General features: G+C 40.7%; 1 protein-coding gene across 1 annotated transcript; it reads right to left on the bottom strand.

Moving 5' to 3' along the window:
- Positions 1–29,465: 29,465 nt before the first annotated feature.
- ube2h (ubiquitin-conjugating enzyme E2H (UBC8 homolog, yeast)) lies at positions 29,466–141,311 on the bottom strand. The gene is made up of 7 exons (XM_072562868.1): positions 141,123–141,311; positions 87,662–87,738; positions 75,438–75,512; positions 47,708–47,747; positions 45,067–45,119; positions 31,142–31,270; positions 29,466–30,465 (listed from the first exon to the last, which is right to left on the bottom strand). Exons 1-7 carry the CDS (start codon positions 141,173–141,175, stop codon positions 30,341–30,343), a joined length of 552 nt encoding a protein of 183 aa, XP_072418969.1. The 5' UTR covers positions 141,176–141,311; the 3' UTR covers positions 29,466–30,340.
- Positions 141,312–144,179: the final 2,868 nt, after the last annotated feature.

Genomic DNA, 144,179 nt, shown 5'->3' with positions numbered 1-144,179 from the left:
TACTCAACCCTGCAGAACCCCATGCTCATCTACTCAACTCTGCAACACCCCCTGCCCATCTCCCCAACCCTGAAACACCCCCTGCCCATCCACTCAATGCTGCAACACCCCCTGCCCATCTCCCCAACCCTGCAATACCCTCGGCCCATCTACCCAACGCTGCAAACCCCCACCCAACATGTGGCAGAGCCTCCAGAATGCACATTAGATTTATTAACTATCTCCAAACTCGATAACTCAGAATGTACCAAGTCATACTCAATCCTGAGAGACAGTCTAAAAGGATAGGAGATACTGTATAACCAACACTCCCGACGGCCCAGCAATTCCGATATACTGGTGCTTTACTGCCATCTTCTGGCACAGTGACAGGACTGCAGTGATTCTTCAAATTTGCAGATTATCCTCACACGTTTTATTTATTACGTTCTCGTATAATATATTTAACTTCTATGACTTCACTAGGAAAATATAACTTCTTTCCTCCTGACTCTTTCCTGGTCAGTGACATGTTGACATGGTGCAATTAATCGTTAATATTCATCAATGGGCAAAATTAAATTTCCAAAGTTCGCATTGCACACTTGGGTAAACATTATTTTTCACACAATGAGCGATGGAAATTTGGAGTTCTCTCTGCCAAAAGGCTGGAGATGTTGGGCATCAAGAGAAATTGTCAAGGCTGTGATTCATTTATTCTAATTTAGAAAAGTTTTGAGGAATATGGAATGAGAACAGGTAAATGAGGCTCAAATACAGTTCAGCTGTGATCTAATTGAATGTTAGAACAAAGTGCTGAAATGACTCTGTCCCATCCCATATATCTTTCTACAGCCTACTCCGTGGCATCACTCCCTCCATGTTGCTCCTTCCATCTCCCCTTCCACCTCTTCCTCCATCACTCCCTCTACCTTTCCACTCTATCATTTCTGCCTCATCACACTCTCCATCTCTGTCCCATCCCGTACTTCTTTCTACTGCCTACTCTTTGGCATCACTCCCTTTTCCGAGAGCCTCCATCACACCTTCCATCTTTCCCTCTGGTTTACCCCTCCATCGAGATACAGAGAGAGACAGCGAGAGAGACTAACGCCACACTTCCACCTTTATTAGTGTGTAGAATCCCAGGGCCTCTCTCTCTCTCTCTCTCTCCCTCTCCCTCTCCACCCCCCCCATCTTTGATGGACAGCTCTGCGCTAATCTGACATTTAATCCCTCACAGGGATCCCCAAACTGGGACCACAAACCAGGACCCTGGCTGATTTCCCCCTTTTCTAACACCGAGGCGGTTAGCCTTGCTGAAGCTGGAATCATTTAACTGAAGCCAGACTGGGATCAGCTCCAGCACACTGTCCTGCACATTGCCCCACCCCACAATGACATAATTACAAACAACCTGATTCAGCCAAGTCTCGAGTTGAAGCCTAGTCTCTTTTGATGAAGGACTTAGCCATGTACATTTATCGTATCCATGCCACGGCCGAGTGACACAACAACAAACACTTATATTTACATAACATCTGTAACGTTATGATGCGTGCCAAAGCACATCACAAGAACATTATCAAACAAGGAACTACACTGAGTTACATTAGGAGATATTGTGTCAGATGACTAAATGCTTTGTCGAAAAGGAAGATTTTGAGGTGTGTCTTAAAGCAAGAAAGCGAGGAAGAGGGGCAGAGGCTTGAAGGGAGGAAAGTTCAGGGTTTGGGGCACGGTCATCAATGTTGGAACAATTCAGATTTGGAATGCTGGAATGACCAGAAATGGAGGAGCACTAATCTCTCCAAAAGCAGCTTGGTGGCTCAGTGGTTAGTGCTGCTGCATCAAAGTGCCAGAAACCTGGGTTCAATTCCAGCTTTGGGTGACTGTCTCTGTGGAGTTTGCACGCATTCCTCATATCTGCATGGGTTTCTTCCAGGTGCTCTATTTCTTTGCATATTAGTGCAGGTTAGCTGGGATTGGTCATGGCATAGTGTCCAGGGATGTGCAGGTTTTGGGGGTTAGCCATGGGAAGAACTCCATGTGGAGTTTTGGAAGTGGGTGAGATGTGCTTTGAGGGGTCGATGCCAACTCAATGGCCCAATTACCGCTTTCTATACTGTAGGCATTCAATAGTTGTGGGGACAGAGCAAAAAGGGAGGGAGTGAAGTCATGGAGGAATTTGAAATCAGAATGAACATCTTAAATGTAAAACACTGTTTGAGCAGGTGGTAATGTGGACCAGTGAGCACAGACGTGATAGGGGAATGAGACATTAGCCATGGGAAATGCAGGGCTACAGGGATTGGGTAGGGGTGTGGGTGTGCATCTAGGGGGATGCTCTTCCAAGAATGGGTTTGGACTTGATGGGCTAGCATCCACACTTTTGTAGGAATTCTGTGAGACTTTCTGTGAGTTAAGATATGTTGAGCTGAGGTTTGGATGACCTCGTGTGTACAGTTAGATAGAGTGTAGGAGAGCATCCATGAGTGCATTGAAATAGTTGAGATGGGAGAATAATGAAGCCATGAATGAGGATGAGATGTTGAGTGTATTTACATGTATTTGGGTGTTAGGCTTGATGCAGACCCCTGAAAATTGACCTTTGATCTTCAGGAGACAGGACAACAGTCCTTACAGTAAGAAAGTGGGGCTCCTATAGGTGCTGTGTAATCAAAGCTTAAGAAAGTTTACATATCAATGGAAGTTCCAAAGAATACAATTCATTTTTAAAATCCTTACTTCAAAAATAGAGGAGTCAGATCATAATTTTAAACTAAGCCATGAGAGTAGAACATAGGTGCAGGTGGCCATTCAACCCAGCCCCACCATTCTAGAGCAGGGCTGATTGAGTACCGCAACTTTAAGTGGTATAAAATCACTCAGATTCAATCTAGTGCTGGTATCAGGTAGAGTGCAGCGATAACATTCTCACTGTAGTCAGGCAGTGAGTTCAATTCCTATTCCAATATGTAAACCTATAATCCAGGCCACGAATTCATTGCATCAAGGAGTGAGTGCTGAACTGTCAGAGGCATGGTCTTTTAGAGGAGATATTCAAATGGGGACCTGTCTTCCCTCAGATTTAAAACATTCCAAGGCTCTGTTTGAAGAGGAGCAAGGTCACAGCACCTCACATTTATCTAAGATAAACTCCATCTGCCACTTCTCAGCCCATTGGCCCATCTGGTCCAGATCTTGTTGTAATCTGAGGTAACCCTCTTCGCTGTCCACTACACCTCCAATTTTGGTATCATCTGCAAATTTACTAACTGTACCTCTTATGCTCGCATCCAAATCATTTATGTAAATGACAAAAAGTAGAGGACCCAGCACCGATCTTTGTGGCACTCCACTGGTCACAGGCCTCCAGTCTGAAAAACAACCCTCCATCACCACCCTCTGTCTTCTACCTTTGAGCCAGTTCTGTATCCAAATGGCTAGTTCTCCCTGTATTCCATGAGATCTAAGCTTGCTAATCAGTCTCCCATGGGGAACCTTGTCAAACGCCTTACTGAAGTCCATATAGATCACATCTACCACTCTGCCCTCATCAATCTTCTTTGTTACTTCTTCAAAAAACTCAATCAAGTTTGAGAGACATGATTTCCCACACAAAAAGCCATGTTGACTACCCCTAATCAGTCCTTGCCTTTCCAAACACATATACATCCTGTCCCTCGGGATTCCCTCCAACAACATGCCCACCACTGAGGTCAGGCTCACTGGTCTATAGTTCCCTGGCTTGTCTTTACTGCCCTTCTTAAACAGTGGCACCACGTTAGCCAACCTCCAGTCTTCCGGCACCTCACCTGTGACAAATCTCTCAGCAAGAGGCCCAGCAATCACTTCTCTAGCTTCCCACAGAGTTCTAGGGTACACCTGATCAGGTCCTGGGGATTTATCCACCTTTACCCGTTTCAAGACATCCAGCACTTCCTCCTCTGTAATCTGGACATTTTGCAAGATGTCACCATCTATTTCCCTACAGTCGATATCTTGCATATCCTTTTCCACAGTAAATACTGATGCAAAATATTCATTTAGTATCTCCCCCATTTTCTGTGGCTCCACACAAAGGCCGCCTTGCTGATCTTTGAGGGGCCCTATTCTCTCCCTAGTTACCCTTTTGTCCTTAATATATTTGTAAAACCCCTTTGGATTCTCCTTAATTCTATTTGTCAAAGCTATCTCATGTCCCCGTTTTGCCCTCCTGATTTCCCTCTTAAGTATACTCCTACTGCCTTTATACTCTTCTAAGGATTCACTCGATCTATCCTGTCTGCACCTGACATATGCTTCCTTCTTTATCTTAACCAAACCCTCAATTTCTTTAGTCATCCAGCATTCCCTATACCTACCAGCCTTCCCTTTCACCCTGACAGGAATATACTTTCTTTGGATTCTTGTTATCTCATTTCTGAAGGCTTCCCATTTTCCAGCTGTCCCTTTACCTGCAAACATCTGCCTCCAATCAGCTTTCAAAGGTTCTTGCTTAATACCGTCAAAATTGGCCTTTCTCCAATTTAGAACTTCAACTTTTAGATCTGGTCTATCCTTTTCCATCACTATTTTGAAACGAATAGAATTATGTTCGCTGGCCCCAAAATGCTCCCCCACTGACACCTCAGTCACCTGCCCTGCCTTATTTCCCAAGAGTAGGTCACGTTTTGCACCTTCTCAAGTAGGTACATCCACATACTGAATCAGAACATTGTCAAGTACATACTTAAGAAATTCCTCTCCATCTAAACCTTTAACACTATGGCAGTCCCAGTCAATGTTTGGAAAGTTAAAATCCCCTACCATAACGATCCTATTATTCTTACAGATAGCTGAGATCTCCTTACAAGTTTGTTTCCCAATTTCCCTCTGACTATTAGGGGGTCAATAATACAATCCCAATAATGTGATCATCCCTTTCTTATTTCTCAATTCCACCCAAATAACTTCCCTGGATGTATTTCCAGGAATATCCTCCCTCAGCACAGCTGTAATGCTATCCCTTATCAAAAATGCCACTTCCCCTCCTCTCTTGCCTCCCTTTCTATCCTTCCTGTAGCATTTGTATCCTGGAACATTAAGCTGCCAGTCCTGCCCATCCCTGAGCCATGTTTCCGTAATTGCTATGATATCCCAGTCCCACGTTCCTAACCATGCCCTGAGTTCATCTGCCTTCCCTGTTAGGACCCTTGCATTGAAATAAATGCAGTTTAACTTATTAGTCCTACCTTGTCCCTGCCTGCCCTGACTGTTTGACTCACTTCTGTTCTCAGCTGTACCCGTCTCAGACCGATCTCTTTCCTCACTATCTCCCTGGGTCTATGGCTTATATTTTAAGTTTAATCAAGAGACTTATCTCCAAAAACATATAATCAAGAAAGAACCCACTGTACTCACTACTGCAGCCTCTCTCTTGGACAGACTTAAAACAACAATACACTTATCTGATTCTGTGCTGTGAACTTCGCCCAAACCGGTTCCTCCAAGATTAGTTGTGAATTTCGCTGTTTGTTAATTTTCCCAGATGCACTCCGATGTCCAGCGATACACAAATTCAAAACAGCAAAGGTAGCAACTGTGCAGGTTCTCACTTTCTCTCTCTGTCTCTCTGCCAAATACTTCCTTCTTATTCTTGACCAAAACCTCAATTTCTCTATTCATCCAGCACTGACTCCACCTTCCAGCCTTGCCCTTCACCTTAACAGGAACATACTATGTCTGGACTCTCGTTATCTCATTTTTGAAGGCTTCCAATTTTCCAGCCATCCCTTTGCCTGCAAACATCCTTCTCCTATTGACTTTTGAAAGTTTTTGCCTAATACCATCAAAATTGGCCTTCCTCCAATTTAGAACTTTAACTTATAGATTCCATCTATCCTTTTCCATCACTATTTTAAAACTAATAGAATTATGATCACCAGCCTCAAAGTGCTCCCCACTGACACCTTAGTCACCTGCCCTGCCTTATTTCCCAAGAATAGGTCAAGGTTTGCTCCTTTTCTCGTAGGTATATCCACAAACTTAATCAGAAACATTTTTTCATACATACTTAACAAATTCCTCCACATCTAAACCCTTACATGATGGCAGTCCGAGTCCGCGTTTGGAAAGTGAAAATCCCCTACTATTATCACCCTATTATTCTTACAGATAACTGAGATCTTCTTACAAACTTGTTTTTCAATTTCCTACTGACTAATGGGGAGTCTAATGTACAATCCCAATAAGGAGATCATCTCCTTTTTATTTCACAGTTCCACCCAAATAATTTCCCTCGATGTATTTCTGGGAATATCCTCCCTAAGTACAGCTGTAATGTTATCCCTTAACAAAAACACCACTCCGTACACACCCCCCACCCAGCCCTTTCTGTCCTTCCTATAACAGCTGTTTCTTGTAACATTAAGCTGCCTGTCCTGCCCATCCTGAGTCACATCTCTGTAATTGTTATGATATCTCAGCCCCATGTTCCTCACCATGCCCTGAGTTCATCTGCCTTCCCTTTTAGACCTATTGCATTGAAATAAATGTAGTTTAATTGATCAGTCCAATCTTGTTCCTGCCTGCCCTGACTGTTTTACCTTTACCCAACTGTAGCAGTCTCAGACTGATCCCCTTCCTCACTATCTCCTGTAATTTCCTCATTGCCGCTAACCGCCACTACAAAGAATCCATGCGACATGACAGAATTTGCAACCAAGAACGCTTCCTGCCGACATAATTATCAGTAACATGGAAACTGTCCTCAATTGCCCACATCCGACAGGAAGAGTGCATCACTCTACTAAAGGCCATCTTTGTGCCTTAACAACCTACAGGCTCGGAAAATAGCAGAGTCTTGCTGCTCAAAAAACGCATTGCTCCAAGCTAACTTTAAACTTTTAAAGGTACGAAAGAAGGTACTATCAAGAGACAGACCTCAACAAACACATATAATCAAAAAAAAACTCACTCAACTCACTATTGTAAGTTTACAAATAAAAACAGTAAGGTTACATTTTAAAACTAGCCATGTAGCTGCCCCACACTGTGAGCTTCCCCACACAGGTTTCTCCAAGGTCTCTAAGGTGAATATCTCTGCTTATTTTTCTGAGACAAACTCCGATGTGCAGAGAGACTTGAAATCAAACAGCAGAGGCAGTCAGCTGTGCAGGTTCCTTGCTGGGTCAGACAGCAGTACGGGTTTATTTCTCCATTTGATTTACTTCACGTGTGGTCATTGCTTTTGACTCTCGTCCTCCTTTTTAAAGTGCCTTTGTTTTGATTTTTCTTTTCCCCAAATTTCCAAAACAATGTAACAGTTTAGAAAACAGAAATTGCTGCTCCTAGAATTCGAGCAAATCAGTTCCAATACTGAAAATACCTCAAAAAAAGGAACAGCACTTTTTACAGCCACACTTTCTTTCCATCCTCCATCTTGGATTACCCAGGTGACACCAGAATTGACAGACTGGGTCTTGTTTCTCTTAAAAAAAATTAAAGAAGTCTCTCAATATAGACCATGCAAATTTTGTTAAGATGGATATCGCGAGAAGGCCGAGATTGAGAAGAAAGGGTAAGGACGCAGAGGAAGGAAAGTGGTGTTCCACTAAGATTTGTGCTGAAAGGTACACTGCTGTTCACAATTTACATCATAATCTAGACTTTGCAATCAAAAACCGAAGATAACAGATGACAGAAAATTGGAACGCTTGAGATAGTCAATCCTGAGGAGCACGTCAATAAGCCACAGAAGGGTGTGAATAAACTTGCACAGGGAAGTCACTTATTACCTGGAAGATGGCAGTCTGAGTGGGGGAAAGGATCTCAGAATGCCATTACACCAACCAGTAAAAGTTGCACAATTGACACAAGATCCTTAAGAAAGAAAACCAAGCACTAGGTCATCATTCCAGAGGGACTGAATTGAAAAAGAGAGAAGTTATGCTAACACCTTCTTGTTTAAGGATGCATAAAACCAACTCTTTAACCCCCACGTATCCTAACATCTTCTAGGGTTCAATGATATTTTTGTCTTATTGTATTCCCATGAAGTACCCCTTAGTACTTTTTACTGCATTAAAGGTGCTATATAAATGCAAGTTTGCAGGAATGCTAGATCTTAGTTACAATAGTTAGGACTCAGCAGAATAGTCCAGCCAATTCAGGGCTCCTCATTTTAGGAAGGCTCTAAGGGCCAGATGAAATTTATTAGATTGAGGTGCTGGAGATGAGAGACTTCAGTTATTTGGAGAGACTGAGAAGCTGGGGGTGGGGCAAATAAGGGACTGAATAGATGTTTTCAAAATCATGAAGAGTTTTTGGTCAAGTAAATCAGGAGAACTTATTCTAATGACAGAAGGATCAGTAATCAAAGGAGACAGACTGGCAAAGGGAGCAGAGGCAACATGAGGAAACAATTTTCTTTTACCTAGTAAGGTGTTGTAATCTGGAATGCACTGCCTCAAGGGATAACACAGCAAATTAAGTTGTGACTTTCAAAAGAGAATTGGGTAAATACTCTTTACCCACATTTTTCCCATTTAAGTAAGTTTAATTAAGTCTATCTACTAAAATGTTTGCACCAATTGGCATTCTACAACTGAGTCTTTGGTGCAGTTAGTGAGTTTAACTGGCTGTGATCTCATTACAAGATTGTGACAAGTGCTATATAACTGTAAGGTTGTTTTGATGGCTGCATTAATAGGCAACAACACTGCTAGATTAAACTTTGCTGCCTGTTAATCACACAGTGAGTGAATTGTATCTAGTATAATAACTCCCCCACATCTTTGTACGCTGACCCATCATTTTCTTATCTTCCTTTGCCACGTGCTGAAAGTTATCATTCTGTTAATTCACAGCCCCAAAACGTATGCATTAGAAACTGTCTTTACTGGGAACAGTCCGATCTCCCAGTTCCTGAAATGTTAATTGATGCATCATTTTATAGTCAGTATTCTCTACAAGTGGGATTATTGAAGAGTGGAATAAGGACAGTTCAGAACATGACCCCACTTTCAGTAAAGGGCACTGTTTAATCTTCAAACAGAGCTCAGAGGGTTTGCCTTTGGGGAGACTGAGGAGGGACTGGCTTCCCCACAACTGGAGCAAGTGCAAACGCACAGATGGATCATTTTGCATTAGGAGCATTGATTTTTGATGACCATTAAGCGATTTCATAAACTTCTTTAAACAACTTATGGCCAGTGACCAGGAGATGGAGACAACACGTTACTGCTCTTTCTCATCACTCAGTGCTGACAGCCAGTGCCAAGAAATTTAATCTGTAAAAATAATTACTATCAGAATGCACATTCTTTTATTTGTTTCTGTTTTTCCACTTCTGTAGATTTCACAGATAGTGACCTCTTAAACCCCGTTAGTGAGGGAATTAAATCGGTTCAGGGTCCTTGTTGAACAGTTAGTAGGATTTACCGAGTGTCACAGAGAAAGAGCTAAATGAATTTTTCTTTATTGAATGTTAGCCAATCAAGTGCTATGCCTGCAACCTCAAATTCCTACAATTAACTTTTCCAAGGCCAGTCATCGGCCAGGGGAAGAAGAATATGTTCAGTAGTCTGAGAATATTAAGGATGTGTTGTAGAACGTGGGGTTTTGAACACCGTGACAGAATTATGCAATTAGTCCCAGACTGGTGCACTTTGTCCTGTGTCCTTCACATTTTCCATTCAAAAGTTTCTCTTCAGTTGCCTTTTGAAAATATATTTAACTTATTTTCACTATGCTTCTATGCATTGCATTCCAAGGCACTGCAACTTGCCCTGTTTTTAAAAAAAAGTCTTAACACCAAAGTGCTTCAAAGCCAAATGATAAAACAAGAAATGACACTGAACCACTTCAGAAGATTCAGGTCGGAAAGTTTGTTCAAAGGGGAAGTGGAGAGGAATAGGGAGAATTTTCCAAAGCTGGGTATATAATTAACCAGAGGGACAGCCCTCAGAGATGGGGCAGTTTAAGACTGGTGATGCTCAAGGAGCCAGGTTGCTAATGGTTGTGAGACTGGAGGAAGTTTTAAAGATGGACAGGTGAGGCCAAGGAATAATTTGAATACAAGGATTAGAATTTTAAAATCAGGGTCATTCAGCTGGAGTGAAAGTCACAGCTTAATCTATAACCACAGAAAGTCTCCATAAGGCACGGTGGCACAGTGGTTAGCACTGCTGCCTCACAGCACCAGAGACCCGGGTTCAACTCCCACCTCAGGCGACTGACTGTGTGGAGTTTGCATGTTCTCCCCGTGTCTGCGTGGGTTTCCTCCGGGTGCTCCAGTTTCCTCCCACCGTCCAAAGATGTGCAGGTCAGGTGAATTGGCCATGTTAAATTGCCCGTAGTGTTAGGTAAGGGGTAAATGTATGGGTGGGTTGCGGGTCGGTGTGGACTTGTTGGGCTGAAGGGCCTGTTTCCACACTGTAATGTAATCTAAAGGCTGAACAGACTTAACGATGGTGGGAAAAGCTCCAAGTATTTTTCTGGATCTGGTGATCAGAGCAATGGCTGAACAAAACTCAGCACCAGATGTTTAAGTAATACTACAAGCAGTGGACAAAATTCGTAAAGGATATGGATTATTCAAAAGGTTTGAGTATGTCTTCTTTAATTAGGGTTTGGGAATAGATCTGGGATTTATTAAGTTAATACAGACAGCTCATACAGAAGCTGAGGCTGAAGGAGTTCCACAGCATTGTTACACTAAAATTGGAGTTTTGACGAGGAACTAGAGACTTCCATACTGACTTCTGGAGGAGGAATGTCAACAGATAATGGTACAAGCCAAGTATCATAAGGAGAAATTGAGTAGGAGATGGCAATCCTTCAGGCAGGACATAGCATCATGCAGCACAGAAAATAGGAATACAAAAAACACAGCATCAATAAACAGGTATGTTGCTTGATTAAGGTTGTAATGTGGTTTTGTAAAACATGCCAGCCATGTGATGTAGTAGTAACATCTCAACATGTCAGCAAATCATCACCCTTAATACCCATTCCAGTTTTGTCAAGCACCATTGAGTAGAATTAGTAGATTGCATGGGACCGTTGCGGAAAACAAGAGTGGGATATCAGTCTAGCCATACTATTACGGATAAGAGAATCCAATTTCCAGAAGCAATTCCTTGGAGGACAATTCCAGCTACATTTGTGGCTGAAAAATTAACTCAGTTTTATTACTTATTATAGATTTCCAAGAAATAAAGTTGCAATTTTGGTCTAACTATGTCTAAAGATGTAAGATATAGGAAGCAATTTGGATATAAAACAATTAATGTTCACCATCTATCATGTGCAAACACAAGGGACTTTGGACATTTAACAAAAACATTCATTAAAATGATGATTAAAACATACTGTTATGAATACTTGCTAGATTGGGTTAAAGGATTGGACTTTTTTTTTGTTATTTGCTACCAGAGATTCCCAGAATGAATCTACTGGATTTAGATATTTGGAGGGATCGATGGTCATGATATAAGAAATCCATTAGAATTGATGAAAGGAACATTAAGACAAAAAGACATTCTCAACATTGGATTACATGTCCAAACAAAGATGCTATAACTAGAACGTCACACAGGAGAGGATGTGAAGTGTCAGAGCACTGAGTATAGGAGTTGGGAGGTCATGTTGCAGCTGAACAGGACATTACGATGGCACAGTGGTTAGCACTGCTACCTCACAGCGCCAGAGACCTGGGTTCAATTCCCACCTCAGGTGACTGACTGTGTGGAGTTTGCACATTCTCCCAGTGTCTGCGTGGGTTTCCTCTGGGTGCTCCGGTTTCCTCCCACAGTCTAAAGATGTGCAGGTCAGGTGAACTGGCCACACTAAATTGCCTGTAGTGTTAGGTTAGGGGTATGGGTGGGTTGCGCTTCGGCGGATCGGTGTGGACTTGATGGGCCGAAGGGCCTGTTTCCACACTGTAAGTAATCTAATCTAATCTTAATACCATTAGTTAGGCCACTTTTGGAACAGTGCACGCAAATCCGGTCTCCCTGCTATAGAAAGGATGTTTGGAAACTTGAAAGGGTTCAGAAAAGATTTACAAGGATATGCCAGAATTGGAGAGGCTGAATAAGCTTGGGCTGTTTTCCCTGGAGCATTAGAGGCAGACGGTGACCTTGTACAGGTTTATAAAATCATGAGGGGCATGGACAGCGTAAATAGACAAGATTATTTTCCCTAGGGTTGGGGGAGCCCAGAAGTAGAGGTCATATGATTTAGGTGAAGGGGCAAAATTTAAAAGGGACGTAAGGGGCCACTTTTTCATGTAGAGGGTGGTGCATGTATGAAAAAGAGCTACAAGAGAAAGTGATGGAGGCTGGTACAATTACAGCATTCAAAAGAGCATCTGGATAGGTACATGAATAGGAAGGGTTTAAGAGGGATATTGGCCAAGTGCTGGCAAATGGGACTAGATTAATTTAGGGTATCCGGTCAGCATGGATGAGTTGGACCGAATGCTCTGTTTCTGTGCTGTACATCTCTATGACTCTGTCTTTAATTATCTTTACAATGTGAAACTCTGAAAGCAAGATTCAGTGGGCAATACGAGGTAGTTAGAAATGTTAGGGAAGTGTAGATAGACCTGATCTGTAGATAGACCTGATCAGAGAAAGAAGAATTGGTTACATCACAAATATCTTAATGCTATATCATCATAGAGAAGAAAATAAAGGATATGTCTGTCAGATGATGATCCTTAGGCAGTACTCTCCAAATCCATGCCCACTTCCATCTCGGACAAAGGCAGCAGATAAATGGGAACACAATCATCTGCAAGTTCCAGTCCAAGATATTCACCATCCTGCTTTGGAAATATGTTGCTGTTCATTCACTGCCACTCAGTCAAAATCCTGGAATTCCCTCCCTAAGGGCATTGTGGGTCAACAAATAGCACATGAACTGCAGCGGTTCAAGAAGGTAGCTCACCACTACTTTCTCAAGGGCAACTAGGGATGGACAATAAAGGTTGGTCAGCCAATGATGCCCACATCCCACGTGAACAAACGAAAAAGAGTGGAGCATGATAGAAGCACTAAGCGTGAAATAAGAGAGGTAAACAGCTCACAAAGTGAGCCTTCTACAATCCAACTAGTGAGTACTGAAGTACTGACAGTTGGACACTGGGTATTCTCATACGTCGAGAAAGGACAATGGGAAGATCTATTTTCTTAGGAAATTCAAGAAAATCTGTAGAGATACAGCCACATCATGCCGAGCTAAGATAGTGTAATAGAATTAATACTAATGAAACAACATCCTTATTGGTTAAGCCAGACAGACAAGCTTGTGTCCAAATCATAGAATCCATCCAGCTTCGAAGCCGTCCATTCAGTCCATCAAGTCTACACCAACCCTCCAAACAGCATCCCACCGGACCCACCACATCTCTGTAACCCCACATTTCCCATGGCTAATCCACCTAGTCTGCACATCCCTGGACATTATGAGCAATTTAGCATGACCAACCCACCTAACCTGCACATCTTTGGACTGGAAATTCAATAAGTGCTAGAATATCAATTGATTGAACCTAGCCATTGTAACTGGAGCTCACAATTGGTGTTAGTTTCTAAACCAGATGATTCAACTATATTGTGCTTTTGTTTTAAAATTAAAACTCAAAATGTGAGATTATTTTGATGGAATTTATTAAGTCAACTTTCTAAAATGGAATTGATTAGATCACTGGAAAGGGTAATGTAATTACAGGTGCATTATAAAGTATGTAAAGATACTGGAATAGGTTGAAAATTTAAGGGTACAAATCATGTATAAAGAATGAGTGAGGGTGAATTAATATATTTTTGCATTTATTTGAATACAAATCTTTACTTGATGGAACACATTTGAAAGTGGTGCTTTATATCTCTAAGAGTGGAGGTACATAAGGACTGCTGTTTTTCTATTTGGAAACAAACTTGGAAGATGGAGTTTAGATTAGTTTTTTCATAACTGAGGAAAGGTGGTACTGTGTGACATTCTTTGGCCAAAAAAAATAATAGTCACTTCCCAGTAACAATGTTTGGATTGGTTTAAAGTACGCTTGACAGAACTGAGAGGAGAGAGAACAGTTGGTATTCAAAGGGTTACACCTGCTGGCAAGTAAAATTGCTTTCTCTCAAAGTTGAAAAATAACAACATTCAAAGATTGTGCAAAAAAAATCCTCAGCCAAGACCTGGGTCTAACTGCCCAACTACCAAATTGAGGATCACCACAGTCAACAATAATGTGATATCAGCACAGAAATTAAAATGGCAAGAAAGTTATCTTATTCCACCCCTTTTGGCTTGGACTATAGACTTCTGGGCATTTCTGCCAACAATTTTCACTCATGCTATTCCTAATAAGATGCCTCATCTCTCTGCTGTGAACAAATGTGTGTTTAGATTTCTTTTTTTAAAAAAAGTACAAGCTTGCATAATAGTAATGAATAATTTGTTTTTGCCACATGCTTGAGGATAGATTTATTATAATAAATAGGCGAAACCTGGTGAATTTGTCTCAGTGGTCACAATCAGGCATTAGCCATTCTCGAGACTAACAATCATATTTCACACTTGAGCTGACCGATGGAATAGTTGGTATTATTGTATACTATCTTATTGCCATTAATGTCATGATAGGTTACAGGAGTAAAAATTGGCAGTCTTAGCAACCGCATTAAAATTAGATTAGAAGCTCATCTCTGGGGCATTTGTGACATTAATATTGCAAACAGACTGACTTAGTCTCAGACTGTTGCCAAGGAGAGGGATGATGTTGGTACTTAGGGAATGGTGTTTAAAAGTGGGTACTGGAAACTATGGCTTCAATCTTCACAACATTTAGTTGGAAGAACCCTTTAATCCTCCAGTAATGGATGTGGAGTAAGCAATTTGATAACTTAGCAACAGTGAAAGATTCAGGAAAAGTGGTGCTGAGTTAAAGTGTAGTGTTGGAAAGGTACAAGTGAAACTACATTGCTGTCCCCAAGACTTGAAGCCCTCTTACTTTTCATCTACATGTTGCCCCTTGGTAATATTACCCCAAAAACAGAGTTACAATGCTGGAGATGATATTCTGGAGCTGATTGGATAGATAAGAATGGAACTTATAGCAGTCCTACCCAGCTCGAGGATACTGGTGAGGCTTTGGGCAAGAATAGTATGGCTGACCTTATCAAAGGCTACAGAGAAGTAGTCAAGATGTTGCAGTCATATAGGCTCTCATTGTTTCTGATATGGAGCTCCAAGAAAAATAGGAACAGATTTGAGAAGCAACACCACATTAAAGGGCTTTGGAAAGGAGGAAGTTAGAGATGGCACAGCAACATGCAGGAAAACATTCTTTGACAGGGTGACAATTGCAAATTTAAAAGGAGAAAGGAAGGGACATCACCAGACAATAAAATGAACAATATTAGCTAGCCTGAGTGAGCAGGTTGAGGTAAAGATGGTGGGTGACGGACATGAACTCAAAGAGGGCATGAGGGGAGATGAGATACAAACGGAGAAAGATGCATGTTCAGAGTCAGAATCAGAGTCAGAGTATGATAGGAGCATGATGAGGGGCTTGGCTCGATAGGTTTGGGGGTGGGTGAGGCATATTAGAGGCAGCTGAACAGTTGGCCTCGATCTTCGTAGCAAAGATGTTCACAAGTTCTTATTGTTGCTAGTGAGGCGGATTTAAGCTTTTCAAGTGAGCAAGAGGCGGCCATTTGGCCCTTCAAGCCTGCTTAGCCCTTCCATAAAATCATGGCTAATCTGATTTTAACCTCAAATCTACCGTCATGCATATCCCCTGACAATTGAGAATCTACCTACCCCTGTCTTAAAAGATTCTGCATCCATGCATTATAGGGGGAGAACTAGCCATTTGGATACAAAACTGGCTTAAAGGTAGAAGACAGAGGGTGGTGCTGGAGGAGTGCTTTTCAGACTGGAGGCATGTAACCAGTGATGTGCTACAAGGATCAGTGTTTCATCCTTTCTGTAAACGATTTGGTTGTGAACATAGGTGGTACGCTTAGTATGTTTGCAGAGAACACCAAAATTGGATGTGTACTGGATAGCGAAGGTTACCTCAGATTACAACAGGGGCCAAGGAGTGGCAGATGGAGCTTAATTTAGGTAAAAGTGAGGTGCTGCATTTTGAAAAGTAAATCAGCGCAAGGGTCATATACTTAATGGTAAGGTCCTGGGGAATGTTGCTGAATAAAGAGACCTTGGTGTGCAGGTTCATGGTTTCTCGAAAATGGAATTGCAGGTAGACAGGACAGAGGTAGTGGTATTTTGTATGCTTGCCTTTATTAGTCAGTACATTAAGTATAGGAGTTGGGAGGTCATGTTGTGGCTGTACAGGACATTGGCTAGGCCACTTTTGAAATGCTGCTTGTAATTCTGGTCTCCCTGCTATAGGATGGATGTTGTGACACTTGAAAGGGTTCAGAAAGATTTACAAGGATGGTGCCAGGGTTGGTTGGTTTGAGCAAAGCAGAGACCGAATAGGTTTGAGTGTCGGAGGCTGAAGGGTGACCTTGTCAAAGTTTAGAAAATCATGAGGGCACGAATAGGGTAAATAGGCAAAGTCTTTTCCCTGGGGTGGGTGAGTCCAAAACTAGAAGGCATAGGTTTAAGTTGAGAGTCGAAGCATTTAAAAGGGACCAAAGGGATAACCATTTCATGCAAAGGGTGGTACGTGCATGGAACGAACTGCCAGAGGAAGTGGTGGAAGCTAGTACAATTATAACATTTGAAAAGCATCTTGATGGGTGTACGAGTAGAGTTGAGGGATATGGGGCAAATGGGACCAGATTTATTTAGGCTATGTAGTTGGCATGATCAAGTTGGACCAAAGGCTCGGTTTCCGTGCTGTACTTCTCTATTATATTGCCTTTTGAGCAAGGCAATCCCAAAGACTCCCAATCCTCAGATAAAATGCTTTGTCATCGGTTTTATCTTTCCCTTCCCATGGCTTGCCACTTCAACACCCAATCCTGCTCCCATGCCCACATGTCTGTCCTTGGCCTACTACAATGTTCCAGTGAAGCTCAACACAAACTGGAGTAACAGCATCTCATCTTCCGCCTCGGCACGTTACAGCCTGCCGGTCTCAACATTGAATTCAACAACTTCAGCTGATTATCCCATCTCAATCCCTCTGTTGTCATTCTGCTCTGTAATTTTATTTCATTTATTTTTTAAAACTTTTTTTCCCACTGTTCTGTACTACTAATTTCTTGATTGTCTCTCTTTCTCTCGCTCCACACTCTCTCATCACCTTTTTCCTCTCCTCTTCCCCCTTTACTACCCTTCTCCTCTGTTTTCCATTTTGCCTCTGCTTCACCATCCCCCTCATATTTTGTCACGTAGCACTGGCTTCAGCTTTGGTCATTCACAGCTCCTACTCTCCCTATAATCTCTCCATGCACTGTCCTCTTTATTGCTACCTTTGCTTCTAGAGCCATGACTCACTTTCTCTCAGCCTTGTATAAATACCTCCCTATTTCTCCCTTTTTTTTTGCTTTGACAAAGGGTCAGTTGGACTCGAGACTTCAGCTCTTTTCTCTCCTTACAGATACTGCCAGACCTGCTGAGATGTTCCAGCATTTTTCTCTTTTGGTTTCAGATTCCAGCATCTGCAGTAATTTGCTTTTACCCCTTTCCCTTTAAAACTATGACCCATGTTCGAGAACACAAAAAAATGCTGAAATCACGTAAGGCTAGGCAGCATCCATGGATAAAACAAACTAACATTTTGAGTCTAGATGACCCTTCAATTCTGATGAAGATTCATCTAGATTCAAAATGCTAATTTGCTGCCTCTCTCTCTCCGCAGATGTTACTTGACTCGCTGTGATTTCTAGCATTTTTTGTTTTCAGTACAGATTCCAACATCTGCTGCAATTTGCTCCTGCCCCCAATTCTAGATACACCCACAAGAGGGCGCATCCACCCAGTTAAATTTTCAATTAGTGCAGGAGAAAGTGGGAACTGCAGATGCTAGAGATTAGGGTCAGCAAGTGTGGTACTGGAAAAGCACAGCCAGTCAGGAGTGTTGACATTTCGAGCATAATCTGTTCACCCATGTATTAGTCGAGGAAATCTCTCTGAACTATAATTTCCAATTATTTTAAATGTGCATCTTCAAACTATGAATTCTCCCACCTCTGGAAACAGTTTGGACTGATGGACTATATTTTAAATCAATAGTATGCATTCTCACCTCTTGAGTGAAGATATGAGCACATGTCCCACTCCAAGCATGAGCAAGAATTCTATGTTAGAGAAGAACTGAAAGTGTTAGTGCAATGTAAGATACTGTACCATCTTTTGGGTGAGGCATTGAACTAAGAATGCAAGCAGGTCAATGTGAAAGATCTCAAGGTACTATTGAAAACACGGGAATGCTCTGCAGTCTCCCAACCCCTATGCAAGTGCATTTGTCTTTCGGTATTTAAAAAAAGGTTTTAGAATTTCCAAAATCTGAGAGATTTCTTTGGGTTGTATGCTGTATTTCAGAATCACAGAAGTTATTTTTTAAAAAACCCAAATTCAAACCCCAGGTAATCCCCAACCACAATCCACACATTCACACCAAAGTTTACAGCACAGCCAGCTGGAGACAGAACAAACTATCTCCCCTAATCTAGCAAGATTTAGAAAAATGACACGTCTATTGCTATGCTCCTTCTCATCTGTACAAATTCCATCACTGCCCTGCAGAAATTAAGGCTGAGTATTTAATGAAGCAGAGTTTAGCTTTTTGTTAAAAGTATCTGAAGAGAATCAGCATCAGAATACATCACCCCCTGGTGGTTTTCCACAGGAATGTCAAACACCATATCTTCTAACATTCTCCTCCAAATATTATCTTTACTACCACTCCATTTTTTCACTAACCTCAATTAGCCACTCTCTTCTCTCCCCCCCCCCCCCCCCCATTCACTACAACCTCTACCCATCTTCAAAAATCTTCTCCAAACATATCTCTTCAATTTCCCCTCCACCCACCTTAAACGTGGCTAGGTGCCAGAAACTTGGTTTATGTTATCAAAATAGTGAATGCTTGTTCTCTGATGTTAAGGCTCATTGAAAAGGAGTGTCATTTTGCATCTCTGAAGCTAGACTAATGCAAGAGATGGAAAAAAGGTGCAATTTTGAAGGAACATTAGTAGTTCTTTCAGGACCCTTAAGCAATCAATTATAATTGATTTGACTCCAGCTCTTTTGTCTGCATTTGTTTGATATCCTTTACTCAACAATATTGACCCGAGTTTTGAAAGTTTCAAGAGATTTACAACATTCCACATCTTTAGCGGTAAAAGGTCAAAATTTCTACTGCCCCTTATATAGGAAAAGTACTTCCAGATTTCCTTCAATCGCCTACCTCTAATTTTACAGTTACATCCTCATACTTGTGTGACTTGACATTGGAAAAAAGTTATCAGAATCCATACAATGTGGAAGCAGGCCATTCGGCCCACTGACTGCATACTGACCCTCCAAAGAACATCCCATCCAGACCTGCCCCCCTACCCTATCAATGTAACCTTGTATTTCCCGCCATGGTGGCTCAGTGGTTAACATTGCTGCCTCAACGCCAGAGGCCCAGGTTCAACTCCTGCCTCGGGCGACTGTGGGGAGTTTGCACATTCTCCCAGTATCTGTGTGGGTTTCCTCCGGGTGCTCTGGTTTCTTCCAACATTCCAAAAGATGTGCAGGTCAGGTGAATTGGCCATGCTAAACTGCCCATAGTGTTAGGAGCATTAGTCAGAGAGAAATGGGTCTGTTGGGCCAAAGGGCCTGTTTCCAAACTGTAGGGAATCTAATGTAATCTAATCTAATCCACCTAACCTACATATCCCTGGGCAATTTAGCACCTAACCTGCACATCTCTGGACTGTGGGAGGAAACCTATGCAGGCATGGGGAGAATATGCAAACTCTACACAGTCACCCAAGGGTGGAATTGAACTTGGGTCCCTGACGCTATGAGGCAACAGTGCTAACCACTGAGCCACAGGTTGCCCTGTTTCAGTTAGCTTCTCTAACTATCCAATAAAACAATTTTAACAATAAATGCCTTGATCAAACCACGCACAGCCTTCATCATGCCAACAATTTAAGTTTGCCTCCAATCATCCCAACTTAGAACTGCATTAATATCCTTTCACTACCACTGAATCTAAATCCTGGAACTACTTCCAACACAATTTTTACCCCGACATCCAAAGGACCATAGCAGATAAGGCTGCATCTCGATACTAGCTTAACAGCTTTTAAAAATGGATAATAAATGTTGATCTAATCAGTGACAATAATATTCCATAAACAAAAACATTTTGAGCTTCACTCAGTGCTGTATTCCATCGAAAAGACTGCATATACTTTTCTTTTGATGAAGTGTTTAAAACTGAAAGGAGTACTACAAAATGCAATCTGATTTCTCAAAACTGAAGCTTTTTTTCTAACTGCTCACAGTCTCTATCGCGAAAGATTTGGAGTAACAATCCATTTTTTACATCCATCCAATAGTTCTTAATGATTTGAAAAATGTGTTGCTGGAAAAGCGCAGGTGGTCAGGCAGCATCTTAGGAGCAGGAGAATCGACGTTTCGGGCATAAGCCCTTCTTCTCGCCATTTAGAGAAATATTTGTTTAATAGGTAATGGGCAAGAGCAACAGCCAAAATTTCAATGAGAGATTATCAGAATTTAGAATATTTGCTCTGTATCAATACTTTTGCCATTCGCAGGCTGGGTAATTACAGATGAAGGCAACTTTGTGCATAATTAGTACACAAACTTTAAATCATTCCTCAGCAATTTTCTATCTTTTTTTATTGAAAGTCATTAGCATTTCCTCCTGAGGATTTTTCTATCATAGCCACCACTCAAGTGTGGAAAGGCCACTGTATAAATCAAAATAAGATCAGTGAGTTGGTTAACATTACAACAATCACTGCCAAGCCTGATCCCATTTTACCGTCATTTTTTTTATACATGACTTAATAGGAGAAAAATACTCTCCACCCTATACATTCACCCCAAAAAAATCACTTGGCACAGCTGAAAGATGGAGTGAAATTTGATTTGTACACATTTTCAAAATCTAATGTCAAATTGTAGTTCACAGGTCAAATGCTTGTGAAACCTCAACTATTTGAAAGAGGAAATTTGGTGAATTTGCAGAAATCTAATGATCTAACTTGATCAGTAAGCAGAGCGGATAGCAAGTTGGCAAGAACAAGGAAACAGATTCCATAGCAGGACAGTCAGTGACCAAACACAGATTTGTAGGTTCTGGCAAAAGGGGACAATACTAGAGAGCTTTGAACCAGAATGCATACCTGAAAGGATAGTGGAAGCTGATCCGATAGTAATGTTCAAAAAGGAATTGCATGTATTTTTGTGAAGGGCTATGGAAAAAGGACAAGGAAGTGGTATAACTGAATAAGTTAAATCAATCAGGAATATTTGTTCCTATGGAAACGCTCACATCATACTTGTTGTGCTGTATATGAATGATTTTGAAGAATCCAACACATTAAATGCTAGTTTTTTTGTTTTTCAGTATGGCAGGTAGTGAATGGACACACCTGGAGTATATAAAGGAACATTGTACAGGTAGTTCTCTTTTAATGCCATAGTTTGGTTCCCATGTGATCTCACTTTAAGAAAATCTGTAATACCAGCATCATTTAAACTAATGGGGCCAGAATCATGTTATAGCCAACACAGGTAAGGAAAGTTTGTGTTCTACAAATATCGGTCGAAGTTTGGCAATGGTACTATGAGAACCACCTCTATAGTAAGATAAACCACAATCACAAGTGCAGATAGAAACTACAGAAGAATGAAGGTCAGTAATTTCTCCTCAAACAAATGAGTATATGGAGTAGACTGCCGATTAGGGAAATGTATGGATAAGTTCTGATGGATGATGCAATGAAAGGTTTCTTTCATTGAAAGGATTGTAGTTAGGGGTGTTAGGGGAGAGAAGAACAGAACTTGCATGTATATGGAATTTCATTCCATCCAAAACTCTTCACAATGCAAAGTTACACAAGTAAATGCAGACAGTTTATGAAGAGCAATACTTGTTTTGCTAGTGTCACTGCAGAACATTAACTACAAGATATTCTCTTCCTGAGCCATTCAAACAGTGACCATGGGATATTTTCTATGACATAACAGCTGAGCCAAGAATCTCATCGGTCATCTGCAAGGGTAGCCTGATCAATTTTGCTCTCCATGTTGCAGAGACATTTAGACTGCCTTGGAATTATTCTTGCGAAATATAGCACAATAATTCCCACAATATAGCACTAGTGTCAGATGGACTGGATGGCCTTACTCTTTTGTATTTATCTTTGGATTTTAAATATTAACTCTATTATTGCAGTCAGACTTGCAACCATATTTACTAAATTAGGTTTCTTTCTCAAATTTAGGAACGAACTCCAGGGATTCTGATTACATTTGTGAAGAATGGCACTGGCAGTTTTACAGTCAAACAATACACAAAACAAATGAGTCTCTTAGAAAAGGAGCTGCATATGCCAGGAAATAATTAGGACTGATTCTTAGTTGATGCCAAGTTGACTGAGCATATTCAAGCTGACATTGGAGCCACAAAGGAAGTGGTCTCATCAATGTCTTTGCAAAATGGGACAGGTTTTCCACTCAGAATAGCTACCCTGCACGTGCAAATCACAGATGAGTCTCCAGCATTAGCAGCCATGACACTTTGCCTTCAAGGGCTAACTAATAGCTTGCTCTCACACACTGCCTCAGCACACAAGACAAATACTACCTTGGGCAAAGTTTTGCAGGGTTTTTGAAGAGGCTGATGTAGAATTAAAGCGCAAGGTCTACCCCTCAATCATACTGAGCACAATAAACTGTTAATGGTTCTGAAGTCTGCAGGGCTCCATTAGAGTGTGCCGTAGACACAGCACTGCATAAGGCAATACAGATGACCAAAGGTTTAATGAAAATGCAAGTTCTAAAAGGCTTAATTGGAAGCACACTAGCTTTGGGAGCGCCTGATGAAGGACTGCCGCTCTGAAAGCTAGTGTGCTTCCAATTAAACCTGTTGGACTATAACCTGGTGCTGTGCGATTTTTAACTTTGTACACCCCAGTCCAACACCGGCATCTCCAAATCATAAGTTCTAAAAGAAGTATCCAAAAGGAGACTAGAGGAGGAAAGGAATTCCAGACAATATGCAAATTTTACTGCCCACCCCTCACCCCATAATAATTTATAAACATATTTTTATTTACATCAAAAAGTAAGGACCCAACTAACAGCAAAAGACAATTTAGGGCTATGCAGTAATTTAACACAAATGCACCAGGGATGAAACAAGTGCACTTCATTAAGTATGTTTTTACACCAGATTGGTGACAGTTGTCCTTCAGGCTTACCAATATTCAATGCATTAACAGTTTTTGATTAAATCTGTTTGTGGCTGAAGTGCTGAGAACATTATATAAAACCAGAGTGCAAAAACAAGAGACTCAGAAAAAATTGCAATAATTGGATAGCTGTGACAGAGTCAGCACAGGTATGGCAGAGCAAATAACTCCTCCTATACTGTAAGATTCTAAATAGTATTTTTTAAAATTCAATCAGGGGATATGGCTTTACTGGCTAGGCCAGCATTTATTGCTGTGTAATAAGTTACATTAATACATGGATTGCCAAGTACTCTTATTTATACATTGACTTTTTTTAAAAAATAGTTTACACCCTGCATATATATATATGCAATAATTCATTCAAGCTTTTTATATTTGAACTTCAAGCATATTCACACTTACTTTCCATGTGACATTACTTGTACAGCCATATGGCAGTAAATATATCACAACAGGACATCAAGGCACCCTAAAAGCCAATCACTTTCACATCTTAAGTAAAAACAACAATGCTGGAATCAATGGTCAGCCAGCATCTATAAAAAGAGGGAAAGTAAGGTTGAAGTTTCAGGTTGACTATTTTTTCGTTGAGTAGTTCATCAGCAATTGGCAAGAGAAAATGAAATGTTTGTGATTAAGGAAAATCTAAGTCAGAAATAATAACACTGTAAAAGCGGGAATCAATATGGAGAGAAATTAGAGAAACAATAAGTGTATTCAGCAGTGTGACGAGTTACCAACAGGTGTCCCCTATCCCAAGTATGAGTAACCATCGTGTACTGGAGGTGCCAAGTGGACAAGGCAATTTGGCCTCCAAGGTCCTCACTAGCACAGATACCAATCTTCAACTAAATCAATTTAATTCGCATGATACTGTGAAACAGCTGCACAGATTGGAGCGCGCGCGCGCACCCTGGTAACTTCCCAGCTTCTCTAAAGGTTTCAGCTTCAGAATGAGACAATTAATAATCAACGATTTTATTTTCATTTATCAGCAAAAAAAAAATGGAAAGAGTGCAAAGTGCTATCAAGTAGCTTAGTTATTCTGAATTTGGGTTCTGATAGGAACACTTGGCTCCTAATCTCATTCCAGCCTGTTCAAATCTGAACAACAGTGCTGAATTCCACAAGTGAAGGGACAGTGACTGCTCTTGACATCAAGATGGCTAGGATTCCTTGATCAATGCTAAATTGAAGTCAATGGAAATCAGGATTAAATCTTTCTCTGGTTTAAGTAATTCCTAGCACAAGGGTGATTGTGGTCACTGGAGGTCAATTGTCTCAGCTATTGGACCACTGCAAGAATTCCTCAGGGGATGTCCCATTTAATTCATAAATAACTTTCTCCAAATCATAAAGATTAGACGGAGGGATAGTCACTGATTGTTGTGCTCAGTTCCATTCACAATTCCTAAGGATAGTATAACAGCCCAAAGCCATAAAAGATCTGGGCAGCACTCAAGATTCAGCCGTTAGGAGTAAGTAACACTTGTGTCATTCAAGTGTTGGACAATCACTCCCTGACATGTAGGAATGTTCACCCCAGCATGACAATGGTAAAAACCAGAAATTTAACTGGATAAGCTACAAAGTCAGTGAGAAATTGGGCATTCTTAGACACCTGCCCAAGACAATTAGGAGTGTGACAGAATACCTCCCAGAAGTCTTAATGCATACAGTTCCAGGAATACTCAATGATGTAGCCCATTTGACTGGGAGGACCTTATCTACAACCTTCAAGGCTCTCTCCTTCAGGGATATAACGCGGCCGCAGTTTATACCAAGTAACGCAGTAACTCACCAGTTTAACAGCAATTTTTTAAGCAACCTCTGCCACCTAGAAAGACAGCATTATCAGGCACCTGGAAACATCAACTGTTTTGTAATTTTGTTTTATTCTTTTGACAGGATGCAAGTGTTGTTGCACTGAATCACTTATGAGGTCATTTCAGAGGAAAGAGTTGAAAAATGTGGTGCTGAAAAAGTACAGGTCAGGGAGCACCGGAAGAGCAGCATAGTCAACATTGTGGGCATAAGCCCTTCAAAAAAAGTAAATTTGCAATGAAGGGCTTATGCCCGAAACATAGACTCTCCTGCTCTTCTGATGTTGACTTACCTGCTGTGCTTTTCCAGCGCCACACTTTTCAGCTGACTCTCCAGCATCTGCAGTCCTCAATTCTTTCATTTCAGAGGATAGTTAAGAGTCAGCCACATTGTTGTGGGTTCTGGATTAGTGGTGCTGGAAGAGCACAGCAGTTCAGGCAGCATCCAAGGAGCTTCGAAATCGACATTTTGGTCAAAAGCCCTTCATCAGGAATAAAGGCAGTGAGCCTGATGCGTGGAGAGATAAGCTAGAGGAGGGTGGGGGTGGGGAGAAAGTAGCTTAGAGTACAATGGGTGAGTGGGGGAGGCCACCAGACGCCTGGAGGAATAACGCATCTTCTGCCTCAGAACACTTCAACCCCAGGGCATCAATGTGGACTTCAACAGTTCCCTCATTTCCCCTTCCCCCACCTCACCCTAGTTATAAACTTCCAGCTCAGCACTGTCCCCGTGACTTGTCCTACCTGCCTATCTCCTTTCCCTGCTATCCACTCTACCTTCTCCTCCCATACCTATCACCTTCATCCCCTCCCCCACTCACCCATTGTACTCTATGCTACTTCCCCCCCACCCCCAGCTTATCTCTCCACGCTTCAGGCTCACTGTCTTTATTCCTGATGAAGGGCTTTTGCCCGAAACGATCGCGAAGCTCCTTGGATGCTGCCTGAACTGCTGTGCTCTTCCAGCACCACTAATCCAGAATCTGGTTTCCAGCATCTGCAGTCATTGTTTTTACCACATTGTTGTGGGTGTAGTGTCATGACCAGGTCACAAATGACATGTGATCTAGAGGCTTTTGAGAACAATGACAGCTGTCATGGTCGCCAGCATTGACTAGTTCTAGTGTGGTGACATTTCCAAGTCAGGATGTTCTGCAAGGGCAAATAGTGAAGTCGCAGTAGTGTGCACTTCACCCACCTTTGGGCCAAAGAACTTCAACCCAACTTCACCACATTGATTCAGTGGTTCAAGATCACTCAGATCACCATCCCAAAGTCAATTAGAGATGGGCAATAAATACTTGTGTCAGTGACAACCACATCCTGTGAATGAGCACAACAGCAAGAAAAAGCATTTTTTGAAACTATTTTTTCATAGGATGAGGATAATGCTATCAGCATTTGTGCCCATCTCTCATTGCCCTCAAACTGAAATGGCCCAGCAAGTAGCTCAAAGGGCTATTAGAAGTCAGCCATAATGCTTTGGGTCTGGAATCATTAGACTAGACTAGAAAGGCAGATCTTCCACACTAAAGGATATTAGTGAACCAAATGGTTTTTTTATTTAAACTACAATTAATATCATTATCACCATAACTGAGACTAATTTCATGGTCCAGTTTTTATTTATTTAAATCCACCAGCTTCCATGGTAGGATTTGGACTCATGACTTCAGAGCACTTAACTCTATGGATTGCTAATCCATTGATGTTACTTCTGTGACCACATTCCCAGTGGTTCGGGGATAGGAATTCTCCAAAACAGTGAGCAGGATGTCTTGACATATTTCTCCTTTGTACTCCTGGGAGACAACTGTCCACTACTTGATCAGGCTTCCTTTTTCCACTGCTAACCTTCTGCAACCATTCACACATTCTCCAGGTCTCAAATATATATTGTGTTAATCCAAGTTGTCTTGCGTGCTGAGTGTGTCCAGCATGTGTTTTAATGCCAAGGTATTGAAATTAATTCCTATTTTGCCAGCGATACATACCTTACTTTTACACAACCACTGTCCCAAACACCTTTTCACCTAAGTGCATGCAGTTCAGAATTGCACTGAGGGTCGCATTTCAAATGTTAAAACTCTTTACCTTCAATAAGTTACTTTGAAATTCAATAAATACTAGGAAGCCATGGCAACCATTATTCACAAGATCTCATTGCAGTAGTTAGTTAAATACTCAGTTGTGTGTATATGGCATTGAAGGAGGAATGTTGGCAGGTACTGAAGAACACTGTATACAGCAGCTTTGAAAATCTTTAATGGGCACATGAACCACAAATGCCACAACATTTTGGATGCTATGGCAGGAATAGGCCGAGTTGTACAGAAAGGCTGTGCATACACCAATCTCTGGACGTTAATGTGGTCATTGTAACTGGTCACCAAACAGACAGACGTGTTTGATATTAATAAAACTGAACTGCTGGTAGTGGGTTAGTGGAAGAAGACCAAACATCCTTCTGCAGAAACCAGAATCACCAGGCTGCCATGTCAGTTTATTGGGCAAGAAACAAATGCATTCACAGATTATACTTTACCTCCAAATCACTCTTACTCCATGAACTTCAGCATCAATACCAGTCGTGATTACAGATGGAAAGAAAGCTTGCAACATTTACCATAACCCAGGAGCAATAGTGAATTCAGTCAACATAACTAACTACTCAAATAGGAAAGTCCTTTAATACTCCCAATCCAGGTTCTCTCAGAATCAAAAGCAAAGTACTGCAAATGCTGGAAATGTAAACAAAAAAAATTTAATACTGGAAGTTCTCAGCCAGCCAGGTAGAACCAGCTGAAGTTCTGAGGGTTGATGACATTTCGTCAGAACTTGCAGCATTAATGTGAAACATTAGGTCTTTTTCTCTCACCACATCAGCACTGTTTATTTCTCTCATTGACTAATTTAAATGATGTATCCAAATCTCTGTCACAAATGGAATGGTACATATAACCGGGATGGCTATTTCCAAATATTAACATCAAGACTGTTGAATGACAGAACACAAAAGAGAACTGAAATGCAGACAAACAGTACTGCACAGATTCTTTAACTGTTAAGAACTGCAAAAGACTTTGTTTGGAAATCAGATTCGGACATTAAAACTGCTTAGCAGCTGTGCTTGCTAAAGCTTTATATAAAAATGGATGATCCAGAGAAAGTGGGCATTGTTGTGAGCAAGATACAAGCCCTTCACCTGCACATAAACTGATATCAGGTTGATTAAATCTCCTCTGGTTGATACCCAAAATAATTGGTGCAGTTTCAATGTCAGTACAGCACAAAACTCTCGGAAATTAGTATGTGGGAAATATTCTGCTGATACAGTTTCTTAATGCTATGATCCCTCAATTTGGGTAACATGAAACACTCAAAACTAAACGGTGTAGCAGGTTTACTCTGAACATGGTTGGGTTGCAATGAAAGGGAAAAAGTGAGGACTGTAGTACTGGAGATCAGAGCTGAAAATGTGTTGCTGGAAAAGCGCAGCAGGTCAGGCAGCATCCAAGGAGCAAGAGAATCAACGTTTCGGGCAGGAGCCCTTCTTCAGGAATGAGGAAAGTGTGCCAAGCAGGCCAAGGTAGGGAGGAGGGACTTGGGGGAGGGGCGTTGGAAATGCAACAGGTTATTTGAGAACATGGCTGAAGAGCGTTCCACCTATCGCATTTCCAACGCCCCTCCCCCAAGTCCGTCCTCCCTACCTTTTACCTTAGCCTGCTTGGCACACTTTCCTCATTCCTGAAGAAGGGCTTATGCCCAAAACGTCAATTCTCCTGCTCCTTGGATGCTGCCTGACCTGCTGTGCTTTTCCAGCAACACATTTTCAGCTCTTGCAATGAAAGGGTAGATGGGCGAGAAATAAAACAAGATGAAACTTGTAAAATCCTTCAAAAGAGGCAGCCCAGACATGGTGAGTGTATCAGCCACCCTATACGCTCTATCTTCTGAATTTGGGTGAAGGTGTCTCTCTTTTAGAAGGAGCACAGCAGCTGGCTTTGCATCTGAATATAGTTTGTGCATTCGGTGAGTATATGAAATGTGAAGTGCTCTATTCCCAAGTATTCCACATCTTGTCTTGATGAGTGCAAAGTTCATACAAATGGGAGGGGATAGATGAAAAATCAATACATGCTGCGAGGAGGAAGATCCAATGTCCCTTTGTTGTACAGCTGTATTTACAATTGCTGGCACAGAATCCTACGCAGGAAAAAAATTTCAATCAATGTCAAATCAACTATTGTAACAATGAAAATATACATTTTTTATTTGAAATCACCAGCGAGCATACTAACTAACCCTAAATAAGTCAAACAGGTATAAGTCAGCACATAGCAATAGGCCATTTAAAAAAAAATCTATATAGCAAGATAGGGTGCCAGCAAGTATTTCCCCAATAATAATACAACGTGCTAATTAGAGTAATCAAGTTCACCACTACCTAGTAATTACTTAATACTATCCTTCAGGTTAAAGCCACAAACACTAGGTTTTTTTTTAAATAATTAAATCTGCTTTACGAACCAAAGTCCTAAACAAGTTGTATTCTTCCATATCATGCCACAATAAAAAAAAGATGGATAATCTGTACGTCCATTTTTATTCACGAGGAAAAAAATAGAAACCAAAAATAACATGCAGAGCAAATAATGTGTTAGTTTTTCTTCTGCTAATAAACCTTCCATTGTGCTTCGATTTTACTGAAACTTTCTGTTCTCTCTAGCGCTGTTTTTTCTGATCGAGAAGCAGACAGCATAAATAGTCACTCTTGCTTGGTTGATATCCCGCTCTGCACCAATCCATTGTTCGTTTTTTCTTGCTCTCTTCCATTTTTGGGTCAAAACATGTTACAAGTTAGGTATACCAAAGTTATGAGATAGCATGCATTTGGGCCTCACAGCTAGTGGAATGTGCGGTAAGATGCACTTCAAGTTGGAGAAATGACCAAGGAGAGAAAAAAACTAGGGTGATAATATACCAATGCTATCCATAAAAACCTGGTTTTAGTAATAAAAAAAACTTGCTTTTTTGTTTTTAAATATGAATATTATAGTCTGCTTTTCAATGGTTAGGAAATTATATAGTCTGTCTCTTTGAAAGAGGGTGGTGACACTACTACAATTCCATATCCTGGGCCTCATCCTCGGAGAAGTCAGACATGGAGCTCTCTGATGAACTTTCACCTGCACCCTCCTCTTGTTCCTTTAATGCCTCTTCTGTTGCGTATTTTTGGATATATTCTGTGAAAAGTGTTTGGGTTTGAAGGAGGGAGGGAAGGAATAAAAAGAGACTTGCATTTAGTATAGCAACTGCAACTTTACAAAATCTCAAATGCAATAATATACTTAAGGAAAATGCCACACAGCATGACAGCACAAAACAGCAGTGAAGTGAATGCCTAGTTAATTTGCTCATTATTGACACACGCTCTTTCTAATATAATGTCGTAATCTCTCCTCATTACAGTTGAATGTCAGCGAAGACACCACTTCAAAGCTGGAAATCCTCAATCTCAGTGAGTACTGCAGTAAAAACAAAATGTTGCAAACATGTATCAGTCAGCCACAAAGAGACTGAAAAGGTAACACTTTGGGTGGATCTACCGGTAGAATGTGGGATCAGATAACACTGCTTCACTGGGTAAAATCAGCTGAACCAAAACAACACCTTAGGCCAGTCTGATTTACACACACACCCAATCCACAGTCAAGTTGCCCACAAAGGCAGGTGCAAATACAACAGTCTTCCTCAGGGAGGTTAGACTCCACCACTAGTCATGATACTGCTCATTTAGGAGAACTCTATGCCAGCACTGGATTCCAAATATGCCAGACTAGCACCAAATCTCTCATTCCACAACCATATAACCTTGTATCATATTCACAGTTTTAATATAAATCTAAAGGTAACCCTTACCTTTTATTTTCTGTTTGTACTCTTCTGGTCGATGGAGGTACATTGCGGCAGCATCACCATTTAAAGGGTCAATTGGATTGGGATAGGCCAGCAGCTGAGGCAGGAACGACTCAAATATGTTGGTGAGGTCTAGTAGGAAAATACAGAAGCCAAATTACTCCCTTGCGTAACAGCAAATTTGTAGTGGGACGATCAAAAACTATCCCACAGACACTACAGTCTGCTCTTAAGACAACTGCTTATGTTAGGTCAAGTATGAAATGCCCTCATTACATGACAAGGAATCTGAACAAAAAGATTGATGTTTGATCAGCAGGGTATCAGATATACATGGGTGATCACCACCATACCTGAACAGCCCTGAATTTAAACACAAATACCCAATCAGGTCTCTTTCCTTGACTGTGATTGCATACACTCTCCATTTACTTAATTCTGGAAGTTCAGACATAGATTGCCAAAATTTAGGAATCTTCAACTATACACACAGGCACATAACTAGTTAAACTCCAAAATTTACCTTAATGCAGTTATTTGAACAGCTAGAGTCATCCGAACAATTAGAGATGTCCAAATTTCTCAGCTCAACTTGTTAAAACCAGTGATTGAACACAACTATGCAAGTGAAATTACCCAATAATGACATACCTAAAACAAAATATTTCCAAACTACCTTGCAGCCCTTGTCACTAACAACTTCATGCCTCAGCTTACTTAAATTGCTGAACCTGAAAGATGGGTAAAAGCACATTTCTAAACCTTCAAAATCCAGAGAACACCATTTTTAAGACGTCCAAACCTCTCAAAAGCTCATCCAGAATTGGCTTTGTACAAAGTGCATAAATGAAGGTTTAAGAATGGGTTTCAAGGGTTAAATCATAGGAGCTCACAGAATGCATTGGTTCAAACTTCTCACCAACTCACTTGAGGGGGAAGGATAGAATTGCAAAAAGTCCAAAAACAAATCTAATCTGCAGATCCCATTAAATCTGGCAAGCTATCAACAGGAGCAACATAGGGTGATCGATACTACATTACTGAGGTAAAGACTGCTTTAGATTGAAGTTTAGGGAATCTTGCACCGATACAACACATGACTTTGTTTTGCTTTCCTTTTCAATAACTTTCTTGCCATAAATGGGCATGCTGAACTCAGCTTTTGAAATCAGCTTTAAACTAACTTGGGTGATAAATGGTGAAAGTCACAACGGACGATTAAGGAACTGGGTGAAACTACTCCAGAGGCACTGTGCTCAGTACTTAAGAAGTCAGAAATGACAGCATACATAACAAACATGTTACCAGGCCTAAGGCTCATTTTCACCTCCAATTAACATGCATTGATTTTATAGAAATTGGTGTCACTTGTTTTCTTCTCTTGAAAATACTGACATCTTATTTGGTGTAGTTTCAGGAGTGTCTCAGCTATCTTACCCACCCAGCTTCTATTGGTGTGCAAGGACTGTCAGCAGGCTGTGGCATATTGCTTGCGCTCAATCTAATACTCAGATGTCTATATTGATCAGTGTAGACTTCTAAGTGCCTTCAGGTTGAATTTAACACTCCAACGATTTCCAACTTAAACCATAACTTTTCACAGAATATAGATTACACTCAGCAGTTTCCTCAATCTAAATAGATCTATTGAGAGCAATATTTTCTCAATCTTATTCAGTTAGATTGGCATTGGGTTTTGGTCTCAGAACACTGATGGATAAGGCAATATTTGTCATGAAGCACTTCGTAACATTGTGAACCGTTAATGAATGTCCTTTTTCACAATGCTATTTGAAGCTAGATGGAATTCAAGTCTAGAATCCAACTCAAGATCGACTGAATGTTGCTCAAGAATTACATTTGAAAATTCAAACCAAGAAAAAAAATCTCAAAGTAATTGGACTCACCTTATTTCAAAAAACAACTTTTAAAAGAGATCAAAAGTTTTTGATTCTGAAGGAAACTGATTAACCAATCAAGAATATTTATTCAGCATTGCAAAGAATTTTGAGTATCAGAAACATGACTTCAGACAGATGTGGTGAAACAAGACTTCAGCAAATTCTTGCTAAAACAAATCATGCAAACATGAGACAGGTTTCTGGTAGGAGGACAGATCACAGAATCTCTGCAGTATGGACGCAGGCCATTTGGCCCCTCTGAAGAGCATCCCACCTAGACCCACCCCCCTTCCATACCCCTGTAACCCTACATTTACCATGGCTAACCCACCCAGCCTGTACAATCCTAGGCACTGGGGGCAATTTAGAGTAGCTAATCCAGCTAATGTGCACATTTTTGGATTGTGGGAAGAAACCCATGCTGATATGGGGAGAATGTGCAAACTTCAGTCATCTGAGGGTGGAATTAAACCTGGGTCCCTGGTGCTGTGAGGCAACATACTAAGAACTGAGCCACCTGTCATTGGTGAACAACTTTACTGAGATGGAAAGAATGACATTAACTGTAACTACCAGAGTTCAGCAGTTATGCAAATGCCTGGACTCAGTACAAATTGTTTAAATCTGATACATCAATGTCCAATGAAATCAGAGGCAACTGAGAAATTATGGGACCATTTGAGCAAAAAATAAATAAATATGGGCTAATGTCAACTACAACAGCACATAGAAAAGGAAAACAGATCAAAAATGAAATTCATGAACAATAAAGCTGAATAAGACGGAGGTGTGCAATAGACTCAATGTTGAACCAAAGTGATCAATAAAGTCGACTGATGTTGAAGTATACAGCAAAAACTGCAGCTCCACTGGGTACAAGTCAGAAGAAATCAAAAAATGTACAGCATGCTGATCCAAACTACACTGCAGTTTTCACCAGGTTCAGGCTGCTCAGAAACACTGGAGACATTCAAACACTTTTAAAAAAAGCAATGAAACTGATGTTTAGTATCAGATGGTTTGATGATGGACAATGGTTCTTTCAACTTTCAAAGCTGGTAGCAAAGAAGTAACTTCAGAGGTGTGCAAGATAATAGTTGAATGATGAAGACATGAATTAAAACTCATCAAGGATGGCAGATTAGGAGATGTGTTAAGATAGCAACATGTGAAAGTTCATGGATACCACTGCAATCCAGGGCCAACATCTACAGTGAACGGTTGAAGCTCAAATCTTTGCTCAGAGTTTAAGCTAAAGGCTGAACTATAGGTGGAATGGAATGGGAACAAAGTTACTTGGATTCTTTGTACCAGATTGCAATCACATCACTTGGGAAATGGACTTTTGATTTGGTCAATATCAAGGGCAGGAGGGTTTGACTGCAACTGAGGCAGATGAGAGGACCTAAAGGCAAGGAACAATGTTCCCTTTAAACTATGCAGCTGCGCAGACTTCAGAAATTCTGGTAGGCCAACTAATGTGCTAAACTACTGACTTCTAGTTCCAGAAACCACAATATGTATGGAGCGTGAAGGTCCATACAGAGGCAGTAATCATAAGGGGGGAGAAGTATGAGTGTTAGCTTCTGGAAATGCCCTACAGGTTTAATGTGTTCTCAGCATGCTCAGATTAGAGCAGGGGCTGCAAGGCAGCTGAACAACCAACTGTGGCATAGTGGTGCAGGAAGCCGCAGTGGGAGGAGCACCAAAGAATTTAGTAACAGTAGTAGGTGATAGTATAGTGAGGGGTTTTGACTCCATTCTGTGCAAAGAGAGTATTTAAATGGCTGAGTTGGCAGCCTGGTACCAGGACTGAGGACAACTGCTCAAGGCTAGTCAGGAACTTGCAGTAGGAATGGAGGATCCAGTGGTTGTGATGCATGTAAGTACCAAAATAAAGAACTAGGGAAGATGTTCTGCACACAATACGAGGAGCGAGACAGGAAATTAAGAAGCAGAACCTTAAAGTTTATAACTGCAGGATTATCACCCAAGCTTTATGCAAATTGTCATTACATAAATTAGCAAAATGAAGATATGGCTCAAAGACCGACATTAAAGAAGTGAGCCACTTGTACAAGTTTAGAGTCATAGAGATGTACAGCACAGAAACAGGTCCTTTGGTCCATCGGCCATGCCGACCAAACATCCTGAATTGATCTAGTCCCATTTGCCAGTACTTGGCTCATATCCTTCTAAACCCTTCCTATTCATATACCCATCCATATGCCTTTTCAATGCTGTAATTGAACCAGCCTCTACCACTTCCTCAGACAGCTCATTCCATACATACACTACCTTTTGCATGAAAACAGTGCCCCTTAGGTCCCTTTTAAATCTTTCCCCTCACCCTAAACCTATGCCCTATAGTTCTAGACTCCTCCACCCAAGGGATAAGACCTTGTCTATTTACCCTATGCATGCCCCTCATGATTTTATAAACTCCTGTAAGGTCACTCCTTAGCCAGGGGAAAAAGCCCCAGCACGATTCAGCCTCTCCCTATAGTTCAAACTTACTGAAGAAAGCAGGCCATTGAGTTGGTCTAAACTTGACTTGTGCTGGGGTCAATATTCTTGCAAACTGCACAACAAGCAAAGTAAAGAGGGGTTTACCAAAACAGAATAGGGAGAAAAGATTCAAATAAAGAAAGATGTGTTATATCAAACAGACAAAGTGGTACAGGAGAAAGAAAACACAGGAATACACCAAGATTAGATGCTACAAATGTAACTGGAAAAAACTAAAAGCTCTGTCCCTGAATCAATGCAGTATGCACCAGGTAAATGAATTGACAGAGCACACTGAGGTGAATCAATATGACCTGGCAGACATTACAGTGCCATGGGCTCAGGAAAATATGAATTGGGTAGTGTGTGTGATTTGTGGTGTTTTTGTGCGTGCATGCGTGGGGAGGGGGGAGGGGGTTGACATTCAATAAAAATAGGAAGCTACATAAAGGTAAAGGGATAGCTCTGTAAGTTTACTTGACAGAGATGACTTTGGTTCAGGAAATCAGAATGTGGAACTGCTTTAGGTTTCAGTGAGAAATAGTAGAGGGGAAAGACGTTGTTAGAGAGCATAGTCTATGGGGGGCCTGAACATCAACCATAATGAGACAAAAAATATACAACAAGAAATAGTGAGAGATAATGGGAAGAATATAATCATGGATGACTTTAATCCACATATAAACAGGACAAAAGATGGCCTGGATGAGTTTTTAAGAATGTTTTAAAAATTGTTTCTTAGAGCAGCACATGTTTGAACCAATCAGACAGCAGAACATATTTAGGTTTGTAGTTGCATATGATCTCAGACTTCAAGAATTCCTTGGTAGCACTGACCACAACTATACTGAATTTTGCATCCAGCTTGAGAGAGAGAGAGAAGACTGGGGCTAAGACAAGCATTTTAAACAAATATGGGCAACTATTTGGACATGAAAGCTGAACAGACTGAGGTGAATTGGCAAACTACAGGATAATCGAGACAGTGCACAGACATTCAAGGGATTTTTAGAATGCTCAGTATATTCCTATTGTAAAGTACAATTCCAAAAGGAACAACCACATCCATAGTTAAATAAAGTAGTTAGGAAAAGCAGAAAATTTAAAGAAAAAGCATATTACTGCACAAAGATGAGACGCCAATAAGAGCTGTAAATCAGGAGATCAAAAGGGAATGGGGAACCTGGTGAACTTACAATCACAAGTTAAGTGGAACTAACCAAACTGATAAAGCTGCAGGCTGAAAAATCTCTCAAGAACCAGATGGACCTCATTCTAGGGTTTTAAAAGAAGTTACTCATGAGGTAACAGATACAAGGAGGTCAATTATCCAGTTTTTCCTATAATCAGGTAAAGGTTCCAACAGACTAGAAAGTAGCAAATATGACTGCGCTATTCAAGGGAGGCCAGTCAGCCCTATATTTATACTAGGCAAGGAATGAATCAGTCCAAAAAATTATGGCTGCCCACATGGAAAAACTCAACATAACTAGGAACAGTCAGAATGGGTTTGGCAGAGGAAAATAATGTTTAGCCATTTTATTGGAGTTCCCCGAAGGAAGCAAATCTGCAGTCAAGTTTGCAGATGATGAAAAAAAAAGGTGGAAAGGCAAGTTGCGAGAGGGATACAAAGAATTTATAGATAAATACTGAAAGTGCTGTTACTCAGGATAAAAAGGAAGCCTGTGGACACACTTGGACTTTCCCAAGTAATTTGATAAGGTGCCACATCAAAAGCTACTGCAAAAAATAAAAGCCCTGGTATTGGGGTAACATTAATTTGATAGAAGATTGGCTGGTTAGCAGAAAAAAAGTATACAAACTGTCTTTTTCCAATTCCCTGGATGTGACAAGTGGAGTCCTGCAATGATTGGTACTGGGACCTCAGCATTTTACAATTTACATCCGCCAAATTTGATGAGAAATCAAAGGCATGGCAGTTAAATCCACATTCGACACGAAGATAGGTAGGAAAGAATATTAAGACAAGCAAGTTATAGATGGATATAAATAGGTTGAGTAAGTGGGCAAAAATCTGGCAGACGGAGGTATGGGCAACGTGAAGATATTTTATTTTGATAAGAATAAAATATACAGAATCAGTTAAATAGAACAGAGTGGAATAGAAATTCTATTCTATTCAAATAATATTCTGCACTTCTTTATTCTTATCTGGGTGGAGAATAAATGCAGAATTCGGAGCTGCAGAAGGATTTAGATGCTCTGATGAATCACAAAAAGTTAATATACAGGTACAGCACATATCAAAATGGCTAATGGGATGCTATATTTTATTACAAAATTATTTGAGCCTATAAGGATGGATAATATGTTCCAGTTAAAGAGCGCACCGGTGAGACCTCATCTCTAATCCTGCATGTGCAACTTTGGTTTCCTTATTTCAGGCTGGATGTAAACGCATTGGAGGCTGTTCAATAGAGATTTACTGAGTTAATAACTGGAATAAGTGGATTATCTTAGAAGCATTGGCTGGACATGGATTTGTTTTCACAGGAGCTGGAAGAGTGAGGGCGATATGATTGAAGTGCATAAGTTCCTAAATGGTCTTCATAAACTGCACATGCAAAGAGTGTCTCCAGAAATAGAGGACATAGCATTAAAATTATGGGTCACCATTTTAGGATTGGTTATTTTTCGGCTTGGCAATCTGCAACCAGTGGGGTTCCACAGGGATCAGTGCTGGCACTGCAACTGCTTAAAATACATTGCTTCCTTTCTTGAAATCATTAAATCTGCAGCCAAATTTACAATGATGAAAAAAAAAAGGTGGAAAGGCAAGTTGAGAGAGGGTTACAACAGTTTATAGATAAATACTGATAGGTTAAATAAATGGACAAAAAGTTGGCAAATGGAGTTTAATATGTTAAATTATGAAGTTGCTCATTTTGGAAAGTGGAACAAAAGAACAATTTAAATAGAGAAATACTGCAGAAAGCTGCAATCCAAAGGGACTTGGGATACTTACTGACAAAACACAAAGCTAGCACACAGGTGCAGCAATTAATCAGGAAGGCTAATGAAAAACTGGCCCTATTTCAAAGGAGTATGAGTGTGGGACAATCTTCTGCAACTATGTAAGATGCTGGTGAGAATACATCTGGAGTACTGAGAGCAGTTTTAGGCCCTTTAAGGAAAGGTACCATTTAATTGGAGCCAGATCAGAGAAGGGTCACTAGGATGGTCCCAAGTATGGAAGAACTGTCTTATAAGCAAAGACTAAACAAACTGAGCTGCTACTCACCGGAGTTTAGAACAGAGGCGATTTCACTGAAACACACAGGATTGTTAAGAGGTTGACAGGGTAAATGCGGAGATGGTGGTTCCACTTTTAGAGTGTCCAGGCCTCAGAATTAAATGGTGGCAATTTAAGACAGAGGCTAGGAGAAATTTGTTTTGAGGGTTGAGTGTTTTTGGAACTTCTTACCACAAAGGTCTGCAGGCAGACCTTGTGTATATTTAAGGCTGAGCTAGATAAACTCTGAAATCAGGAGGAGAATCAATGGCTATGGACAAAACACCAGAAGGCTGACGCGAGGAATGTCAAATCAGCCATGATTCGAGAGAATGGCAGAGCAGGCTGGAGGGGTCAAATGGCCTACTCTTTTTCCAATTCCTCATGATCGTATTACCAGAGACAAGGAGAAATGTTTCCAAAATAGAGGAAGACGAAGCAATGACCTCATTCGACGTTACAGCACTGTTCACCTCCATCAACATTGATCTAGCAAAGGAAACACTCGCCACACTTTTAGAACAGACCATCACACACACATCAACCACCAATCACATTACCAACTAAAACATCATGAAGCTAGTGGATCTGTGCCTCACCACCCACTGCACATTCAACAACATAGTCTACAAACAAACCAACGGCACACCCATGGGATCTCCGCTATCAGGATTCATAGCAGAAGCGGTAATGCAAAGGCTAGGACAAATAGCCCTACCAATCATCAAACCAAAAATCTGGGTTTGCTACATAGATGACACCTTTGTCATCACAAAGCGAAACAAAAGAGAACAGACATTTATCATCATCAACAATACCCTCACAGGCATAAAGTTCACCAAGGAGGAAGAAGCTGACAACAAACTCGCATTTCTGGACGTCACAGTAGAAAGAAAGGACAAGGGAGAATTACAAACCTGCGTATACAGAAAACCAACAAACACTGACCAAATACTCAACTTCACTAGCAACCATCCCAACACACACAAACAAAGCTGTATCAGAACACTATTCCAACGAGCCACCACACTGCAGCACAGACAAACTTCGAAAAACAAAACCACCTATACGACGTATTCAAGAAGAATGGATACTCAAAAAACTCAGTGCGCAGATTCCTCAAGAACAAACCACGACAAGCAGACAAAACACAGGCCAGAAACCCTACCTACCTTACCATATATCAAAGAAGTTTCAGAAATGACAGCCAGACTACTGAGACCCCTCGGAATCCTTGTAGCACACAAACCCACCAACACACAAACAAAAACTAAAACTTAAAAGACCCAGTACAACCCATGGACAAAACCAACGGCATCTATAAAATTCCATGCAAGGACTACCACAAACACTACGTAGGACAAACAGGAAGAAAGTTAGCCACCAGGATACATGAACACCAGCTGGCCATAAGATGACACGACTCCCTCTCCCTCGTAGCCCTACAGATGAAAAAAACCACTATTTCGACTGGGACAACACATCTATCCTGGGACAGGCTAAGCAAAGATATGTCAGAGAATTCCAAGAGGCCTGGAACTCCAACCACAACGCCATAAACAAACACATAGATCTAGATGCCATCTATCAACCCCTCAGAAAACGAATAGGAAATGACATCACCACAAACTCCAGGAACCCCATCCAGGAGAAAGATATAAATAGAAAGCAGGAAACAACAGCTTTGCTTCACTTGGAGGTCACCACTGATGTTACCTAGCCAGGTAATGAAACATCTGGATATCAAACCTATAGCTCAGCGAGCAAACTTACACCCTAAACCTCAACCTGAACTTCAAACCTTCACAAACCTTGTGTTTCCTCTCTGAAGGCTGTACAACTTTGGAACACAATGCCTCAGAAAGTAGTGAAAGTGGGGTCGTTGAATTTTTTTTCAAACACAGGTGGACAGATTCTTATTATGCAGGGAAACTTGAAGTCATCGGGATAGATGGAACTTTTGAAACAATCCAATCTGCCGGTGGAACAGACTCAAGAAGATGAAGGAGCAAGTGACGAGTGCAGATGCTGGAGATCAGAGTCGAGAGCATAGTGCTGGAAAAGCACAGCCGGTCAGGCAGCATTCAAGGAGCAGGCGAATCAACGTTTCAGGCATAAGCCTGAAAGAAGGGCTTATACCCTAAACGTCGATTCTGCTGCTCCTCCGGTGTGGTCTGACAGTCTGTACTTTTCCAGCTCACAGTATCAACTCAAGAGCTGAAGGGACTAACATCTACTCCTAATTTGTATATTCATAGAACCACACAAGAAGTGCAGAGAGATGCAAATGTAATTACTCACTTCTATTCTTGTGTGGGAGAGATGGAAGGAAATCATACCAATACCGTATGGAGTGCTGAGTGTTAATTTGGTTAAGGCACATTATTGGGCTAGGATAAAGGAACCATTATGCACCTGTGAAACCCAAGCTTTAGCTATGTGTCTTGGGGTTGAGGTAGACAGTCAGGAGGGAGACGAAAATACTTGCTTTGCTACAGCATCTTTCCATCTCAGAAGTCAAAGAGTTTGACAGCCACTGAAGTACTTTCAAAAATCAAGAAAGGCAAAAGTGATTATTACATAGCAAAGTCTCAAACAACAATGTGACAACAACTTGTTCAAGTGATGAAAGAAGAATACATATTATTGGAAATGGAGAATTCTACTGCTCTTCGTCAAAATGAAGCCATTAAATCTTTTGAATTATCCTGAAAGCAGACCTGGCCATAGGATGAAGTCAGCACTGCATCAGTAGTCAACCTGGATTTTGCAAACAAGTTCCCAAAGTGATTTGAACCCACAATCAGACCTGACCATAATAACAAGTAGCAAATAATGAAGAAAGAAATTAGTGCATCTCATCTTGCAAGGTGTGAAATACTTTCATGCATTAAGTTAGAGTGTACCACAATGCAACAAGTTCAATTTTCTGGATTCTGGCACAGTTTGAAAGGAGGTAGACACAAATCAAATAGTAATATTTTAAGAAGAATTGAAAAAACATGTGATGGGGTAAAAAAATGTTACAGGATTATATGGAATGAGTAGGAATGGGAGAAACTGGATCATTCAACTAAGAGCCAGAACAGTAACAAGGGGCCAAATGGTCACCTCGTTTGCTACATTAATCGATTGTGGGAAATAAGGCATTTCTCATAGATCTAAAAACATCCGAGTAGACTCATTCATTTTTGTATTAATTGTTTGACATCACCAGTAAAATTGCAACTAGTCAAACATAATACTTGAGTCAAATGGCTTTTTTTGAAAAAACAACTTCACAGTTGCACAAGCTGTTTAGTGCTGTTCAATCTCTTTTGAGCATAATAGTTCAAAAAACGCAAACATCACAGCCATTTAAACCTGCGAAATGGCAATTAAAAGGTCTCCAAAGCAGTCAAACAACCAGGTGGCAAACTCTGGATATGCAAGTATTAGGTTGGGGCTCTTCTCCCTGGGGCTGAAGAGTGACTTTACAGAGGTTTACAAAATTATGAGGGGCACAGACAGTCAAGCTCTTTTGCCCAGGGTAGGTGAGTCCAAAACTAGAAGGCGCAGGTTTAAAGTGAGATAGAAGATTTAAAAAAGGGACCCAAGGGGAAACATTTGCATACAAAAGGTGTGTGTGTGTATAATGAGTTGCAAGAGGAAGTGGTGGAGGCTGGTACAATTACAACACGTAAAAGGCATCTGGATGGGTACATGAATAGGAAGGGTTTAGAGGGATACGGACCAAATGCTGGCAAATGGGACAAAATTTGGATAAGTAGGACCAAAAGGTCTGTTTCTGTGCTCTACAATTATGACTCTAATCAGCAGAAATTTACTCTTCAGGTTAAAGCAAATTAGCTGTTGGCAAAACTTGTCTAAGCACGATAAATATTTAACTACACTGCTGCGTATTAACTATCTGAACTAGCAAATCAAAACTTGTAAGAGGAAAGGTATAAATGTCATACAAGTTAGATATTGCTTTGCAGCAAATAGTGAGACAGCAATTTTCCATTAGCAATCTATGAGCAGACCAGTTTTGGCAGAAGTGACTCTCCACTTCCGTTAATTTACTGCACAGCACACAAAGATGCCTCTCTTGAAATCGAACAGCATTAAGCAGAAGCTTGATTAAAATACATTTCAGACGAAAGTGAGTACTTGCTGGAGATTAGAGTCAAGAATGTGGTGCTGGAAAAGTACAACAGGTCAGGCAGCATTAGAGGAAGGGCTTTTGTCCGAAACAAGGATTTTCCTGCTCCTCGGATGCTGCCTGACCTGCTGTGCTTTTCCAGCACCACACTCTACTAAAATCAATTTCAGCCAAATTAATTCAGAAAATTATTTTATGCCATTTTGGATTGTATAACACTAAATTTTGAGACCTAGCAAATGCAGAAACAAACATTTTAAAGATAATGTAGATTAAAGATGGAATGATTTCAATTAATAACTAATGTCATTTGACAGAGTACCCCTAAAGTGAGAATTCTGAAAGCCTTTGGCAGGCCCATGCACACCACTTAGCAACACAGGAGGTGGTGCACAAGGAGCTTTTCTTTCTGACTGCAGCAGTTTTATTCCACAGGTGGCATCTCTTAAAACTGCACCAACCTTCTATGGCATATTTGTCTATATTTATCCTATGTTTTCAAATGCTTTCAAAACCAGCTGCCAAGATACACTGGCTCCTTTCTCTCAGAAATAAAGACTATTTTGATGGTTGCTTATTCTAAATAGCTACTGCAGGTTATACGGAATCACTTCATAGCCACATGATCACGTCTCCTCAGCATTTTACAAATCTTGATTGTGCTTTGTTCTCACTTCTCCAAAGATTATTTTTTTATCTGACTGATCCAAGGTCAAACCCGACAATATTCATTCCTCATCTGAAACTACACAACTGCATTTTTTTTTAAACCCTAAAGCATAACGTTTTAAAAAAATGCCTTGCCAATTAATTAGGAAACATACTTTTGCCTACTACTCCTCATCAAATGCCCATGAAACTTATCCCAGCATCTCACCTTTGTGAGCCTGTTTAAAGTTAAGATATTTTAAGAAACAATAAATGACTGAATCCAAAACACTTGGCTTTGCAATTAACTCTCACTTATTAACATTTCATTACCAACTTGTGCGACCATCCAGTTGTAGTTCACATACTCCTCTATTCCATCTTGGAATAGACAAGAATGTGAAAGAGATTAATTCACTTCTGCTCTGCAGAATTCTGGACAATATCTAGGCTTAGGCTGATAAGGGGAGAGTAACATTCACATTACTCAAGCGCCAATGACCATCACCAAAAAGAGATTTTAACCATCAGCCCGTGATATTCAATGGCATTCCCAGTGCTGAATCCCCCATTATCAACATCCTGGAAGTTACCATTGGCCAGAAACTGAACTGATGTAGCCATATAAATACTGTAGAACACAAGAGCAGGTCAGAAGCTACAAATCCTGCATGGAGAAGTTCTTTTCCCAACTACCATTTACAAGGCACAAATCAAGAATGTAATAGAACACTCCTCACTTTCCTCAACAGATGCAGTTCCAACAACAATTAAAAGGCTTAACATGATGAAGGACAAAGCAGCTACTAGATTGGAATCACTCTCATTAGGCATTTACTGCCTTCATCATGAATGCACAGTTGCATTGATGCACTGCAAGGATTTCCAAGGGTTCTTAGATTACACCTTTCTAACTTATGATGTGACCATTTGAAAAACAAGGGCATCAGATACATGGAAGCACTACCATTCAAAGCCCCCTCTAAACAACACACCATCCTGACTTAGAAATATATCACCACTCTCTCACTGTTGGGTAAAAATCCTGGAACTCCAGTCCTAATAGCATTGTGGGTGTACCTGCACCAAGCAGACTGAAGCACTTCAAGAAGCAAGTTCACCACCACCTTGCAGGGCAATTAGGGATAGGCATTAAATGCTGGCCCAGCCTGTGAAGCATATAATCCATGAAATGAGTAAATAAATGGTACAAAACCGAAAACTATTAAGTTAATGCTTCAATTTTGGCTTCTATCATTTTGCTAAGCCTATCATAGATTGTGGTTTATTAGGCTTGGGAAAAGCACAAGAGCAGAATCAGTTAGAGACAGAAATATATTTAAAATACAGTCACACTTTGCTCCCATCTCAACAGTCAAGACAGGAACCCTAGCTCCACCTAATGCAGGATTACAGCTGACATCCAATTTAAATAAAGATGCATTTAAAATTCCTATTTGTTTTTACTACTCACCATAAAGAGCTGTCCACGTCTGGTTAATTACATCTAGACATACTGTTCCTGATCTAGAAATAAAAGTGAAAGAAAGATGCCTGAAACAAGTTAGACAAATAAAATCTTGTAACCCACAACCTTTCAAGGACCATATCAGAACCAGATTCAGCAACATTTCAAATAGGCTGACTTCTGTGCAAGAACATTTTCCCTAACCGAAATCAAAAGACTAAAATATATTTGTTGTAACTTGCAGTGCTGGATTTTAGTTAAATGGTCCACGACAACGGAAGAAATAAAAGGAGTTACTGTGATGATAAAGGAATACAGTTTTCAGGAGGATGATTAATTTGGCATGGAAGAACATTTGCATCAGATAGAGACAACTTCATCTTAGCTACAGGATCTCTCCACTTTATCGGAGTAAAAGGCGGAGGAGGAAAAAGCAAATAAAAATTAAGTCCAAATTCAATGGCAATGGTTGTTAGATTTCTAAAGTGAATACTACAAAGGTATTTTGTCAAAGTTAAAAAGAAATGGAGAGATTTGAGTGGTTAACCGGAAGTCACCTTGAAGTAAAATCAGACCATCTATTGTCCAGGGGAAGCAATGCACTTTTTAAAAAATATTTCACTGCATCCCAAGTTCAGGTTCAGCTGATTCGGTTTGAGATGCAGAATGATGCCAACAGTGTAAATTCAATTTCCACACTGGCTGAGGTGATTGTGAAGGACTCTCTCCAACTTCTCCCCCTATCTTGAGGCATGGTGACCCTCCGATTAAACCACCACCAGTTGTCTCGATTGATACAGCAGCTCTCCGATCTGCGACTTCACTTTTACTTTTTACATTGTAAATTGCATTGTTCAACTGCAGCCAACTGCTGATCAGTACATTCAATCTATGCGAAATAAGGCATCTTATCAACTCACATCTGGACTTGTTTTAATCAAGATGTTTCACTCTACAATGGCATGCCCCAGATGAGAAAACTGGAATCTCTCGTTTAGCTCTTAAAGATGGATAACTGATGCACCTCTGGGTCATGCTATCATACATACAGACATAAAGCAATATATCTCTATTCCCAGAAAAGAAGCCAGCTTGAAGGAGTGACTAATGGCAATGAACTGGAAGTAACATTGAACAGAATAAACTTAATAGAAGAAAGACTGAATAATTCACCCCATCCTCAGTTGCATTATGTTGTAATTTTGGTGGTAAGTACTTAACTAATAGATTCAGAACACTAAACAAACCACATTTGTAGGGAAGCAGCAAAAAGGGATAGAAAATATTTATGGGTGTGGTCTACAGCCTCCAAATAGCAGTGATAAAGTAAGGGATGGCATTAACAGGAGATTAGGAAAGTAAGCAACAACCGTGCTATAGTTATCATGAATGACATCTACATAGACTAGGTTAACCACATCAGCAGTTAGACAGTGGTGGATGAATTCCCTGAGTGTGAACAGCATCTTTTTAGACAAGAACATTGAAGAACCATTTAGGGAACTGAATATCCATTTGGTTTTGTGTAATTAGAAGGTTTTTTTAAAAAAAAATAATCTTGTTAAGAGAGATCCTTTAGAAAACAAAAAGGTGACCACAATAAATTGATAGAATTCTATTTGGATCTAAAAGAAAAGTAACCCAATCTGAAACTAGAGTCTGAGACCTAAATAAAGGAAACTATGACATTAGAGGATGAGTCAGCAGTGACAGACTGGGTAACTCCATTAATAAAACAATGGCTAATACTGAAGGAACAATAAATTGGAACAGTAATATATTCCTTTTGGGCAAAAGAACAAACAGAAAAAGTGGCCCAATCATGAATAACAAAATAAATCAAGGGTAGTATTGGATCCAAAGGAGTCATAGGAAATTCTTATACAAAATAGCAAGCCTACTGCAGTCAGATTGTAGACAGTTTAGAATTCTTCTGAGATACAAGGACTCCAAAACAAGGGGTCAGTTTCAGTACAATGCAGGCCATTTTGGACTGAGACAAGCAGAAATTCCTTCACTCAAAGTTGTGAATCTGTAGAATTTTCTACCACACAAGTCTATGGAGGCCAAGTTATTGCGTATGCCTAAGAAAGAAATAGATTGATTTCAAGAGGCTAAATGTATTAAGGAAGTAAGGGGAGATTGCCAAAGCATGGCATTGAGATAGCAAATCCAACACAAACATATTGAACGGCCGAACAGGCTTGATGGGTCAAATAGTCTGCTCCTTACTTTTGTTTAATCCAAAATACAAACAGTTATTTTAAGCTTCCAAACTTGAGAAATAAAATAGTCCTCCCTTCTTTCCAATATACTGTCTAGATTCCTCTTGCCTAAATATATTTTTTCCAAAGGCAGCATCACCATGGTAGTGCATGGCTCCGAGGATATCACAGTCTTGTAATTTCACTCAGCACTCACAACTAGTTTATGCAGAATGGAGGTTACTTTAGCTAACATGACAGATAAGTAGTAACTTGATGTGCATTTAGATTTCAGACAGTGGAAACACTGGGACTGTAACATCCTCTAAACCCACCCTCGAATAATATCTTGAGATGGAAGTCATGGCCAACTCAATCACCCAATTTGTTCTCTCCTAATACTAAAACATTCTCTTACATGCTGCATGAAAAAAATTACTTACGCTTCATCGATGTTCGGATGGAAAATTTTATTCATAAACCCTGTAAACAAACAAACAAATGGTCACCAACACAAACAGAAAATAAGTGGCAACATTTGAAAGAAGTGAGGATAGAAACAATTTCTGCTGTTCAAGAATGGGGTGAGACAAACTTAATCATCTTAAGACTTGGCAAAAAGGTCTCCAACTAGCATATGCCAAATCTGCAGCACTCCTCAAAGTGGTTCGCAGTACAGTTGCATACCACCAAGGAATGAGAAATCATGCTAATAAACTGGTCTGAATTAAGTTTTGTTTCGCTTTTGTAGCTATGGTATTAGATTAGATTAGATTAGATTACTTACAGTGTGGAAACAGGCCCTTCGGCCCAACAAGTCCACACCGCCCCGCCGAAGCGTAACCCACCCATACCCCTACATCTACCCCTTACCTAACACTACGGGCAATTTAGCATGGCCAATTCACCTTGCCTGCACATCTTTGGAGTGTGGGAGGAAACCGGAGCACCCGGAGGAAACCCACGCAGACACGGGGAGAACGTGCAAACTCCACACAGTCAGTCGCCTGAGGCGGGAATTGAACCCGGATCTCTGGCGCTGTGAGGCAGCAGTGCTAACCACTGTGCCACCGTGCCACGATTATATGTGGTGTCTTTGTACAACAGAGTTACCATGATTGATTCGATCTAATGATTATTGACATACAGCATCCCATCCATCAGCATTCATCATTTTATGGTTACCAACTAAAAGACAATCTTGATCATATACTTGATTGTGCAAACATCTCTTGTCCCAAAATCCTTTTTTTAAAAATGGCTAATAAAACTTTCTACAGCATAGACCAACGCATGAAACTTGGCTCAAATGTTAAATCCAGCAATGTTTAAACTGAAAATCAGAGTGGTTTAAGCAAGTTAGTTATGCTCCAAATGCTGAGCTATATAAGGACAGACAAGGGAAAGTTTTTTTCACCAACCAAACACCCGAACATGATTGCAGAGGCTTTTGCCAGCTTTCAAGCCTTAGGAAAGAGGAAAGGTAACATCAGCATGGCAAACACTAAGTTTTCATACTACATGATGACTGCGGCACTCTTAGGAATTCTCCTGTCTCCAGTCCAGCCTCGATGCTGGAGGGCAAGAACAATCTCATTACCCAAGTTAATGCAATTTTCAAAATCATTTCTTGCCCTATCTTTCAAGATTGGTTCATGACTGGTATTTGAATAGAAATTCTGATGAAATAGTTCAGCTAACCAACAGTAGGTTATTTCCTATGGGGGAACACTACTATATAGCCTGATCACATCCTTAACTGGCACAATGGGAATTTCCCTTTCTAGGTGTGAAGTGAGCAGATAGAAACCGGAACCCAAATCTGAGTGACTAGCATCCAAAATGATGCCTGGGGTGCGATCAGCAAACACAACAGAATTACAGAACAAGTTCAAAATCTTGCCAATTACACAGTTCACTTCTATAATCAGGTCTATAAAACCTACATTTATAAAGCACATTATCAGGTGTTTCAGGTAGGCAGATTTGAGAACCAGTGTATGCACAAGTTCCCATTAATTATGGATGAACTGTCAGCATACAGTCCTCCCAGATCTACAAATTTCATACATCTCAACTGCTACCACCATAGACTGGCAAATTACCAGTAAACAGTCAGTACTTCAAAAGGAATATTCCAAAATGTTTTGAATATTATATAAAACCTTCCTCTCTCTTTGATACTTCTGATTAGGACTCATGACCATATGAATTATATACACATTCTCCATACAGTGTGTCTTGATGTTTGCCATATCTATATTCATCCCAGGAATAGAGAATCTAATGACAGCTGTTGCAAAAGATTCACGACTAAGTGCACCGTGCAGACTGAACTGAAAACAACAATATGACCTATTTGATTCCTACTCTGAAGAGATGAACTTGACCTCAACCAGTGGTTTCACCAAAGGTGTCGGCAAAGAAAGGTTAAGTGCAGGGGGACAAAAGAAAACAGCCACTGTTGCAGAGTAATATCTGAGAACACGTATAGAGAAGTTTGTAGGGACAAGATGGGAGTAGAATCATGGTTTGGGCATGGTTCCTTCCCTGCCCAAACCTATGTTAACAGTATTTTCAGGACAGAACAAAGAATTGGGCTGAAGAATAAAAGGGATTATTATGTATGCTGCATACTGCAGAAAAGTCTTTTTTTCAGGAATTATCCATGGTAACATACTTAGCTTGAGGGAAGTTTTATTTTGAGAGAGAGTGCAAACACAAGCCAATGTTTCAAAATGCTAAGTACAATTTCCCACCACCTTAGTTCACTTCTGCTAATGCAGAATATCAATTTCACAAATTGAACTACCTGACAGATGCCTCTGATCTCATGCCTCACATATTTACTTGAGATTTTGAAAAGTAATCAAATTACAGGCCATGACAATGGGTGAAACACAATTCAACTGCTTAAAAACTACAGTTAGAGAATTCACTAGTCACTAGATAGATTTTCTGTAATTACAAGAAACACTTATGAACGTCAATATATTTTAGTGTGATACTTTTTTTATGAAGAAGTTGCTAAAATTGTACTTTATATTTTCTCTGTACCATTTCCACTGGAGCAGAGCTTCTCTACCGGACCAGCAGGAAACTGTTCAAGCTGCATCACTTCCAGTTCACAACCAAGGCCACCCCAACTTCCACTGAGCTACAGTGTGCTTATAGACATTCATGAGTGCAAAGAGGCAGAGTTTCTAGTGTGCCAGAGCAACATTTGGCAATCTCAAAATTGACATCAAGCTGGTCTACAGGACAGCAATGTTACCAATCCTCCCCACATGCAGAGGTGATCAATGTACAGCAGATACCTGAAATTAAATATATCCTCCACAAAATTTTCAGGATAGCCATTCCAACAGTGTCTTCTCTCAGGCCGACATCACCAGTACACTGGTCATAACCAGAATCTGTGTTGGGCAAGCCTGATGTAACATTTGTAACCTGATTTGAGCTTTGTCACCGCAAACACTTTAAGAACTTTCTCAAAACTTTCCTCAAAAGAAAAAAAGCAACCACACTGGTTTGAAAGAATCTCTAGCCAAAGACTGTCTAATTTGAAAAAGCATCCATGAAAGAGCGAACCATTTAAGCATCCTTGCCAGGCTTAGTTGGAGAACAAGTGCAAACAGAAGGAGCATGGGAAACAGCAACATTTCCACTTACTCAGGCAAACATTATCAGCTATATTGATCACAGGACTTGCAGATCCAAAATTGGACTACTAAGTCACCTCAGCACCAAAAACATTCGAGTGAAAGAAAGTCATATTCACAGAATCATAGATGAATAGCACAGAAACAGACTCTTTGGTCCAACCCGTCCATGCCGACCAGATATCCCAACCCAATCTGGTCCCACCTACCAGCACCTGGCCCATATCCCTCCAAACTCTTCCTATTCATATACCCATTCAAATGCCTTTTAAATGTTGCAATTGTACCAGCCTCCACCATGTCCTCCACCCCAGGCAAAAGACCTTGTCTATTTAGCCTACCCATGCCCCTCATGATTTTTATAAACTTCTATAAGGTCACCCCTCAGCCTCTGACGCTCCAGGGAAAACAGCCCGAGCCTATTCAACCCCTCCCTATAGCTCAAATCCTTGTGAATCTTTTCTGAACCCTTTCAAGTTTCACAACATCATTGCATGAAATATTCCATAAGTGACCTAATCAATGTCTTGTACAGCCACAACATGACCTTCCAACTCCTGTAATCAATACGCTGACCAATATAGGAAAGCATACCAAGTGCCACCTTCGCTATCCTATCAACCTGCAACTCTACTTTCAAGGAGATATGAACCTGCACTCCAAGGTCTCAAGTGATTGAGTTAAATGGCAGCAGTACTGAAACTTAACTTGAAGCCATGGCGGTTCATTGGGGGCAACACACTAGATTAGCCTGTTGGACATCCAGGAACTATCCTATTTGTGCTTCCACTGTACAATGCAGCCATGAGCATTTACAGTCCAAGTCATTCAGCATGGAAACAGGCACTTTGGCCCGACTTGTCCATGCTGACCAGGTTTTCAAAACTGAACTAGCCCCATTTTCCCGTGTTTGACCCCATATCCCTCTAAACCTTGCTTATCCATGAACTCATCCAGATCATTTTTATGTACTGTAATTGCACCCACCTTGACAATTTCCTCTGGCAGCTCATTCCACATGCACACCGCCATCTGTGTGGAAAAAGTTGCCTGTCAGGTCCCTTTTAAATCTAATCACTCTCACCTTAAACCTATGCCCTCTACTTTTGGGCTCCCTTGGGAAAACACTTTGGCTATTCACCTTACCTACACGTTATTTTATAAACCTCTAAGGTCACCCAATAACTTCAAACATTCCAGGGAACAAAGTCTCAGACAATCCAGTCTCTCCTCATAACTCAAATCCTTCAGTCTCACTAACTTGCCTGTAAATCTTTTTTTTGCACCCTTGCAAGTTTAATAACTCTTCCTATAGCAGGATGACCAGAATTATATGCTGTCCTCCAAATGTCACCATATCAATGTCTTGTATAGCCATAACACGACAATCCAACTTCTGTACTCAATGCACTAACCAATGAAGAGAAATGTGCCAAACGCATTGTTTGCCACCCTGTCTACCTGCAACCCTAGGTGTCTATTTGACAATACTCCCCAGTGGCCTACTATTATCTGTTTAAGTATGGCCCTGGTTAGTTTTACCAAATGACAACACCTCATATTTATCTAAAATTAAACTCCATCTGCCATTCCTTGGCCCACTTGATCAAGATCCTGTTGTACTTTTAGATAACCCTCACTGTCCACGACAACTTTGTATCATCCACAAACTTATCAACTATGGTTCCTATTTTCTCATCCAAATCACTTACATAAATGTCAAACAACAGTGGACCTGGCACCGATCCTTGCAGCACATTACTGGTCACAGGCCTCCAGTTTGAACAACCCTCTACCACCCTCTGTCACCTACCGTCAAGCCAATTTTGTATCAATGTAATCAATATAAAATTGGATGAGCCACAAAATAGTATTATACTAGACTTTTACTGCATCACTAATGCCAAATCTTTCTTGAGAAAGGGATGTTTTTTGTATTTCGGCCAAACTTAAACACCAAGGATTGCTGCTCAATATTCAAGACAGACTCTTGCAAAAAGTCAATTTAGAAAGGGTGCCAATCCATAAATCAAAACAGATGCAGGAGTTGGTAAATCTAATGTTAGGAGCAGGTTTCAAGTTCTGAGTTATCTCTGAAGAAAAAGACAAGGTACTTTTTGAGTTAAAGTATTACAATAGCTTTCTCCTGAGATCATGCAGTAAAAACTATGAAGCGTCTTATGGAAATATGAACGTGGTGCCTCACAGACAAATATGTGGTTCCTCCCTAACTAGTTCACTGATGCTGGTTGTGGGATATGACTGTATGAATCAGACTACTGAGATGGAAGTCAGCAAATAGGACTTTATTTGGTCAGTTCCCACCCAATGTGTCTTGAGAGAAAAGAGATACCAGCCAAATCCTGAAGGAGCCAATAATGCAGCTTTGCAAAATTAGCTGCTCGAGGTTGGTTCTCTGGCTAGACGTGACATGTGGCTTCCATTAAAATAAATACTTTAATTTGCATGCAAAACATGCCCATTAGCAAAATGACACTGGAATTGCCGTGAAGGAAAGCTGGGTATGAAGAGTCAGTGCATACAAAAGGTGCAAAACTGAGTATATTTGCACCAGAATTGGCTATTTAGGGACCCCCCCACACCCCAGCTCCATCACCACCATCCACCTCAAGTACTTTTCTTGTCCCCCAATCTCTCCCCCACCTCAATAGTACAGATTGATCACTTTACTGCTATGTCCCAATTCAACTTCCTATTTCAACACTGACAAAAATAGAAATTCCTGGAAAAGCTCAGGTCTGGCAGCACGTGGAGAGAATCAGAGTTAACGTTTTGGGTCAAGTGACTCTTCCTCAAAACACAATTTTGACAAAGGGTCACAACTCATTTCCAGTTTTCCCTGGTGCCGAGAAAGTTGGATTCCCCAAATAATTAAACCAATCATTAACTGTACAAAAAGCCAAGTGAACACAGACATCTTAGAAACCTATTGAGCCATACACGGTCAAATCTGACTTGGCTATATAAAACGCTGTCAGGTTCTGCTGTCACCTGTCAAAACTGTTCAGAATTTCAGGTTAATTCTGGATCTTTCTTAACCTACATGCTGAATTTGATTGTCAGCCACATCCTCCTCCTCGAATGCTTTTCATCACTATCTAGATGGGTAAGGTTAAACTTACCTGGTTCCGTGCTCAGCTATCCAGACACAGCCAAAGAACCACCTGTAATGCTTCCCTTCCTATGCTGTTCCCCAATAAACAATCCTAGTCTCTCATCTCCCCCTTGACTCCTATTTGCAGGTTTCCCATTGGCAACCTCATCAGCCAACTTACATTAATAACACCCAGCTTTGGTCGCGAACTCCAATTATAGCATCAGAAATTCTGTACATTTAATTGAGTGCAGTTAAGACAGATAGATAAGTTCTTGATTAGCAAGGGGTTCAAAAGTTATAGGGAGAAGGTAAATGAATGGAGTTCATTCATGATTGAATGGCAGAGCAGTCTTGATGGGGTGAATGGCACGATTGGGTTTCTATATCTTATGGTTTTATGATCCAAGTTTAAATCACTAAGAATTGATAGATACATGATGGCATGCTGAAGGGTCAGACCTTGAGAACTACTAGAGAAATTGCAAAAACTTATCTTACTCTTGGGAAATAAGGCAGGGTAGTTGACTGAGGCGTCAGTGGGGGAGCACTTTGGGGCCAGCGACCATAATTCTATTAGCTTTAAAAAGCAATGGAAAAGGATAGACCAAAAATTGAAGGAAGGACAATTTTGACAGTATTAGGCAAGAACTTTCAAAAGCTGTGTGGGGGCAGATGTTTGCAGGACGGCTGGAAAATGAGAAGCCTTCAGAAATGAGATAACAAGAGTATGGAGAACAGTATATTCCTGTCAGGGTGAAAGGGAAGGCTGGTAGGTATAGGGAATGCTGGATGACTAAAGAAATTGAAGGAAAAGAAGGAACATATGTCAGGTATAGACAGGATAGATGGAGTGTAACCTTAGAGGAGTATAAAGGAAGTAGGAGTATACTCAAGAGGGAAATCAGGAGAGTAAAAAGGGGACAGGAGATAGCTTTCGCAAATAGAGTTCAGGAGAATCCAAAGGGTTTTTATAAATACATTAAGGACAAAAGGGTAATTGGGGACAGAATAGGGCCCCTCAAAGATCAGAGCGGTGCTGGAAAAGCACAGCAGGAAAATAGAAGTTTCAGGCAAAAGCCCTCAATCAGGAACAGAGGCAGGAAGCTTCTACACCTTGGAGGCTTCCTGCCTCTATTCCTGATGAAGGGTTTTTGCCTGAAACATTGATTTTCCTGCTCCTCGGATGCTGCCTGATCTGCTGTGCTTTTCCAGCACCAGTCTGATCTAAACTCTGGTTTCCAGCATCTGCAGTCCTCACTTCTGCCCCTCAAAAGATCAGCAAGGTGACCTTTATGTGGTGCCGCGGGCAGGGGGAGGGGGAGAAGAGATACTAAACAAGTATACTGCAGTGTTTACTGTGGAAAAGGACATAGAAGATATAGAATGGTGACATCTTGAAAAATGGCCATGTCACAGAGAAGGAAGTGCTGGATGTCTTAAATTGCAAAGTGGATAAATCCCCAGGACCTGATCAGGTGTACCCGAGAGCTCTCTGGGAGGCAGGGAAGTCATTGCTGGGCCTCTTGTGGATGTATTTGTATCATCGATAGTCACAGGTGAGGTGCTGGAAGACTGGAAGTTGGCTAATGTGGTGCCACTGTTTAAGAAAGATAGTAAGGACAAGCCAGATCAGCGAGCCTGACATCGGTGGTGGGCATGTTGTTGAAGGGAATCCTGAGAGACATGATGTACATGTATTTGGAAAGGCAAGGACTCATTAGGGACAGTCCAATATGGCTTTGTGCGTGGGAAATCATGCCTCACAAACTTGCTTAAGTTTTTTGAAGAAGTAACAAAGAGGATTGATGAGGGCAGAGCAGTAGACGTGATTTATATGGACTTCAGTAAGGCGTTCGACAAGCTTCCCCATGTTAGACTGGTTAGCAAGGTTAGATCTCATGGAATACAGGGAGAACTAGCCATTTGATACAGAACTGGCTCAAAGGCAGAAGATAGAGCGTAATGGTGGAGGTTGTTTTTCAGATCGGAGGCCTGTGATCAGTGGAGTGCCACAAGGATCGGTACTGGGTCCATGATTTTTTGTCATTTATATAAATGATTTGGATGGGAGCATAAGAGGTATAGTTAGTAAGTTTGCAGGTGACATCAAAATTGGAGGTGTTGTGAACAGCAAAGGTTAACTCAGATTACAACGGAATCTTGATCAGATGGGCCAATGGGCTGAGACACGGAAGTTTAATTTAGATAAATGCGAGGTGCTGCATTTTGGGAAATCAAATCTGAGCAGGACTCTCACACTTAATGGCAAGATCCTAGGGAGTGTTGCTGAACAAAGAGAGCTTGGACTGCAGGTTCATAGCACCTTGAAATGGATTCGCAGGTAGACAGGATAGTGAAGGCGGCATTTGGTATGCTTTCCTTTATTGGTCAGAATATTGGGTACAGGAATTGGGAGGTCATCTTGCAGTTGTACAGGACATTGGTTAGACCATTGTTGGAATATTGCGTGCAATTCTCGCCTCCTTCCTATCGGAAAGATGTTGTGAAACTTGAAAGGGTTCAGAAAAGATTTACAAGGGTGTTGCCAGGGTTGGAGGATTTGAGCTATAGGGAGAGGTTGAATAGGCTAGGGTTAGTTTCCCTGGAGTGGAGGCTGAGGGGTGACCTTATAGAGGTTCATAAAATCATGAGGGGCATGGATAGGGTAAATAGACCAAGTCTTTTCCCTGGGATGGGGGAGTCCAGAACTAGAGGGCATAGGTTTATGGTGAGAGGGGAAAGATATAAAAGAGACCTAAGGGGCAACGTTTTCATGCAGAGGGTGGTATGTGCTGGATGAGGTGCCAGAGGGAGGGGGGAGGCCAATACAATTGCAACATTTAAAAAGTATCTAGATGGGTATATGAATAGGAAGGGTTTGGAGGGATAGGGGCCGGGTGCTAGCAGGTGGGACTAGATTGGGTTGGGATATCTGGTCGGCATGGACAGGTTGGACTGAAGGGTCTGTTTCCATGCTGTACATCTAACTATATTTTCTCTTCAGATTGACATCAAAAGTTCATTTTAATCAGTATCTGAAGGGTTCACACCCTCTTCACACTGCACTGAGTTTGGTAGAGCAATTTGCAAACCTGGAAAACAATTATCAGAGACGATTGTTATCTGAAGTGCATGTAGGATGAATAGAAATTAAAGAACAATTTGAAACAGACAGTGTTATTCAATCGAAGCCAGTGAGGTTATTTTGCTTGATTCTGACAGAGTTAAAAGATATAAGTAATATCAGGTGTAAGTGCTACTCCCTCAGACAGCCATATATTGAACCAAAACTCAATGTATTTTAAATACTGGAGCGTTTGACCAGGCTAACATGAATATCTTTGATAGATGATCTGGTCGCCAATGCTTAACTAACTATATTTGCATGTCATAACTACTTAAAATTTATCTTTGCCTAAAATATGGTAACTTTACTGGAACCACTGAACAGTTTACAAAAAAAAAGAGCAGCTTTTGTCTCAAAGCAACTTTAGAACCTGCAGAAACAAAAACCTCCCAAAAGCAACTTTACTCCAAACTTAAGTCAGTTTTTGAAAAAACCATTTACAGTCAAACTCTATCACCAAATTGCTGACCCAAAATTAAGCTATTACAAATAAGCAAGCATATCCATCAGAAAAAGATCAGGATCTATGATGGCTCAGTGGCTAGCACTGCCACCTCACAGCACCAGGGTCCCAGGTTCAATTTCTGCCTCGGGCAACTGTCTGTGTGGAGTTTGCACATTCGCCCAGTGTCTGCGTGGGTTTCCTCCGGGTGCGCCGGTTTCTTCCCACAGTCCAAAAGATGCGCAGGTTAGGTGAATTGGCCATGCTAAATTGCCCGTAGTGTTAGGTGGATTAGTCAAAGGTAAATATAGGGTGGTGGGTTTCTCTCCGGAGGGTCGGTGTGGACTTGTTGGGCCGAAGGGCCTGTTTCCCCACTGTAGGGAATCTAATCTAATTCCCCAAAACCTAACTGTAAATTTCCATTTTAAGAAACATTCCAAATAAAATATTTTTAGACAAAGAATATTTGGTACACTAGGAAATTAAGCAGCATCATGAACAATACATTTTCAGTCCTGGTTCTCTTCAAACTCAGTCTTGAAAGATGGAATGTTAGTCTCCTGTTTGCTGGTTGCTGGCATCACCACCTTGCACCCCAATTTCGAGTGAGCACAGGCACACTTGGATCCATTCTAGCTGCTTCTGATTCAGCTGAAACAACTGTGGATTCAAACTAAATGTTTGTGTTCAACATATAATTTAAACTGAGACTTGCAGGCAGTACTGAGGGATTGCTACATTGCCAGAGATGCCAACCTTCAGATCAAACTTCTGCTGGGACATTAAAATAACAATCCCTACCATATGAACAACAGAGAATACTTCACAATAACCACACCCCATAATAGCTCATTCCTGCAGCCTTTTTATGAAAAAAATTGACAGTTATGCTCCCCTACAGAACAATGATTGGACTTCAAAATAATGAACTGCATACCAAGCACTAAGTACAGTAGTTGAAGCGCTGTGTGGTGAGACATCACAAGCAAATCAGAGGCATGTTCTAGGACTCCCAAGGGACCGTTCCGTAGTGGGTGAGACAGCGTATACAGGAACTTCCCTCTATTAAACTAGACCTGGAACAGCTTAAATCAGAAAATGTTGCAATGCCAGTACCAAAGGCCTTCACAGTGAACATAAAAGGTTTCTAAGAAAGTTGCATTTCAAAATTAAAGACATTTTCATATAAAAACAGCTAATTCAAAGTTAAATATTTATTCAAAGAAATCAGCTGAGTCTGAAAGCACGAAAGGACTGCATTAAACTGATTGCATACATAAAGTGGCAAACCAGTTTCCACAGTATCAATCTGTTACAGGGGAGGTAACAGCCTTACTTCAGAAATAGCTCATATTCAACAATGTGTGTTAAGGTTTCAAACGGGGTAGATTTATTTTGATTGTGGGAGTCATTCCCACAAACTGGAGGCAGGTCAGAATATAACAAAATGATTGCAGCAATACAGTCCTTCCTCATCTGAAAGGGATGTTCATATAGAAATCTGGCATTGGCTAGGATGCCTCTGCAATACGCTACAGCTTGACATTCTGGCAAACAGCACTGACAGCTTACAAACTATTCTTGCTACAACCTCCAGTCACAGTCCAACATTAATGAATTTCAATGGCAGCGACCCAAAATGGCGCACACCAAGAAGTTAAATAAAAGTTCCAGGTGGCAATCAAATCTAAAGAAAACCAGAAGAAATCTAGGATAAAGCAACAATAATAGTACATAAATATTCATCACATTACACAGTCTACAATTCACCAACATGCTATTCAACATAAAACATCTTTGCCAGTATTCATGCTCCATATGAGTCTCTATCTACTTTGAATTAGTGAATCTGCACATGATAATGAGATGAAACAAGGGTGTTACAGTAACTTCCTTTTGTTCATTTAAGTATTTTCATTTTTCTGTTAGTTTTGCTTGCATGTCAATCTAAACTCCTACTAGCTTTCACTTGTTGAGAGATTATGGGATCGATTAAAAACAAAGTACTCGATTTTTAAAATTGACACATACCAGAAGGACAAATCAAAACAGATTGCCATATACTCATTCAACCTCAAAGTTCACTTTCAATACTTAATGAAATCAGCCAATTGATCACGAGGAATAATAAGTATCATGTTTACCATGTTACAAGGAAATTAGCAGTTCTTGCAGCTCTCGTCTCACTGACGTTTTATTGTTAAATAGGTAGTGCAGAACTCAATAACAAGGATGTCATAATAGAGATAACATCGATTATTTGATGCAGTTTTTTGTTACAATATGAACTGCAAATATGACAAATTATGTCTATTTACCTATTTTCATACTCTGCAACTGTGACAATGGTGCACTGCAACTCACTGTTCTCTCTGCAGTTTAAAAAGAATTGCAAGGTCAGAAGATTGCTATTATTTAGTCATTCTGAGAACATAAAGAATCAGGAGAAACAAATTAGAGCATGAAAAGCTAGCTGGAAATGTAAAAATAGGTAAGAGTTTCTACAGTTATCTAAAAAGGGAGGGAGAAGAGAGTAAAGCGAGTGCCCATCTTCTAGAGAGAGATGGAGTTTATAGTAGATAAGGAAATAGTAGATGAAATGAATAAATATTTTGTTTGTTTTCAGAATGGAGTGTACAAAAAATTATTATATTGTAAATCAAGAGGTGGAGGGAAAGAAGAGCTTTTGAAGCTACAATCACAAGGGAAACAATAGTAAGCAAACTGATAAGAGGTGTAGGCTGTTAAGTCTCCAGGTTCAAATGGATTTCATCCCAGGGTCTTAAAAGCACAGACTAATGAGGGATAGAAGCATTGCCATTAGTTTTGAACAATTCCCTAGATTCAGCAAAGTACCAGAGTTGAAAAGTAGCTAATATAACCCTTCTATTCAAGATGACAGGGAGGTACAAAACAGGAAACTGCAGCCCAGTAAGTTTCATGCCTGCCATGGAGATCGTGAAAAAGGTTACAACTGGGCATTTGAGAAACTTAAGGCAATCTGGAAGAATCAGGATGGCTCGATCAAAGGGAAATTATTTTAATTAATTAGAATTCTTTGAAAGAGATACATGTGCTGTGGATTAAGGGGAGTCTGTAAATGCATTGTACTTAGATTTCCAGAAGGCATTAGTCAAAATGCTACAACAGAAGTTGAGAGAAATAAAAGCTCATGGTGTCAGAGGTAACATGAGCAAGGACCTAACATTATCTGGCTGACAAAACAGAATACATAAATACGCCCTTGTTTGAATGGCCAGCTGAGTGAAGTGGTCTGAGACAGTCCTGGTGACTCAGGTATTTATGATTCACATTAATGACTTCGGGGAGAGAAGTGGACAACACAAAGGCAGGCAGCTATGATGATGACATAAGGAGGTTGCAGACATATCGATAAGATGAACGAGTGGACAAAAGTCTAATAAATAGAGCATAATGTGAGAAAATGTGAAGCTGTTCATATATATGTATCAGGAACACATGGGCCATTTGGACCATTGAATCTACTCCATTATTCAATAAAACCACCTGTTAGGGGTTGGATCCAATGTTCCCATCTACCTCAAATTTAATCTTTCATTTACTTGCTCAACCACTTCCAGCTTAAAAGATATTCTATACCCTCAATTCCATCACCTTCTGAGGCAGAGTTCAAAAGTTGCACAATGCTCAAAACATTTTGCTCATCTGTCCTAAAAAGGTCATCCATAATTTTAAAATATTGTCCCATAATTTTGGACTCACCCGAGTCTCAATAACTAGGTATGGAGGTACAACAAGTAGGCCAATGGGACTTGATTCTTCATTAGGAGTGGAGGCAAATATAAAAATGTGATCATATGCTTCAGGTATATTCGGTGAGACCCCATTTTGAATACTGCTTGCAGTATTGGTCTCTCTAAGGATTATTTTAACTACACAGGAGGTGGTTCAGAGGAGTTCCCTAAATGAATAACTGGAACGCATGGGTTGTCTTATGAGGATACACTGGACCTATTTCCACTGGAGTTAAGATGACCGAGGGATGACTGAAGTGAATTGTAATTAATCCATATTTCTTTGGAGTATTAACTAGGAAAAATGAAAGTTTGGACAGTGTAAAGAATGAACCAGGCGTTTTTTTCCCCTCAACTCCAATATCAAAGTTAGAAGCAAGTATTGTTTACTTTTCAGTTATACATCATGTAACTTTTGGAGAAGCTGGATATGATATTTTGAGAGACAAGCAGGCACCAGATGCCTCTGAACTGAAAACATTGACAGCTTGGAATGAGGGGGCAGATACAGGCAGGCCTCAAAAAAGCCTAAAAGCTAAGGCAGGGGTCTCAACCTTTCATCGTGAGTCAAAAAAAGACAAGACTCAGATTCTGGCAAGTACAAGTGAAGAACAGGATCCAAATGACCAGCTACTGAATTGAGGACAGTCTATTAATAACATGACATCACTGCCAAAGACCAAAAGAACTATCAGATTCTTGATCAACAGAATTTCTTCTTTTTTGTCCATACTTTCAACTCTTGATATGCCTGCAGAGCTGTCTCCTCTTTCCAAATCCATTTGCGAATGCAGACATTTGAGGTTTAAGATAATATAGTTGAAATCGACATACTAGTAACTAGTGGAATTCGAGAAACAGACAGATCATGTGATCATATTTAATGGCAAAGCAAGCTCAAGAGGTTGAATTGCCTATTTTTGCTCATATTTTATGTTTCTACGCTCACATTAAGTCCCTCCAATGCCTCTGCTCCGCAATAAAACATAGGGAATCTATTCTATTGGAATAAAAAGTCAATTTCTGTTTAGATTAACATTCATAAAACACTGGCTTGGCTTAATTATACTGTCCCAAATCCGAACTTTAAAAAGAATTGTGAAGGCTTTAGAAGGTGCAGAAATGATTTGAGAATAGTCCAGGGACAAGGGACTTCAGTCATGTGGATAAATTAGAGAAGCTTGGATTGTCGTCCTTAGAGGAAAGAAAATTGAAGGGCTATTGGATAGAGGTGCTCAAAATCATGAGGATTCTAATAGATAGAATGAAACTAATGACTCCTGTGGGTGGAAGGATCAATAGAGAACACGGAAATAAAGGCAACAAAACAAAGCAGTACAAAGAAAAGTACATCTGGAATGTACTACTCACAACAGTGCTATTTAAACATGGCTTTCAAAAGGAATGGTTAGGTAACTGAAGAGAAAATTTTATACAGTCATGGAGAAAGGGGAAGGAGCTGGGACTTGTGAAACTGATCTTGCAGAAAGCCTGCATAGATTCAGAGGCCAAGTGGCCTATTTCTACTTGTTAACATTTCTCCTATTCTGTCTGTAGCAACTCTTTGTAACATTATCCAATCCAGAGTCCCCAAAGATGTGCCTTTTGGTAGCATCGTTTAGACATGCTGCCAACTTCCACTGATATACACTGATGTGACCAAGCTATCCCCTTTCACTGACACCTCACAACCACTACCATCAAGACTTGTTGTTCACCAGTTAAACCACTTGGAAAGGCTGAAACCACTGCCTTCAATCACTGCCACAAATCTGTACTCTCACCATTGTTTCTGTTCTCCCAACTGTTTCTGAACCTCTAGCCCGTGATTACATCACTTTCATATGTCGAGACAGAAAAAGGGTGCAGTGCCACGTTCTGCACGACAATTCTCAGCAGACGAAATAAAAAATTAATCCCATCAAAATAGGTCAAAGCCTTTTGGCCCAATTTCCTACCACCACATCCACTAAGAAGGGATGAGACTGTAGTGGTAATTGCACTGGACAAATAATCTAGAGGTCCAGGTTCTGGGGTCAGAGATACAAATTCCAACATTGCAACTGGTGAAATTTAAATTCATTTACCAAGATCTGAATTTGAAAATGTCTCAGTAACAGTGACCATGAAACTACTGTCAATCATTGCAGTAACCAATCTGGTTCACTTATGCCCTTTAGGAAGGAAATCTGCCAACTTTACCTGGTCTGATCTATACAAGACTCTAGAGCAATAATGTGTGTGACTCCTGTTTCCTGAAATGACCAAGAATGTCACTCAGTTCAAGCTAACTTAGGGATGATGTCTAACAAAAGCTAGCCTTGCCACTGATGACAATATCCCATGAAAAAAAGTGGCTCTTGCTAGGATACAAACATGCAATGACCTTGCTCCTTTGCCTCTTTCAAACCTAAATAGTGAGAAACAGCTCCTTTTAAACATGGAAAGCATCACATTCTAGCTTGCACTTACATGATTCACAGCTGCCTAATAGAGAATCAAACAGATATTGGCAGATCCTTCCCTACCTTGGAGCAACCCAAGCTAAATATAGTACTCCTACACAGATGAGTGTCAAACTCGAGACCTTAGTCTGGTTCAATTACACATTACTGCATTGCTATTTTCCAAATGGAACAGTCAAGAATGTCAGACATTTAAATGAAAAATCAGTCCAGGTAAAACACGTTCAGTTTTTCCTGAACAAACTGACTACCCAACCTTTTTTTTTGAAAAGGATCAATTAAAACTCTCAGGTAAAGGAGCCTCTTTTCTCTAGATTTGTTTACACATTTAAATTTAAATGATGCAAGTAACTTCATGAATCATTTGTAAATAAAGGATAATTTTACTGACACTTTCCAAATCAAGAACCACGTTCCAAGGATAAACGCGCAAGAAAAATCAGTCTAAAGAGGAACCTTTCAGCTAGTCCCTCTTGCACGATAACATACTTCTGAAAACAGTAACGCTTTGAGAGCAACAGAACTGCAATGAACAGGGATTCTAACAAAATCATACAGATCCAAAGTAGACTATTTAGCCTATTATTAATAAGTAGCTCTTTAAAAATTTACTTGAAATTTTAAAATACAATTGCGGCTGAGAAACAGGATGTGCACATGTCAAACCCTATGACTAATAAAGGAATAATGTTGTCAAGTCAATGAACATGTTGATCAAGGAAGTTTTCCCTCCTCTCCAAGTTTTTCTTTTAATTATTAAAGTTCTTGAATTCCACAGCAATAGCTACAAGGTGAGATAGAAATTTAAAAACGTACACAGTACTCCACATGCGTTGTAACAAAGTAAAAACAATGACTGCAGATGCTGGAAACCAGATTCTGGATTAGTAGTGCTGGAAAAGCACAGCAGTTCAGGCATCTGAGGAGCAGTAAAACCGACATTTCGGGCAAAAGCCCTTCATCAGGAATACAGGCAGAGTGCCTGAAGGGTGGAGAGATAAATGAGAGGAGGGGGTGGGGAGAAAGTAGCATAGAGTACAATAGGTGAGTGGGGGAGGGGATGAAGGTGATAGGTCAGGGAGGAGGGTGGAGTGGATAAGTGGAAAAGATAATAGGCAGGTAGGACAAGTCATGGGGACAGTGCTGAGCTCGAAGTTTGGAACTGGGGGGAGATGGGGGAAGGGGAAATGAGGAAATTGTTGAAATCCACATTGAAGCCCTGGGGTTGAAGTGTTCTGAGGCGGAAGATGAGGCGTTCTTCCTCCAGGCATCTGGTGGTGAGGGAGCGGCGGTGAAGGAGGCCCAGGACCTCCATGTCCTCCGCAGAGTGGGAGGGGGAGTTGAAATGTTGGGCCACAGGGCAATGTGGTTGATTGGTGTGGGTGTCCCGGAGGTGGTCTCTAAAGCACTCTGCTCGGAGGCATCCAGTCTCCCCAATGTAGAGGAGACTGCATCAGGACCAACGGATACAATAAGTGATATTAGTGGATGTGCAGGTAAAACTTTGATGGGTGTGGAAGGCTTCTTTAGGGCCTTGGATGGAGGTGAGGGAGGTGGTGTAGGCGCAGGTTTTGCAATTCCTGCGGTGGCAGGGGAAGGTGGGTTGTAACAAGCCCTTTACAGCTGCCTCAAGGTTAGTTGGGACTGAATACAAATCTGTCCAAGTTCAGAAAAGTAATGTATGTGCATTCTGCTTCCTCCCCCTGCATTCTAATTTAACATCATGAATAAATTTAATCTGGACAACAAAAGAACATGAAATTTAAAAGACAAATTAGTCATTGTTGGGATGTGGGCTTTGCTTGCAAGACCAGTTGTTATTGCCTATTTCACACTGCCATTGAGCAGGTGGTGCTGGACCTGTATTTTACAGTCAAGGAACTCTCTCAGAGCTGAAGGCTATTCCAGCATTTTAATCCAGTGACAAAGAAGAAACAGAGCTGAAAATGTGTTGCTGGAAAAGCGCAGCAGGTCAGGCAGCATCCAAGGAGCAGGAGAATCGACGTTTCGGGCATGAGCATTCCTGAAGAAGGGCTCATGCCTGAAATGTTGATTCTCCTGCTCCTTGGATGCTGCCTGACCTGCTGTGCTTTTCCAGCAACACATTTTCAGCTCTGATCTCCAGCATGTGCAGTCCTCCCTTTCTCCACAAAGAAGAAACAGCAATGAATGCCATATGCCTCTCCTTTGATAGTGCTATTCAACTCACCCCACTTCCTTTCTCTTTCTTCAGAGTCCTGCACATCGCTCATTTCTAAGAGTGCTTCAAATATCCTTGTAACAGGTACATTCAAATTTGCTTCTACAAATCAAGTGCATTTCAGCAATTTTTTGTCATTGTTAACTAAATTCATCGTTAATTAACTTGTACTGTCATGCGTGACACCAAGTACAATTGCTCTCAGAAATATCTAGACCTGTTGTGCAAATTAACAGATTCCACAGAAAACATATGGCACAGAAACAGGCTGTTCATCCCAAATGATGTTCATGCTCCACTTGAACCTCCTCCTATCTTGCCTCATCTAAATCCACCATTATAATCATCTATTCCCTTCATCCTCAAATGTTCACCTAGCTTCCCCTGCAATTGGTCTATACATTTTGTTTCAAACACTCCAGCTTAGAGACAGTCAGTGTTCACGGGCGGTGTTATGCACAAAAGACAGATACAGGCCATTTCATAGGATCATAGCCAAGTTGTTTCTTACTCTAAATTTCAGCAGATGCAAGCCAACCTTTGCTCTTAAAGCAACCATCCATTCCAGGTACTTGCTTGGTAAAGTTGCTCTAAATTGCTTTCAATGCATTTACATCCTTCCTTAAATAAAAGGCAACCAGTACAGTGCACAATATTCCAGATGTAGTCTCACCAATTCCCAGTTGAAATGGAGCATAAATCTCTACTTTTATATTACATCCCCCTTGCAATGGTAATATAGAATCACAGAATCCCTACAGTGCAGATCGTGTCTACTTGGCCATCAGGTCTGCACCAATCTGCTAAAAAGCGCCCACATTCTATCCCTGTAAGCCCACATTTACGATGGTTAATCAGTCTAGCCTGCGCATTCTTGGACTGTGCTATTATTCTGTGCTGTCAATACTAATAATTATAATTCATTGGGTTAATATTCTATTAGCATTGTAATTAATTGCTGAAACTGTACGCTAATTCATTCAAATACGAAGGCCCCTCTAAGTCTCAGCTCTGCAATCTATTTAGCTAATTTAAAAAAAAGCTTTCTGCCAAAATGAACAATTTCACATGATCCCATACGGTACTTGATTGGCCAGATCTTTGCCCACTCACTAAACCTATATGTATCCCATGTAGTATCCTCATGTCCTCTCAAGGTATTTTCCTACCTACCCTTCATCCACAAATGGAATGAACAAATGAAACTCTAGCATTGATCCCTGACACACCATTTATTACATCTTGCTAACCAAAGACCCATTTACATCTGGTCTGTTTTCTGTTAGCTGGCCCATCTGCTTTCCACAGCAATAAGCTAATCCTACACCATGAGCTTCTATTTTTGACAATTACTTTGTCTCCTTTTAAATTTGATTTTATGACTAACCATCGTGCTGGACCTATCCCTTGGAATTTTTCTTGTTCATTGGAATGGGCATTATGAAAGATTTCCATAAAAGGCCATCCACTATCTTTATTGCTCCATTATTTCACCCCAATTTGCAAACTTTGCTTTTACTCTGCTTTCATGCCCTCATTGTTCCCAATTCACGTTTTGAAAAATAGTCCCAGGCCCATTCTTCTCTCCCTCAAACTGAATATGAACTTCAGTCTTATTAAGGTTCCTGCTTATCAGTAATATCTTCACTTGGAGATGATAACTAACCCAAACTTACCAGTTAATACAAGGTCTCTAAAAGCCTGCTTGCTGGCTGCCTCCCAAAATTATGTCATAATTGATAATGTATATTTTGAAGGGAAACCAACAACAAACATGAATAATTTCAAAATGCAATTAATGCCAATCCCTTCATTAAGAACACTGAAGATTTTCTAACTAGATGATTGATAAGAAGATAGTTCTCACCTTAAAGATGTGCCCCCTAATTTGGGATTCCTCCATCATATGGAAAAGACCTTTGCTATTTAACTTATCAATCCTGCTCATATTATGAACTTCTTTAAGTTCATCTCTCAATCTTCCACAGTCCGGTGGAAAGAAGTCCCAGCCTATCCACCCTATTTTTATAGCTAATATCCTCCATTCCCATCAACATCCTGGTAATTATTTTGAATCCTCTAGTTAATATCCTTCCTCCACCAAGGAAGCCAGAACCGGACACAGTACTCCAGAAGCTTCACAAGCATCCTCCACAATCTCAACATGACATCCCAACTCCTATACTCGAAAGGACTTAGACATGAAGGCAAATATGCAAAACATCTTGAGCATCATGTCTACCCGTGATCTAAATTTCAAACCATTATCTACCTCAACTCCTAGATGTCTCAGTTCCACAACAATACCAAGGGCCCTACTATAAATTGCATCAGTCCTGTCCTTGCTTGTTTTACCCAAGTGCAATACCACGCATTTATGCAAATTAAGCTCAGTCTACCACTCTTCAGCCTATTGACCCAACCAACCAAGATCTCTTTGTAATCTTTGATTACCTTCTTCATTATCCCATGTACCACCAATTTTGGTGTTACACTTACTAACCAGATCTCCTATATTCTCAGAGGAGAAAGAGAGGCCTGCAGATGCTAGGGATCAGAGCTGAAAATGTGTTGCTGGAAAAGTGCAGCAGGTCAGGCAGCATCCAAGGAACAGGAGAATCGACGTTTCCTGAAGAAGGGCTGATGCCTGAAATGTCGATTCTCCTGTTCCTTGGATGCTGCCTGACCTGCTGCGCTTTTCCAGCAACACATTTTCAGCTCTGATATTCTCATCCAAGTCATTTAAATAGAAAACAAAAAATGGACCCAGTACGGATCCTCGCAGAACACTACTGGTCACAGGCTTCTGACCCAAAAAACAACCCTCCACCACCATCCTCCAAGCCAATGCTGCATCCAACTGGCAAGCTTACTCTGAATCTCATGTCATCTATTTTACTAAACTGGTCTATCATGCAGAACCTTATCAAGGCAGCACCAGCTCAGTGGTTAGCACTGCAGCTTCACAGCACCAGGGTCCCAGGTTCGATTCCAGCCTCTGGTAACTGTGTGGAGTTTGCATGTTCTCTCAGTGTCTGCGTGGGTTTCCTCCAGGTGCTCCGGTTTCCTCCCACAATCCAATGATGTGCAAGTTAGGTGAATTGGCCCACAGTGTTAGGTGCATTAGTCAGAGGGGAAATGGGTCTGGGTGGGTTACTCTTCGGAGGACTGGTTGGGCCAAAGGGGCTGTTTCCACACTGTAGAGAATCTAATCTAAAGACTAAGTAAATAACACTGAGCACTCTGCCCTCAATCCTTTTGGTTACTTCCTCAAAAAAGAACTGAAGTTTGAGACACACTATTTCCCTTGTACAAAACCATGAAGACTAGCCCAAATCATTCCTTGCCTCTCCAAAAGTATCTAAATCTTAACTTTCAGAATCATCTCCAACATCTTATCCACCATTGATGTCAGACTCTCAAGTCTATAGTTCCCAGGCTTCTCTTTACAGCCTTTCTTAAAGAAAGTCACAACATTAGCCACCTTCCAGTCTTCTGGCACCTCAACCGTGGTTATAGATGATACAAATATTTCTGCTGGGGCCATGCAATTTCCTAACTTCGCACAACGTCCTGTTCTAAGAGACATGATTTGGAGATGCTGGTGTTGGACTAAGGTGCACCAAATTAAAAATCCCACAACACCAGGTTTATTTGGAAGCACTAATTTGGATGCACCTTCATCAGCGCTCCGAAAGCTAGTGCTTCCTAATAAACCTGTTGGACTACAACCTGGTGTTGTGGGATTTTTAAATCTGTTATCATAGAGTCATAGAGACATATAGTGCAGAAACAGACCCTTTGGTCCAACCCGACCAGATATCCTAACCCTATCTCCAGTACCCGGCCCATATCCCTCCAAACCCTTCCTATTCATATACCCATCCAAATGCCTCTTAAATGTTGCAATTGTACCAGCCTCCACCACTTCCTCTGGCAGCATATATATGGAATGAGCTGAAAATGTGTTGCTGGAAAAGCGCAGCAGGTCAGGCAGCATCCAAGGAGCAGGAGAATCGACATTTCAGGCATGAGCCCTTCTTCAGGAATGCTCATGCCCGAAACGTCGATTCTCCTGTTCCTTGGATGCTGCCTGACCTGCTGCGCTTTTCCAGCAACACATTTTCAGCTCTGATCTCCAGCATCTGCAGTCCTCACTTTCCCCCCCATTCCATACACGTAGCACACTGTGAAAAAGTTGCCCCTTGCGTCTCTTTTATATCTTTCCCCTCTCACGCTAAACCTATGTCCTCTAGTTCTGGACTCCCTGACCCCAGGGAAAAGACTTTGTCTATTTATCCAATCCATGCTTCTCAATTTTGTAAACAACTATAAGGTCACCCCTCAGCCTCATTCCAAAAAGGTTATACGAACTCTGCATCAAGGCTACCTTTGCCCATCAGGCTTTTCCAGTCTATATGCAGATTAAAATCTCCCATTATTGCAGGCATTTCTAACAAGCTCCATTATCACATCTTCTGTGCTGCACATACATCTGTGGAGAATGTTAAGGGACCTTCATTTCTCATCTCAACTTAAAACATTTGCATACCTTGGTTTCCGGAATGTAAACCTTCCCTTTGTATTAAGTAACACAGCTAGCCTTTCAACTTTTTCTAGTTTTCTGGCATACACTGATGACCGATACTATTCAATATTCAGGTATTAATCCATGCCATTTTGCTGCCACGTCCTTTTAATAACCACCAGATCGTTTGCATTTATTTTTGTTTGTACTGTTTGCTTTATTTCAGGTGCTTTTGGAATTAAGACAAAGTTTACTTTTATCTTTTTGTAACCTCTTGCTTAATCTGCACATTTATTAATTTACACTGTGCCCTGTCACAGTATCATTTTCCATAATTTTCCTCATTATTATATTTTCCCAAATTTGAGAGCTTGCCCTCACTACTTAGTTTAAAATCCTCTATTTCCCAGTTATGCAGCTCATAACTCTGATGCTCACAGTACAATTGGAGGTCATCCAAAAGGTTACAGATTCCATTTACCACTGTACTAATGCCAGTGACTTAACAGTTTCAACCTACATCAGTTTGAACTGCTCATCTGATTTGTCCAATGACAATTTGTACATGGGTCAGGTAATATTCCAGTGATTATAAGCTTTGAGATTCTGTTTCTTCATTTAGCCAGCTCCTCATCTGGACTAAGCGTCCTTCTTTTCCCTGCCTATTTTGGTAGTATCTACAAGGACCATAGTGGCTCACCCTCTCATTTCAAGTTCCTCTCCAGATGGCCTGAACCCTGGCATAGACAGGGGACACAGCTGCCTGAAGTTGTGCTCTTTGCTGCATAGAGCAGTGTCAATCTCAATGACTACACAGTTCTCCACTAATATGGCTTCTTACACCACAGTGCCATGGTCAGTTATCTCATCTACCTTGCAATCCCTATTCTCATTCCAACAAATCAAAAAACCTCAGATCTGTGTGCATCATAGGTTGAGGCTCTTGCACTCTGGGTACCCTTACACACCTCATTCGCATTCATGCGCCTATCCCTGAACAATGACCAAATATATAAACTGAACTATAAATACCTCTAAATTATAAAATAAACGGAGTAAAAAGGGAAACTTACAAGTTGGTCAGTATGGGAAAGATATCCAGTCACTGGGATTCTGGAAATTTCTCTTGTAATAAAGAGTTGCTTGAAAGCAAATGTACAAGATCTTATACAGAGTTTGTGGAAAATTGCTAGTGACAATTGCTAGTGGCTCTCTCCACTAGATAAAGGAACTGCAGCATATAGTATTACATGAAAAGGATATTGGTTAGCATCCACAAGTTATTCTTGGTTGATCAAGGAATGTGTCGATATAAAGCTTGGGGTCAGTGAGGAATTGATTAGACAATCAGAGCAAGAGACCATCTAGAGATAAACAAGACACAAGAATGAGACAGAGCGAAATGATGAGGGACACTCTCAAAGCTAGGACAGAAATCATTGAGCACTCTGCTTTCCAGATTTTGGAATATATTCTATGTTAAACTGCAACTGATAGCCTAGACATACAAACATGGTTTCTGAGAACTGAATAAATTAATCCCATTCTTGATTCAATGCAATCTAGAAGACTTGACCTCATGAAGCAGCAGCACTCAAAGCTTTTGATTTGAAACAAACCTGTTGGACTATAACCTGTTGTAATGTGACTTCTGACCTGGTCGACCCCAGTCCAACACTGGCATCTCTACATTATATTCAAAACAAAACTGCCGCGTTTGTTCTAGCCTTAAAGATGCAAGACTTTAAAATCTGATATACATACATCCACAGTGATGTGAAGGAAATTCACATTGTAAATCTAGTAACAGTGAAAAATGATGTTAGGGATCAGACTTGGCCCCCTCAAAACATGAAGAAAGTTGCCCAGACCCTAACCTTGTTGTTTTCGGCACATTTAAGGTGGATATCCCAGGAGTGATGCAGTTGGTCAAACCACCTGGCTTCATGTAAAACAATTTATTTACACACCACCACATGAAACAAACAAAAGAGAACAATTTAGAAGAACTATATGAAAACCTGAGCGACAATCTTACGAAGAGCAGTTCTGATTTCCTGCGACATCCGATTAACACAGCCCTTAGCAAAAAGATAAATTCAAATACAGATTCTTACAGGAGAGAAATTAGAGAGAGGAAGATCAGCCAGGATCATTTGATGAAACAGGGAACCTTTCTCCCCCAACAGCTTTCTTTGACCAGCAGCGTTGAACAGACTGCCTATTAAAGCCAAACTAGAAATAAAACCTGAGCTGGGAGAACTGGCCACTCCTCTTTGATTGTACGAATTCTTTTTTAAAAAAAAACCCTAAAAACCTCAAAAAAAACAACCAAGGACAAAATCACCTTGTTAAAGAGGCAGCATAATCACAATGGCAACATAGCTCTAAGACTGGATTGTGTGCAGCTTGCAGGTTAGTGGCATTGCCAGATTTTTCTCTTGCTTAAAATGGTTACTGAGTCACAATTATCAGTCTGAGCTTGAATCTATTTGGGTCTTGCTGCACATGAACACAAACTGTTTCTGGTCTTCAAATATCTCCATGATTGGCCTCTCTCTGCACCCTCGCCATCCTTAGAAGCTTTTGGACGTTTCTGCATTCCTCTAAAGCTGGGTTTTTCTGTAAATTTACTTTCATGCAATCATACACTCCTTACTAAAAGGTCATCACCCTGCTTTGTGCCTTCCACAGTCAAATGCAATTCTCTAAGTTGCTCCTGTGAAGCACCTCAGGATATCACACTCAGTTAAATGCAAGTTATTATTCTCCTAACCCTCAAGCAAACTGTTTCACCCTACACTCTGCTGTAATGGAAATCAAGACTGGTACTGTTCCCTACTTTAGTGTTTCTAAGAATCTCACTGTAGATCCCTAAATGCCCTTTGTTTGCTCTTCCCATGGTCCGTGTCAACCAGCTACTGTTTTATATTGACCTCTTTTTTTCAGCAAGATGGTGGGTCACTGATCAACATTATCAATGTTAGAAGAAAACTGCATAATATGTCGAACAATTCCCAACATGAATAGGAATTATGGGATCATAAAAGTACCAGCGTGCAGAGGTGAATAAAGTGGCAGTCAAGCCAAACAGATGTGAAAACGAACTGGTAGACAAGTTCATCCCCATAATTTGAGAAGAGTTAATACAATTTTTTTTTATAATACGTACATTTATACGAGGTGTCTATACAATAGTTTACTGTTAACTTGTAAGTTATTCTGTCTGCGAGAATTGGCACATTAAAACCCAACATATATAAGAGCCAACATTGTCAAATTACTCAATCTTCAAAAGTAGAAAAAAATGAAGTCAATTTTTTGAAGTACAAGAATTTCTTATTCGGCATTTTGATTACTTTCTCCCAAGTAATTCTCAACAGCTGTAAGCTATCACCACCAAAAATGTGGAATGGTTTAATTGGCAAGTAGTGAAAATCTAAATTTTGCTGAACTAAACCCAATTATTATTTGGTGAACCAGCTTCTTTCATCCTAGAGATCGACACAAAACATAATTAATCTCAATTCAGCACAGAAGGGAACATAAATGGTCTCTGGAGACCCTCACCAAGATACTCAATACAATTACATACCTAACGCATGCTAAGAGGAGTGCTTTTACAATTGCTTTGTATTTGGCAGACATGTGCCAAGCCTCTGTGTAGCTCTCATTATTTGGCTATACACCTTTGTGTTGCAGGTGCAGTTGAGGTACAGCATAGCACAACCTTACTTAAATAGTAGCACAGAGCTCGAATAAAACCACTGAGCCAGTCCAGGACATAGTATACAATGGTGCAAAACAACTATGGGCTGCATTAAGGCACATGTGCACTAACAATAGCTGGCAAAGAAACCCAGGAAAAAAAAAACATTTATTGTAATTTCAAAACATTAAGGATTTCACTGAAGAGTTGACCTTAAGATGCATGGCTGCCTTATCGTTGGCAAGATGGAGAAATGAAAAAAAAAAGGGAGAAAACCACAAGGGGCAAAAAACAGATGCCTGCCTGGCGACAGCGAGAGCTTAGCCACTTGCATTTACCCCAACCCCAAAACTGCATAAAATTCACAATTCAATTCAAAACAAAAAGCCATAGCTTAATTTCACCAAGCCAAAGTCTTAACACTTTTGATTCCAGATACATTTAGATAAGTTTGGCTCTTGTTTTGCTAACAGAGAAAGTCCTGTGACAGAGCAGGAGCAACTTAGGACATTTTTGATGACAACCATGTATTACTGCTACCTCTAATAAGTATCGTAACCAGAAGAAACATCAAGCAGACCCAAAGCAAAACAATTCCAGAAAAAGGCAAAAGCATCTAAGAGGAGCAAAGTATAATTAACTTTACTACTGGCTCCACAAGTTGTCTTTTCCTTTCCCCCCCAATTACCTATTTTGAGCTTCCAGTATTTACATTTTACCTTGGATAGAGCTCTTTGCACAATATCGAGCCACCTTACACATCCTTCTCTTCTCCAGATACCTTGCTATAGATGGTCTAGAGACTCCGTCACACTCTACTACATTGCCTCGGTGGCTATTGCCTGTGGATGCTCGTTCACAGCAGGGCATCGAGGCCAATTCTATTCTCAACTAGTGCATAGCTTGAGTCATCAGGAACAGGATCTTTAGTCAACATTGACCATGCCATCCCAAGGCACAATTCCAAGAGAAGAATCTTTTATCACCCGGCTGCAAGGGTGTTTCCTAGTCTGCATGCTTTAGGTACTTGCTGTACAAACATCAAGTCATAATGGGGACCCTTCAAATCCTCAATGCCACTGCTCCACTGGATAAGATCAGTCATCTCAACATAAATACAAAACAAGTTGTTATGCAAGTACTTACCTATGGAAGGAGATTTGAATGGGTATTTGTCTGGTAGGTCCACTCTAACTTTCCATACACCACCTTCATAGGGAGCTAAACAATCAAGAAAACAAGCAATTCAGTGACAGACAAGAAAGGTGGTACAGCAAAGACTATAAAATGATACCTCAAAAATCCAGAATTAACAAGTGTAATAGTGGTACAACATGATATCCAGGGATGGTGACTCAGTGGTAATGTTACTGGTCTAGTACCTCTGTCAGACTGGTACTGCAGCAGATAAAAGAGTAAAGAGGAGGGAAAAATTTTACTTCGCTTCATACTCACCAATCTGCCCACAGCAATAGGAGGGACCATGTAGAATTCAAATTGCATGCTCTTACATTCACAATAAATGTGATAGACTAAGAACACATCTACCAGCTCAGAAGTGGACACACCATACATAGAGCGCTATCACCATCAGCTGAAGAACTTTCAACTGTCATCTTAATTTATGGGCCAGCATATGCTTCACGATACTAAACTAAATCATCCCTGCTGCAAAGAATTCAAGAAAGCAGACCAACAGGAACACCTGAATGAGTTTCCAATCTTGTGAACCTCCAGCAGGATTACATGCATGCTAAGCAGCAGAACATGATAAACTGCATGTACAGTTAAGCAATTCCATAACCTATAATCCTGCTACAACCAGTCATGAATAGGAGGGGACAATTAAACAACAGGAAGAGAAGACTCCACAAATATCCCCAAAAATCAATGAGAAGCTAATCACATCACTGCAAAGGCAAGACTGAAGCATTTCCAATCATCCTCAGGCAAAGCCACTAAGTAGGTGACCCACCTCAACCTTCTGGAGCCTCCAGCATAATAGATGCCAATCTGTTGCAATTCAATGACTCAATTCACTATGTGAAGTGGTGAAATGCCAGAGGGCACTAATTATAACAAAAGCCAAGTTCTGAAAACATCCTGGCCATAGTATCAAAGAGTGTTGCTCCAGATTTAGCCAAATCACAATCAGGCTGTTGCAGTACAGTTGCACCCACTTCATAATGAGGAAAATTGTCAAAGCATGTTCACAGAAGTCGATAAATCAAATTCTACTTGTTACCACCCAAACTACTCATTTATTGAGTCACAAAAGCACTGCAACAACCTGCTCACCTACAGTCATTGTGGGTTCCCCAACCAAGACCACTCGGCCCTTGGCTTCATTACAGCCATGATCCAAGTGGATCAAAGGGCTGAACTCGCAGCACCTTTGCCAAGTCCTATTCTGATTTTCTGAAGACAATGCTCACCACCAGTCCATTGTGTTCCAAAAACAGAAACATGCTTTAAAATTAAAAAGGAACTAATGCTTGATTTGCCTATTGACTCACCAAAGTGGATTCTCCACAGACAAGTAAATTAGATCCCAAACTGCAGAGCTCAATGCATATTCCCACTGGAAAACTGCTTTCTGAATTGCTATGCCCTTGACACATTTTTGACCTCTCCATTATCCTTACATGAAAAGGATGATTTCTGCAAGGAGACCAGAGCCAACTCTCAACAGTTGGCCAAACACTGGCTTGTTTTTTTTTCCCCCACAAAAAATGCTGTAAGTGGAAACTGCTATTTGGAAGTTTTGTTTTAAAACATTAAATAGTTAAACTCCACAGACATTTATAATCTTTGTTAAATTGAACAAGCTGAACAAAATTTGCAGTCTTGTCACAATCAAGTTATTGCTTTCCAATTGCAGCCACACAACATAGGAAAAGATTAGGGTAGCAGGTGTTATATTTTGGTAGTTCAAAGTTTTCACATCTTAAATTGGGCTAACCTCAAACTGCCAGATATCTATATAGGCAAGACAGAAAACTAAAACCATGAATCCACCAAGCCAATCTAAATCGACCAATTTGTTTTCACACTGATCTTCCTTCCTCCTTTTGGATAGTGTTTGTTCCTCAGATTTATGCAGCTACAGAAATCTTAAATTTTAGTATTGTTAACACATCGAAAGGAAACCATGTAGTCTGTGCTCTTGTTGACTCTCTGCAAGAACTCATACAGTCACACTACCAAGTATATACCCGCGCAATTTTATTATTAATTTTTTAATTATCCTACTCTCTCGGTGAATCTGCCTCAATCACTGTCAAACAACACATTCTAATTTCTACCTGCTTGGTATGTGAAAAAGTTATTAACTTTGCTTTGTTTCTTTTAACAATTGTCTTAAACCAGTGCCCTCTGATTTTAAATCCTTTCTTTCCCATAGGAAGAAGGATGCCCCTATTTAGTCTGTTCACATTCCTCATGGTTTTGAAGATTTATACTTATATAAATTGTGGATGCTTTGTCAAGCTGAATGGAAATGACCATTATTCAATTTATGATGATACTGACACATGATTTATATTTAGGGAGTGGAGGAGGAGAAACTAACTGCAGCCAGATCAATCTATCTTGTCCAAACGCATTCCCAGCATGGATCACTGGATAACAGCCCAGAGTCGTAATTTCAGAGTCTTTGTTCATAACCCCAGGCACAAAACACATGTGTGCTGAGTGTACAGTTCTGGCTAGGATCAGCAAACTCATCATGAACTGGTATTTTTCTAGGGCATGATTCATCACCTTACTGAGAGTCAGGAGCTTTCTCACTCAAAGGGAGCACCGAGAAACTGCCTACTTCAGTGAACTTTTGGACGAACAATTTTAATATTAGTTTCCTTGGCTCAAAATGCAATGTCATTATCATACCATACAGCACAAGAGTTGCAAGCAAATCCATCTGGTTTTATGCAGTCTTTTGTTATCCATGTCTAGATTGTACAAATAGTCAATGCTAGCAACCTACGTACTCTCCTCTGTTGTCATTCTTACAATTATTTAGATCAGATTCCTGAAGACTGACATCCATGAACTGGCTCTTTACATTTACGTGATTAAATGCAGCTCCTCTATTCCTGATCCACAAAAAAGGTCACTTCAATTCTATGCTCATTAAGGAAACATGAGCTGGGACAAATTCAAGGTTGGATCACTGACTCCTCTCATTCATATCCTTCTTTCTGGAGTTTCTAGGTCAAATTTCAGGGGACTGGAGAGAAGCAATGATCAGAATAACTACTTTTGGACAACTATGAATAAGTCTGGGAAGAATAGCCAATTGCTCCCCTCCTTTATCCCTTCCTTAATTCAAATTAAAATGAGAAATACGAACATAACACCTGTGCCAAATTCAGCCTGCAAAATAAAAAGAGAGAGTCAGATAAAGCAGTATCTGTACTGCATTTTATAATAACACCTTCTGTTGATCTTATGTGGACAGATTGAAGCTCAAAGACACTTGTGAATTTTCCAACAGCCAGAAAAAGGCCTATCAAAAAATGTCAGTCACCAGGATGAAAGTACATCAATACAACTTCATACCAAAGCCAAGCCCAAGTACATTAAAGTCTTAACTACTGAACTTGCAAAGTAAAGTCATCAGAAAAAAAATCAGAACAGGTTGTTCCCAAGTCCAGAACAGTAATTCTTTGTTCAAATGAGATCAAAGCTAATCAGAGACCCTTCAGCTCCTCAGTGTAATTAGCCACATTTGATACACGACTACACAATTATTTGGTTAGCTTCATTCATATGCAGGACAACTGAAAAGTGTTGTTTGCTGGAATGCTCAAAGTTAAATCTTCTGAAATGCATAATAATCAAACGAATTAGGTGCTGTAGTGGACAGTGAAAAAGAATACCTCAGTACTGGGCCTCTTGCTGAGATATTTGTATCATCAATAGTCACAGAGGAGGTGCCGCAAGATTGGAGGTTGGCTAACATTGTTTAAGAAGGGTGGTAAGGACAAGCCAGGGAATTATAGACCAGTGAAGCCTAATGTCGGTGGTGGGCAAGTTGTTGGAGGGAATCCTGAGGGTCAGGATGTAAATGTATTTGGAAAAAGCAAGGACTGATTAGGGATAGTCAACATGACAGTGGGAAATCATGTCTCACAAACTTGGTTGAGTTTTTTGAAGTAACAAAGAGGATTGATGAGGGCAGAGCAGTAGATGCAATCTATATGGACTTCAGTAAGGCATTCGACAAAGCTCCCCATGGGAGACTGGTTAGCAAGGTTAGATCTCACGGAATACAGGGAGAACTAGCCATTTGGATACAGAACTGGCTCAAAGGTAGAAGACAGAGGGTGGTGGTGGAGGGTTGTTTTTCAGACTGGAGGCCTGTGACCAGTGGAGTGCCACAAGGATCGGTACTCGGTCCACTACTTTTTGTCATTTACATAAATGATTTGGATGTGAGCATAAGAGGTGTAGTTAGTAAGTTTGCAGATGACAGCAAAATTGGCGGTGTAGTGGGCAGTGAAGAGGGTTACCTCAGATTACAACAGGATCTGGACCAGATGGGCCAATGGGCTGAGAAGTGGCAGATGGAGTCTAATTTAGATAAATGCTAGGTGCTGCATGTTGGGAAAGCAAATCTTAGCAGGACTGATCCACTTAATGATAAGGTCCTAGGGAGTACTGCTGAACAAAGAGACGTTGGACTGCAGGTTCATAACTCCTTGAAAGTAGAGTCAAAGGTAGATAGGATAGTGAAGATAGTGGTGTGCTTTCTTTTATCGGTCAAAGTATTGAGTACAGGAGTTGGGAGGTCATGTTGCAGCTGTACAGGACATCGGTTCGGCCACTGTTGGAATATTGTGTGCAACTCTGGTTTCCTTATCGGAAAGATGTTGTGAAACTTGAAAGGGTTCAGAAAAGATTTACAAGGATGTTGCCAGGGTTGGAGGATTTGAGCTATAGGGAGAGACTGAACAGGCTGGGGCTGTTGCCCCTGAAGCATCGGAGGTTGCGGGGTGACCTTATAGAGGTTTACGAAATCATGAGGGGCATGGATAGGATAAATAGGCAAAGTCTTTTCCCTGGGGTCTGGGAGTGCAGAATTGGAGGGCATAGGTTTAGGGTGAGAGGGGAAAGATATACAAGAGACCTAAGGGGGAACTTTTTCACACAGAGTATGGAATGAGCTGCCAGAGGATGTGGTGGAGGCTGATACAATTGCAACATTTTAAAAGGCATCTGGATGGGTATATGAATAGGAAGGGTTTGGAGGGATATGGGCCAGGTGCTGGCAGGTGGGACTAGATTGGGTTGGTATATCTGGTCGGCATAGACGGGTTTGACCAAAGGGTGTGTTTCCATGCTGTACATCTCTATGACTCTACAACAGGACTTTGATCAGACAGGATGGACGAAGAGTGGCAGATGGAATTTAATTTAGATAAATTTGAGGTGTTGCATTTTTGTAAGACAAATCAGGGCAGGACTTAAACACTTCATGGTAAGGTCATGGGGAGTATTGCCAATCAAGGAGACCTAGAGGTCCACAGTTTCTTTAAAGTGGAGTCACAGGTAGACAGGGTAGTGGAAAAAGTATTTGGTACGTTTGCCTTCATTGGTCAGTGAACTGAATCTAGGACTTAGGACATCATGTTGCAACTGTACAGGACATTGGTGAGGCTACTTTTAGAATACTTCACACAATTTTGGCCACCCTATCAGAAAGTTGTTGTTAAACTTGAGGGTACAGGAAAGATGTACAAGGATATTGCTGGGACTGGAGGGTTTGAGCTAATCGGTAGAGGCTGGATGGGCTGGGGCTATTGTCCCTGGAGCATCGGACGCTAACAAGTGACCTTAGAGACTTATAAAATCAAGAGGGGCATGGATAGGGTGAATAGCCTAGGATGGTGGAGTCCAAAACTATAGGGCATAGGTTTAAGGTGAGAGGGGAAAGATTTCGAAAGAACCTAAGGAGCAGCTTTTTCACACAGAGACTGGTGCAGGTATGGAACAAGCTGCCCGAGGAAGAGATAGAGCTGATACAACTACAATGATGTCAAGACACCAATGTTGCAAGAATTGTTTTATTCATTCATGGGATAAGAGCATTTTGGGCTCAGCTCATTCACAAATGCCTTAGTGATTCAAATGCAATTGCAGTCATATGTACTTATTTTATAGATTGTTAAAAATCTACATCGAAACAATTATTATGAAACTTATGAACCTCAAGAGCATTTCTCACTCCGTGTTACTTAAACAATAATTGTACATAACCCAGGGCAGACTTAGTCCAACATGAAGATGCGGTTTTGCAGTGAAGCATGGGAAGTGATGGGGTGCATTTGGAAGCTGGCTTAATACTGAAAACAATGATTGAAATCAAAAATTGCTGGATAAGCTCAGCAGAGGTTTGGGAGCACCTGTGGAGAGAAATCAGTCAACGTTTTGGGTTAAGTGGCCCCTTCTCAAAATTAACCCAAAACATTAACTGATTTCTCATTACGGATGGTGCCTGACCTGAGCTTTTCCAGCAATTTCTGTTTTTGTTTCCAATTTACAGCATCTGCAGCTCTTTCCATGTTTAACAAAGAAAGATTGAAAGATGTGCAGGTTAGGTGGACTGGCTATGCTAAATTGGCCATAGTGTTCAGGGATGCGTAGGCTAAGTACATTAGTTCTGGGAAATATAGAGTAATAGGGTAGGGGAATGGGTCTGGGTGGGATACTCTTTGGAGGGTTGGTGTGGATTTGGTCGGCTGAAGGGCCTGCTTCCACACTGTAGGGATGCTAATTCTAAAAACCTTTATGTGGCATGTACATCAAAATGAAAGTTTTTCAACCATCGCAGGGATAAAATAAATTTGTTCATATGAAGCAGTATTATTCTTCAGTCAATTAACAAGACTTGCAGATCCATTGACAGATTCAAACAAATCAAATTCATAAATTTCCTATTGCAGATTTCATTTAACCCAATGCATTAAAGAGTAATTACATAATATCTAAAGGCTAAATGAATGTTAAGTAGTTATGAATACTTGAAACTTTCATTCCAAGCGAGATGTAAATCTAGTAAAATCAGCAAAGGGCAATGCAACTTAAAGCAGCTTGCCCTAATCTTCCAAAATTCTTGCAGGTGCATTGGCTTAATTTGCTTTCCAGTTATAACCTTGATTTTAACAGTATCTTTTCGAAGCAAGATTTGTTCAGATTAGTCAAGAATGTGCTGCAAATTCTAGGATTTTGCATCAAAAAAGATAGAAGGCTGACCATATCAGGTCGACTGCACCCAAAATGCATCATATCTTGAAACTTCCTGTGGATGCCAGAGAAAAATAAAGGTGTTGCAGAGGCAGCTAATGACATAATTCAACTCCTTTGGTGAATTACTCTTTTTAAAGAAAAGAGTTACAAACAACTAACACAAGCACACAAGTTAGAAGCAGGAGTGGGTCCCTTGAGCATGAGCTGCTATCCAATAAGATCATGACTGATCCGCTTACTCTACAATCTTACCTTCCTAAGTAATCTTTCAGATCCTTGCTCATCAAGAATCTAGCTACCTCTGCCTTAAAGAGCTCATTCAGTTTTTTTTTAATTGTTCTGTTGTTTCACTTGTGCTATTTTCATCCACTTAAATCATAAGATTTCAGCAAATACTCTTTGTAAAATCCACCTTTAACAAAACAACAGAAAAATCAAATGCTCAATAGTTACTATTCTATGTTAAGCATGAGGAATCTCTCCAGAATGAAGAAAAACAATCAAGTTAAGAGTTCAACTATTAATCTGCACAACAACTAAGGCTTAAAAATGACCAATGCCCCCTCTCAACTTAAAAGTGCATTGGTGTAATGTTGAGGCACAATGAAAAGGCTCTCCTGCATTTGTGAATTGTCATCTTGCTGTTTTCTTGCTAATTTCCTCCCACCGCAATTCATCTACCTTTGGAGGGACTTTTCCATGGGTGTTAGTCACGGTCTGTGCAGGCTTGGGCATCAGGAGCCCTCACTTAACCATGGTACCAATTACTTGACGACCTGATGAAACATCAGAGCTGAGCCAGGTCCCATTATCACCCGACATGCACGTTATGCAAGTTTTGATAGATAGACAGGAAACAAGAGCCAGCATTTTGAACAATTTTTTTTCACCCAATTCATGGATACAAAGGTCAATTCTAGGATGCAAAACAACCCTAGTGAGGTCGCAACATGCAGCATGGCTAAAGGAGAACCTCAAGCCTCTACATAATCCATCTACTCGCTTCACACTGCCTAGGATACTTGGACTCACTGAACAGATGAAGCCCTAATGAATATATCAGTCTATTGTTTATTGACTAAAGAGCGCAAGATAAAAATTAAAAGACAGCAACAAAAATTTACTCCAAGAACCAAAAGAAAGGATGTTTAATGAAGCAAAGTCAACATGGACAAGTGCAAGTAAAGTAACATTGAAGCCTATGACATTCAGAATATAGACTGTTATGAAACAACAGGTGGGCTTGCTTAGCTAAAGACCCACAGTTGTGACACCTTTGTCATTACCTGCAGTAATAGCAGTGTGAAGAGATCTTTTTGTTTTTTTAACCAATTTACTTTCAAAACAATTAGTGAAAATTGCAAGATTGTAAAACCCATTTACTTCGGATTTTAAGTTTGCTCACTGAGCTGGAAATTTGTTCTCAGACGTTTCATCATCATGCTAGCTAACAGTGAGCCTCAGTTGAAGTGCTGGTGTTCTGTCCTGCTTTCTACTTGTGTGTCTTGGTCTATTAAGGTGGGTGATATCATTTCCAGTTGTTTTTTCCCCAGGGGTTGGCAAATCCAAATAGACCCCATTTACCAACCTCTGAGAAGAAGAACCGGAAATGATATCACCCACCTTAACAGACCAAGACACAAATAGAAAGCGGAACTGAACACTAGGGCTTCAACAGAGGCTCACTGATGTTACCAAGCATGGTGACGGAACATCTGAGAACAAACCTTTCAGCTCAGCGACGAAACTTACAACCTGAACCTCAACCTGAGCTACAAATCTTAAAAACTGCAAACCATTTACTTCAAATCAGACCAAAACAAAACTAACCAAGAGATAATGAATCTCAAGGTCTGTTTCAGGGCAGCAATAGAAAGACTACATCATAACGAAGATGGGTAGAGCTTAGAAAGGACCTCTGGTTTCAATTTATACAGGAGGTAGTTGCCATTTGGGCCCACTCCAAAGGAGGACAGCACAATGGTGAGCACTGCTGCCTCACAGCACCAGGGACCTAGACTTGATTCTACCTTGGGCAACTTTGTTTCGAGTCTGTAAGATCACAGTGTCGACATGGTTTCCACAATGTGCTCTGGTTTCCTCCCACAGTCCAAAGACACACTGCTGCTTTTATATTCCAACTCTTTAGAGATAAATGGCAACATTACATTTGCTTTCTTAACCAAGGACTCAACCTTTAGAGAATCCTGGACGAGCACTCCCTTTGTACTGTGGCTTTATGAATTTTCTCAGTTTAGAAAATAACCCATGCCTGTACTCTTTGTTTTCTCCCCCAAAGTGCAAGAACGCGCATTTCATCAGCCACACTCCTAAACTGTCTAAATCTTTCTGCAGCCTCCCCACTTCCTCAATACTACCTGCCTGTTGGCCTAACTTTGTATCATCAGCGAACTCTGCCAAAATGCTCCCAGTCCCTTCATCCAGATCATTAATATATAAGGTCAACAGCTGCAGCCCCAACGCTGAACCCTGTCACTAGGTGCCATTCTGAAAAAGAACCTTCTATCCCAACTCTCTGCCTTCTGTCTGACAGCCAATCTTCAATACATGCCAGTAGCATGTAGTGAACACCATGGGCCCTCACCTTACTCAGCAGCCTCCTGTGAGGCAACTTATCAAATGGCCTCTTATGTGCACCATAGGGATTCTCACTGTATGACCCTCTGAGTGAAAGGACTGACAAAATGGCCAAATTAAATGACAGTGCAAGTTTACGTAATTGTCAGCAGAGATGCAGCCTCACCAAAGAGAATGCAGGGCAGGCTAAATACCAAGTTGAATTTTGTGAGGAAGCAGAAGCTTGAATATCGCCTAGTTTGACAAATGTGGAATAATCTACAAAGTTCAGGCAATCTTGTGGCAAAAAGAAAGCAAAGTAGATAAACCTGGAAATATTGTGGTACAATAATTAGAACTAGGAACTGAGGCATCTTCAGAGTGTAAATTAAAAATTTACCTCCAGAGATAGTAGTCCACGCAGAAGTTTTAGACTTCAGATTCATCGTCTCTTGGTTAGTTTCTTTTTTGATCTGACGTAAATGGGTTTTACAACCTTTCAAATTTCACTGATTTATTTAGATCAATGTATCAGAGTCCAAAACAATCCTTTAAGACTGAAGAAAGAGAATTCTTGGAGCAAATGAGAACTGAATCCAAGCAGATAACTTATTTATTAATCATACTAATCATTTTAATTTTCATTTAAAAGTGAACTTGTAGTTCTGTTCCTTAAATCAAGATACATTGATTCTTTTTAATATGTTAATGCTTTGTAACAGGATATAAAACCCAAAATCTTGGAATTATTTATCTTTCTGACAGCCAATTTCTTGGTGATATGCAAAGTGAAATCATTACCACAGGACCATTTTCATACAGCTTTACATTCACCACCAAAAAATCTCATGCAAGATCAGAAAGGGGTCCTGTTTATTTTTCATGCGACTTGCATGAAACAATTAGTAAAAAGTGTGGGTTTTCCAATGGTGAGCACGACAATTCTCCCTCGTCATACTTTCCTTAAAAGGCAACGTAGACTGTATTCGTGCCAGATTCACAGGCAACCCTGTTATCTCACTCAAACAAGAATCAATTACAAAAGCCCAGTGAGTATCGATTGTCACCACAGTTGACTCCCATCCAATCTTTCATCTAGAAAATGAGAACATCCAACATTGTCACAGGGTTAAACAGTCAGAAATAGTAACACTGGCAGATCCTGCTTCTCTACAGTTCAGTAGCCTCAAAATCTAGTGCAATTTCTTACTGTTATGTTGGCTAATCTTTATTAACTTTGTGGAAAGCAAGGTCTGAATGGCTGATCAACTAGACACATCTTGACATTTACCAGAACAAGGCAAGGCAAAGATTTGCCATACATTTAGGATTTGTGTTTTATAGTTAGCAGGATTAGGAAATTGGTAGGTAAACCATTAACTACTAACTACTGACTCAACTTCCATGTTCACCTTAAGAGAAGCCTGGACTTGGATTCCCAAGTCACTTCAGACTTTCTGAATTTTCTCCCCATTTAGAAAGTGATTAGACGGTTAGCACTGCTGCCTCACAGCACCAGGGACGTGGGTTCAATTCCTGCCTCGGGTAACTGTCTGTGTGGAGTTTGCACATTCTCCCAGTATCTGCGTGGGTTTCCTCCAGGTGCTCCGGTTTCCTCCCACAATCTAAAGATGTGCAGGTTAGGTGAACTGGCCATGCCAAATTACCCATTGTGTTAGGTGCATTAGTCAGTGGGAAATGGGTCGGTGTGGACTTATCGGGCCAAAGGGCCTGTTTCCACGCTGTAGGTAATCTAATCTAATCTAATCTAATCATTTAGAAAATAGTCCATGCCTCTATTTATCCTGCCAAAATGTATAACCTCTCACTTTTCCACACTATATTTCATCCATCATGTGTTTTCCCATTTTCTGAACCTGTTTAAGCCTTTCTGCCACCTCCCTGCCTCTCCACCTAACTTACCAGAATGCATAAAGTGAAATGTTGTGGTCCCAACACCAATCCTTGTAGAACACGACTACTCATCAGCTTCCCTTCTGAGAACGACCCTTTTATCTCCACACACTGCCTCCTGCCAGACAGCTAATCCTCTATCCATGCTAGTACCTCCCTCGAACACCATGGGCTCTTAACTTGCTCAGCAGCCTCCAATGCACAACTTAAACTGGAAGTTTTGATTGAGAATAGCCAAATTCTCAACTCACTTCATGAGCACTGCAGTGGAAAACAAATCAATGCCTCAATGAATACAAATACACAAACTACAATGCAAAGCTCTCCTTTCCTTCCTCCAACATATTGTTATACCATTCAGAAATTAGACAGTCTGTCTCCTCTGCCTCTCCCTTCACCCAGTAAGATTCAAGGCACTGGTTTCTCTAAACATTGAGAAAGTGAGGATTGCAGATGCTGAAGATCAGAGTGTGGTGCTGGAAAAGCACAGCAGTTCAGGCAGCTCCTCTGATGTTGCCTGACCTGCTGTGCTTCTCTAAACATTATCTGATTTGCTTTTCAAAACAAACCAACCAGTAGATTGCTTATTGTAGCTATGTAATGCTAAGAGAAGATATTAATGTACTTACTTCCTTGCGGTCCATAAAACTTGACTACAAATTCATTCAATCCACCCAGGATGGTTACTTCATGTTTGCTTTCAATACTGAAAGGAAGTGTCAAGGAAAATGCCAAAACCAAAACAGAAAACTCACAGGAACTTGACTACATTAACTAGCACTTCTTTTTTTCAGAAAGTTGATTAATACCTGGGGTTTCAAGCAAAATATTTGAGTCTGAATACTGCAGAACCACTGGGCACGTCAGGTGCAAAGAAAACATGCTCTTCAATGTTGAAAATTAATTAGTTTTGTCCTGAATAATACTTTGTTAAACCAGCATATCATATCCAAACAGCCTTGTTAAAAATCAAACCAAGAATAAAGAATTAAATCGTACTATCTGGAATTGACCTCAACATGAGACACAACAAATGTACCATGTCCAGTCAGCCATGCAAAGTCATCTGTAATATCTGGTAATTTCTCCCAAATAAGAAAACTAACCAGCAAAATAGTCAGCCAACAGGCGACTATAGACAGACTCAACAGTCTCACCTTTGATTTGATTTTCGGTCGTGTACTGAGTATCAGGGTTGGGAGATTATGTTGAAGCTGTAGAGGATAGTGGTTCGGCCACTTCTTGAAAACAGTGCACAATTCCTGTTTCCCTGTTATAGGAAGGACATTACGAAACTTGGAAGGGTTCAGAAAAGATTTACAAGAATGTTACCAGGATTGGAGGGCTTGAGCTAAAGGGAGAGGCTGAAGAGTCGGGCCTATTTTCTCTAGAACATCAGAAGCTGAGGTTTATAAAATCTTGAGGGGCATGAGTAGAGTGAATAGCTAAGGTCTTTTTCCTGGGGTGGGGAGTCGAAAACTAGAGGGCATAGGTTTAAGGTGAGGGGGAAAAGATTTAAAAGGGATCTAAGGGGCAACATTTTCATGCAGAGGGTGGAGTGTGTATGGAATAAGCTGTCAGAGGAAGTGGAGGAGATTGATAGAATTCCAACATTTAAAAAGCATCTGGATATGTATAGGAGTAGGAAGGGTTTAGAGGGATATGGGCCAAATGGGACTAGATTTATTTAGGATATCTGATCTGCATGGATGAGTTGGACCAAAGGCTCTGTTTCCATGGGCTGTACAGCTCTATGATTTGATTTATTGTCATTTGTAAAATGAGTCAGTACATTAAATATCCTAAACTGCATAAGATTCCTTGGTATGTCCTGTCCCAATGGCAAGTCAAATTCAAGAAATCGCAGCATAACGATACAATGGTGGGAGGGAGTAACTTTAGGAATCCTTAACATTGACTAAGTACATCATAACGTCTTCATGGCATCAGAACAAACGTGTGAAGAAACCCTGTGCTGATTAACACAACTACCCTTCCCCAGCTAATGAATCAGTTCTCTATGATCATTCTAAGATGCAATAAGGATAATAAGAGCATAGAACTTGCTTGGTGTGGGTGACACAAATGCCCTTTAGAAAGAGAATAACTCAGTACTAACAAAGCTGATTGTGTCTTGAAAATTGTAGATACCAGACTAGGCTTGCAACAGGAGATGAAATATCTACATGACATTTCCATCAAATTATCTGTCAGATGCATTTGCCCATAACAACAATAATAAAAATAATAATACAGAAATGACCAGTAAGGGACCAATTCTGGTTCTGCTTCATGGAGGTGCCAATCTGGTGAGGTTAAAATACTAATTTACATGCATGCTGAATAATTAATGCAATATACAAAGCTGAACAGTCCCATAATCAATGGATCAGCTCCAAGTTCTACAATCCTGCTACATTCAATCATGAACCATGGTGGTCAATATACAAACTACCCAGACGAAATAGTTCTTTGAACATCCCATCCTCAAAGATGTACGAAGCCCAGTATATCAATGAAGATGACAAGGCTGAAACATCTGCATCTTCAACAGATGTATCTTGTGTATGATCCATTTTAGCCTCCTCCACATGCCCTTATAATCGCAGATACCAATTTTCAGCTGATTCAAATTACCACATATGATAAAGAAATTAGTGGAAGAACTGGATACAGCAAAAGCTATGGACTCTGACCAGAGTTCAGCAAGTCCTGAGGATGAGTGTCAGAATTAGACATCTCTAATTGAACTGTTATAGTCAAGCTACTATACTGGCACTAGCCTGAAAAGGTGAAAAATAGTCAATGCATATCCTGTCCATTAAACGGATAAATGAAACTTGGTCAATTACTGCCCCATCAGTCTATTCTCAAAGTGATGTAATCTGTCCCTAACTGTGCTCTCAAATGGTATTTACTCAGTAACAATCTGCTCACTGATCGTCAGTTTGGGTTTTTCCAAAGGCATTCAGCTTCTTACAGGTTTGGTCCAAACTTGGACAAGTGAATTTCAGCAGCATGAGGCAGCTTGCCTTTGACATCAACATGAAGAGTAGAGTTCAACCAATTACCCTAAATACCTCCACTCCTCTTCCTTCACCTAAAGGCAAAAATCAAAAGTGTGATGGAATACTCCCTGCTTACCTCATCTGCATTATTAAAACATTCACTCCATTAGTGCACAGTTGCAACTGTACGTATCACATAAAAGCTGAAATACAGAAGGTTGCCTCGTTTCCTTTGAGCATTTCCAAATGCTCAACCTCCAACATCTCGAGGAAGAATGGCAGTAAGCATAAGAGATCACTGCTTGCAAGCTCTCCTTCAAACCACACAATATCCTGATTAGGAAGTGCATTGCTGTTCCTTCAACAGGACTGGATCAAAAACTAGAAACTCCTTCATCATGACTAGAGGTGCACCTACACTACATGGATGGCAGCAGTTCAATAAGCTCACTTATTACTTTCTCAAGAGTAATTAGGGGCCAGCAACATATCCTGGCCTTGCGAGAACACTAATTTTGCATAACAAATTATATATAAAGCCAATAAAACACAATCTTCTTGCTAAACTGTACCTGCTCCCCCACTTAGCAACACAGTCTACGACCAACATTCAGTGTCTTTATTAGCCATGCATTTCAGGTCATTTTTCAACAGCTGGAATCACCTCTGGCAGCTGGGGAGGGGGTGGAAACTTATGCTGCTAACAACAAATGCTGGAGATCACAGGTCAAACAGCATCCATGGAGAGAGCACAAGCTGACACTGAGTCTAGATGACTGTCAGATACAGATTCCAGCATATGCAGTAATTTGCTCCTACATTATGGAAAATTATGCAACAGGAAAAAGGTGGGAAAAGAAAGGAAATACAGGAGAAACTGACAATGCAAGATCTGGAGTCTTCTAAATGTACCTGAGGTATGAATTTTCAAAAAAAAAGCAGTTTCACAAGGCAGGTAGAGAAATAGCAAGTTGAAAAGATTTGATTTTGAGAGATGACTGAAGGTTCTGCCAACAACGCAGCTGAGGGGAAAGGACATAGAAAGGGAAAATACGCCCTAGTTCCATCTCTGAAAAGTGGAGGTGTCTGTAGCGTAGAACTGGAGAAGAGAAGTGGAGAAGAGAAGTGGAGAATTGGGGCATGTTGGGGTTTATTAAAAGGTGTTTGAAAATAAAGCACAAAAATGAGAAGTCAATGAAGGTCAGTAGGGACAAGCACAGTCAGCAAGTTCAAAGTTAAACTGAACCATTCAACCTTACCTAGTTTTGAATTTGCTCTGAAACAGTACAGTACTAGCTCACCCCTTATAACCAAGTAAATTTTAGCAACTGCCCTGGACAGCATTTGCATTGGACGAATCAAATTTGATGGTAAAAACCATATGAACTAGAGTGTGAATGGCAGATAAGCAGAGGCAAGGTCAAGTAAGGCAATGTTAGATTTGGAAATAGGTAATCTTAGGCAACAGCACAGCTGTGGGGTCAGATGCTCATCGGGGATTGCATGAAGCATCAAGGTTGCTCAGAGTTTGACATGGTGTTGAGAGAATTGAAAAGAGGGATTGAGTTGGTAGAAGTAAGAGATCTTATGTTTGTGGATAGTGGTGGAAAAAGGATAGAAAACTTTAGTTATTGGAAAACTAATTTGGAGATAAGCTGGGAACAAGCAAAAAAAATCGTAAAAAATGACAGGTTCTGTGCGTTGACAGTAACACACCCAGCAACAACAGTGAAACAATTAGCAACCATTTGAAGGCAATGGAAACTTACTGTTGGCAGATGGTAAAATTTGAATTAAATAAATTGACCACTGTTAAATGACTTTTTTAAAAAATCATCTAGTTCACTCATTTATGGCAGGAAGCCTGCAATCCATACCTCCTCTGGTCCACAAGTGACTTCAGATGCATAGCTAAGCAACTACTCTTTAAAACAGCTGAGCAAGCCACTCTGTTATATCAAAAGCCACAAATTCTGAAGGAAGGAATGAAACCAGACCACCTGGAAACAACAGCATGTGACAGCCTAGTCAACCACAGGTCCTCTTTATCTATAGTGCAAGAGCCATCACACAGACTAGTCAGGGAACAACCTGACATCTTTAAGGTCTGATGCCATTCAGTTAGACAATAGCCCAGATATCAATCACAATCCTTGGGCAGATTCTGTTTCACCAACAGAACAGACGCACCACAGCAGGCAGCATAGTGGAATGCAGTCAGGAGTTGTCCAATGAGCTCTCAACATGGACTCTGGACCCCATGAAACCTTAGGACAGCAAGTCAAACATAGGTGAAGAAATCTACTGAATACACCTAACAACCTCCCAATAAGAAATAAATCGGTGGCTGTGTTGAAAGTCATTTTGTCTAAGTACTGAGAGTGGCAAGGGAAGAGAATGTACTCTGGATGGGAGACCTCCATGTCCATCACCAAGAGTAGCTCACCAGCATCACAGGCCATGAGTGGTAGAATGTGTCAATGGCAGGTTGTTAGAGAACCAAGATGGAAAAATCTACATGACCTCATCCTCCCCAATTGGACTGTCCCAGATACACCCATCCCTGACAGAGTGAATAAACGCAGAGTCAATTCAAGGCAACTTCTGAGTTAGGCAGAGGCAGAGTGCGCATATCAGATAATTTTGTTCAAAGTGGGAATTTAGTGAAAAAGGAAAAAATTGAAAGTTTCACTGCAAGTAGGAAAGTGTACAGAGTGGAGGGTTGAAGGGTAGGAAGGAAATGCTTTTTTTCCCCCCTGTACTTTTTCAGTAAGTTCATTGGTTGGTAAGAATTTATTAGGGGTGGTCTTTAAGTTACTGAATTAGAAAAGCATATTACTTAAAAAGTAGCCATATTTGGATTTAACTGAAACATCAGGAGTAAGGAAAGGACAGGACCAAAGTGATAATCTAAACAGAATAAAGTTTAAGGGAAGTAAAATTAAGACATGAGTGCAAAGCTAGCTGAACTGCAATGTGTGGTCTGTAATATGTGGAAAGTCATGGGTCTGACTGGTGTTTGGAATGACATGTGCAGGAAGTACTGCCAATTGCAGAAACTTGAGCTTGGGTTTCAGAGTTTGAGTGGTGGACAGAGTCACTGTGACATATCCATAATGTTGACTGTTACATGAGTAGCATGTTCAGAGAGGTGATCACACTGCAGCTTAAGGGCTCAAATGCAGAAGGGAAAGGGTGACTGTCAGGCAGTTCAAAAGGAAGAGGCAGGTAGAACAGGAATCCCCTGGGATCACACTCAAATCAGTTTTATTTTGAAATCTGACAAGGATACTAGTTCCACAAAGGGTGCAGTCATATAAGTGTTTGTGACACAAGTGGTTTGATTATAAAGCAAAGAGAAAAGGAGGCACAATATTGATAGTTTTCCATAACTAATGAATAACCTAAGTTGCTTTTATAACTGTTGAGGTAACTCTCGGACGTTATGGTGCCTTGCTGGTTAAGGATGTCACAGAGCACCTGCTGGATATTCTTCTGGGTGAGGGCTAACAGGCATATTCCACACATTGTTACTAATAACTAAGGTAGGGAGGGAGATGTGGTCTGAATCAAAATTTAGGGAAGTAGGTAGAAAATTAACAAGATCTCAAACACAATAAGGTCTAGATCTCTCCTAATGCAGGTGCAAAAGACTACCGAAATAGGAAGATACAGCAAAATAGTGCATGGGTAGAAAAACAGTGCACGATGAAGGGCTTTACATTCCGAAACGGTCTCTGGCAATTGAGTATTATTGACAGTTAGGGACCAAAAAGGGGGCTTACACATGGTCTTGGGCCATAGCTAAGGTAGTAAATTAAAACTTTGCATCTGTCTTTCCCATAGGATGGTACCCAGATCATGGCGACGGAAGGGAGCACTGACACCACTAATATGAAAAATAGGGAAGATATGTTGGATAGATTGTTGGTACACAAAGATGACAAGGTACCAGGAAAACAGGACAGACCTAAAGATACTCAAGGAATTCAGAGCAGAAATTGCACAGGTATTGGGAATAATTAATCAAAATCTCCCCTGGCCTCAGGGAGGTGCTAGGAATTGCAAACATCATGCCCTTTTTCAAAAAGAAAGCTCACCAATTACAGACCAGCCAATTGATCTTCAGTGGTGGGAAAGCTTCTCGAAACAATTATTTGCATTAAAATTAATAGTTATATGAAAAACTAGTTTAAGTCCAGACTCCGGATGAAACAGTGGAAGTATTTCAGGTCTGTCCTCCACATGCAATGTTAACACTCCGTTCTCCCAGCTGGAAAAATAATTTCTTCAATGTTGGACCCACTAGCAGAAGGTACTCCCCTCCACAGTGTAAGTGAAAATTTTCTATTGCAATTCCTACCTGCCACAACTTGAAAATTAAATTACCACTATGTAGTACAATACAAAGGGGACATCTAAAGGAAGACAAAGTTGCAGTACAAATCATACAAGACATAATCAAAAAGTGCTCTGCTGAAGCAGCATCTCAATTATTTAATCCAACCTAGTTTGCACACATCGAGGTTTGTTTAAGCTCAGAAGCAGCTCAGAATGGAGTCACAATCTGGATTTCTGATAGAAGAAATATCAAACAATGCACAGGTTTAGCCTATAATCATTGGAGTTTAGTAGAATCTTAAGCACCCTTATTGAAAGATACAAGTCTTAGGAGACTTGATGGGATAGATGCAGAAAGGTGGCTTTGCCTTGAGAGAAGTGTAAAATCAGTGGACATAATTTCAGAATAAGGATTACACGTTTAAAACTGATTAGAAGAAATCTCTTCTCCGAGGAAAGGGAATATGTGGCACGCTTTACCACAGAGGGTTGGAGCATCTGGATTGTTAAATAATCAGGGAATCAAGAGCTATAGGGAAAAGGCAAGAAAGTGGCATTGAAGATTATAGGGCGAATCTTAGAAACAGACCTACAACTCGGACTTAAGTTTCTTTGGCTCATTAAGTCTGTACCTGTCAAAAACAACCACCAACTATTCTAATCCCACTTTCCAGCATTTGGTCCATAGTCTTTTATGCTTGGCAATGCAAGTGCAAACCTAAATACTACTTAAATGTTGAGTGTTTCTCATTCTACTATCTTCACAGGCAGTGAGTTCCAGATTCTCACCACCCTCTAAGTGAAAACCTTTTTCCTCACATCTCAAAGTTCTGCCCCTTAATTTAAAATCTATGCCCTCTGGTCTGATTACTCCATGAAGGGAAATATCTCTTCTCATCCACCTTACCCATGCCCCTGAATTTTATACATTTCAATCATGTCCCTTCTCAAGCTCCTATGCTTCAAAAGGAGAACAACCCCAGTTTGTCCAATCTCTTGTCATAACTGAACCTCTCCAGCTCAGGCAATATCCTTGTAAATCTCCTCTGCACCTTCTCTAGTGCTATTGCATTCCTTTTATGGTCCTTTTCAAGACTTTAAACATTACATCTGAGGGACGACGTTATCGGAAAATACAGTCCATTCTGATATAACACGATTTTTCAGTTCTTGCATGATCTCATCTTATGAGATTCGCGCAATAGCCATAGCATTTAAATTAAAGGGGCCAGACTCGCATTATAGCTAATACAGGTCAAGAAAGTTCACATTAAAGCTAGCTTGCGTTAAAGAAACATGCGCGTTATAGCAAAACCGACTGTACCATATTTCTCTCCTCTAATTCATCTGCCATTTGACACGGTTCAACACAGAAGGACTACAGGTTCAAACAAATAAGGGTAAATAGATCACTCTGAAGTGATCAGCAAATAGTTCCTTGCAGGACATCCAGGTGAAACCAGAAAATCAAATCACAGTATAGCCAGCTCAGTTTGGAGCATTACTTCTATGTCACTCTGATCCCATATTCCTGCTCTTGTACTACATTATTTTATAGTATATTTCTCTGGATTTCACATTGTTTCATAAAGCCATAAGACAGAGGAGCAGAAGTAGGCCAAGTCTGCTCCATACAGATTCTGATTATAGGTACTTTAGCACTAACATCACTTAATAAAATTATGAGATTAAAAATTGACTTCTAAGGAATGGATTAAATATGTCTGCTTTTTCAAATGCGTATCCAATTTGATGAACTGCAATTGCTGCCTCCAACTCTACCCTGCTATTCTCCCACTTCCACTTGTTGCTCTGAGCCTCTGTCTCAACTGGCATGGTGGCTGGGCAAGCCATGATAGAAATGACAAAGACCTTTGGGCCTAACTACTTAATTATGATCATCATTATATCAAGTAGCAGTCAACAAGACAAACTGTGGTTGACAGAACCTTAGTTAGATTGATCTTAATTTTACATCATCCCTAATGATAATATAGTTAATCCTAAAATAGTTAAGTGGATACAGTTAGCAGAACAAAGAAAAATAGCTCAGAACAACACTGTAATAGAGCATTATCAAATATATTAGTAAATCTCATTGAAGACTTTTATTCCTGAAACAAAGTCTATTGTGTTCAAATTTCAAGTTGATGTATTCCACAAGCAACAGAACATACTCCATATTGCCAGCAGAGTTTCAGTAAAGGCATGATGGTGCAATATTGTTCCATTGCATTGTGAATTGAGAAAATGATCTGATTGTTTTATCGAGTGCATCTTTCAACCACTGGAGGGGCATTTTAATTTTAAGAGGTGAATTACAAGTGACAAACATAAATTAACTGGAAGTGAATCAAGAATATTGCACAATATTTACACTACAATTGCTGGTATCAATACAATAGAACATGTTACAATATTGACCCACGTCCCTTATGAATAAGAAATAGTGATTACAAAACCTAAGCTATACAAAGTAATGCAAATCAGCACAGAAATCTGAAACTACACAGCTATGTTCATACACTACAGTGTGTAGGGTAATCATACATTAAATGAATGGGAAAGTGTAACAACAGCAGAAAGTGCAACAAACTGGCAATGAGCATTCTTCACCTTATGTGAAGACTTTCCCTGACCAAGCAACTCTGGAATTAGCTTCTCATGTTGAGGTGACCTCCAGCTCCCACAGAATGCATTAGGGAAGTTTCCAGTCCAAATATAAAGGAAGGGTGCTGCAATAACAGCTGACTGATGTACTGCTTGCCTTATGGACATAGAGAGAGAGATGTGAAAGCTAGAACAGGGAATTTGACCAACAAAATACAAATCATGCATCATATTTCAGTCGTAAACTACAACTCAAATGTTCTCCCTATTCTTACCCCACCCACTGAACCTTGAGATTTCAGCATTGTACATCAGTTGATTTTGAGAAAACAATATTCTTTAAGTTTGAATTACAATAGGAAAAGATAGCACTTTAAATTAAAAGATAGTCTTCCCAGCACAAACTCTTTCCATTTTATTCAATGCTGTCAATTTGTACAGACCAGAGTTATTAATCACAAGTGAGCACAAGAAAACAAAAGGTGCTACAACAGCAATGAATAGATGGATAACGCAAAGTACAACTAAGGAATTCGATCTGTAGTTCTGTATGACTTCCATCTCACTATTTAATTCAAACAAAACTCCACATTCCAAATTTGATTTGGAAAAAGCTGGATCGTAAAAGGTTTATTTCTCCAGACACCAGACACGCTGAAGTCAAAACAAAAGGAATAGACTAAACATTGGTTTATCACCTTGCTGGCTTGAAGAATCTTACAGGCTCCAAAACCTGACTTCAGGAATAACGGTGCCAAGGGTAGTCTATCCAACAGATGTGAAGAAACGAAGAAAAGGGTGACTGGACAGCATCAAGGCTCTCCCATTGCTATTAATGCTATCATTGAAGAAGTTGATCATTTCTCTATCTCAGAAGCAACATCTCCAGAGTTGATGCAGCAATCAAGATCCACTAAGGAATCATAAAGTAGCACTGGTCTTCCAGTGACTCAGGTCATTGGCATCCAACTCAATCCACACAGCCACGAAGCTGAAACTTAACATATTTATTTTACTATCAACTTGAAACTATGCCAGAGAGACATGCAAGAGAATTATAATGATGTCAGAGGTATATACAAGACATAGTGACAGGCAGACAATGGATACTGGCATGACATTTTGCCTCCTGACATATACTTGCCAGAGCAGGAGAATGAGTGGAAAAAGTTTGGGTCTGCCAAAGATGACCTGGCATTGTATACAATAGGAGGATCTTCAAGAACTTCTGTGCCTGATCTATAACCAAAAGCACCTGCTGGAAATGCATTCAAGGAGGCATCAAGCAGGTACAAGTTTGATCTTGGCATGCCATCAATCTCAACTGAAATCCTGTACCCCAACGAATGTTAGCACTTTCAGATAAGTTGAGGCAAGTTAAAGAAATTATCAAAAATCAGACTTTGATCATGCAAATGTAATTTCACTGAAAGTCAACTAGAGCCATGGCCATCACTCCACTCAGCAAGCTGACCACATCTCATTTTTTTTACTTTTTTTGCCCGCTTTCCCCCTTCTTATTTAGTCATCAGAGTCAGGTCAAGAGTAGCACAAAATTTGAAGTATACACAAAATATTGAGCTCTTACATCAAATGCTAACATTAAGCATATCACAAGGGACACGTGTGAAGTACAAAGATCACAAGCAGTGAATTTCAGGACTAGTTTTAATTATTTAAGAGGGTGATCCAGGAACTTATGTAAAAATGTTTTTCCCAAATTGCTTTTTGTCTCCCTCACATCACATAGTTGTGGATGTGTTATGGAATGTATAGACTGTGACATGACACTAATATCAAATTGCACTAGACACACTGCATGGGCAATTTCCATTCCATCACTATTTCACAGAATCATAAAATCACGACAGTGAGAAAGCAGACCATTCAACCTATTGATTGCACACTGACCCTCCAAAGAGTATCACACCCAGACCCACCCCCTATCCTATCCCTGTAGTCCCACAGTGACCATGGTTAATCATCCTAGCCTGCATTTCCCTGTCCATTATGGGCAATTTTGAACAGCCGATCCACCTAACCTACACATCTTTGGACAATGGAAGGAAACATCTTCAGATAAGGGAGTCAATGTGCAAACTTCACAGACAATCACCTGAGGATGGAATTGAACCTGGGTCCCTAGCTGAGAGGCAGTAACGTTAACCACTGAGTCACCATTCCAACAGTTTTTATGCCTATAAGATAGAGAAAGCAGCTCCAAGAAAGAAATTCTAAGCACCATTAAAAAGGTGAAAAACAGTGCTGAACTGGGGTAACAAAGTACTCAGTCGTACTTATGAACAGAAAAGAATGCACAACGACTCAATCAGGAAAAGGGAGTACATGTGGCAGGACATATGGTTCGAGAGAGGCTTAGAGTCAGAAGTCAAAGTGACAAAAATTAGAAAACAAAGATCAGAAACTTCAAATCGATAAGCTGATGGAAGCAGCTTGGAGATCAGCAGGAAGTAGAAGAGGAGGTTTTTGAGGGTATATACAGCATGGATCTGAATGAATCAGGAGTTTAGCATGCACAATGACTAACACCACAAGAGTTTCAACAAGCTTTCAATGGAATATAGATAATTTAAGTGGGCAAGGTTCTGGAAAATGGAGTACAATGTGGAAAAGGGTGAAATTGCCCATTTAGCAGGAAGATTAAAAGATTACCACCTAAATGGTGACAGGTTGCAGAACTTCAAGAAAGAAAGCAAGACCAGGTCTCCTACTCCATGAATCACCAAAGGTCGGAATGTTGCTTTGGCAAGTAATCAGGAAATCGGGCAGATTGTTATGGTTTATTGCAAGGGAAACAGAATAACAGAATGCAAGAGTGAAGAGATAAAAGCAAAATTACTGCGGATACTGGAATCTGAAACCAAAAGAAAAAATGCTGGAAAATCTCAGCAGGTCTGGCAGCATCTGTAAGGAGAGAAAAGAGCTGATGTTTCGAGTCTAAATAACCCTTTGTCTTTGACCCTTTGGGTGCAAGAGTGAAGAGGTTTGCTTCAGTTATGCAGGACATTGGTGAGACCACATTTCGAGCATTGTGTACAGTACTGGCCACAATATTTATGGAAGGATACAAATGCATTAAAAGCAAGTTCAGAGAAGGCTTACTAAACTAATACAAGAAATGAGCAATTGCCTTACAGACTAGACCTGTATCCTCGAATTTAGAAGAATCAGTGATGACTTAACTGAAAGAAACGTACAAGGTCTTCAGAGGATTTGACTGGGTGGATGTTGAAAGCATGTGCCCTCTTGTGGGAGAATCTAGAGCGAAGAGTCATAGTTAAAAAAGTGGGTGCTCATTTAAAAAAGATAAAGAAACATTATTTTCTCATTGGAATTCCCTTCCTAAAAAGGCAGTGGATGCAAAATGTTGAAATATTTTTAAACAAAGGTAGATAGATTCTGGATTACCATAGGAATGAAAGATTACAGATATGCAGGAACATACAGGTTAAGTTTTTAAAAATCAAGTCGTTTTTGATTTTATTCAATGACAAAACTGGTTCCCTGTTCATATGATTGTAGCATCATACTAATCTGCAAAGGTCTTTTTTTGCCTCTCCTGAGGTTGGTATTAAATGGCAACATTTCTCAAGCATTGCGAATGGGTCCTTCATTCTGCACTGACTTTGATTAAATTCAAATACATTTACAATTTAACACAATAGCAAAATCACACTTAACTTTCTCATCAATAATTTTCTCCCTTCCCTTCTGACTCCTTGAATAGTAACTACCTGTGGTTGTTTTGCATCTGCAAGCTTAGACAACAAGTATGGGGTATACACCAGAGAACTAGAACTAGTCTTCAGTGATGCTGACATGATTTGGTGATGCCGGTGTTGGATTGGGGCGTACAAAGTTAAAAATCACAACACCAGGTTCTAGTCCAACAGGTTTAATTGAAAGCACACTAGCTTTTGGAGAGCCGCTATGAAAGCTAGTGTGCTTCCAATTAAACCTGTTGGACTAGAACCTGGTGTTGTGATTTTTAACGTGCTGCTGATACACAGACATATGGGGCATTATCAGGACTTGGTCAATTTCCCCTCCCAAGTCTAGAGTTATCCCATTGCTAGCCATGTCAAAAGATCACTCAGCACAGACATGAGACCTTGCTAGATTAAAGTTTCTCAACTATTCACAAAAGAAATTGAGATACAGGAAGTACTCAGCTTGAGTAAAAATCTGAAACACGCTCTTCATGCTTATTTTGCACTATAGGATGCTACCTCATTGGTTCAATAAAAGTTTTTGAGAAACTTAGTTTGCAGTAAGATCAAGGCCAAATCTCTAGGGCTTCCAGAATAAAACTAAATTTGAAGGAGTTGGTTCTCAATTACGCATTGTGCTTAGAAAGTGACTTATTAATCTCCAGTGCCAAGAGTTCTCAGAAAAAATTACATACAATAAATAGATTTAATTAGCTAAACTAGGTTTTCTTGCTCTGGAGTAACTTGAAAATGAACTACAATTCTCTCGGGTGCATCTGGCAAAGTATTGAGGTAAGAGCAGATTTCAGTATGGACACTTGTATTTCAGTTAGCATCTAAAAGGCATAAACTAATGATATCAAGGAGTGAAATTATGAACGGTTCATCCATGCTTAGGTTCTATATGGATGAAAATCATGCACTGCGATGGGATATGGGAACGATGGCAAGCAGCTGACTAGTATATTTTGACTGTACTACAATTTTCACTGTAGATAATCAGTATCCCAGTAACAGCAGTAGGTTCAGTGAATTACATGCTTTCACAATAGCACATAGCCACAAAATTAAAAAAAACTGCTTCTCACACAAGCTATCATAGAGGTTTTGAAAAAAAAACAAAGCGTTGTCCAACTGCTACACATTTGACATCTTGTGTTTGCATATGTAATGCCCCTTTCTTTAACCTGCAAGATATTTTTTCCATACACGTCTGATTGATATTTAAGTCAACAGTCACTGCTGCCCATGGGATCATTAATTGAAATGTATCCATTCTTGCAGTGGCAGCAAATTCCACCTTCCAGCTGTATATGAAGCAGACTTTTCATTTTGCTGTTACAATACTGTGTTTGTGAACCCACCTTTGTCGGCCAGTACCACTTTTAGTCAACTTATTGGAAGCAGATGGTCAATCGTATTGTGCTCGGAACATATTTTGAAGACTGCAATCATTATTGGTTATACAACTTTTGGCAATATTTCCCTCCAATAATCACTCAAGCCAAGATACTCAGACCATGGAGCAGTTATTATAACAAGGAAATAGACAAAAAGAGGGTAAGGAAGAGAGCTAATTTTTCTTAACTATGGAATGTGGGTGTCACTGGAAACGCTTGCACATAATTCCCAACTCTAATTGCCTTCCATGAAGTTGTGGTAAGCTGCCTTCCTGAACAACATTATTTGGGGTATAGGTAAATCTACAGTGCTTTTGGGGATAAGGTTCTTGTGTTTTGACCTGACTGTGAAAGAACTATAATACAGTTCCAAGGATTCTGGTGCTCCCAAGAATTTGCTTTCCTCTCCTCTTCCTTCTAGATAGTACAAGTGCAGGTTTGAAAGGGTTATCATAGAAGCCTTGGGTGAGTTACTACAGTGCATCTTGTAAATTGTATACACTGCTGCCATTGCCTTTTGGTGGTGAATGGAATGAATGTTGAAAGTGATGTCTGGGTTGTTCAGTGCTGGATGGTGTCAAGTGTTGTTGGACATGTACTTATCCAGGCAGGTGAGGAGCATTCCGCCCCACTACTAAGTTGTGCCTTCTCGATGACCAGGCACTGGGAGCCAGGAGGCTAGTTACTTAATTTCAAGTTCCTGACCTGGCCTTCTAGCCTAAATATTTACATGGCTGGGAAAAATTGAGGACTGCAGATGCTGGACATCAGAGTCAAGAGTTTAGTGCTGGAAAAGCACAGCAGGTCAGGTAGCATCCAAGGAGCAGGAGAATCAACATTTCAGGCAGAAGTTGTTCTGTTTCTGGTCAAAATAATCCCAAGTTGTTGACATTGGGATATTAGAGATAGAAATGCAATTGAAAGTTAAGGAGCTATACGCAGATTACCCTTGTAGATGGTCAGTGCCTAGCATTTGTGGCACATATCACACCACATACACCAAGCTGAGATCTAGTTGGATAGGAATGCAAGCCGTTACAAATGTTGAACACTGTGCAATTGTAAGTGAACATCCTCACTTCTGACGATAGAATGGAGGGAAGACCAAGCACTTAAAAACGGCAGGGCTCAGGACAAATCTCTGCAGTGATGTCCTAGGTCTGAGATGATTGATCAAAGCAACGACTATCTACCTTTGTGCTACGCATGACTCCAGACAATATCTTGCCCATGTCATGATATTAAAGTAGGTTTTTCCTTCTCATTGGCTCCCTCACCACAGGTTTAGATCAACCAGTTATGACCTTTAAAACTTGATTGGTTCATTACCATGATTATTGATTTAGCCAATCATCACGACTGACATCAAAGTCCCACATCAGCGTACAATTTGTGCCCTTGTCGCCCTCAATGCATTTTTCAAGTCATGTTCAACATGGAAAAATAATGATTCAGTTCAAGGAGTAAAAAAGGTACTAATTAGTCCATGTCCACATCATGAAACTTCATGTCGTTCAAAGTCGATATTTAAAGCTTCTAAGACCAAGCTGTCCTGACTGTATGCGAATGTACTGCAAACTCTAGCAGATCTGTCCTCACAGTGGGACAGGACACAGAAGGGTGATGATTGAGGTATCTGGGTCATTATTTATAGCCATTATTTGGAGATGCCAGTGTTGTGGACTGGGGTGTACAAAGTTAAAAATCTCAACACCAGGTTATAGTCCAACAGGTTTATTGTGACAACACCTGACGAAGGAGCAGCGCTCCTGAATAAACCTGCTGGACTATAACCTGGTGTTGTGTGATTTTTAACATTTATAGTAAATGATTCAGTGCATATGACTAAGTCAGGCTTTTGCTTGACTCGTCTGTGGGGAAAATGCTCTTAATGATAGCACAGACCACCAAAATATTCGTAAGGAGAACTTGGCAGGATCAACATGGCTGTTTGTGTCAATGGTGAATCTGTCATCTGCGTCAATGCCAGATGATCTGTCCAGTCTCATTCCTCACTTTGGACTCTATACTAATTCTAGCAACTGTGGAGCCTGCCAGGCCATTTTGGGGCATAGTAAAAAAAAACAAACGTATTGCTGTCAGTCTGGTGTCACATTCAGGCCAGACCAGGGAAGGATGGCAGATTTCCTTCCTGAAAGTCAGTTATGAACTAGATAGGATTTTATAAATAGTCAATGATCACATGGTATCAATTAGAATAGTTTAAATGCCAGACTTTAAAAAGTTTTAGATCAAATTTAACCATTTGCCATTTCTGATTCAAATCGCACAGTATTAGCTTAAATCTCAACTCAAAAGACAGTATTCACTTCGACACATGGCCATCAAGTTAATTTTTATATTTTCTATATTTATAGACATTCCAAACATAATTTCTATAAAAAACACTTTCCCAAAACAGAACTAAACCCAACATTTACTTGACACTTGAGGGAACTGGCTGTAAGAGTGACAATTTGTTTCTGCTAATTTTTTTGGCCAAACCTCTCCCCATCACTTCAAACGACACAGACACGCATGATGATCAGTCAGAGTAGACAGTCACATGAAAAGCAACTCAACAGGAGTACTGGCGGGTTATTTTTGTGACTTCTCCCAGAATAATCTTCTTATTCAACAATACTTTGGTTTCAACAGTGGGCAGTGCAAATTGTGCGACTTCCATATATATTTTGATATTTATTGGTAAGTTTGGTTTTCTGGTTTTGGAATCAGGAACAAGTGGGTTTCTTGGGTGTATGAAATGACTAATTAAGTTGTTTACTAAAGTTATGGTGATTTCTTTTAAAAATGTTGAGAAGTCAGCCTTTGGCAGCACGGTCACTTAGTGGTTAACATTGCTGCCGCTCAGCAGCAGGGGCCTGGGTTTGATTTCAGCCTTGGGCAACTGTCTGTGAGGAGTTGGCACACATTCTCCCCACGTCGGCATGGGTTTCCTCAGGGTGCTCCAGTTTTCTCCCACAATCCAAAGAATAATGTGCAGGTTAGGTGAATTGGCCATGCTAAACTGCCCAGTGTTAGCTGCATTAGACAGGGGTAAACATGGGGAATGGGTCTGGGTGGGTTACTCTTCGGAGGGTCGGTATGGACTTGTTAGGCCGAAGGGCCTGTTTCCATACTTTTGGGACACTAATCTTTACAGTGAAGAGGTTTTGTGCACTAATGAATGTGTGCTTAACTTAGATGCTTATACTACACAATAAAAAGGTAAACATTGCAGCCCCAAGGTTTTTTTTAGAAATTTCTGGAACTGTTAAGAGCAAGGGAAACACCCATAGCTCAGAGGGAAACTTTTGGATTCCAGTTTCTACTTTGAGTGAAATAATCCTGTCAAGGCCTTAGAAGAGGATGACTGTACAAACCCACATTCCTGTGACTGGAAGGATATACGGTGAAATAAGTTATTTTACAGTGAGGAACAGTGTTTATCAAAGACAAGTACAGGACAAAACTCTAGAGGTTACATAAAAGCATTACACATTTAAGTTCAGGTATCTAATAGATCCAAGAATAAGTTACCTGCAGTTCTAGTCAAAACACTCAAACATATGAGGTGATCGATACTGTTGTGGCAGTCTGGTGTGACTATTGTCGAACACTGTACAAGTGATGCTTTTGGTACTGCACCAAGGATGTGTTTTTGGTTCTACATAAGTTTAACATATACAGGAGAACTTCAGGATTATGGAACAATATTTCAAAACATTTGGCTTTTTATCTAAGTATATAGAGTGGTTTAACAACAAACAAATTATGACGATAGAGTCATACACAGCATGGAAACAGACCCTTCGGTTCGACACTCCACACCGAACATGTTCCCAAATGAACTAGTCCCACCTTCCTGTGGTTGGCCCTATCCTTCCGAATCTTTTACATTCAATATCATATCCAAATGTCTTTTAAGTGTTTTAACTTTACCTGCCTCTATCACTTTCTCTGGCAGTTCACTCCATATTAACACTGCTTAAGCAAAGTTGCTCCTTCTGCTCTTTTTAAATCTTTCTCCTCTCACTTTAAAAATCTAGGGCAGCACGGTGGCACAGTGGTTAGCACTTCTGCCTCACAGTGCTAGAGACCCGGGTTCAACTCCCGCCTCAGACGACTGACTGTGTGGAGTTTGCACGTTCTCCCCGTGTCTGCGTGGGTTTCCTCCCACAGTCCAAAGATGTGCAGGCCATGCTAAATTGCCCATAGTATTAGGTAAGGGGTAAATGTAGGGGTATGGATGGGTTGCGCTTCGGCGGGTCGGTGTAGACTTGTTGGGCCGAAGGGCCTGTTTCCACACTGTAATGTAATCTAATATGCCCCTAGCTTTAATCTCTCCCACCATTGTGAAAAGACACCTGCCATTAACTTTATTTCTCTCATGATTTTATAAATCTCTATCAAGTCACTTACAGATGGAGTTGTACAGCACAGAAACAGACCCTTCAGTCCAATTCGTCCATGATGACCAGATATCACAATCTCATCTCATCCGATTTGCCCACTTGGCCCATGTCCCTCTAAACCCTTCCTGTTCACGTTTCCATCCAGATGACTTTTAAACGTTGGAATCTTACCACCCTCCACCATTTCCCCTGGCAGCTCATTCTACACCTGCACCTCTGCATGAAAACGTTGTCACTCAGGTCTCTCATATCTTTGCCCCCTTACGTTAACCCCACACCCTCTAGTTCTGGACGACTCCACCCCAGGGAAAAGACTTAGTCTGTTTATTCTTTCCATGACCCTCATGATTTTAAAAACCTCTAAGGTCACTCCACAGCCTCGAAAGCTCCAGGGAAAACAGCACCAAACTATTGAGCCTTGCCCGATAGCTCAAGCCTTCCAATCCTGGCAACATCCTTATAAACCTTTTCTGAACTCTTTCAAGTTTCGCAACCTCCTTCCGAAAGGAAGGAGACAGAATTGCACACAATATTCCAAAAGTGGCCTAACCAACGCCCTGTACAGCCACATGACCTCCCAATTTCTATACTCAATACTCTGACCAATAAAGGAAAGCATACCAAACGCCTTCTTCACTTTCAAGAAACTATGAACCTGCACTCCAAGGTCTCTTTGTTGAGCAACACTCCCTGGGACCTTACCATTAAGTGTATAAGCCCTGCTAAGATTTGCTTTCCCAAAATGCAGCACCTCACATTTATCTAAAATGAACTCCATCTGCCACTTCTCAGCCCATTGGCCCATTTGCTCCAGATCCTGTTGCAATCTGAGGTAACCTTCTTTGCACACCATTACACCTCCAATTTTGGCGTCATCTGCAAACTTACTAACTATACCTCTTATGCTCACATCCAAATCATTTATAGGAATGACGAAAAGTAGTGGACCAAGCACCAATCCTTGTGGCACTCCACTGGTCACAGGGCTCCAGTCTGAAAAGCAACCCTCAACCATCACCCGCTGGCTTCTACCTTTGAGCTAATTCTGTAGCCAAATGGTTAATTTTCCCTGTATTCCATGAGAGCCAAGCTTGCTAACCAGTCTCCCATGGGGAACCTGGTCAAATGCCATACCAGAAGTCCATATAGATCACATCCACCACTGTGCCTTCAATCATCTTTGTTACTTCTTCAAAAAACTCAATCAAGTTTGTGAGACATGATTTCCCACACACAAAGCCAAGTTGACTATCCCTAATCAGTCCTTGCCTTTCCAAACACATGAACATCCTGTCCCTCAGGATTCCCTCCAACAACTTGCCCACCACTGACATCAGGCTCACCAGTCTATAGTTCTCTGGTTTGTCCTTACCACTTTTCGTAAACAGTGGCACCACATTAGCCAGTCTTCCAGCACCACACCTGTGACTATCAATGATACAAATATCTCAGCAAGGGGCTCAGCAATCACTTTGCTAGTAGGGAACGCCTGATCAGGTCCTGGAGACTTAACCACTTTTATGCATTTCAAGGCATCCAGCACTTACTCCTCTTTAACACAAACATTTTTCAAGACGTCACCATCTATTTCCCTACAGTGTATATCTTCCATGTCCTTTTCCACAGCAAACACTGATGCAAAATACTCATTTCATATCTCCCCCACCTCCTGCTGCTCCACACAAAGGCCACCTTGCTGATCTTTGAAGGGGCCTATTCTCTCCCTAGTTACCCTTTTGTCCTCAATGTATTTTTAAAAACCCTTTGTATTCTCCTTAACCCTATTTGCCAAAACCATCTCATGCCCCCCTTTTTGTCCTCCTGATATCCCTCATAAGTATACTCCTACTGCCTTTATACTCTAAGGATTCACTTGATCTATCCTGTCTATAACTGACATTTGTTCCTTCTTTTTCTTAACCAAACCCTCCATTTCTTTAGTCATCCAGCATTCTCTACACCTACCAACCTTCCCTTTCACCCTAACAGGAATATACTGTCTCTGGATTCTTGTTATCTTATTTCTGAAGGCTTCCCACTTTCCAGCTGTCCCTTTACCTGTGAACATCTGCCCGAATCAGCTTTTGAACGTTCTTACCTAACACCGTCAAAATTAGTGGAAAAAAAATAAACTTCATTTTATTGGTAAAGCAAAAACTGCAGTATTGCACGTTTGCATTTCAGTGACAGATCACTTTGTTAAAACCAAAAGAAATCAAACTAAGATCTATCAAGCCAGGTTCCTGTCTGTGCTTTGACTTGCCCAGGAACAGCAGCTAGGATCATAAAAGGTAAGGGACAGGGGAGTTTGTCTTCTGTTCTGGATAATATTTATCCCTCTATTAAAACACTGTAAAAGCAGATTATCTGGTCATGATCTCATTGCTGTTTGTCAAGTCTTGCTTGCGTCTCACCTCCCAGTCACAGTTGCTAATGTACAATGCATCCCCAAATGATGGGCTTCAGATTCAGTCCCTCAGTAACAGATTCAGAGTTCATTAGAAGTAACTTGTTTTCTCAGGTTGGGTGCTCCAAGCTAGATACTAGCTTCAATAAAGGTGCTCTTTGAAATTCTGGGCTATATAGAACCACTTAAAATTGCATTTCCTCCTCAAATCCACAAGCCTCAATGGACCACCTCCTCCAGAATCAAAACATCGTGCATTTTTAAATCAGAAGTGCAACGATATAGCTAAGCATTAGCTTACTTTGATCGTGGGAGTGAAATTTCTCAACCTTGAGATCGAAAAATAGTTGACAGCTTTCTGCAACTCACTCCCAACAGATTAAATTAAATGAGATAATCTCTACCCACATAGAAAGAGATCACCAGTGGGGAATTCTTAAATAATGCTCATGAGAAATAACCCAAAAGAATGGAATATTAAAGCACTGGAGAAGCAAACGAGTGTGAAAGTAGATTTTTAACTGGGTCGTAACCGTTTGTGATAGCACATCAGTGTTAAAGCAGCAGGTGAAGGATCCCAATTTTGATAACTATACAGTATTGCCTTTCAAGAGTGCACACTCAGACAGAGCAAGGACAGGATCAGCCTTGATTCTACTACCTCCTAGCACTAAATAGTCTATCGCTTACAATAAAGTCTCACATATACATGAGTTATTCAAACGAGGTGTCGACTGATGACCAAGCCCCAAAGAACCTTACCAGAACTTGTACTGAGTATTCATGAGGGTAAGCAGAAAAATAGAGAATCTACTCTAACATGATTCAGCTCAATGCTAAATTAGAGGCTTGTTCACAATAAAAATGTTAGGCAAGGGGAAATGCTGCACCCATCTGAAAAAAAGGAAACTTAGACTAGAATCTTAAAACAAGTAGAGAGGCATAGATCCAGTTGATCAAAAAAACTGGGAACTTAGATGATAAAATGAACCATACCTAGGAATACCAAAAAAAGGGTTTCTAAAGATTCTGAATTCTACACATTTCCTATTGCTTACACTATTTCATCAAGATAATCCTCAAACAACTTTATTTGCTGTATCGAGTTGGTAACAAATAGTTTATAATTGTCAATTACCCAAGGACAAAAATAATTTGAGCACTGTTTAAGTGGAACCAGTCCAGATCTTACTGTTAAGATAAGATCACTGCACCTCTCTCAGCAGGTTCGGTGACTATTGAGATGGATGTGAAAAGCTGCTCACAATAACCCTAAAAGTACTTTAACAACACTGGACAAAGGTTAGGCTGTTAAACTAGTAATACCATCTTTTTAAAAATTCCTTTTCGCTGTTTTTATTCATGTACCCAATCCTTTCTTCTGAAACATGACTGCATTTGTTCTCCTTCCTTCCAATTAAAAGTACAACACACAAAAAAAACTGAAGGACAATAATTATGATGTGTTCCTTCTTTTCAGCCAAGTTGACTAAAAAGAACTGTTAACATTCAAATCTACCAAATCATTGAAATGGTCTCTTCCGTCTAAAAGATGTGAACTGTTAAACATTAAAACTGTTTCTATCAATTCATAACATTTTAACATTGAACCATAACAGTTGGTTAGACAGATGCAAAAATGGAAACAGGACAGAACATAAAATAAATGTCATCACAAATTATTTGAAAGATAGAATCGTATCCAAACACCCAAAAGATTAAGCAACTGTTTACATAATTTAGTGTAGCAGCCTCAGTAAGAAGTAATGTAATAGAAGGAAAAATATGAGCACTAGATTCTAAATGGCAAACAGAAAATAGATCAGCATCCTGATGACCCCAACACACAAAACTTCTATTTAGAAAACTTTTTTAAAAATCAAATTACAGTTTCTTGCAGTGATTTTGCTTTTATTGTCTCTTTCATTACAAACTAGAGAAAGTCCAGTTAAAACAATGGCTATGAACTAGTTGTCTTCAGACTCATGTCTTGATTGCAGTGAATGCTATATTCACTACCTTGCAATTAAAAATCTGGCAAGGAACGAAAAGTGACTTCTCACCTATCTGCTTAACTCTGTCACTGACTCCGTATCCCAGGAGTCAGTTTAAGTTACTGGATGAAACATACAAACTGTCAGTGATCTATTGCACTTTACCACAAACCCATGGAGCAAAATGGCAAACACCATATCACAGCATTTAAGCTGCAATAGGCTTTAGACTATGGCCAGCAAAATGGAGATTTACATTAACAACTGCACATTGAAAATTACATGGAGGGCAGCCAGAAAGGTGGCTTTGTATTTGCACGTTTGAATTCAATATTCCCCTCAGTTATCTCTTCATGTTGAGGGGCGTGGAATATTTTCAGTCAGACAATTTATAAAAAGATCCATAGCAATTGCACAAGTCAAAGACAGGCAAGGACAAGTTGAAAGAGGCACTCATTGCCCTTACAGTCAAGTAGCTAAATCAAAAATCTTACTCAAAGACTTACAACTTTTATGTAACTGTATTCCTACAGGGATCAATATTGGGTAAGGTGGGTCGAGACAAAAGCTCAAGATTCAGGTGCTACTGCAGTGCTTGCTGTCGTCTTCCAGCCTCGTGCTTGTCTACTTTGGATTCTAGCATCTGAAGTTTTTTTGTCTCTAATTGCACTGATTGGCTGTGAACAGTCCAATAGATTAAATACTAATTTGGTAAAACCAGCTACTTGCCTTCACAAAAACCACATTCCCTAACAGGCCATGCTGCAGTCAAGATACCGTGGAAACTACAGAATCACACCCACAGTCTTATTCTGTGCACATTTAAAGATCTGTCTCATTCAAATTGAGATAGGAGTATCGAAGGTCATAGTTGCTGCCTGACCTGCTGAGCATTTCCAGCATTTTGTTTTGTGAAAGCAAAGGTCAAATGGTTTTCAGATACAAGACTGAACTGCAACCTGGCACTTTCCAATATTTATCAAAATCTAAAATGCTCTTAAGAGAGCAAATAAAAAAACATGCTGACATTTAGAAAATATGAAAATCATCCTGAACAGGCTGCAATGTCATGGAATAGTCAGGCAATCCATTGGAAAGGGAGTACACTTAATCATCAATACACAAGTGATTGCAATGTTTTAGACTTCATCTGGGACTGAACATGATATCAATCCAGTTAAGTAAAATTGAGATTTTCACTAATTGAACCTGTAAATTTGTTTTCTTACCGACACATGATACAGTAGCTTTACTCAGTAAAAAGACAAGAACTTTCCAATATCAGAAACTATTTGTAACCAGAAGACATCTCCGTAGTTTCCTGAGTCATGAGTCCTACAGCAAAGAAACAGAACCTTTGATCCAACTCGTCCATGTCAACCAAGTTTACCAAACTAAACTAGTTCCATTTGCCTGCGTTTGGCCCACATCCCTCTAAACCTTTCCTATTCATGTACCTGTCCAAATATCTTACAAATTTTTTACTGGAATTTGACCTATCCAACAGTACCATCAGCAGGGTTCATAAAAGCATCTGCATATTCTGCCAAAGCCAACACAAAAAACTTATATATCCAATAAATAATCAAAGCATTAAATTGTATGTTTTAAAAATTGTTCATAAGTCCAGTTATTACAAAATTATGACAAAGCAGGACTGGCTCTGACCTCAAAAATCATGAAGTGATTCTAGAGGCTGGTCATGGCACCCATCAATTCCAATCTCCCAGCCTGCCTCGATCCCCTACCATTTGCCTGTTGACATAGTAGGTCCACTATGGATACCATATCCCTAGCCCTGCACTCATCCCTGGAACATCTAGACAACAAGACAACCTAGGTTAGACTCCTGCTCATTGACTATAGCTCTACAAACATGATCCCTTCCAGGCTGAACTTAAAACTCCATGATCTTGGTCTCGGCTCTCCTCTCTGCAACTGGACCCTCAGCTTTCTAATCCAGACAGGAATCAATGAAGACAGGTAACAGCATCACCTCCACAGTAATACTCAACACTGCAGTCCCCCATGCTAGTGTCCTCAGCTACCAACTCTACTTCCTATATACACCCACAACTATGCTGCCAAATTCTGAACAAATTTCAACTACAAGCTCATCGACAATACCAGCGTAGGAGGATGAATATCTCATGAGTCAAAAGTGAGAAGAAGGAGGAGGACAACGAAGGAGGAGGACAACGAAGGAGGAGGACAACGAAGGAGGAGGACAACGAAGGAGGAGGACAACGAAGGAGGAGGACAACGAAGGAGGAGGACAACGAAGGAGGAGGACAACGAAGGAGGAGGACAACGAAGGAGGAGGACAACGAAGGAGGAGGACAACGAAGGAGGAGGACAACGAAGGAGGAGGACAACGAAGGAGGAGGACAACGAAGGAGGAGGACAACGAAGGAGGAGGACAACGAAGGAGGAGGACAACGAAGGAGGAGGACAACGAAGGAGGAGGACAACGAAGGAGGAGGACAACGAAGGAGGAGGACAACGAAGGAGGAGGACAACGAAGGAGGAGGACAACGAAGGAGGAGGACAACGAAGGAGGAGGACAACGAAGGAGGAGGACAACGAAGGAGGAGGACAACGAAGGAGGAGGACAACGAAGGAGGAGGACAACGAAGGAGGAGGACAACGAAGGAGGAGGACAACGAAGGAGGAGGACAACGAAGGAGGAGGACAACGAAGGAGGAGGACAACGAAGGAGGAGGACAACGAAGGAGGAGGACAACGAAGGAGGAGGACAACGAAGGAGGAGGACAACGAAGGAGGAGGACAACGAAGGAGGAGGACAACGAAGGAGGAGGACAACGAAGGAGGAGGACAACGAAGGAGGAGGACAACGAAGGAGGAGGACAACGAAGGAGGAGGACAACGAAGGAGGAGGACAACGAAGGAGGAGGACAACGAAGGAGGAGGACAACGAAGGAGGAGGACAACGAAGGAGGAGGACAACGAAGGAGGAGGACAACGAAGGAGGAGGACAACGAAGGAGGAGGACAACGAAGGAGGAGGACAACGAAGGAGGAGGACAACGAAGGAGGAGGACAACGAAGGAGGAGGACAACGAAGGAGGAGGACAACGAAGGAGGAGGACAACGAAGGAGGAGGACAACGAAGGAGGAGGACAACGAAGGAGGAGGACAACGAAGGAGGAGGACAACGAAGGAGGAGGACAACGAAGGAGGAGGACAACGAAGGAGGAGGACAACGAAGGAGGAGGACAACGAAGGAGGAGGACAACGAAGGAGGAGGACAACGAAGGAGGAGGACAACGAAGGAGGAGGACAACGAAGGAGGAGGACAACGAAGGAGGAGGACAACGAAGGAGGAGGACAACGAAGGAGGAGGACAACGAAGGAGGAGGACAACGAAGGAGGAGGACAACGAAGGAGGAGGACAACGAAGGAGGAGGACAACGAAGGAGGAGGACAACGAAGGAGGAGGACAACGAAGGAGGAGGACAACGAAGGAGGAGGACAACGAAGGAGGAGGACAACGAAGGAGGAGGACAACGAAGGAGGAGGACAACGAAGGAGGAGGACAACGAAGGAGGAGGACAACGAAGGAGGAGGACAACGAAGGAGGAGGACAACGAAGGAGGAGGACAACGAAGGAGGAGGACAACGAAGGAGGAGGACAACGAAGGAGGAGGACAACGAAGGAGGAGGACAACGAAGAAGGAGGACAACGAAGAAGGAGGACAACGAAGAAGGAGGACAACGAAGAAGGAGGACAACGAAGAAGGAGGACAACGAAGAAGGAGGACAACGAAGAAGGAGGACAACGAAGAAGGAGGACAACGAAGAAGGAGAAGAGAGAGCTTGGCGATGTGGTGCAATGATAACAACCTCTCTCAACACTGAAAATGAAAGAACTGATCATTGAGTTCAGAAATAAAGGAGGAGTCAATCTACATCAACAAAATTGAGGTTGAGAAGGTGGACAGCATTAAGTTCCTCAGTGACAATAACTGACCATCTATCCTGGACCTTCCATGTAGATGTGATGGTCAAGGCAACAACAATGCCTCTTCCTCAAGTGGCTCAGGAAATTTGGCATTCCCGTGAGTATCCTCACCAATTTCTAGAAATGCACCATTGAAAGTATACTGTCCAAGTGCATTATGGCCTGGCATGGCAACTGCCCAAAAGAAGGTGGTGTGTACAGCCCAAACCATCATGGAAGCCAACCCTCCTTCCATGTACTTCATTTACATGGCTCACTACCACAGAAAGGCTGCCAACAAAGACCTATCGCACCCTGGTAATGATCTCCTACAACTTCTGTCAGGGAGACGATAAGAAGCCTGAACACACACCAGCAGACTCAGCAACAATTTCTTCCTATCTAATTTCTGAATGAATGGTCTCTCTCGTCTCAAATACTGATCTTGCTAACACTGCTCTCACCTAGCACACATCCTGTGCCATGTAACCTGTATGTCTCCAAGTGTTTTTATAACCCTTGATCTGCACATCCTTGCTTACTACGGTCTGCCTGTATTCCTCTTAAACAAACCTTTGCACTAGTTCAGTACACAGACTAGTAAATCAATCACTCCATCATGCCAACACCAGCTCTTCAAAATGAGCATCACCAAGTGCCTATTTCCTGTCTTTCCCCCACAGCCTTGTGTACTATTTCTATCCAATCAAATCAGTAAATTCCCTCCTCATAGGTTCAATTTGAACCTGTCTCCACCAGATTTCAAGACAGTGCATCCCACAGCCTAACTACTTAGTCAAAAACCTTTTTGACACATGATGCTTGCTTCCTTTGCACTTTAAATCTAATCCCTCCCATTTAAGTTCTTTTACAATCAAACAGCTGCTCCCTATTACTCCATCCAGCCAACTCGGTTTTGAAAACCTCTATTAAATATCCACAGCTTTTTTGGTCCAATCAAAATAACATCGCCAATATGTCCTCAGAACTGACGTTTCCCATTCATGGGACCATGCCCGTGAATCACATCTGTACTAACTCCAATGCATTCACATTTTTCACACAAAGTGGTGCCCAGAAAAGTATACAACACTAATAATCATCTTGTACAAACTCAACATCACCTCTTTGCTCTTTCACCATATTTTCCTATTAATAAAGATGGTGAGAAGGCATGCTTTAACTGCTCTCTCCACTGCCCTGACACCTTAAGTCATCAGTCCCAGTCCTTCTGCTCGTGCATCCCGTTAGAATTTCACCCCAACATTTTACATTGTCTTTCAATGTCATTCCAACCAAAGTACATCACCTCAAAACTTCTCAGGACTGAACCTCATCTTCCAACTATCGACAGCAACACAAGTGTCCTTTGTCCTCCTCAGTTCATAATTCTCCCAAATTTTATGTTCCCTGCATAGCCCCAAGATCCAGACAGATAAATATATTAACATTTGTGCAGCTGGCATTTTTAAATTAATTGCTATTAATCACAATACAACCAACTAAGCAACAGGATTTCAGCAAGCTGATCAGCCTTTCCTCCCTACCAGTGAAGTATAAGCTGTTTGCCAACCTTCCCAATTGATCAATTGCATTACTGATGTTTAATTAATCCACTTAGTTATAAAATTAAATTTTTACTGACTTTAACTATTAGCTTGCATGATCAGAGTGTGATTGCTATCCTTCACACCATTGATTGGTTCAGATCAACCAGGAGTCATGGCCCTAAATGAATTTCTCAGATACCTTTTGGAAAGGTTTGCACAACCAGGCATCTGGAAGAGTTGTGAAAATACTCAAAACTTGATTAAATCTACCAACACCAATTATTGGCCCTCATTTCAACAAACTTAACTTTGGGATCGGACCCAACACAGAAATTCCAAATGGAACAAGCTCCACTATCACAGCATTATCTATCCATCAAGATGATATTGGGAGCAGACTGGAGAATGGAAAAGTTTTAAAAGGTTGAAGAAAGTGGTGAGGTGGTAAAGAGCATCAATATTTTTAAAGAAAAACTGAAACTGTTGATTAAATATTTCAACCTTTTGTTACAAATTTCCTGAATTAAAATTTCTGACTGATGTTATATTATATCACAGTTGAGTAATATCAAGGAATATACAGAAATTCCTGGAAAACAAAGTCATCCCAATTGCCAAATTTCCTTAGGTTACAATGATGGAATTCATCAGTTAAAGTTAAAAGAAGTCGTCCCTTCAGCACCCATATCAAATAGATTTCAATTTATACCGTCTCAAGATGATGCCCCAATCAGCATTTTCATGCCATTAAGTTTACAGGAAACCATGACAACCGTGCTTGTCCAGGCTGAGTCACCCATATCCTGTAAATTAAGAAAACTTGACACAACCATTACAATAATTTGGATTCTAGTATAGTCTAAAATGAAACAATCACTAGTCCCTCACTTCCATTACCTGATTGGTAACCTGTGCATGCCCAGAATTTTTTTTAAAACGATTATAATCAGTCAATAGTTAGACAACGTTAATATAGTTTAAATGTCAAACCCACATCAAAACATCAGAATAAAACAACTGTCTGATCCAAATATGCCTTAAAGAAATCTTTCCACCAGAATTTGCAGAATACAAATCAGTGCCCAAACTAGTTCTTCCCTTCACATGTAAAAACTTGCAAATTAAGAGCAACATTTTTAATTTGAAAAGAACATTTTTGTCAACATCTCATTTATTGTGGTTTGAATTAACATTTCTTACCGTAGTCATTTTACAAACACCCTACACGTTAAAATAAAAAACCTCCCACCCAAATATAATGCATGTCATTACTACAGCAAGTAATTTACCATTCCAACTCTAATACATCAGAATTATTTGAGGAAGATGTAAATTAAGCCAATTTTTACATGTTCTTTGCTAGTTGCTCTCTCTAACCATGGTAACATCTGTTATGCCAATGAACCAGTTCTACCTTGATTCACTACTAAAAGGTTCTTAAAAGATCATTCTTTTTTTCTAATCAAGGTAAAAAAAAGTGAGCTGAATTATTATTAAATAAGCAAAGCCAACTGAATGAGCAAAATGCAAACACCAAAACAGGAAAACAAAATGCCAGATTTAATTTCATCACACTATGGTTTCCTGTTGAGCAACCATTCTTTCATTATTCAGCTGCAAATGGTTTCAAAAGACGAACCAGTACCAAAGTTTACAGTGTTTCCTCTGTCACATCCTCAGTTACAAAACAATCCAGACAAAATCTATTCAAGACAGCCTAATCACGCTAGCATAAATTTTATATCATGCAGATATACTAATTAAATGTTCAGTCTTAATTACAACTTTCCATCATGCACTGTTATTAAACCTTAGTGTACAAGTTAGCCTCCCATGATAGTGAGGCAAAGAAAGTGTTCAGATGAAGTTACAGGCCAATTTAATAATTGGAAAAAACGTAAGTATGCTAGCACATATAATTTAGTCTCTAGGTTGAAGGCATACATTCTGTGGTTACCTTCATATTTATAGATCAATTAAATTCCTATATCCTTTATTAGGAAAATTTGCAACACAAATAGAATCCTTCCACACATGGTACCTACTGCAAGGGTATGAGAAGACAAAGAGCAATTACAATTTTCATTTTAAGCATGAACATGACATGTTTAATGGAAATTAGTGATTTTTGATATCTTATTGGTTAATCTTCCATGGAGCTGCACATACCCAGAATACATCAGTCAATACATTTCCCTATCTTCCTAAAACTTTTTGCACACTAGCATTCATGCTCTGACCCTAAATTCATATGCTCTCTCAAAAGGTGCAAAATATCAACCTTAAGTCTTTGTGAGGGCTTAAAATCATTTTGCTTGACGCTGTGATCATTACAAATTGCAGGCACACAGGAAAACATTGACAGCTGGCAAAACAAAAGTTGAAAGACTTGAGACCAAAATGCAGAGGACTTCTTAACAATCAAAATGAATGCAGGAATGGAAAGAGACAAACGGGAAAAGACTGAAAAACAAACAATAGGAAATGAAGCAGTCCAGATTAAATGTGGGCACAAATGTATTATATCTGTCAAACTTTAATGCATCACAGAAAGATCAGCATGCTGATAGGCAAGTGGGCATGGGTGAATTCATACAGAAACCTGGATTTCACGAAACCAAAGAACCAGTTGATGTCTATTAAACTCGCAGCTATTGTACTCTATGCTACTTTCTCCCCACCCCCGCCCTCCTATAGCTGATCTCTCCACGTTTCAGGCTCTCTGCCTTTATTCCTGAAGGGCTTTTTGCCTGAAATGTCGATTTCGCTGCTCCTTGGATGCTGCCTGAACTGCTGTGCTCTTCCAGCACCACTAATCCAGAACCTAATTCCAAGGTTCAGCTGACATTTACGAACCACGAAAGTTCAACACTCAGTTTTAAATAAAAAGAGGTAAAAACAATGACTGCAGATGCTGGAAACCAAATTCTGGATTAGTGGTGCTGGAAGAGCACTGCAGTTCAGGCAGCATCCAAGGAGCTTTGAAATCGACGTTTCGGGCAAAAGCCCTTCATCAGGCAGTGAGCCTGAAGCGTGGAGAGATAAGCTAGAGGAGGGTGGGGGTGGGGAGAAAGTAGCATAGAGTGAGTGAGGGAGGGGATGAAGGTGATAGGTCAGGGAGGAGAGGGTGGGGTGGATAGGTGGAAAAGGAGATAGGCAGGTAGGACAAGTCCGGACAAGTCACAGGGACAGTGCTGAACTGGAAGTTTGGAACGAGGGTGAGGTGGTGGAAGGGGAAATGAGGAAACTGTTGAAGTCCACATTGATGCCCTGGGGTTGAAGTGTTCCAAGGCAGAAGATGAGGCTTTCTTCCTCCAGGCGTCTGGTGGTGAGGGAGCGGCAGTGAAGGAGGCCCGGGACCTCCATGTTCACAGCAGAGTGGGAGGGGGAGTTGAAATGGTGGGCCACGGGGCGGTGTGGTTGATTGGTGCGGGTGTCCTGGAGATGTTCCCTAAAGCGCTCTGCGAGGAGGCGCCCAGTCTCCCCAATGTAGAGGAGACCGCATCGGGAGTAACGGATACAATAAAAATATTAGTGGATGTGCAAGTAAAACTTTGATGGACGTGGAAGGCTCCTTTAGGGTCTTGAATAGAGGTGAGGGAGGAGGTGTGGGCACAGGTTTTACAGTTCTTGTGGTGGCAGGGGAAAGTGCCAGGATGGGAGGGTGGATTGTAGGGGGGCGTGGACCTGACCAGGTAGTCATGGAGGGAACGGTTTTTGCGGAAGGCGGAAAGGGGTGGGGAGGGAAATATATCCCTGGTGGTGGGGTCTTTTTGGAGGTGGCGGAAATGTCAGCGGATGATTTGGTTTATGCGAAGGCATCTCGTCCACATCCCACACCTCCGCCCTCAGACCCAACCCCTCCAACCGTAACAAGGACAGAACACCCCTGGTGCTCACCTTCCACCCTACCAACCTTCGCATAAACCAAATCATCCGCCAACATTTCCGCCAACTCCAAAAAGACCCCATCACCAGGGATATATTTCCCTCCCCACCCCTTTCCGCCTTCCGCCTTCCGCAAAGACCATTCCCTGGTCAGGTCCACGCTCCCCCTCCCTGCAACCCACCCTCCCATCCTGGCACTTTCCCCTGCCATTGCAGGAACTTTAAAACCTGTGCCCACACCTCCTCCCTCACCTCTATTCAAGGCCCTAAAGGAGCCTTCCACGTCCATCAAAGTTTTACTTGCACATCCACTAATATTTTTATTGTATCCGTTACTCCCGATGCGGTCTCCTCTTCATTGGGGAGACTGGGCGCCTCCTAGCAGAGCGCTTTAGGGAACATCTCCGGGACACCCGCACCAATCAACCACACCGCCCCATGGCCCACCATTTCAACTCCCCCTCCCACTCTGCCGTGGACATGGAGGTCCCGGGCCTCCTTCACCGCTACTCCCTCACCACCAGACGTCTGGAGGAAGAACGCCTCATCTTCCGCCTCGGAACACTTCAACCCCAGGGCATCAATGTGGACTTCAACAGTTTCCTCATTTCCCCTCCCCCCACCTCACCCTCATTCCAAACTTCCAGCTCAGCACTGTCCCCGTGACTTGTCCGGACTTGTCCTACCTGCCTATCTCCTTTTCCACCTATCCACTCCACCTTCTCCTCCCTGACCTATCACCTTCATCCCCTCCCCCACTCACCCATTGTACTCTATGCTACTTTCTCCCCACCCCCACCCTCCTCTAGCTTATCTCTCCACGCTTCAGGCTCACCGCCTTTATTCCTGATGAAGGGCTTTTGCCCGAAACGTCGATTTCGCTGCTCCTTGGATGCTGCCTGAACTGCAGTGCTCTTCCAGCACCACTAATCCAGAATTTAAAAAAAACAAACCTAGTTAAGCAGCAGCTTGCAGTCACAGCGAGCAACTGTTAATCTGCTTCAGTCTGAACTCAATGAGCAGCTGTCATTTCTCTCATAGTATGCAAAAGCATTAATTCCTTGTACTCGGCGATTCAGGCCTTATTCCATTCCTATCACTTTATACCTTTAACAGTACAAAACAACAGCCACAGGAACTGTACTTGTTCTCTTAACAGTCTAATAGGTTATATTGGCCTATTACCATAAAGTAGCGAACTCAATATCCAAATTCATTAAATTATTCTGCAGCCAAACTCTTGATTTAACATTGGGAGAGTGGAGAAAAGTAGTAAAAAAATGAAATCAGCCAATATTGCAGGGCCTGCTTTCCACTCAAACACCTTGGAGAAAGCGGATGTATTGTAAATGGGAATGGGGTGAAACTTAGTCCAAAGATAGCCACTTGCATCCTTGGCAAGAAATTAGAGTTGCAAGGAGATTGGGAGGAAAATAAATGTGTCTGCCAGCAAAACAAACAAATTCAAAGACAATTTTTCATCACTAGAAAACAAGTGAAATTTTGTTCAAGAACCTAACTACAAAAACACTCAAACAGAATTTCCAATTACTTGCTTATAGGTCCTCAAAACGTCTTTCAAAGCTGTCCCCTCAAAGATCTAAGGGGGGGAAAACTTAATAAATCTCCTTTAAAAAGATAAAGATCCAACCTTTTCAAACTAAAGAAAAAGGAATTATATAAAAGGCTTTGTGTCTAAGCTAAGATTGTTTCAAGAAATTCTTTTACACTGATGATACCATCCCCTCCAGAGAGAAAACACTATTTTAATACTGTGAATTGATTCTCAACGACACAGATTTTCTATCTGAATCCAGTATCAAGCTATGATGAGTGGAACAAAGCTATCATGGCACCAATACAACAGAATTTCCCCAATTCACTGAACTAGCACAGCAGAATAAGCTTCAGACAAATAGTAAGGGAATCCAAAGGATGTTAAGTTGCAATCAAAGACAAGCAGCTTATCTGAAGAAATTCAATTACAGATCAAGCCTTTCAATTAAAAGCAAAGCACACAATAGCTCCATTCAGCAAATGTACGGTATGAGACTATTAGTGCCATAGAGATGTAGAGCATGCAAACAGATCTTTTGGTCCAACTTGTCCATGCTGACCACATCCTAAATTAATCTAGCCCCAGTTGCCAGCATTTGGCACATATCCCTCCAAATCTTGCCAATTCACGTAACCACCCAGATACCTTTTAAATGTTCTAACTGCATCAGCTTCCACCACTCCTTTGGCAGCTTATTCCATACATACAACCTGCACTGCATGAAAGAGTTGCCCCTCATGTCCCTTTCAAAATGTTTCCCCTCTCACCTAAACCTATGCCCTTTAGACCTGGACTCTCCTGACCCAAGGGAAAAGACCTTGTCTACCTACTCTATCCATACTCATGATTTTATAAACCTCTATAAGGTCATACCTCAGCCTCCGATGCTCCAGAGAAAACAGCTCAGCTATTCAGGTGACAGCCTCGTAAGATTTGTGAAGAGTTAGAATAGACAGAACTGCTGAAATGGGATACTTCTTACTGTACTCGCAACCTTTCACTCTTGAACAATGTGGAACTGTTTGGTCAAAGGTCGCCTCAAACTGTCGGTCTTTTGTGCCGACAAAGTAAACAAGTTTTTACTATGACTTTTCTTTCAGGTTGAAGTTGGTAGCAAACAGCTTTGCCCAGCAGTCACAGCATTATTGTACTTTTGCATCTTTGATAGCTTTTTAAAAAAAAATTTTTCATTGGATGCGGACCACGCTGGATTATAGTATTTATTGCCCAGAGGGATTTAAGACAGCTGCACTGGTGAGAGTCTAGAGTCCGTTTTTTCAATCAACTGGGCTTTTACGACAATCAACTGGTTCAGGGGTATAATTAGACCAACGTTTACTTTCACTTTTTTTTAATTGAATTCAAATTTCACCCTTTACCGCAGTGGGATTCAAACCTAGTTCTGAATTCAGAGTACAAATTTTAATTTGTGGATGGCACGGTGGCACAGTGGTTAGCACTGCTGCCTCACAGCACCAGAGACCCGGGTTCAATTCCCACCTCAGGCGACTCTGGGTGGAGTTTGCACATTCTCCCTGTGGATTTCTGCGTGGGTTTCCTCCGGGTGCCCCGGTTTCCTCCCACAATCCAAAAATGCGCAAGTTAGGTGAATTGGCCATGCTAAATTGCCCGTAGTGTTAGGTGAAGGGGTGAACGTAGGAGAATGGGTCTGGGTGGGTTACGCTTCGGCGGGTCGGTGTGGACTTGTTGGGCCGAAGGGCCTGTTTCCACACTAAGTAATCTAATCTAAAATCTTTGCAAGGGCATTGTGATTTTTCACCACATTGCAATTAAATTCACATGAAGAGCACCAAAAAGCTCACCTAACGCAGGGAAACTTTTCAAACTTCTTTGCCCGAATTTAATCACAGTGACTTGAAAAATAAAATCACGCTGCTATTGAACTTCCTTTAGACCTTTGCACTGTGTGCCGCACATCAAGTTAGTCAAAGACTTGCAATTCCTGCATTATTTATGAGCTAAAAGAAAATCACCACTTTTTGAAATGCAAGTGAATGGAGTTGAATAAAACACATCACATACATTTTGTTAGGGCCACAATTCCACAAACTCAACTAAACGAAGATCTATAGGAACAAGACACACAGAAATCATTGTTTGGAATTTGGAAGTAACAGACATTTTGTACTTGGAATATCAACTCTCTCTCTCTATTAATGCTACCCGCTCAAATGATTTTCTTTGGCACTTTGCTTCTATTATTGAGTTAAGCTTCACTGTTCTCCAGCCCTATATCCCTGTCCTTTTCATACTGGCTTACTGAAATGCTTCTTAAGAGTAAAGGCATTAATACAAAAATAAATAGTTATTGCAAGTATATGGTGGTCATTTTTGTGTCTTTAATTGACACCTGACAAAGATTACATTAAGAAATAATGAAACTCTCAAGAAAAATGATGATCAGCTTTCCTTGAAGTACAAACTGATGGCTCATTAAATCAATAACATACTGAAGTCAGAACTCCTGAAGTTCTGAGTCACTAATACCATACTTGGTAACATGACTTTTACAAAGTATTGGTACTGTCCTGGAAATTCATCATTACAATTATTTAAAAGTAGCATAGAAGGAAACCAGAATAGCACCAACACAAATTGTTGACTTAGGGATTTGAATTTCAGCAGTTTCATTCAGCCAAGGCTTTGGAGAACCATTGTATTTCGTGGAAGCATACAGCCAGTGAAAACATACTGATAAACACTAATTTCAAACCACAAATAATATGTCAGCTGATGAACACACATCAAAACTGTAATGGGGGGTGGAAGACTTACTCAAACTTACTCCACAGATTCTTGTCAGCGTTCTGCAGTCCAGTTTGATTTGTAAAGACAATAAGTTAATAAATTTGAAATTGCTTATCCTAAACATTACTTTTTAACGAGGGGAAAAATGTAGCAATTAACTTCCTTCCAAACAGCATTATAACTGTGCCTACACCATATCAATGGCAGCAGCTTACTGCGAGGGCAATTTTGAATGGGTCATAAGTGCTGCCCGTTCCACTGGTGTCCGCATCCTTCACATCAAAGGTGCTCCAAAATACTTCAACTATTACCCAAGTGACATCCCCTGTTATATTTCAACCAAGTAGGATGGCAAAGTCACAAAATTTACTTGGTTGGAGGACCTGTCCATCAAAAGGTGACTCAGTAACACTACCACTGACCAAACTGAGTCCTCCAGAAATCTACAGACTCTAATTACAACTAGATGGTGAGGGAATCAGTGAGAGGGAGAAATTGGCAAAACATTTTGCATATCAAATACTTTTCACACGCAGAGAGTGGTTCTCATGTGAAATGAACTGTCAGAGAAATTGTAGGTGGAGATACAGTTACAACATTTAAACATTCAGACAAGTACATGAGTAGGGAAGGTTTGGGATATGGGCTAAACACAAGCAAATGGGACTATTTGAGTAACTTGGCTCGCTTGGCAAGTTGGACCAAAGGTTCTGCTTCCATACTGTATGACTCTACAACTTGATAATTTAGGAAGGAGACTGCCAAAACTGTAAATTAAATGACCAACCTTTTTGTGCTAAATATATGAAGCAATGCTTACAAAGGTGTGAATATTGGTCAGGGCATTGCTGAAGTTCCACTGGTCTGATCTGAGCTGATTCACAATCTTTTTTGCCTACTTGAAACAACAGCTATAGGAAATATAGTTAAGACTGAGTGCATATACATGACTAAACTACTCTTTCACTGCGCTTATACATTGCTTCTTGACATGGTGGATTACAATACAATGAAAAATAAATTCTCGGTCAATGAACTGTCCAATAGAACTAATCACTCAGCATGCTCTTCAGCAAATTATGCAGTTGACAGCTGAATCTACCAATTGTCCGTTATTACTCATCCTCAAACATCCTACCCAAACCCCTTTACTCTAACACAGCCTGCAACATCAGAATGAAAGATCCAATTTGACAATACAGTGAGAGGTCTCAGAATGGCTGATACTCAAAAATGTCTTGGATGCCCTATTAGGGTGGGCTTAAATACAAAGTTAAAGCAAAGTGAGCAACCTGAAGCACAAACATTGACAGTACTTCCCAATCACTTTTGCTAGCCTACCTCAACTTAGATCTGACTCATCCTCCCTAACTGTGATGAGCCTTTTATTGGTTTATCATGTTAAACGTTCTTTTAAATAAATGTAAACTATTTCAATTTTTTTTAAAAACTTTCCACTCCACAGTGAGAACCAATTATGAACTATAAGGCAACATTAAAAACAACAAAAAAGAAATTCATAAGGGCTAAGGTATCTGCGATCGAAAGAATGTTGATGCAACTCTTATTAAATAATAGACTGGCCTATCATTACTTTTTAAAACAACAATCTTTGCTACTGCCATAGTGAAAATCATTCACACTAAAAATAGAGCATTTTCTATTTCCAGCATCCAGAGTCAACATCAAGAATCCAGTTGAAGTTAGACAAAATGAAGCTCGCTCCCTTTGCACTTAAGGCCCACCATTATGCAGCATCCAACACATCGAGTACCAGCCATTCTGAGAGTCATCACAAACTGTAATGTCACATCAGATCTTTAAAAACAGGCAATGGATAGACTCAAAACCAACGTTCTAGAGGTGAACAATCAATGCCTAACCCACTGCACTTTCCAGTGCCTAAATATGCTTTCTGCGTTTTGGTTCTGATCGTCTTTACTCAGCAAATCATCAAGTATTTTTAATAGAATGTTTTGAGATAAAACAAGACAGCTTGACTGCTTATTGAAGTTCTGTGCTCATTTGATAACAGTCTTCTCCTTGAAATATGCTACTATTACATGACTTTCCCTAATTGGACAAACAGCCAGTCTCCAACTTTTAATCATTTTCCTCTATTGACAACAGTCAGTATTTTCATCCAGCAGAAAAAAAAAGTGGAACCAAAAATTGCTAAACAAATTGAAACCCTGCAGAGACATTAACCAGTCATTATTTGCCAAACCTTTCAAGAAATGAAAGGATGTAACAGAAGTATGGAAGATTTTACATTAGCACAAATTAATATCTAAATAAAGATAAGTGCTCTAACACATACCTAAATCACTTGCATACATTTAACAAGGTATTGGACATTAATTTATTACACGAGGAAACACAAAAGCATTCCTTTAATCTGTTGTTATCAAGTATCCTGCAGGCTGTGAAATGAGGAGCCTAAATGACAGACATCTATAAAACAATAAACTGGCTTAATTTCCAACCACAAAAATAAAACATCTGCTTCTTGCTGAACAGGAAACCTTTTAAGTCAGTGGCCTTCCCCTTTGTTCCATAACTCTGCTGAGAGATACAGGTTGTTCTGGTAGAATACATGTTTTGTCATTGTGAATTGACTATAACAACTAACAACTTGTGGACACAATGCGGATAATGCATACTTTCTAGTGAATGGGTATAGTGATTTTCTATAGTGATCTTCAATAGTGCAATTTTCTATAATTGCATTCCGCAGCACAATTCTCTATAGCACAAGCTTATTGAGGAACACAACTATCGCATTACAGCAGAACGTGCTATACTCTTGGGTTCATAGCCCTTTGTGTCTTTATGCACTAAATGTCTGTTACAACTCAATCTGACCAACACCATTTCCGAATTACTAACCCCAACATGCACACAAGTATCAACAGCTTTTTCATAAACATTTGGCAGAAATCAATGGCTACAAAAAAAAATCAAACAATTGGTAGTCTGCTCATTTGGTTAAGGCAGCAAGTAGCGAAGCAAATAGCCAAGCCATATAAGGCAGGAGAAGCCGACTTCAGCTGTTGATCAAGAATGACATCACTAGCAATACAATTGGCATCAGCTCCCCAGGTTAACAAAGATGAATTAGTGGAGATTCTTGCTTATTATGCAATCATACACTACACATGTATTGTTATCAGGAACTACTGAGCTGTTACCTTTCTCTGAAAAAACTTGAGGTTCTGTGGCAATGTCCCTACATCTAGGCCAGGAGACCCAGGTTCAATTCACATCTGCTCCAGAGCTGTCTAACAACACCTCTGAACAAGGCTCCCTTCTTTCCATCACAAACCTGAAACCTAATAAGCTTCCTGATACAGTAATTGGTTCCAATCCAGGCCCACACTTGAAGGGACACATGACAAAAGCACCAGATGCTATTGAAGAAACCATAAACAAAAATCATTGCTTTTAGGACATGAATCAGGGAAAATTGACAGAAGAATTTCTTATTTTAAAAAACACCAATTTGACAAAGCACATCAAATTATTTGGAGAATCTTTTTCACGATAAAGAAACTTCAGATATGTTAGTACAAAATAATGAAGCATTCCTGCTAGCAATCCATTTACACTAGGTCACCTCTAACCTCTCCATGAACATCATGTTAAATTTATTAAGCAAATGTTAAAAGTAACTCAAAATGAGGACACGTTGCCAGATTCATAAAAATACAGTCCCAGTCAACAAACTGACTAGCACTTGACTTAAATGCTCAAGTTACAAGGTCACAAAAACAAAGACTCTGTTTCCGACAGACTTGTGTACTTGCACAGAACACTGAGCACAATTTGTTTTTAATGTCAGCAGAAGATCACAAGGCAATTCAATCCTCCAATAAAATCTGATGAGCAAAATAACACTACAGTTAACAGCACCAAACACTGCATTTTTAAATAAAGACTCTGGTCTGCTGCCTTTGGGTAAACAAGATTACCAGAAGCCCTGTCCTATACCCTTGACTTAAGTAGCTTTGGTATAATCTCCAGAAATCTCTGCACAATTTTCTAATGCTTACACGACAGGTTTACAGACAAACATAAAAGAACACAATGCTTTTTGATTACTAGAATTTTTGGAACAATGGTATCCAATAGGGTTAACTGCAGCATTGCTGAACAGTATACATTGCTCTCCTCTGATTAAGCCTACTTTAAGCTACTCTAAACATACACACAACACTTACATTAAACCACTAAAAACAGTTCAACTCAATTTAGTGTTCACCCACATTTTCATGTCACTCCAATATTCACAAATTGAAAATAAGCTAACTTCAAAAGTAGAAGGCTGGTTTCAATAAAATGCACTAAACATCGATGCCTACATTGGCTTTCAGAAACAGCTTGAAAAGGAAACCAATTCCAAGGTAGCTTCAGGTGCTTTTAAATTAAAATAGCCTGGCATTCTCACTCAAGTCCAATTACTTCACTTCAGATACTAACAATTAGATTATCAAAATCTCACCTTCATGTTGCTAACACGAAGGTACATGTATATTATGTAGAACTGGCTTTATATTTTTCCCTTCTTCCTAACTGCCAACAATATTTGTTCTTCATTTAACCATAACTCACTTAACACGAGCAAATTCCCCATCTCCTTTGTGCTCATTTTTTATAATGAGACATATCACTTGTTAGCAAGCAAGATCCACACAGCTTTTGCCATTACTATGATTGTGAAAGCAACTTTAAAAGTCATCTATTCAGTTCATCAGTGCGTGAAGTTATAACAGACTGGTGATTCCTTTGCCTTGCCACAATCCTACCAGATTGATAAAACTAGTTGCTAGGAAGAAAACAATAATACAGATCAAATAAATTAATTTTGAAAAATGACCCCATATGCAAAATGTCAATTCATTTGCAGACTCTACATAGCAAGCTAGGTATTTATAGGATTTGTGTTTCAGATTAGCTTTTTCCCTATAACCGCAAAACTAATCTTTTTATGAAATGGTTCTTGCAATATGACTGCATTCTCCCAGAATGCAAGTGTGCAGAAATATCCAAGGTGTGAGAAGAAAGCTATTTACTTGGGAAGGCAAGATGAGAAATGCAGCTTTGAGATTACAAACAGATCAGTCGGTGTATTGAATGGCAGAGCAGGTGCTTAAGGCTTGCTCCTAATTTGTATGTTTGTAATAGAATATTAAAAAGATGGAACTGCCACGCTTGTCAAGCAGACTTAAAGTGAAACAACTTTCCTACAATGTGGTCAAAACATGGAAGAACAAAAGCAGTATAATTTGAGAGACAGAATTATCTTATCAAACCACAACAAAATATGTATCCCGTAGAATTTCTTTGAATGCCCTGCTACCAATCAAATGCTACTTATCATTCATACAAGTAACACACCATATAGACCAACAATTGATGCAAACCTGTGGCTAGCACAAGATTCTCATTAACATTTTTTTCCATCTACCTACCAGTTAGAAACCAGCAATAAAATCAGGGTTTAACTTAAACTTTCCAATTCACACAAAGAGTTATTAGTCCAATGTCAAATAGACAGATCTATAACAAACATCCAAAAAGGTACAGTGGCATAGAAGTTTAAGTAGGAATTCCAAAGCTTCAGACCTAGGATGCTGAAAGCACAACCATCAATAATGAAATGACTAAAATCAGGAGATAAAAGCAATGACTGCAGATGCTGGAAACCAGATTCTGGATTAGTGGTGCTGGAAGAGCACAGCAGTTCAGGCAGCATCCAAGGAGCAGCGAAATCGACGTTTCAGGCAAAAGGTTTCCTGATGAAGGGCTTTTGCCCGAAACATCGATTTCACTGTTCCTTGGATGCTGCCTGAACTGCTGTGCTCTTCCAGCACCACTAATCCAGATTAAAATCAGGAGATATATAGCAATGAGAATTGGAGATGTACAGACATCTCCCAAGATTGTAAAGCTAGGGTGCGCTTGAAGGCAGGGAATGAGGTAAAGCCAGAAAGGGATTTGACAACAGGTCTGTGACTAGCAAACAGGTATACGAGAGAGAAAGAGAATGCAACTTGTTTGATGTTTGCACTGCAAATCTATTCTCAAACAGATCAATGTTCACCTCAACAAGAATTCACAAACTAAGCGCCCTCAATTAGTTCACTTGAATGACATGACTAATTGATTACCAGTACGCCACCACTTCCCCTGGAAGTGTATGCCCCTGGACTAGTAATCCAAAGCTTTGGTATGGCCTAGGGATATGGGTTTGAATTCCACAATGATGAAAATTTGAATTCAATTAAAAAATCCAGAATAAAATGCTAGGCAAGGGCAACCTTATAACTACAGTCAAATGTTGTAAAAACCCAAGGGAGGAAGTCTGCTATCTTTACCAAGTTGACCAACATACAACTCCAGATCCACAGCAACATGGTTGACTATAACCAGCCTTCTAGGAAATCGGGGTAAATACTTGCCTAGCCAGCAAAGACCACATCCATGAATGAATAAAAAATGTACAGTATCTGCTGTCATTTTTCATGTTTTCCATTTAACTATTTTCAATGTATGTTATAATGTACAAGGCAGTGAACTCATGGAATAACAGAGCCACAATATTAACTACTTCAGTTTAAAAAAAGAGATTTGCTCACACAATGAGCACTGCATTTTGAAAGTAATACACGGATATTCTCATGTGATGAGGCTCTATAACCCAGGATACCAATTAACAGCCATTGCAGAAGACTACTGGACTGCTGGGTTTTTTCACCAAAAGGCTTCAAATCCCATTTGTAACAAATTCAATGAAAATTCACATGAATTTAACTCAGATAAAAAGGTAAGTTTAAAAATATTGAACAAGGATGGCACTGGTTTTTGAACTGTGCAGGTCAATAATGAAAGCAAATGCGCCAGCCAGTGTGATTAACCAGTTGCTTTGTGGTTTAGCAACAGATAGTCAAGAAACCTGAAAGACTTAACTGCTGCTATTTGAATACTATCATGTGATATTTTATATCATTTGAACAGACTGGCCTTCAGTTTATCTAATCCAAAAGGCAACACTCCTTCAATACTGCACTAAACTCAAAATATCACAGATTGCTACTTTTTACCATAGAAAAACGTTTGGCTCAGAGCTAAATGACATCACGACAAGGCTAATGCAAGAACAAAATCTGAATGGTTTGTACAGTCACCAAACGGACAGTATGCCCAATGTCAGCTAGCTCAGATTGGCTGAATCACTGCTGCTTTCTTGTCAAGGTCTGACCAATCAGTTGTCTTGTCACTCACATTTAGTTCAACCTTGCATATGTAACAAAGAAACAGTACATTTTCTTCTCACCAGGCAGAGAATTTTTACTTTTCCTCCTTATGCTTTCCAATCCCTCCATCCTTCAATCACATCTATTTCTAAAAAATAACTCAACATAGAATGGAGCTTCTCTTCAGCACAATACTTTCCAAACAAATTGGTCAAAATCAAAGCTTCAGTCAACACAGTGCAAAACAATGTTTCAACAACCACATCAGGGAATTAAGATATACACTAAACTGGCATCTCATAAAGGGTGCACTTTTGTATTTTTGATTGTTGCCTGAAATGGGGAAACAACTGGTTTAAAAGCCAAGGATCACTGAAGGGCTGCTACACATTTGAAAAGCAAATACCCTGACACTCATCATAAGGATTGCTTACACTGCTGAGAGTTCAATGAGGGGGATGACTTGCAGATGAGCCTGGACCCAAGAGATATGTACAGACGGAGCTTTGGTGCCGATTGATAACTGGTCACCAATCTACAGACAAATGATAAAGGCCCTCTGAAGAAGGGTCACTGCGATCCAAAACATTGACTCTGCTTTCTCCTCAGATGTTACCAGGTCTGCTGTGTTTTGCAAGGTATTTATGTTTTCAATAAAGGCCCTCTGGCTGCCAACGCACCTGAAAAACTACACGGTGCAAATATTTAGAAGCAGCCATTGGACTTCCACAAGGACCAGAAGCTGGCTCTTTTCTCTGCAGTAAAATCCACCTTAAGCATGAAGAAAGCCAGTTTATTGCTCCCTCAGGCATTACTATAATGTGTGTAGTCTCCAACTTATTGGTTAAGAGCCAACTGTACCAGTCACCCTGTACCACTTACAAATCAAAGTATCTGGAGGAGAATCATGGAGTAGTATGCCATAACAAATTTAAAAAAGACCATCTCAGTAAAACCTACAAACAGGGACCAATGAATTTCCTTCTGCAAACAGCATTCATATTTTTGCTTCTGTCTGTATGTATTTTTCGGAGGGTAAATCTATTTGTAATAGCAATTCTTGTATGGTACACAAAACAGGTTTGAGCGGTGAACCTGGGTTGAAGAGACAGAAAAATTGGGAATTCTGCATACTGTTAAAAAATTTTTTTGATTTTAGTAAGAACTCCAAGGCATAATTTCCAGCATACTACCCCAGTTGTGAGGCATAACAATCTGTAATTCATGGTAGGACAAATCACCAGGTTGAATACAATACAAAAGCAGTTCAATTCACTCAGTTATTCTCAAATACCATTTGCTTACCAATGACATCACCTTCAAAGGATCTAACTGTCTAACAAACCTCATGACAGAGAGCATTCTCTTAGGAATGGTGCACATCCTTGAAAAAAAATCTTTAAAAACTTTTTAAATGTTTCTCAATGATTCAGCTGGCTAAGAGTAAGAGGTACATGGACCAAAATTAACTCAGATACACCACTGATCTACCAGGGATTATGCAACAATTAGGAACTTTAAAAACTTGGTAGTATAAAATCTAAACATTGCTAAAAGACAACAAGTTGAAGCTTTTTATCTTGCACTCATCAGCATGACATGAAACAGAATTGAATGAGTGATCAGCATTTTATACATCATGAGAAAAGGATCCTGTTTGGTCAGGCCGTCATTAGCATGGAGTTGCAACAAGAAGAATTACCTGCCAATACTCATTCTGAGACCAGGCAAGTAGATTCTGACTGGTCAGGATGTTGTCCTGGGGGATATATACATCGGCTGCCTTCATGACCCTTCATACAAATTCCTCGTCTACCTTAAAAACAGGGTCTTGTGAACTTAGATATCTGGCTCTTGGCATGTGTAAATACCTCACCAGCCTGACCAATCATCTTAATAATTAGCAGCATAACTATTAGCAAGTTCAGATTTAAGAAATGATTTCAATTGGCAAAAATCACTTCTAACAATGAATATAATTTTAAGGTTTGTAAACTTAGGCTCGTTAAGCACAATTATTATGCTGCCCACTGCGAGTGGTCAACAGGACATGCATTTGATGTAGCTGGCCAGTCATTGGGCTGTACAGCTTACATACCTGGCATCATGCCAGCACTGAAATGCATCACACTACTCATTTGTGTAATTGGCTAAATGTTTTTGGCTTGAAGGCAGTGAAGAAAAGCACTTGTTGATTTACTACACAGTAGCTGTACTAGACAGCTAGCTTCACCTGTTCCATTTTTTCAAACATCTTTCCCTTTGAGGAAAATCTAGGTGGACTGGATATCACTCAACCTCAAAGGTAGTGAACACAGGCCCATTCTTGAGTTTTTCGATATACAAGTAATGATTTGATTTGGGCATCCAATATCACAGGATAGGTTAGGTACAGCCTATCCTAGTGTTAAATTTACATAGCAAGCAATGGTTAAGAACCTGTTCGTATGATAGCCTTGTAGCATGTGCAACTGTAGAAATCCAAACACACTTACTGATCAGTGAACACAGACTTTCAATATATAGTAGTAAAGTGCTCATTGTCAGACTTACAATTGACACAGCAAGAAAATGAAGTTTATTTCATGCGCCATGTCAAGGTTAAGTCTGAGCGCAGGAAAGAACTTACTAAGCTATGTAAAGGAATGCTTTGATGCAGCTGCAGATTCAAATACTGCAAACTTGTCATCTACACATCAATATACAAAAGATGGGAGGATAGTCATCTTTCCATCGAAGATGGGTTTCTCAAGGTAACAAACAAAAACATTAGCAATGGCTGGACCTGGAGGTAATCCTACATGACCACATCTATTTGGGCATATGCATTGTAATTTAAACTGAAGTCAACAGCTTTTGGTGTTAATTTATTGAATTTGATAAAGAATCAGACACCGGTGACATATTTAGATTGCCATGACAGTGACATAGTGCAAGTGTCAATGGCTTCTTTGAATGGTCTGCTAAATAAACCATTTACATCAAACCAGCACAGACACACTATCCATGCCAATGATCGTCCAATCAGCAGCCTCCATTTTCATGCTTAGAAAATCCTGTCCCTTTGTTTATGTCTGTTTCTTGTATTCCAGTTCTGACACATAGCGAGGAGTCAAGTTGAAGCTTTTTGCTTTCAATTTTTAATATTAAAAGCCTTCAGATAAAGGAGGGTGTAAGCCCATGGCTTGTATCCTGATTACCATCCAGAAATCCTTACATCACATGCAGATACTTTACAACAGCAGACTGGACACAACTATAACTTAACATGCAATACCTGGATTAACAAATGATAAATGCTGGTTTGACAGTACCAGGGGTAAACAGAGCATAAGACTTTGACCTTAAGCAAAAGGCTATAATCAGCATTGGTTGAAAACAGGACGAAAAAAAAAATCCAGGACTTGTCAATATTTACAAAAATACTACTATTGATTTACTCCAAAATTAATAGCATCCAAAAAACTGTTCATTTCCCCCAAACATTTCATAACCATTACAAGATTTAAGATATGCTACCAACACTATGGACAAAAAATTAAACCACATTTTCAACTTTCTGCCAATACATTTTCCATTAACTTTCAATTGTCTATTTCCATTAGTACCACACAACAGACCAGAATGTCACTATTGTTAAACAATTCCAAAAGCTTTAGTTAGGGGTTATAGAAGTTTGAAGAAACAATTTATTATGGTGCTCCATTTTCTTCCCAATAGGTCGGTTCAGTACACTAAGAAAACCTCACACACCCATTATATTTTATATCAGGTAAGAGGGGCATGCACAAGCTTAGAACTTACAAAATTCTGTTCATAGATTGCTTTGCAAATAAGATGCCATATGAATACTGAGGGAGCTTAAAAGTCATAAATCACTATGGAATTCAATTTGCTTTTATAACCTTAATACATACAGACAGAAACAGCAATTCATACATATCATACAGTCAACAATTTCCCTTTAAAAGCCCAGTATTCCCCAAGTTCAGTTGTTTTGCTGCCGCAGTTAGGACTGTAGCAGAGTTGCATTCTCAGGGTCACCTTTGGCAAACAGCACTGTATGATAATACAAAAGTACTGATTATTCTTTGCCACAACCAGTTCCGTTCTCCTCCTATAAAGCATACAAAGCATTCCACAGCTAGATAAAACATGCATTTCTGTTCCTTTTTAGGAATATCAGCTTGGACAAATTTTACAGATTAAACTTGGTGTGAACCCACTGCTTGTTCAGTCACTTGAGGATTGACACATGATCATTGTGGGAGCAGTACAAACACAAAGCAATTCAAGCAGTCAATGGCCAGTTGACACTGCAAGAATGAATGCAAGCGAGCTAAAATTGCTCTTTGATCCCCAAGATACGACTGCACTCATGGAGATTCACCACTTATTTTAAATTGTTTGATTTGATGACCAATCAAATCTCCAAAGGACCTTGTGGCACAATGATAGCTTCCCTACCTCTGGGTCAGAGAATCCACGTTCAAGTGTTGCTTCAGGATGTTATGGCCCTAGATGACTGCTATTACATGTTCAAACACTGATGAAAAGAAAGCTCTAGTGTACACTTAATGCCTTCTCCGCTTACACCATCAGTAAAAGACCTCAACTATCATAATCCACAAAGTTATTTTCCAATTATCAAATTTCTCACTCAGCATTTGCTTGATGCCCTATTTGAGAAGTATCTTGACAGCATTTTAAATCAGTTTAATGTGACTTGAAAAGAGATTATCCTCCTATTCAGATTGCTTCCAGTGATTGGCAACAAGTACAGACACCAACAGTTAGACACTATGACTGAGACACAAGAATGATAATAGTGAAAACATCAATAATGGACTAGTGGATAAAAGCACACCCTGCAACCAGAATAATGCGGAGTCTATTTCCAGGATTGATTTCTTCTAGCTACTGCCATATTCACTCACCGTAACTTGTCATAATGATCGGAGTGCTCCACACGGGTACCAGAAGAAATGAACTGCAGCTTATCTTACCATGAAGTTCTCATAGAAAACATTCTATCTAGCATCAACAGTAAATTTAATAGTCAAACTGGTCATCCACATTAGTTAATGTCTAGGCTTCAAGCTGCGTCTGCACAGGAAGAGTCAGTCATTGAGGATACTGGACCAAAAATTGATTTCAGAAAGTTCTTAAGGAAAAACTGCCTCAAATACTTCCTATTCATTCACAGGATGTGGGCTTTGCTGGCAAGATCAACACTGACTGACCATCCAAATTGTCCTTAAAAGAAGTGGTAACAGAGCAGAGTGATCCACAAACAAATGGATCAGATCAAAGCTCTATTCATCCTGCCACATCCAAGTACAGACAATGTAGACAACTAAACAACCAATGGGAAGTGACCTCACCAAAATCTTCAAAACCATGTACTGTACAGTATGTGTGATGATTTCAGTGCTTAGAACCCTGCATTCCTCAATGAACATACAGGCACAGGTTCCCACAGTTGTTGACACCAGCAATCATTCCCAATGTTCACTGGGGATAGAGTTGAGCAAATCAGTGTAAAAGAGAAGGTTGGAGTATTTACTAAAATCTTTACAACTTTGGAGCTAAGCGATCATCTGTTCCAGTCTCATCGCAAGGTCTCCACAACTACAGATGCTAATTTTCAGCCATGTCAATTCACTTCAGGTGATATCATGAAAAGGCTGTAAGCACAGATTACCAGCTAGTTCTGGAGTACATCTACAAAACTGACATTGAACCAACAAGGTGGAAAATTATTCCCATATGTCCAGTTTGTGTCCAGCTTTTCGCAATCAGGTCTTACAGTATACACGAGCTTAGTTTAATTAACACATTTCAATTAGTAAAATGTGGTATCAAGAGGTAATCTCAACAACGGTGAAAATAAAACTAACAGAAAAACTCATTTACTCCATTAACATCCTTTACATATGAAAACCTGCCAACCTTTCCCACTGTGGCATACATGGGACCCCAAACACTGTGGTTGACTCTGAAGTGTCCTCAGAAAGGCTTAACAAGCCACTGAGTTGAAGGATAGCCAACAAATGCTGGACTTGCCAGTGATGGCCGTGCCCCATGAAAGAACAATTGAATCACATTCAACTCAATAAGATCTTAGTTATGATTTTAATAGTACGCAACATAATGGAAAGATCTGCAGTATGGTTGCAGAAATATAGTAGTGCAGAGTAACCTTGATTATCCAAAGGCCAGACATGTTCGGGGGGGGGGGGGGGGGGGGGGAAGAAAGAGAGAGAAGAGAGAGAATAGTCGGAAGAGGAAGTAGACAGCGACTAGGACGTCAGGCTGGGCGTTACGGATCCTGCCGGATGCTTAGCAAAACATTCCCTAAGTTTACGTTTGGTCTCACTGATTTCGAGAAGAGCACTGGATACCATAAACTAGGTTGGAGGAGAGCTGAACCTCTGTCTCACAGAGGACTATTTGGGGCCCTGGATGGAGGTGGCGTGCACAAAGGTTTTGTATCTTTTATGGTTGCAGGGGAAGGTACCAAAGGGTTGGTGGGGAAGGTGAATGTAAACCAAGGAGTGGCGAAGTGAATGGCCCTAGCAGAAGGCAGAGACGAGTGGGGAGGGGAAGATGTTCTTGGAGGTGGGGTCTAGTTGAAGTTGGCGCAAGCGCTATGCTAGACAAGTAGACTAGTGGGGTGTAAAGTGAGGACGGGGGAGGGGGTCCCTGGCTTTATTATGTCGGAGAGGTTTATAGCAGTGGAGCAGATGAAATGGAGACAGAGAAACTGGGAAAACGGGATATAGTTTTTACAGGATATGGAGTGAAGGACGTGTAGTTCAGGTACTTCTAGGAATTTGCGGGTTGTAGTAAATGTCAATCTATAAACCTTCACCAGAAATGGAAATGGGGTGGTCAAGGAAGGGGAGGGAGATGTCAGAGATGGACTAAGTGAATTTAAGGGTAGGGTGGAAGTTATTGGCGAAGTTTATGAACTTGGGTGCAGGACGCAGCACCGATGCAGTCATCAATTTAACAGCTGAAGAGTTGGGGAACAGTACCTGTGTATGTGCTGAAGAGGGACTGTTCAACGTAGCCAACAAAGAGGCAGGCGTAGCTGGTGTCCATGCAAGTGCTCATGGCCGCCCCCTGGATTTTGATGAAATGGGAAGAGTTAAAGGAAAAGTTATTGAGGTTGAGGACTAATTCGGCAAGACCGAGGAGGATGTGGGTGGAGGGGGACTGGATGGGTTTGTTGGAGGGGAAGAAACTGATGGCCTGTAGGTTGTCTTTGTGGTGAATGGATGTGTATAAAGACAGCATTCCGATAGCGACGATGCAGTGCGGTTGGTGTCCCAGATGTAGGTGCCAAGTGCCTGGACCAATGGAGTTGAGGTAGGAAGAAATGAGTTCAGTGAGGCAGGAACATGCAGAAATGATAGATCCACCAGGGTAGCTGGGCTTGTGGTTCTTGGGGAGCAGGTAGAAGTGGACAGTGCAGGGCTAGGGATTCTGAGGTTGGAGGTAGTGCAGGGGAGATCACTGGAGGCAATGAGATCACAGACAGTATGGGTAATAGTGGCTTGATGGGCCATAGTCGGATGGTGGTAAAGGGGGATCCTGCCGGATGCTTGGCAAAACATTCCCTAAGTGTCGGAGAGCTGGCGTTCTTACATGACTGACACTTTTTACAGAAAAGTGAATATTAGGAAAACAATAGCTCAGAACGTGTAACCCAAGACAACAATCAACCTCCAACTAATGACCTAAACATAGGCTTTGCAATAACTTTTTTAAAAAGTTCAAAAGATTACATCACTCCCTTATTTTGAAGGAAATTCTGACAAATTTCTGGTACAGTTAAGAGCCAGAGGAAGCTGAACTGCTGTTGATTAGTAATCTGCCGTTTACTGTGTTTGCCCCCACCCAGCAAGAGTACAGACGTCTAAGTGGTCGCTCTTTTGTGGTGTCAGCTGGTGAACGTGTTTGTGTGTTAAGTAAGCTCCTCCTCCAACTCAATTCCGGCTGGTAACAGCACAACCAATCCGCTCTTTGCAACTCGCTTTAGGACCAACAGTTGCTGTCCAACGAGTTCCAGCAGGTAGCACCTTCAATAAACACAAGCCCAAAATGGGGTGAGGGGAGACAAGATATTAAATATTAACATTTGTGACACGTAACCATTTATAGAAAAATCTCAATTCCACCGTAATGTTTTAAAACTAAATTGACCTTTACGAGCCAGCACAGGAAACAAGAAAACTCAAATTATTCACCAGACCAAAAATAAAAACAAAGACTTCTCAACAACGTAAAAATTCAAGACAATAGAATTAATCCATCAGCTAATATAGCAAAAATCGCATAACTGTAAGTGTGCATTAAAAATGTCACTCGATTTACCAAAGAGTCGATATCCGCACTCAAATTCCTTCAGTTATTTTTCCTCTTCTCTAACACCCCCCCCCCCCCCCCCCCCCCCCCCAACACCAAGTAAACCTAGACAGATCAACAGGCCCAAAAATACCCTGGAAATACACGTCAGACAAGTCGCAACCTCCTTTATAGTTGAAAGCATAGAAACAAGGTTTGATGCTATGTGACGCTTCCTTTTAATCACAAATCGTTTTCTGAAACGTTATGTCTGGCTTTCAAACGTATGACACACGGCACAAAAAAGGCTTTTTGTTTTACAAAGACCGAAGGCCTCAAGCATCAGAACAAGAACCATAAACTAGCCACAAATTTAACATGAGCGCACTACAAATTGCAATAAAATTTCATAACATACAAAAAGGCCAACAAAACGTTTCCCCCGTAAATATTCAACAAATACAGAGAAACAAAACTTCTACAAAAAAAAATGAGGAAGCCTTGAAATTCGTCACCGTGCGAATGTTGTCATTTTTCAATAGAAACCATTGTATATTTCAAAGATCTAAACCCCCCCCCAAAAAAGACCCAGTCATAACCATCGCCAGCACACACACACACACTTTTATACGTTATGTATAAAAAATACTAACTGATGGGTTAAACCCGTGACACAAAATTTTAAAAATGTACTTTTTTTAAAAAATCATCCCTCAAACAAACGGCGCATTTGACACGATAATTAACAGGCGAGACAAAAGAGTGAAAGGGAGTGGGGTGGAAGATAGAAAGGAAAAGCGTTAACTGCTGAAGCCTCTCCGACTGGAGAGACTCGCTGCTCTGAAGGATACAGTTTGACCACATCGGTGTCCATTCGCCTCTTCCCGGGACTCGGGGAGGACATGTTGGTGCTGCTAAGGAGGAGGTGGCGGCGGGCGAGCTTTAATTCCTCTTGTCGGGCCTGTCTTCCTCCAAACCACCACCTCCCCTACCCGCCCCCCCTCCCCCCCCACCACCCCCTGTCCTCCGCCGTGTACACACAGAAAAACAACCAAACTCTCTTCTGGTGCAAACGGAGAGACGGAACCCCCTGCCCGGGGGGGGGGGGGGGGGCGGGCAGGCGGAAAATGGGGTGGCACAAAAAAAATGATAGATATCGAGATGTCTACTCAGTCGACAACGAAAACAAGATGGGGGAGGAGGGGGAAACAGACTGTGCTTGTGGTTTGTGTGTCTGAGGGGGATTCGTTCCCCTCTCTCTTCACTCGGGCGACGCCACTTTGTCCTCTTCGGCCTTTGAGGTGAGTCTCCGCTGGTCCCTGGGGTTCACTTTAATGATCGCTCTGGGAATGCAGCCGATTGTTTTCCCCACTCCCTTTTCCTCGCGGTTTTCCCTCCCCCTGGTCCTCCTTCTTCTTCCTCCTCCTCCGCCTCCTTTCCTTCCACACGCTCCTTTCCACCTTCTTTCTTTCCCTCTCTCTCTTTCTGATCCTGAACCTTCTCTTCAACCCTCGCCCGTGACGTTGACGTCGTTGTTTGTCGCCGACGTCCTACGTCATCGCGCTACGTCCACGATGGACCCGCCCCCTACCCAAGGCCTTCTGGGAGCTGTAGTCTCTGTCGGTGACGGTTAGCAGTTTCAGTGACAATCTCCTGGAAGTTTTTTCATTGGCTATCTGGGTCAGTTTATTGTTTAATTGTACTGCCATTATTCGTGATGACAATTAACAGACTTTACAAACAATGACATATCCGGTCATAATATAATTCGCAGCTTGTGCGCATGCGCTTGTTTCGCGTGGCATGACGGGTACTGTAGTTCTCCTGTGGTAACAAGGGAAAACTTGAGAGGGGATTGATTGAGCAACATAGGGCTTAATCTTTAAAAGGATTTGTTTAACAAAGTGTAACTAGGACAATGTCACTTATCGACCGCATTGTTTTTATTAAATCTTTGCACACCTTTGACAATGAAAATGTTGAAGAAAAAAATAAGTACATCTGTTTATACATGGGCTCTACAACCAAGGAAGTGCAGTAACTGTTACAATGTGAGACTATAGAAGTCAATTTACATCCAACAAATTCTCCGAGGTATCACAGCCCATGTGATGAAAGATTAATTCAGTTTTAACTTTGAAACGTTAATTCTGTTTCTCTCCAATGATGCAGCTTGAGTTTTTAAAGCTTTTCAGCACTTATTTCAGACTTCCAGCAGCTGCGGTATTTTGCTTCAGTAATCCGTTTTCATGATGCTTGATCAAAGGAAGTATTATTAGACAGGAGACGATGGTAACATCCAAGTGGACAAATGTTCGATACCTATAATGTAGTAAATGTGAGGCAAAAATGTGGGGAAACTCAGCATGCCTGGCAGCGTCTGTGGAGACTGAACATTTTATGACCCTGAATCAGAACTGATAGTAGGTCGGGATACGTGGTATTGATGCCAATCACAGGGCATTGAGTCGGGAAGGCGTGAGCAGACAGGTGGAGACAGATCCAACAGAGAGAGAGAAAAAAGTTAGATAAAGGGATGGTAGCAAGCCAGGGAAGAAGAAAAGCTGATAATGTAGACAATATATAGGTAAAAATAGATTGTCACACCCGTACCAATCAACCAAACCGCCCCGTGGCCCAACATTTCAACTCCCCCTCCCACTCTGCCGAGGACATGGAGGTCCTGGGCCTCCTTCACCGCCGCTCCCTCACCACCAGACGCCTGGAGGAAGAACGCCTCATCTTCCGCCTCGGAACACTTCAACCCCAGGGCATCAATGTGGACTTCAACAGCTTCCTCATTTCCCCTTCCCCCACCTCATCCTAGTTTCAAACTTCCAGCTCAGCACTGTCTCCTTGACTTGTCCGGACTTGTCCGACCTGCCTATCTTCTTTTCCACCTATTCACTCCACCCTCTCCTCCTTGACCTATCACCTTCATCTCCTCCCCCAGTCACCCATTGTACTCTATGCTACTCTCTCCCCACCCCCACCCTCCTCTAGCTTATCTCTCCACGCTTCAGGCTCACTGCCTTTATTCCTGATGAAGGGCTTTTGCCCGAAACATCGATTTCGCTGCTCGTTGGATGCTGCCTGAACTGCTGTGCTCTTCCAGCACCACTAATCCAGTGCTGAAACCAGTCCATGGCATAACAGGGCCTGGTGTATTGAGGTGGGTAAGGACATGGAAGGAGGGGCTCGAAAATTATTGAACTCGGTATTGAGCTCTGAAGTCTGCAGGGATCCCAAGTGGAAGATAAGAAGCTGTTTTTTGAGCTTGTGCTGAGCCCTGCTGAAGCACTGCAGCAGGCCCTGGACAGAAACATCGGCCAAGGAATCTGGTGATGTGATGAAGCGGCAGACGACAGGAAGCTCGAGGTCATTTTTTACAGACAGAAGGAGGATCCTATCAGTGTTGTGGGAAGGAAGAGAAGGGGTGAGAGTAAAAGTGCAGGAAATGGGTCACATACACCTTAGGGCCTTGTCAACCACTGCAGTGGTTGAGGAAAAATCAAGAATTCTCATTCTTAAATATGCATGTATGATTACACTCTGTTTTCTACGAATGGCGGAGGAAATTAATCTAGTGAAAGACAAGAAATAACTGGTCTAGAAGAACCACGTAACCAAAGAACAGTCAGTTAAGGAACAGCTGATTGAGGATTGACTCAACAGACATCCAAAAGAGAACTTCATAGGTCTCCATGCTATACCCCAAACAGAACAGAGAATCCATGTTAGTCACTACCCAGTGAGCTATCCTTTATCATCTTCAACAGATTTTTGATTAACAAAGGAGTCAAGGTTTAATGGAGAGCAGGCAGGAAAGTGGAGGTGAAACCACAATCAGATCAAACATGATCTTATTAAAAAGTGGAACAGGTTTGATGGATCAAATGGCTTACCCC

The sequence above is a fragment of the Chiloscyllium punctatum genome, chromosome 44 (genome assembly GCF_047496795.1).
Source record: "Chiloscyllium punctatum isolate Juve2018m chromosome 44, sChiPun1.3, whole genome shotgun sequence".
NCBI classification, from domain to species: domain Eukaryota; kingdom Metazoa; phylum Chordata; class Chondrichthyes; order Orectolobiformes; family Hemiscylliidae; genus Chiloscyllium; species Chiloscyllium punctatum.
The sequence above is the reverse complement of the archived record's forward strand: the minus strand, read 5'-3'. Positions and strand labels throughout refer to the sequence as shown.

What these genes read in the sequence shown, in the direction of transcription:
- ube2h (XM_072562868.1), bottom strand. Translation starts at nt 141,175, where the DNA reads ATGTCCTCCCCGAGTCCCGGGAAGAGGCGAATGGACACCGATGTGGTC. An exon ending in GACACCGATGTGGTCAAACT is followed by an intron (nt 87,739 to 141,122) that starts GTATCCTTCAGA and finishes ACTTCCTTTCAG; the next exon opens with TATTGAAAGCAAACATGAAG. An exon ending in ATTCAAATCTCCTTCCATAG is followed by an intron (nt 47,748 to 75,437) that starts GTAAGTACTTGC and finishes GTTTGTTTACAG; the next exon opens with GGTTTATGAATAAAATTTTC.